At 37.4% G+C, this 144,179-nt stretch overlaps 2 protein-coding genes and 1 non-coding gene across 8 annotated transcripts in view; 1 reads left to right on the top strand and 2 right to left on the bottom strand.

The window, feature by feature from the left end:
- CNOT6L (CCR4-NOT transcription complex subunit 6 like) overlaps positions 1-1,617 on the bottom strand; it is a 102,997-nt gene extending 101,380 nt beyond the window's left edge. The window contains exon 1 of one of the 3 annotated variants that reach the window (XM_046656182.1): positions 1,223-1,617. Coding sequence is in view for 2 of the 3 variants with exons in the window: in XM_046656181.1 (XP_046512137.1) it covers positions 938-942 (5 nt within the window). In the remaining variant the exon portion in view is untranslated. Of the gene's footprint in view, positions 1-868; positions 994-1,222 lie in introns of those variants that run through there. The other 2 variants (XM_046656181.1, XM_046656179.1) reach the window with 2 other exon arrangements.
- Positions 1,618-26,791: 25,174 nt separating this feature from the next.
- On the bottom strand, positions 26,792-26,898 carry LOC124237691 (U6 spliceosomal RNA). The gene has a single exon (XR_006888079.1). It is a non-coding gene; the product is annotated as a U6 spliceosomal RNA (small nuclear RNA).
- Positions 26,899-39,394: 12,496 nt separating this feature from the next.
- MRPL1 (mitochondrial ribosomal protein L1) lies at positions 39,395-98,321 on the top strand. 4 transcript variants are annotated; one of them, XM_046657585.1, is made up of 11 exons: positions 39,395-39,451; positions 39,536-39,884; positions 40,088-40,232; positions 42,983-43,037; positions 44,759-44,870; positions 55,164-55,422; positions 58,562-58,645; positions 59,764-59,835; positions 63,068-63,179; positions 73,166-73,272; positions 75,915-76,208. In XM_046657585.1, exons 3-11 carry the CDS (start codon positions 40,197-40,199, stop codon positions 76,017-76,019), a joined length of 942 nt encoding a protein of 313 aa, XP_046513541.1. In that variant the 5' UTR covers positions 39,395-39,451; positions 39,536-39,884; positions 40,088-40,196; the 3' UTR covers positions 76,020-76,208. The 4 variants fall into 4 exon arrangements, with proteins under 4 accessions (XP_046513541.1, XP_046513539.1, XP_046513540.1 ...); XM_046657583.1 differs by lacking the exons at positions 39,395-39,451; positions 75,915-76,208 and adding exons at positions 96,634-96,715; positions 98,131-98,321; XM_046657584.1 differs by lacking the exons at positions 39,395-39,451; positions 40,088-40,232; positions 42,983-43,037; positions 75,915-76,208 and adding exons at positions 96,634-96,715; positions 98,131-98,321 and having other exon boundaries at positions 39,541-39,884.
- Positions 98,322-144,179: the final 45,858 nt, after the last annotated feature.

The raw sequence follows: 144,179 nt of genomic DNA, 5'->3' as shown, positions 1-144,179 counted from the left end.
GAGGACAGGGAAGTCAGCTTCCAAGCCTTCCCCCGCCTCTCCAAGAGAATTTTTATCTTAAAAAAAATGCACACATCTTACCCACGAAAAAGTATTTGCAACGAAAAATGAAAATATGGACTGAATCCCTCCACACGGCCCTTGAGGGAAGCCTTGAAAGAACGGCCCCCGCCACCGCGGACCCCCGAGACCGACCGCTCTGCTTCACTTGCCCTCGGGGTCCCCGCCAGCCGCGGGAGCCCGCCGTGCGAGCGCCGAGGGGCGCCTCCGCCTCTCCTCAGGACAGCGGCGGCCGGGCCGACGGCGACCGGCGCGTCCCGCCGGCCACCCTCACCTGCCCAGGCCCGAGGCAGCGCCGTGGGCCCGCGCGCCCGGCGGCCCGGGAGGCGGGCGGGAGCAGGCGGCGGGCGCCGAGGCGGTTAGGCCGCGCTGCAGGCCGGCGCGCTTCCTGCCGCGGCAGCGGGAACGGCAGCCCGCGGCGGGCGGCGCGGCCCGGACCGCCGCTCTCGGCCGGGCTGCCGCGCGTGTGCCGCGGACACACTCCCTCTCCGGGGCCCGGGCCCGCCGAGCAGCTCTCATCTGGGAGGCTCCGGAGCCTCGGCCACCGAACGGGAGGGACACGCCGCTCGGGGGTCTCGGACACACGGAACCCGCGCCCAGAGTCCCGGGCCCTGGGCGCGGACCCCCCCAACACACACACACACACACACACACACACACACACCCCGGAACCTCGGCCGCCTCCGACACAGCCGCCGGTCAGCCCCACACCCGACACACACCCACTCGCGGTGGGTCCTTCAGGCCGTCTCTCCGCCCGCCAAACTCCCAACTCGCACACCCACACGCACATTTGTCCCTCTCCCACCTCATCTCCCCGGGGACGCGCTCCTCTTCCCAACACTCGATCCTACTCCGAGGCGCACACACTCTCTACCTCATTCTCTTCCTCCGGCCCAGAAGGAGCAACAGCAGCCATTTCCCCGCGGCAGGGGAAACACACACACACAAACACGCGCGCGCGCGCACCAGGCCCCCCCGATGCTTCCCCTCCCGAGCGGCGGCCGCAGACGCAAACACAAACACCCACGGCAGGGCCGCGCTCCCGCCCGCCCCGGAGGGAAGCCGCCGCGCCAGGCAGGGCCCGGACCCCGGCGCGCGGGCGGGCGCGCGGGGAGGGCGCCCGGGCCTGGGTCGCGGAGGGCCTGCGCCCCCTCCTCACCTGCATTCAGCGCGCCGGGGTCCGGGCGGCGGCGGCGGCGGCGGCGGCGGGGCGGCTGGTGCTGGTGCTGCGGCGGCGGGGGAGGCGGCGGCGGCGGTGGCGGCGGGACTGAGTGCAGCAAAGACATGCAGGCAGCCCGCCGGGGGGAGAGGCACCGGCCGGAGGGGACGCGGGGCGGGCGGGCCGGGCCGGGCCGCCTGAGGAACGGCAGAGGCGGTGGCGAGGAGGACGGCTGAAGGGAGCGAGAAGGAGACGGATGGGGGGCGGGGAGGGGGACGAGGGCCGCGCCGCCGGGCTTCGGGGACGGTGACCCTGGGCGCGCAGGAGAGGCCCCGCGGCCGCCGACGCGAAGGCCCCCGCCGGAGGAAGCTTCGCCCCCGCAGCCGCCGGAGCCGCGGCTATTACTCCGAGAGCCGCGCCGAGCCTGGCCTTGGCCTTGGCCTCCTGGCGCTGGGGCTGCCGCCGCTGCGGGGGTTCCTGCTGCGCCTGCTGCTGCCGGGGCCGAGGCTGCTGCACAGAGACGCCAGCTTTCGGTGGCTTTGCTCTCGCTCACACACGTTCACACCCCCGAGGGCTGGGGGAGAGGCGTCCGCGCGATATCGGTATTGAGATTAATAACAAGGTGCAGAGAGTGCGAGGAGGAGGGTTGATTGACGTGGAGGGGCTGGCGGGAGTCAGTCACTCCCCTGCGCCGAGGGGTGGGGTGAGGGGGAAGGGGGCGGAGCTCCAGCGCCGCGCCTTGGCCCCGCCCCCTGGGCGCCTCGTTGGGTCGCGGTGCGCTTGCGCGCACGGCTGCCAGGGATCTTGCCTGTTTCCTCCTTTACCCTTGCTGTTTTCTTACTCTCTGTTCTTGGCTTGAGTGACGAGCGGCGCTGGGAAGGCTGGTAGCGTATCAGAAATTCACAGCCACAAAGCCATGTTGGGGGTCGGGGAGGGACTGGCGAGGCCTCCTCACCCGGTGTTCGTGCGTGTCCTCGGTGCTGTTTACTGCCCGCTCGCGCGAGGCGGCCTGATGGCGAGGCCGAGCGCTGACCTGCTGGCTAACGAGACGCCAGGAGAGGTGAAGTGACCAAAGGAAATGTTTCCGGACATCTTCGGTGGGTTTTTGTTAATAACGTGTGCCATCTGTAAGTTGTATCCCAAAAGATAAATAAAAGAACCTGTGACGCTCTGCGATAACCCGGTCCTGTTTATTTTCTAAATTCTCCATTCTCGCGATAGAAGTAGTTGGGCAGCGCCGGCTACAGAGCGAAAACATCAAAATGTAAACTGGAAATATTAATGTTTACTTGGTGAATGTGGCCTTGACATTTTAAGTTTCTGGGATTTAATTTTGTTTTTGTGAGTCAGCTTCAGCTTTTACCACCAGCAGTTCAAAAACAAATTATACCAGCTCTAGAAGCAGAATACTGCTGTTGCAGTTTTGCACAATCTCTTTCTCAATGCATGCTCCGGTCTTGTGTACTTACCAGTGTTAGTCAAGGGGTTATTAGCAGTGTTCAGTATTTTTTGCCCACAAGGGTGGTGTTTTGCATACTAAGCATATTGTGTTGGTTGCACTTAATCTTAGACCCTGTTGTCTGAAGTAAAAGGCCTTCATCTCCTGGGGGAAAAAGTGCGGTAAAAATGCAAATCATCATCTAGCCAGAGCTGATCAGCTTTTAAAAGAGCCCACCATTGCAGAAGGACAACTGCACCACTTTCATCTTTACTACCAGGAAGTGTGAGTGAGTGAGTGAAGAAGCCCTTCAGGACGTAGAACGTCGCGGCTACTTTGTTTTCTGCCTGTGTTAAGTTTCCATTTCCCCCGCTAGCAACACCACCCCCATACCCGCTTGTGTAATAGGTGTCAAAATGGTCTTTATCCCGGAAGAAGTTCCACTGATTCCCACTATCTTGAGCCTAGGCTGACATATAATGAATAAGCTTCTTTGGCTTTGTGCAAAGCCAAACAAGTCACTTCAGGAGCCCAGAATAGTAAACCTGCCGCAGTGGCATCTTGCCACAGCATTTTTCCTTGGCACACAAACACTCTTCCCCAAGGAGAAATAGTACCAAATGTTGAAGAAAAGAGGAAAATAAACGCCTAAAAATATAGAAATCAGACAATGGAATATCTTCACAGATTTAAGCTGCTTCAAATACCTACAGATATATAGATTCCTAGTTATTCTTTCATATACAATAAACAAACATCTGTGGAGGGTGTTTTATGTTCTAGACATTGTATTTAGTGTCAGATAGAAAGATAAGCATATATAGTCCCTATTCTTCAGTAGCTCACAGTCATTGTAGGAGAAGCAGACACATAAACAGGAAATTCTCACAGAACAAACCAGAAATGAAAGTATGAAAGGTGGCACAAAATTCATAGTCACCACAATGCCCAGGAGGATAAAGCTGATGACACTGGTATCTTCCCTTGAGCCATCTGACACCTGCCTCTCTCACGGGCTGACTAGCAGTACTGACTGGGATGAGGAAAGAGGGGGGAACCTTTGTGGATGTTAAAGAAGCACTAATAAATGGTGGGCTTTGCTGGTCCTGAAACTCACATTTCTATAGGAAATATTCATTGTTGGCCTTTAAATTTTAAATACTAAATGAGTCACAATCCTTGGAATAATTGTAATTGTGACAGAGTTAAGAATCGTGGATTAAAAAAAATAGTGGGTTTCATTATAAAAAGATCAATTGAATGCAGGTTAAGTTTAAATAATCTCCACCCTAGGGATGTTCTCTTTATTCCACGGCACGTTAATTAACTCTCACTAAAAACGAAAGGAAAGCAATACTTCTATATATTACTGAGTATAACTATCATCCAAAAAAATAGATTATTGTTTTTCTCATTTGCAATGAGATTGAGATTAGAGAAATAGCAATTTTCAAATAGTTAGCACTGTACAAATGCTGAGAAATTAAATCTTGACAGATATAAAAAAAATTCCTCATAAGACTCCAATTCATAAAACATTCCAACAACAAAAAAGTAGCACTTAAGTCATTTTTAAAAATCCATTTTATGGTAGCTCAAAGCTTGCAACCTTCTTTTGATATCTCATTTCATGGGAATTATTCATATTAATTAAGATTAAAAATAAGAACACAGTAAGAAAAGATCACTTTAAAGAAGGGATTTATCCAAGTGAAGGCTTTTGGCTTAACTAAAGCCTTTTTGACCAAGTTGATATAATAGCAGCACTGTGTAGGTACAGTTTGTTCTGAAACAACACTTGTGTATATTTGTATTATTATGGAATTGCTTCATTTCTTCTCAATCAAAAAAAGGTACTTGATGTTCTAGCGACCACCTGTGTATTTTCCAAATTAGCAATTAATATTTGATTTGAGTAAAGCTGATCTCTCCAAGTTTTTTCTTGGAGAAAAAGAAATTCACAGGTAGCTGGACCTATTAGATCCCTTGTAACTATGTCCCTTTGTCTGTTCTCTGAAATTCTGTTGAGCAGCTTGCTCAGAAGGCAAAGATTTAAAAGTTTTTGTTTAAGAACGTTATTACTATTTGATAAAGGATCAATTAAACTTTGTTTTACTGATTTGAATACACACCTTTATACTAATAGCTACATAACTTTTCAAGAAAAGGGTCACATTTAAATTATTCAGTAAGGTATAATTAGTAAAATAATTAAATGTAATTTACCTGATATTCATTAATATAAGTTTTAAACAAGTATTAATCAAGATGATCTTGAGTTTTTACTTCCAAGACCTTCTGACAGGGCTTCCAAACTATATTCCAGTGATATATTCTACCTTTTACTGAACTACACTCCTCTCCGTCTTCTCATCTTTTACTCATCTTATTCTTCTTCCTCTCTCTCCCTCTATCCTCATTACTTTATTTCTAATATTTTTTTGGGTACCAGCTACCATGGGTATATGCTTCCAAGAAAGGTGACTTTACTCATTGCCTCTGCCCCTCTTCAGGTCAATCAACTCTCTCTTTCCATCAACCTCCCCTTTGTTCTTTCTCTAGAATGACTGTTGATGACAGCAAGGACCATCCCACTATCTTTACCAAAGATGAACACTTTCCACCATGATTAATAGTGAGCCATATATATGTTAGTCCTAGATAAAATGACAAACTAGGCAAAGTTCGTCTTGGTGCCCTCCTGCCTCCTCTGTCTACACTCCCTGTCTCAAGTCCCTTGATCCCTGAATACTCAGAATCTCCACCCCAACCCCGTCAACATCAGCACCACTCTTTCTAGTACTTCCGTATTTTCCAGGAATTTTCTACTAGGTAAGCACCACCACCTTCAGTAACTATCTAGTGCTTCAGTTTTTCAAGGATTTGGAGGCACGCTATCCAATTGGCATGCTGTCCAATCAACAAAATTAATTATTTTAATACTCTATTCCAAGGATCCTCATGAGGTCTTCAAATGTATGCTTCAGAAGCCACCTGGGGTACACAGAGGGGACCAGACAGGTGGAACTTCAACTAGAAAGCCTCTGTTTTATCTGTTTTACATATTGACCATTTAATTGTCTGCCTGCCAACTTTCCTTTTTCTACAAACAATGTTCCTTTCCTTTGGGGAAACTATTCCTGCCTCTACTATAAACAGGTGATTCTAGTGGCAGCTGCAGCACACGAGAGTCCCACAACTTCTTGCTAAAGGGTGGGCATATGACTCAAGCCAAAGCAAGCTGAGTTCTTCCTGAGAATGTTTCAGGTAGAACTAAGGGAAGAAGGGCTGTTTCACTATAGTGGTAGTCTAAGACAGGAAGGAAGGAAGAAAGAAGGAGGTCTTGAGAGTGGCCACTGGCCACATACTGCCTTGTATAGAATGAAGCTATCACACAGAGATGAGAAGTGTAGAGAGCAAGTCCTGGTGGTGCACCAGTCTCAGGTTCCAGTCATCCATGGGGTCCAGCTGCACCTTTTCGCATAGTGTAGTTAAATTAACTAGTAAATTCTCTTCTACGTCTAAACTAACCGGAGTTAGACTTCTGCAACCAAAACATCCTGACTAATCCATTGTGTTTCTGCGTGAAAATTCTTTCAGAAAAGACTTAACTGCCGCTAAATAAGTTTGAAAATCACTGAACTAAACTACAACAAGACATTATTATTGGTAGAATCATAGTGTACCAAATGTTGAAGGTCACTTGGTCTTATGTCCTCATTTTCCACATGAGGAACCTAAAGCAAAGTGATTTGCTGAATATCACCCAGGCAGTCAATGGCAAAGTCAGTGTTAGAAACTGATCTCTAGATCCCTAGTTCAGTTGTTCTCTTCATTACACTACTGTGTTGCCTGTTTAATTCCTCCCAATGGTATTTTTAAGAGGCAATTACTTAGAGATACAACCTTAACCTACAAGAATAAATCACAACAATGGCAATTGCAGACACTGCTTAGTGGGAAGATAATTTGGCAGCATGGAGGCCACAATAGACCCCTTTTCCTCATTGAGACATTCACATGTTTTTCTTATTGGACCCAAACACATTCTTTGAGTCTTAGATGGTCAGATCTACAAGTTTTAACTACTGTCTTTATGCTTATAACTCCCAAATCTACATCTGCAACCTGGAGTTCTCACCAAATATTCAGATGTATATTATCAATTTCCTCCTGCGTATCTCCACGTGGACAGTCTGCACATATTTTGAGATTAGTATGTCTAAAGCTGAACTCATTGTCTTTCCTCCAAAATCTGTTCCTGGCCTTGTATGACCCTCTCTTGTTAAAATTAGTACCACCATGCTAATAGTCATGTTATCATATGAATGGTCACCCAATGCAGAATCCTAGGAATCATCCTTACCTTTGCTCTCCCATCCTTACCATGATCTACCAATTTGACCTGTTAAATATTTTCCTTACTCTATTCCCTCCATCCTAATGCACTGCTAATGTCTTAAGTCAGCCTGTCACCTCTTGTCTGAGCTTTTGCATTTTGTCTATTAATGTATCCCTACTAAATATAATCCCAACATCCTCCTAAAACATTCTATTCATATTACTCTGCTATTTAAACTCTTTCAATGACTTCTCAAAATTTATAAACTGAAACCTAGTTTCACAAGCAAATATGTCCGTTAATGATCTGCCTCTCTCTTACCATCACCACCTGCAGCCATTTAACCATCAGCTCTCTCTCTCACCCCTGCCTTTAATGAACTACTTGTCACTTCTGAAACAGGACATGCTCTGTTAGATCTTTGCACGTGCTATTTCCTTAGCATGGTATGCTCTTTCTCATTCTGTCCTCCTCTTGAAATCATCTTTCAAGATTTAGCCCAAGCATCACTGCCTTTGTGAAGCCTTCTCTAAAAGACCTATTGTGTATTTCCTTAGCACACTGTGCCCACCTCTGTTTCAATAAGTACTACAATAAATTAACTAGTAAATTCTTTTCTACATCTAAACTAACTTGAGGTAGACCTCTACAACCAAGACATCTGGACTAATATATTGTATACCTGTATAAAAGTTCTTTCAAAGAAGGCTAACTGCTGCTAAAACAAGTTTGGAAATCACTGAACTAACCTACAAGAAGACATTATTATTGGTTGAATCATAGTCTTTAAAAAGAGGCATCCCATTTGTGGAGATGAACTATAGAAGGTTCCCCTTCTGGGTGAATGCAGTCTGTCAAAATACAGCCCCCACTCACCTCTTGGCCGGATGTTTTTGTGCAATATGCAAACTGAACAACCCTGTCCCAGTATACTGGAATTATCTATGTAAGCAAACATCTGTCTTTCACATCCTAGATTGTAAGCTCTGTCTTTAACCCTAGAATGTCACAGAGTGTCTGACACATAATGCTCAAGAAACGTTTGTTTAAGTAATTAGTGGTAGTGCTTCTCAAATCATGCCATGTGGTCTTAATTTACTAGCAATTAGCTGCTAGTAAAAGACATCAGAGAAAACAGTAACAAACAAAATAAATTTTATTTTTCTCTCACATAAAAGAAGTCTGGAAGTAGTAGATTCAGGGCTGATATGGCACATCCATGGTCAGCAGGGACCCATCTCCTTCTCTCTTTGGTTTTGCTGTCTTTAAAACATGGATTCCTTTCCTGCTTCATAGTCCAATAAGGTTGTCCAGGCCACCTCATATGGTTGTGCAGTTTGTTTATTACAAAGGCACCTGACCAAAAAAGCAAGTGAGGCCTCTATACTGTGAGGTATTGCATCTACTCAGAAGAGGGACATTTTCTAATTCATCTACAAAGATAGGTGCTTCTTTCTCTTCTGTTCAAAGGCACCAACGAGGTTATCAGAGATATAATGGCCATTGGGATTGCAGCTATCTCATCCATTTTCCTGGCAGGGCAAAAATTACTTCCACCCCGAAGCACTCTCCTGGAAGGCCCACCCCAAAAATATTTGCTTACATTTCATTGGCCAGAACGTAATGACAGGACACAACTAGCTGAAAGGGAAACTGAAAAAAAGGTGTTTCAGTTAAAAACACTGCCACCAGAAATAAACTACTGGGCAACCTCAGTATAGGTGCAGTATACATACAATCTATCGATTCAACATTGGATGTTCATGAGTCCAAAGAAAGAGAGTTAAAGCATTGTATTGAGTTTCATAACTAAAAGTTTTAACTATAGCAAAGCAAACTTACAATTATGTTTATCTAAATTAAAGCAAGATACTTTCAATAAAATTTTCATGGTCTGTTTTTAAAAACCAATAATTCCTCTATCTCTCCCTCTCTCTCTCTGTGTGTGTGTGTGTCTCTCTCTCTTCTCCTGCTCCCCTTTGTTTTGGTATCCCAAACACCATCCATATTTAAATTCTGAGTTGTTAAGTAGAAGGAATCCCTTAACTCTTTATAAATTTTTAAAAACTCCCCTTAAGAAGAGGGTGTTTCTCCTTACTCAGATCCATTGAAATTTTAGGACTCTGTGTTTTACAGTCATAACTATATTTCTAAGCCAATGACAATTAGTAAAGGCTCCTCACTGCCTTTTTTTCAAGGATCTTTATAACGTGGACTCCAACACTTTATAACGTGGACTCCAAACTTATTCTCTACATGTACCCTAACTTTCCCACTCTGTACCTTTGTTCTTTACTTTCACTTCTCAACCTTCCATTTCCACACAATCAAAACAAGCACATTTTTCAAGCATTAGCTCCAATGCTGCCTCTTTCATAAAGCCTTACTTGATGTCCCCCTAACCAGATATCTCTTCCTCTCCATCTCTGGGGAGGAACACCTAGCACTTTGAAAGAAGGGACTCTGACGTGTAAACTTGGTTTAGTATAAAGCCTATAGTTTTTGGAGTAATACAGATCTGGGTACAAATTCTGGCTCTGCCACTCACTATATAATCCTAGGAAAATTGCTTAACTTCATCTGAAACATAAATATAATATGGACTTGCAGGGTTGGCATGAAAACAAACGAAATAGTGAATATTAAGCTTAACAATAGTAGACACTCAATGTTTCCTGACTAAATTCACAGATATAGTATACAGGCTGGTGCTGAGTTATATTAATATTGTAAATTTTTCAAAGATACCTTCAAGGACCAGCTACTGTGCTTTCTTCCATAAGATTTTATCAGAAGTAAAAATCATAAAAACAAAACATGCTGACATAATTAAAAGACATAATCACAAGTAGAAAATACTTAAAGCGTGTGTTTAATTCAAGAAATCTCTTCACAAATAATCTTTAGGTAACCATAGCCTGAAAAGTTGTCGAAATACACAGATCTGTTTGCACTGGATTGGGAGGCTAGACTGCCAGGTTCTGCTTCCAATTCTGTCATTAAATAGTTTTGCTACCTTTGGTAATTTACCAGGATTTTCACTTCAGAGCTTTCTTGTCTATCAAAAACAGAAGAATAAAAACAAGGTGTTACATAGCCTAAACAACATGTAGGTGAAGATAACAAGTGAAAATATTATGAGAAATAATAAATATTATTATAAGTCTTGTAATGGTGTTATTACAAAAGAAATGGTTAAAAGAAGCTTGTCTCTGGGCTCTCTTCCTGTAATAAATTTCTTCATTATAAGCTATCATAGCTTGTTTTCTGAGAGCACACCCTAATCAGTTCCCCAGAACCAATCTACCAGTGTGCTTTTCATTGTTCTTCCTTCCTTCCTTTAATAGTGCAGGATTTACAATTGTCTGATCAATTAAATTAATATTTTTACCTGACCAACTCATTTGGTGGATAGAAAAAGATTATATGCTAATGCACAGGTTGACCCACATAACTGTTTTACCAAAAATACCAAACGCCACTGTGTTCTCATGCTAAAAGCATTGAGGAAGGATTTGCTTTTCTGTTTTTCTTGTTCTTGTTTTTCAGGGCAACGTGCAATCCTGTGTAGCAAGCATGAGCTAGAGATTGAAATCATAGAAAGACTGCATGACATTAACTCAGGCCTCACACTGATATGTGAATCTGGTAATAAAGTTACAGTCAGTTGTTATAGGAATGATTTTTCAGATGAGAAATTTCCATGAAATTCCAAATTTCCAAAAGAGTGTAGATGCTCAACCTTTGGATTTATTTTTGTTTTTATTTTCGATATATGCTTTTTAATTAAAATATCAGCACATTCAATAGAGAAGTAGAAAGAGGGCATAAAGAAACAAAGAGGTGGAAAGACATTGTTCAGTTTATCAAGATTTCACTACCTGGCATGTTATTCTGAAAGCATGCACAGTACTATAATTTTCCTAAAATATTGTGAGGAATGGATATTTTGTATACTCTACATTTTCTGTTCGAAGCATTTTCACATTTCTTTCAGACACCAAGTACATTTTCCTGGGATTTTTCCTGTCAAGAAAGGACATTTAGTATAGCCTCAAAAAATATGTCCCATATTGTGCTGAAGAGATTGTTGAACTAACTACGCTATTGGGCTGAGGCCAAAGTGAGGGATTCCTTCCCACAGAAATGAAGATGACGTGTTGGCTGACTTACCCCATCACACATGAGAAACTGGAACAGCAAGAGAGAGAATGGTGGACAGGCAGCTACAGGTGGAAGAGAGAGGATGGCAGGCCTTATGAGGGCAGGCACTGAGGAAGCTTTGCCCAAATGTTCAGTTATCATATTGGAGCTAGAAAAACAGCCAACCCCATCGGATGTGAAAAGGAAAGTGCAGAGTTGTACTTTAGACTCGGCAACCCTGCCCATCAGTACAATGTGCTGTAGTGAATGTCAACCTCCAGCCCATCTTGTTTGCCACTCCTCCTTCCTTGAGGTGCTAGTGAGTAAGGGGCCCAAGAGAAAAAGGGTCCACCCAGCATTTCCTAGAATGGAGAGAGGAGCTGATGTCTTCATCTCTGTGTGTCTTTAGGAGACAAGGAAAAGAATTTACTCTTAACAGCTTTCGTGAAAGACTCCCAGAAATATTTGACTGATAAGAGGAATGGGGGCCTAGGAGTAGAGTGGAGAGGAAGCATTTTGCAGGAGGCTGGAGGTCCAGCATTCGTTCGTAGAATCAAGAGGCAGCAAAACTTGGCATTTGTCATATTCCCTTCCTAATATATACCCTGGTAAGTCATAGAGAAACTGTCATTTCCTTGAGGACCATATGTTTTTGTTGTTGTTGTTGTTAATATCCCTTGATATTATTAATACAATGAATTCGCATGGTAGAAAATACAGATAAGCAAGGATAAAAACATTACATTTAACACCTTAGTGGGTATATATCTTTCCAATTCTCTCTCGTTTTTTTTTGTAAGTGAGGAAGGTTGTCCCTGAGTTAATGTCTATGCCAATCTTCCTCTATTTTGTGTGTAGGATGCCGCCACAGCATGGCTTGACGAGCAGTGTGTAGATCCTTGTCTGAGATCTGAACATGTGAACCCTGGGCCACAGAAGTGCAGCATGCGAACTTAGCTACTACACCACCAGGCCAGCCCCAATTCTCTTTACTTTTTTTTAAACTAAATGAGCTCATACTGTATACGCTGTTTTGTAACCTGCTTTTATCAGTTGATGATGTCCACCTATCTATTTTTGTAAATGTTTGTTTTATCTAATACACAGAATATAATTTTTAAAATTCCTTAATGTCACAAAAATATCCTTTAGAGCTGGTTTGTCCAAGCCAGTCTCCAATCCAGGACCACACATTGCATCCAGTTAATATGGCTAAGTCTCTCTTCATCTAACACTGTCCCTTTTTTGACCCTGACTTGTTGAAGGAACCAGGACAACTGATCTAGAGAATGTCACACTTTCTGGTTTGTCTAATTGCTTCCTTGTGTTGTCATTTGGTTTGTGCCACTATCCCCTGTGTTTTCTTGAAACTGGAAATTTATATCTAAATGTTTGATGGATTCAAATTAAACATTTTTGGCTAGAATACCTCATAGGTACATTCTGTACATCGTGTTGTCTCCCATCAGAAGACACATAATATCTGGTTGACTCACAATAAATGATACTGAATTTGGACCCGGGATTGGAGTGATTACAGCCCCCCCTGATTCTAGCTCAATGACTTGTGCATGTAAAGACTTAATAACTGGTAAAATATAGATTTCACTATTGTTTTGCCCTTAGTTAGGTCTTAATTTGGTTTTAGAATCCATTAACTGACTGTTTGGTTTTTTGGTTTTGTTTTTTTCTTTTGATGATATACTTACCTTCATGATTAAGTTTTACTTTGTATATTATTACAATTAGTTTTCATATACTATCTCGTGCAGGAAACTGTGGCCCAGAAGTGCATGGTGTGGCAGGGCAAATAAACTAGATGTTAAAATTTTGCTACAGATATTCCACTCAGTAAATAATTTATATTTTGAAATTTGAGACTTTTATAATCTAAAATAACTCTTTGAATGTCAAACATTAGGTTTTGGTTTCTGTTTTTTTAACTAATATCAACTGCCGATACACCTACACAAAACAAACTCAACGAACTTCCACCAGCTGACCTTTAAAGTAATCATTAATTAAAGGAATTATTCTCTTTTCTGCAATAGGGATAATCTTGTTCTTTGTGTATATTTCCAGAATTACACTCTACTTTTTTATTTAGCTTATCTATATTGGTGGCCCAATCCCCCCAAAAACTGGGAACACACAATATTTCTAATATTTTAAATCATCTAATTTCTTCCTGTTTATTTTCCATGTATAATATTACATTCTTTCTATCTCTATAGTGTGCTTTGTATCTATGCTGTGCTGTTTTTCTATAAACAACTTTCAGATTTAACTATTTTAACTGAATAGACCATCCAAATCAGTTTTTTTGACAGAATTTATGAAACAGAGCAATCTTGTGACGTGAAGAGAACCTCTGTTTCACTCTTTAGTTCTAAAACAACTCATGCTCATCACCCATTTTAATTTGTGTTCTTTTGTTAAGCTTTTCAGTTCCTTCTTTCTGTCGACCTGAACTTACATGTTGTGATTTAAGAGAATCACCACACAAAACTGTTTTCCCCATTTCTTGTTATAATACCTGAAAATTAACCATGGGGATTTAGTCCTTTGAAAATAAAAATTTTTTTAAAATGCACATCATTTTAATTACTGTGTCCCAACACCTGCTGTGCATAATACTCCTTCCATGAAATTCTCATGGTATAGGGAGAGGGGAGATTCAGCGGTCAAATACATACAGGAAAGGCTACAGACTGCACTCCTCTCAAAAACTCACAATGCTCTTAAGATTAACAAGAAAATGGAAAACTCTTAGGTAAAGAAACATGTTTTACTTGGTTTAACCTCATGTTTTCTCAAATATATTGACCACAGAACTCTATTTCCTTAACATCCATAAATGTCCTATTATATCAGTGTTCTGTGGAGCATCCTTGAGGAAACACTACCTACACCTGTAATCAGCAAAGTCTTGCTTTAGAATCATAGAACCAGAAAGCTGGAAATCTTGTGTTATTGATAATGTGTCTTAAGACTCGGGTTTTTCAGATAAAGAAATACACCTATAAAAGTTAAATGACTTGGCTTAAATAATTAAGCCAAGATTAGAACTCATATTCTATTTCCCAAGTGATTCCTGGGAACTCAAACAATATACTTCTATAATTCTCCAATTGGGAAATGAAGCACACAAATTATTTGATCAAATGCTATGGAACTATAAAGCACATAGAAAGAGGCCTCTTCAGTTAGGCTACTGGCTGTCTTATTTCTGTGACCCCATATGATATTACAGGGGAGGGGCCGGGCCTGTGGCATAGTGGTTAAGTTCATGTACTCCTCTTCAGTGGCCCGTGGTTCACAGCTTCAGATCCCAGACATGGACGCACACACTGCTCATCAAGCCATGCTGTGGCAGCATCCCACATACAAAATAGAGGAAGATAGTCACAGATGTTAGCTCAGGGCCAGTCTTCCTCACCAAAAAAAAAGGAAGAAAAAATATATTACAGGGCAAGGAGTGTGAGTTTTTGTGGTGTTTGTTTGTTTATAAAAACTGGGATCAACCCAATAGGTAATGCTTTGAAATCTACTTTTTTCATTTGACCTTATATTGTTAATGTATTTTTTGCCATTGAATATAATCCTAGAGCATGGTTCTCAACCACATAAGACCCAACATTCCCTTTTTTTTTTTTGAGGAAGATTAGCCCTGAGCTAACATCCGCCACCAATCCTTCTCTTTTTTTGCTGAGGAAGACTGTCCCAGAGCTAACATCCGTGCCCATCTTCCTCTACTTTATGTGTGGGATGCCTGCCACAGCATGGCTTTATAAGCAGTGCATAGGTCCACACCCAAGATCCAAACAGGTGAACCCTGGGCCACCGAAGCAGACCATGTGAACTTAACGGCTACACAGCCAGGCCAGCCCCCCAACACTCACTTTTAATAGCAAATATTTTGTAATGCCTTCTTTATTATACTGAGGTGAAATGTGTAGATAATATGTTGGATGTACATAGACAATTTACCAAGAAGTAAAATATCGCCTTAGCTATAATATAGGATAATTAAAAGCAAAGCAATTTATAATGAAATAATATAATGAAATGCTCAGGTATGATTTCATTAGAAGGCAGGGTGAAGAAGTTAGATGCTTGTAACTATATGTAGCTTTAATGTGACTGCCATGGCTACAAAAGTAGACTGATATACATATGTGTTGATTTGTCATATGAGTGACACTGTCACAAGTGATATGATTTTTCCAAAATGGTAAACTCCTCTTGGTAAAATTCCAAGCAAAACAAAGTATATTCTTTCCTCTATTTACATAATAGCTGCATGCCTGGAAAATTCATATTAAAAGCATAAAAAAGAAATCCTTTCGTGTTTTAAGTAAAATGGAATTGAGTTCTAGATTTAGATCATTATACACAGGTTTATCTATCTACATGAATGTCTAGGGGGATATATGAAAATCATATAGGATGCATGGGCATGAATCCTTTAATGTGCAGGACTTTCCTGAGAATTCTAGAACATCTAGCATTCCCAGCCCCTGTCCACTAATCCCAAGTATCACTTCCCACTCTCACCCACATGACCGTGATGTCCAACCACCGTCCCAACAAACTCTCAAAATGCCCCCACCTGTGAGTGGGGACACACCAGTTAAGAACTGCTGTTGTAGAATATATTTTAATTCCATTGAATTAATATGGCGCTAATAGATTTCCAACTATTCACTAAATTCAAGGACAGAATCTCCTTAAATCACTGAATAATCGTAATAGGAACCACTGACCAAGAACTCACAATGTCCCAGACATTTTATTTGCATTTGCTTATTTAACCTTTACAACCACCATAGGAGGTGAGTAGTAGTATTATTTTCCCCCATTTTACAGATGGGAAATCTGAGGCTCAAAGATGTCAAGTAACTTTCTTCAAGGGGGCCAGGATCCAAATCCAGGTCTTTTTGATGCTGGGGTCCATGTGCTTAGCTACAACAATATATTGCCAGATGTAGTTTTTATTATTCTCAGAGCAGCCATTCTCTTTCTGTTCAGTACTTCTCTTACCTTCTGACACAGCTTCCCTTCATAATTGCCTTTCCTTTTTGATCTTTCTGAAACAATCCTTTTCTGGAAACACGAGGCTATTCTCCACTCCCTCCTCCCCCTGACTTTTAAAGTGGAGATCTGTGTTAGATTTGGATCTGCTACAATTGGTTCTAATTAATGTCCCTACCCTCAGGCTGTCTCTGAATGAATGACTCAATATAAATGAGAAACTCAGTTTTTAAAGGAGCTTGAGAATTTTTAACCTGAACCAACACGTCCAGGGAGTACACTATTATACATTCATTGCCTCATTTTCCTCACGAGTCATTCACTTTTTAAATGACTGGATGGTTGCTTTCACTCCCACTATTGTCATCTGAAAATTTTATCTCAGTGGTTATGAATGACCTCCTCATTAGTGGAGTGTTTCTTCCCCTCCTTTAGTAGAATGGAAGTAATTTGAGGACAGAGTATGTATGCCACTTTGTTTCCTCTATGATATATTGCAATGCTTGTACATAGTAAATTCACAGTAAATATCTATTGAGTGACTACATGAAGCCAAGTTCAATCTAATTTAGCACAATAATTATAAGCTAAACATGAACAGACTTCTTCACTTAGATCCTTTGTGTTTTGTTTTCCACACCTATAAAATGAGCTGAATTCACAGAGTAGTTGTGAGGACACAATGAGATATTTGTGAGTGTTGCTAGGACTAGACTGGCACATAGGAGGCACTTGAAAAGAGGATTCTCTTCTCCATTCCTTCCCCACACCCCCGTCCCTTGACAGAGTGCTTTGAGGCCAAGTAGTAAGGGTTCAAATTTTGAACTTGTGTACATACAGGGGTTTTTTTTTTCTTTCTATGCGACATGCATATGAATTTGGTGAGATATATGGAGAAAATAAACAAACTTTTAGTTTTATATTATTTTTATTATTTTAATTGATCCAGAGCCCATTTCCCTAATTAGGAATGAAAGAGGAAACCAGAGTATAGTATCCTCACGGTTCAGACTATCTTCTTCACCTGTTCTGTTACTACATGTATTTCTTGAGAGTGTTCATCTTGTTGTATTGTGATGCAGTGTGAAGAACTAGGTCTTTCTTGTTGATAATCGGCAAGGAAAGAGGTTGGTCCTCAGACAGGAAAGTTTTACTGAGTGGGTGGGCCCAAAACTGATATGAAGTGAGGTTTGATCTCCAAAGATCAAAGAGTCGGAATGTTTGGAAGCATACTTTTGAGGAATGACTATTAAAGATGGCTCCCATAATCTACTATATGGTAGCAAATGGGGGGATCAGGAAAGACAGACACAGATAAGATGTGTTTGGGTTTTTTAACTGTCTTTTCTTTTTCCCTTCCAGGGTAGCACATGAGCTTTGCAGGCAAGGTATAACTTCAACACAAGTTATCCAAATTCATGCTATTGACTAGGTTTATTTACCTTTTTTTAATTCTCCCAATCTCTAATAAACTATTTTAGCTGCATTACAGGAAACCAGGAGAGGGTCATTTGTCCATGTTTGGGCCAAAGTACCAAAAGGAGGATCTGCACCCTCCCCCTGCCCCTCGGTATGGTCTCAATGGCAAACAGTTTAAAGAACCCAAAGGCAAGGGAAAACCAGCAGAAACAGGCAGGGCCATGTGGTCCAACTGTCCCATGATCATCTGAAATTCTTCTAATGCTAAACTTGGAAGATCTGGGTTATACTTTTGTAAAGAAAAAGAGAATCCTAATACATATGATTCATTGCTCTGTCCTCAGAGCCTTCCTAACACATGGTGCTCACTAAGAATTTGTAGAATTAACAAATGAGCCAGTATATACTTACTGAGCTTTGTCCTGCTTTGCTCTTATCAATGTGTTTCACAGCCAGCATCTAAGTTAGAGTACAGGTAACTTTTATTTATTTTCAACTTGATGCCCATTAAGTACCTTCTATGAACAAGGAACTAAGTTGGTTGCTCAAAGAGACACAAGTATGAATAAGATATGGCATCTTGCTTTAAGGAGTTAAAAACCTAGTGGCAGAGATAGACACAGACATGAATAACTCTTCCGTATGTAACCTCAGGGATGTCTGAAGTTCCCTACCTCATCATCTTTCTCTATTTTTATAAGCATTTTTCAGTTTCTCTCTCAAGAACACTTGCGCTTTTGTGTTTCATCATCCTGGCCTGATTCACTCCCTTGACACCATTCTTATAATCTTTCATATCAACAATTCTTTTTGCTCTAATTGGTCTTTGCTCTCTCTTTCAAGTAAGCTTTGAGTACATCCCTCTTGACTGCAGAAAGGTCTTCCTTGGAGGCTTTTCCTTGATTATTTTTCAAGTTTGGTTTCTTTTTTTTTATATAAGTTTTTCTGTACTTCAAGTTAGCCATTTTTTTTTTAGTTAAGTCTTACTCTATTTGGTTTAGAAATGTTTAAGTTTCCTTCATAACTATGTATTTGGTCTCCCAAATTAAATTGTTGTAATTGGCTATTCTTAACTTTAGAGGTAGAATAGCCCTCTCTATATTTTCCCTGGAAGATATTTAGTAAATATTTTATTAGTAAAGGGAAAAATCTGTGCCTAATGTGTTTCTTTTTTTTCCCCCTGTTATACATAATATATTACAGAAGCTGGTTAAACTTCTTAATGGCAGATACGTGCACACTATCTTATAAACACTATTGCCTCATTAAAATCAGATGAGATGTTAAGTATAGTTATTTGAAATCTGAGTTGTGTAGCAAAGGTCCAGTAAAATGAATTAAGGCACACAAGTACAATGCCATTCTAAACCTGTCCAGTTTGGGTGAAAGAAAGAAAATGAAATATTACTTTGCATTCTTTAACAAATATTTTATTACTGTATTTCAGATTTTGTATAGCACTTTACAATTTACATAACTTTTTTTTTTTTTGAGGAAGATTAGCCCTGAGCTAACTACTGCCAATCCTCCTCTTTTTTCTGAGGAAGACTCCGCCCTGAGCTAACATCCATGCCCATCTTCCTCTACTTTATATGTGGGATGCCTACCACAGCATGGTTTTTTGCCAAGCAGTGCCATGTCCGCACCTGGGATCCTAACTGGCAAACCTGGGGCCGCCGAGAAGCATAACATGTGAACATAACTGCCATGCCACCAGGCCAGCCCTACATAACCTTTTTTTTTAAAGATTGGCACCTGAGCTGACAACTGTTGCCAATCTTCCTTTTTTTCCTTTCTGCTTTTTCTCCCCAAATCCCCCCAGTACACAGTTGTATATTTTAGTCATGGGTCCTTCTAGTTGTGGCATGTGGGACACAGCCTCAGTGTGGCCTGACAGGTGGTACCATGTCGCCCAGGATCCAAACCAGGGAAACCCTGGGCCGCTGAAGTAGAGCACGTGAACTTAACCACTCAGCCACAGAGCCAGCCCCCTATGTAACTTTTTAATGTACAATCAGCTCATTTGATTTATTGTTGATTACAACAACATTGTTTTGAAGAAATTAGAGTTCTATCATAACTGCCATTTTTAGCAGATAAGAAAACTCAGAGATGCCAGATGTCATCTCCAAATTCACAAGATCTGTTTGGATGTGGCAGATCCAGCACTCAAATTCAGGAATTCTTACCTTTAAGATATCATCCTTCTGCCTCTAAAAATAATAATGCTGTATGTTATTTCATTAGGCCATTTACATTTAAATGTGGTTTTATTTATCTTGAAATTCTGAACCACAACTTCTATTGTAGAAATATTTTCACTAAACTCTTGTAAAGAAAATTAGATAAATAGATTATTTACATGGTTATCCAGTAGGACTTAAACTTTTCACCATATAGAATCTAGGCCTTAGCCACTGCTAAGGTAGATGGTGCTTCTTGAACCATAAGAGCTGGAGAAACTCAGGAGATGGACTTCATAGATCCAAAAAAGTCCACTGGATCCAAAGACAGCTCACTAATGAGCTCTGTTTCAAAGACAGCATTAAAGTGAGAACACTTACCCAAATGACTATATCAATGAATTAACACCAATTATCAAAATATTGAAGAGTGAAGGGTTATTATATTACTAAATCTTCATTCAAATGAAATTTTGTGGAATAAAATATTTGCCTCAGTGAAACAACATGGGGCAGCCCAACAAGTTCTTGAGGTCAAGACAAATGAATAGAAATCATCAGACAGTTTTCTAATAGAAGGATTAGATGGAAATAAACTGAAAATCAAGTCAAAATGAAAAACTTTATAATGTATTACCTCCAAAAGTCTTCACTAGTCTCACATATGTCTAAGCCACATAAGACTAAGTCTCATGTGTTTCATAAGTGCATATGTCTCATGCACTTAGCTGCCCACCATACAGAAAGGCAAATTGCACATCAGTCAACGGTAAACACATTGTAAAAAATCCTTTCTTTTCTGTGTCTTTCACATAAGACTAGACCCCAACTAACAAAAATATTTCTTTCCAAAATTTTATTTTTAAGGTAGTTGTCTAACAGCCAATTTTTGCACCTAGGTGTTTGTGAATTGGCTATTTGTCACTCAGGGAGTATGACAGTGTCAAAATATGCTAAGAAAATTCAGTAAGTCATTTAAGATGTGGATTAAAATCTCTATCAGCTCTTATTTCCATCATATTTTTATTCCTAAGATTATACATTTGTAGACTAAGATGTGGCATAAAGCAAAGAGAGCATTAGAACAGAAATATGACAGCATCAATTTAATCCTTCATATAATTGAAAATAGAACCTGATCCAAGATGCTTAATACATGCAGCAGGCTCTTCATGTACTCCTAGAATTTAGCACTGGCTTTCATTCTGGCTGTTAGAAAATCTTTTCATCTAAAACATCTTATAAGCAGTTTACATGGGGCACATAGAATGTTTTACTCAGAAGGGAGACTGAATTGGTGATCTTGCCTTTGATGTTTCTCGTACACTGCTATATTTTGCTGCTCTCAGAAGCAATTTCTAGGAAGTCATAAGGGATTGTTAAGCACCAAATCATGCTATATTTTGTTTATTTATCTTAAAATATTGACTTTTCCCCAAAATTTTGTTTTATTTTCTTGGGGAGCTTCCACCTGCTGGAAGCTGTTTTCTCCTCTGTAGTACCCTAACCTGGATACAGACTCAGGTCGTGAATTGACCCTGCTTAACTAGCCAGCTGTGTAATTTTGGAAAAATCTCTTCATCTCATAGACGTCAATTTTCTTATCTACAAAACAAGAAATTTGGCCATGATGTCCTCTCAAGGTATTCCTTCTTAAATAGTCATTGACATGAAGCAGGTGTTCAAAAATACTCATAAAAGGGATAAATGTTAGCGTGTTTTTCACAGGTATGTTTGGCCAGAATTATGAGGGTCTCTCAGACAACAATAGAATGAGAGGACTGGCTGGGAAAGGGGACATATTAAAGTCTTCCTTGCTGGAAATATCCAACACGTAGTGTCATGAAGTTCAAGTCTAGGAATCATTAACAGGATGAGGTGATAACCAAATTTTGATACTGCAATTGTTTTAAAGTTTTCAACTCTTACTTTTATGGATATTAACAGGACTAGGAAGGGAATGAAGAGATATGTTCTCTGCACCCTGCTACTCATACACTAGTGTGGCAAGAGAGCACAACAGATCACCGATCGACTGGGAGAGGCATTCAATGTTGGCAATACACTGTTGGTAAACTTTGGGTAACAAGATTCTCTTGGGTTCTCATCAATTATAGAAGAGGTTTGACTATCAAACTTCCCAGTACTTTGGAAATTTCTACTTTCTTGGGTCATCTGTTATAATTTTGTGTGTTAAAAAAAGTCTGGAGGAATAAACAGGTTAACAGTGGTTACTCCTGGGGAGAAACTGGGGAATGGGATTACTGGGGAGAGAGTTCCATTTTTACTTTACATTCTTTGGAATTATTTGTATTACTGTGGTTATAAAAAAAATTTTTTTGTTTAAGATTTTATTTTTTCCTTTTTCTCCCCAAAGCCCCTCAGTACATAGTTGTATATTCTTCCTTGTGGGTCCCTCTAGTTGTGACATGTGGGACACTGCCTCAGCGTGGCTTGATGAACAGTGCCATGTCCGCGTCCAGGATTGGAACCAACGAAACACTGGGCCGCCGGCAGCGGAGCGCGCGAACCCAACCACTCGGCCACGGGGCCAGCCCCCTATAAAAAAATTTTTTATGTGATATCTTAACAATCCAAAACTGAAAACAGGCTTGTCATCCAGACATTTCAGGCAACAGGTGTGATTCTCAGGCTGAAAAAAAAAGAATTATTCTCTACTTTCTGAAATAAATTTACCAATATGGCTTAAGTTTATATGCATTTCAAAGAAAATTATTTTCGTTTGCTTCTCTCCTTGCACAAGTATTTGCTTATTTTATTGTACTCAGAGATTTTTGTGTACCTAATTTTTCAAGGGATAGACTATATTCTTGGTACATAGTAGATGATCAATAAATGTTTGTTGAAAGAATACATTAAATAAACCTTTAGCCTATTCTACTTTGAAATCAGGATAACTTTTAAAATAGAAGGATACCAGTCTGGGCTCTGAAAGAGTTTTTTTTTTACTCACAAAGTTTTTACAGTAGCTCTAAAAGTTACCTTAAAAAATTCTCTACTTATTCTCAGGGAATACTTTATATAATCAAAAATCTGATTCAACAAATAAGCTGTATCTGATATTTCAGTTTCTAAAGGAATAATTAAATAAAGCATTTTATGTTGGCAAAGCTTTTTCATATTATCTAATAAACTATTCCTCACAACTACTCCTCTGGTGCTATCATCTGAGTTCAAAGGAAGTGATTAAATGAATGAATGGATGGATGAATAAATGCTTTCCTTAAGATCCCAAAGGCAGAGAATGGCAAAGACAGGTTAGTGTTCATGGACCCTGTCTCCCTTGACTACTGTTTGTCCCCCTGAGCCCCGTTGTCTCCCCAGAACAAAGAGGAAGCACTGCAATGTTTTTTTTCCATGGCGGTAAATAAGTGGGTCATCTGTTGTAGTAAATGCTTGGCAGGAAAAGATGAAAAGACTAAGCCAGACATGAAATGCCTGCTTACCATAGGTACAGTTTAGCCTTGGTTTATAATTTATCTATAGTAAATGTTTGATCACCATTAGCAAGTCATCGCAGTCTTTAATTGTACAAACTCACATTTCTTCTCCAGTGCCAAAATATAATTGTCCTCTGCTCTATACCGGAGAAGACAGACACGGACAGAGAGGGGAGAGAGAGGGAGGGAGAGAACATGAACAAAGTTTAAATGGATCTGAATTATGCCATTTCTTTGCTATATTTTATTGAATTTTACATTTAAAATTGATGGAATGGTTCTTACTGAAAAAAGTATTGGTATTGATAAATATACTTTGAAGAAAGACAGAGAAAATTAAGTTTTTGGCAGTAGGTCAGCTTTTACTAAACCTGCTTTTCTTTCTTTTCCATTCCTTATTACATTTTTATTGAGTCTTTTCCTGTAGTTTTTTGGAATTAAGCTAGTTGCTTAATTAGGGGGAAACTTGTTTGTATGCAGAAATGAGTTTTTCCCCCGCTTCATTTAATGTTCACGTGGATTTTATTAAATTTCTTTGGCTTTGGATATTTACCGCTCTTCATCTTTTGTCTTCTGAACAGCATTTTCCCTTCCACGTGTTGTTCATGTGAATTAGGCATTCACAGTTGCATTTACAAACTGTTCTGGAAATTAAAAGTTTTCCTTTGTGGCATGTAACTCCCAGAACACAATCCACCCTTAGCGGGTGCCCCTTATGCCTGGTACCTCTCCCAGTCTAAGTGCCAGGGCAGGTGGTTGGTTGACCCTAATGTTGAATGACAGCTTTTGACTAATAGGTACAAAATCCCTCTTGTTTCATAATTCTATTTAGAACATGAATGTTCTTTAAAGGATTTCCTTTTTTTTTCCTTCTATTTCAAACTCCTGTTCTTAGCTCTATCTGCCTCTTTGAAGAATTGACCAGCATTATGTCTCAGTATAATCACTGATAAATGTACATTATTATTGTGCTGGCTTTAATTCCCTACTAAAATGTAAGTATATTTGAGGTATTATTAATATCCATTTACAATGTTCTTTTGATTCTTAATATGGAACAAGTCCTGCTGGATAACATTATACAAAACAGCGATTTGATTTACTGAAAGTAAACCTAAGTAATGAAAATTCCTACCCTTTGGCCTTATGCATTTTCTTAAATGTCAAAATCTGCCTTAAAAAATCAACTATATTTACCTCCCAGGTAGTTAGTTACAACCAGAAATGATGCAAAAATTGAAATACTTTTATTTAAATATTGCTACAGCATTAAATAAATTCGTGTTGAGTTTCTAATATAAAATGTCTAATAGAAGTCTCTCTGTACTGAAAACGCAACCCACTTTCAGACTTTTGTTTAGGAAAAGATCATTTAGAAATAGTTGCCTTTAGAAATGCCACACCCCACCCAGAATCCCCTTCCTCCTTGCCCTTATTACAAAATCCTTCTATTACAATCTCAGCTGTGAAGGCCTTCCAGATGCCAACATCCTTCCCACTTAGTTTGTGATTCCTCTAAGTAGCAGTGGTTTTCTAAGTGTGGTCCCCTACAGGCAGCATCAGCATCACCTCATCACCCGGGAATTTGTTAGAAATAGAAATTCTCTGGTCACACCCTAGACCTAGAGAATTAGAAAGTCTGGGAGTGACACCTACTGCAGGTTTTAACAAGCCCTTCTGGTGATTCTCACTCGCAGCCCTGGGGCAGAAATCAACTTACAGCCATTCAATATCCTCAGACTCCCACTTGTTTTCATAGCAGGTGTTCAATAAAGCCTTTATTTTTTATTTTTTTAAATTAGATTTCCTTTTTTTTTTTTTTTGGAAGATTGGCCCTGAGCTAACATCTGTTGCCAATCTTCCTCTTTTTTGTTTTTTTCCTCTCCAAAGCCCCAGTGCATAGTTGCATATCCTAGTTGTAAGTCCTTCTAGTTCTTCTATGTGGGAGGCCACCACAGCATGGCTTGATGAGTGGTATGTAGGTCTGCACCCAAAATCAGAAGAGGCAAACCCTAGGCTACCAAAGTGGAGCGCTTGAACTTAACCACTATGCCACAAGGCTGGATCCCAATAAAGCCTTTATATAAAACCAATCCTTCTAAATAAATAAAAACAAAAACAGTCACCTAAAATTGGTTAACTAAAATAAATTAATCTGAAGCCAATTTCCCCAAAGCTTATTTACTTAATGATCAGAGCTGTTAATGACCAATTTACCTAAGATTCAGCCTCCTTTGAGTGTTTCTTACATCCTTTTCAGTTTCCACACCTACCCATTCTTCAAGCCACTAATGACATCTTAGCGCATTTGAGCCCTGAGACTTTTCCCCACCCACCCTGTCATTTCCTCTTATTTATTCCCCTAATGAGTTAGCTACATATTTCTCTCATAATATCATGAATTTCCTGTGAGCAAAGCTCTTATTTCTCTTGTTCTGTCTTATACAATGCCTTGTGTGTAGTAGACATTTGAGGAATGCTTGTTGATTTCTATGACAGTGCAGTACAATAGTTGAGAGTAGAGACTGGAGCCAAACTTGTGTTCAAATGCCCTCTCTTTATTTGCTAGCTGTATGACTTTGGGCAAGTTTTTTTTAAAACAATTCTTTGCCTCAATCTCCTTATCTAGTAAATGGGCGTAATATCATAGTACTCACCTCATAGGATTATCATAGAATAAAATGAATTCTGTGTGTGAAGTGCCTAGAACAGTACCGGACATGTAGTAAGCATTATTAAGGATTAGTTATTATTATTTCTTTAGTTTCCAAATCCTATTTCTGCCTTTATTCTACTATCTGTTTATATTTCTTCATTTTCTTTTTAATGTTCCTTCTTACTTTATTCCCTGTATCATTTGGATTTAATAAAATAATTTTATCACAAAAAATAAAATATTACCACTCTTTGAAAGTTAAGATGCATGCTACAAATAGTTCATATTCTCTGAACTAGCAATTGTTCTTCTAGAAACCCATCTTATTTTTTTTTAATTGTCAAAAGCTTAGCAAAAATTTATGGACAAAAAATATTCATTTTAGCATTATTAACTATAGTTGAGTTCTTTACATATTTTGGATACATCTTTTATCAAATATGTGGATTGCAAATATTTTCTTTCAGTGTATGGCTTGTCATCTCATTCTATTAACAAGTCTTTCACTGAATAAAACTTTTTAATTTTAATAAAGTCCAATTTATCCATTTTTTTCATAGATTGTTCCTTTGGTGTTATTTCTAATATCTCATGGCCGAACCCAAGGTCACCTAGATTTTCTCCTATGTTTTCCTCTAGAAGTCTTATAGTTTTGTGTTTGACATTTAGATTTATGATCCATTTTGAGCTAATTTGTGTAAGGTGTAAGGTATGTGCTGAAGTTCATTTTTTCTGCAGATAGATATTCAATTGTCCCAGCACCATTTGCTTAAAAGATTATTCTCAGGTTTTTCTCCTGCCCATTTTTTAAATTTATCTACTTATTTATTTATTTATTTTTATTGAGGACATTATATAAATTTCAGTTGTACATCATTATATTTTGACTTCTGAAAAATATAGAACACTTCACGAATTTGTCTGTCGTCCTTGCCCAGGGGCCATGCTAACTTTCTCCGTATTATTCCAATTTTTGTGTATGTGCTGCTGAAGTGAGCACTATTCAGTTGTTTTTAATGTCAAATTTTATCCTTTCTCTTATGAGAAAACACACTCTTTCTATATCCTTTCTCTTATGGGAAAACATTTTTTTTATAGTGTGATTCAATGTTTTACTTCTTTTGACAGAAGAAAACTTCTTTTCCAACTTAACTGGTTGGTTAGTTAATCACATAAAATGATAACCACATTCTTTAAGCATTTTTTTCACTTAAAATGTATAAAACTCATTGATCTGCTAAACTCTTCTTTGAATATGGATCTGCTGATTGTTGTTCTGAATTGTCTTCTTTTTCCATAAAACACACACATAATGCATTGCCTATGATTATCCAGAGTTTTCAGCTAGAACTCAGACTTCTAAGGTTTCAAACTCGGTTCCACCATGTAATTATTTAGAGCATCTTAACTTCTCTAAGCTTTAATTTCCTCATTTGTAAAATTATAGTAATAATAGTACCTACCTAATAAGAGAATAAAATGAGTTAATACATATTAATCACTTAGCACATTTGTCTGGCACGTAATAAGGGTGCTATAGGGATTTGCATTAAAATGGAACAAGCACGTGTGGAGCAATCTGAAGGAAGAATCCTTTTAAATTTTTATTCTTTTCTCCATATTTTTAGTTGCCTTGTTACCTCAAATCTGGCAACAATGGTTTTTAGCAGCTTGCCTTTATCAAGTCTTTCCAAAGCACTTAGATTAATTTTCATATTAAAAACCCCACTTTTTTCTTTCTTGTACACATAGTTCATCAACAAACATAAACAAATTTGGAGAAACATTGAACTCTTGAGTGTAAAACTCTACTAGTGGAAGAACTGGTGGGGATTACTAGCCAAGTTTTTAAGGTGCTGAATCAGTCAATATTTTTAGTGAGGCACTGGAAAGTTTCAGTTAATTTGATTAATTGATTACATTGAAGTTGGTTAATAGGGTGTGTACTAGAAATGTAACAAAACTATCTTTTCTTTATCATTATTTTTAAGCTAGCAGTGACTAGACCATGGCAAATTTTAAATGGGCACTGAGATGCCCCAGTGCACAAACTAGTTTAAAAAGTTTTAGCACTTTCAAAATAAGTGTAAAGTTTTTCTCAGCAATGGAGATTCCATTTAGGGCATTACAACCTCAGTATAATAACGATTTAATAAATTAAGTAAAGCGTCGCATTATATTTTATATGTAATGAAGAAGGTCAAGTTTAAATAATGGGTTGGAATGGTAGTAGACAGGCTTCAAACAAGAATTCCGGACTGGGGATAGAAGAATGTCTCTGCTAGTGCTATACTACATTCTGCAGCATATAAAACTAATTCAGACTGGATGAAACACACTACAGGATCAAATGAAAACAACTTTTAATAATTCATTCATTTAAAAAGCATAATTGAGTGAGCTCAAATTTACTGAAAGCTAGTTTACCTAAACCAGTTTGACTAAGAGTTTCTAATGTATTCAAAAGTATACAAAATATAAAATAATAGAAAAAGACAACATCAGGATGCAAAACATCTACCCACTTACAAAAAGTAGCAAATTTTATAAATAATTATTAAACACACAAGATTGAGATGGAAAGACCTTGAACAAATGGCTTAAAATATGAAAGGCAAATGGACTTTATTTAAGATTTTAGTCAGACCCTTATAAGCCGTAATTTCAAAGCTTTGGTCTAGTGTTTTTCCTAATGAAACAACCATTAAGAGGTTTATTCTTCAGCGATAGGCCTATTTCTTATTCTGACAGACTCCAGAGGACACAATTTGAAAAGGAGTGGGAGCAGAGATTGAGAATCCAGTGTCTGCTGGGTCTGGGCCGACATTGTGAATGAGTGACATGCCTAGAGAGGCAACACAGTGAGGGTGATTGTGGTATAGAGGGAGATGATGCCCTATCTAAAAAGGGCAATGCCTATGCACCTCCAATGGGTAAAGGCCATCTAGAAATAGGGGCCCAGTATGGCTTGGCCTGCTGATTATTTTCAAAAGAAGACAGAAATCTAGATTTTTAGCTTCATTAGTTATCAGTGCAATGAAAAAAATATTTGTGAGCCAATACTCTATCAACAAACATACTGTTTCTGAGCATTCATATTTCTCCTTAGAAGATGTGTGTGTGCACATGCATGCGTGTGTGTGTGTACGTATGATCTAATAGTTATCTGCTAGATAACCGAGAGAATAAACAAGCATTTTTACAACTCACATTTGAGAGAAAAGAGGCTTGGATGGCAGTGCAGATGTCCTTGGGGACTGTTCTACAGTCCTTGGAGAGTGCTAATGGACATAGGGAGTCTCTTACTCTTGTCTGAACAACTCCAAATAGTGGACGTGTATTGTTTTGGGAGCGTGGTAATTCACGGGGTAAGGCCATCCCTTTTATGTATGGAAGGGGTTTCAGCAAAGATGAAAGTGTAGCATTGCACACTGAAGTACAATGAAGGTGGTGTTCATACAGTAAGACAGACCTCAGGACAGAGTTAAAAACTAAAGTCAGCCACAAGAGGACCTGCTGTGAAGGGTTTGACTTCTTGCCTTTGTTTCCTTTGAACTATGAAAATTGTTATTATTAGCATAGTGTTAAAATCTTTTCGCTAACTCATATGATTCTCCTGGTTTATCCCACCCCTTCAGTTAAAGTCTGACGTAGCAATATATTGACTACGTGTTTATATTAGTCAAAGGCTTGGCAGGAAACTCATGGCAAATTCAGTTTAACAGAAGAGGGTTTAAAAGGGAGGCTATTAACAGAGGTGTGAGCAGGGTTAAGGGCATTAACAAGGGATGTTGATACAAACATGGACTTGCAAGGCTGGCAGCTACCAGCACACCTAGGCCTGAAGAAGTAAGGGGACACATGGTGTTACTAGAACTAGGTGAGAGCTGGAGCTGTGTGCGGAAGAGGGCCTGCCTGGAAGAAGCAGTGTCCTTGGAGGAATGCAGCCACCTCCAGGACCACAGCCACTCAGGAGAGGGCAAGGCAACACCCTGGCCTCTTTCTTCCTGCAAGAATGGCACTTCCTACCATCAAACCTAGTGAGAAGCCAGAGGGGAAGGGAGCCCCAGTGGTTCAGTTTAAAAGCGTCAGTCTCCAAGGGTGCACATAGTAGGGCAGACAAGGGTGAAGAATGGATACGGTCACTGGCAAATGAAGTATAACCAATACAGTATTCTTTAAAATAAGAAATTACAAATAATTCACCAGATTATAGTAAGGAAAAAAATCTGTTAGGAAAAAATGAGTAAAGATAATGAAGCTTTTTTTTTTTAAAGATTGGCACCTGAGCTAACAACTGTTGCCAATCTTCGTTTTTTTTCTTTCTGCTTTTTCTCCCCAAATCCCCCCAGTACATAGTTGTATATTCTAGTTGTGGTACATGAGACGCCGCCTCAACGCGGCCTGACGAGTTGGTGCCATGTCTGCGCCCAGCATCTGAACCAGTGAAACCCTGCGCCGCCGAAGAGGAGCACGCGAACTTATCTGCTCCGCCACAGGGCCAGCCCCAATGAAGCACTTTTGTAGCAGGTGGATTTATGGCAACATGATGAAGATAGTTTTGTAAAAATAGTTCCCTTCTAATCTACTAAATTATTTGAAAGAGGTAACATAAATGACAGAGGAGTGTTAGTCAGTGAATATAATTTATTCAGATTCTGCAATGCATTGTGATAATGCCTTCTTATACCTATGAAACACACTTAATTCTCATGGAATAAGGAATACGGTAAATTGTCATAGGTAACTTGATAAGACAGCAAATTAGACAAGGATTTCATATTAATTCAATTAATAGGAAGTTAAGATACAGGGTACAGTAAGTCATTTCAATTCATAATCTGGAATTACATATTTTGTAAAAAAAAAAAGTGCAAGGAAAAAACCCTGCTATCCTGGCCGATGGAAATTTAAGAAAGTTAAACATTAAATAGAGCTAACAAACTTCATAATTAGGCAACATTATTGTAAAAAACATAATCATACTTGCTTGTCTTACTCTTGGATGGCGCTCTGCATGCAGCTGGTGTTTTCCAGACCAAAGGTGAATTGGAGTCTCGGTGCTTCTCTGCCTTTAGGACCCACCAATAACTGCTGGCTCTGCACATCACCCCAAAGGGCTCCCGAGCTCTGGATGGATGTACCAGTTGTACTTAAGGGAGTGTCTCTTTGAGTGTTCCCAGACACATTTGCTACTGCATGGCATCAGCCGCTTTTTTCCTCTCCTGCTGCTTTTGGTTACATTCTGTCTGTAAGAAAGGTGCCAAAGCCATTGAAGCCATCACTGTCCCAAGTGTGTCACAGGTGGCAGCATACAGCCTTTGAGAATTTCTCTCATGTCCACTTTGTTACCTGGTTCCCGTAAACAAAAAGTCCTATGCTCATAGGTCCCTCAGAGGTTTCAGTAAAATGTTTCTTAGATATTTTTCTTTTGCCTCCCTGCTCAGGTTCTAACACTCATCCTTGGAAGGAACTGGGTGGAAGCAGAGTCCTGAGGAACACACTCAGAATTGCCTTTTCTTTCACACTGGTCTTGTGCCCTTTGAACGTTCTCACCTCCCTTAGGATGAACCTCTCCTCAGAGCCATGCAAAGACACCCTTCAGGTCCTCTGTATGTCCATCATGTATCTGAATCTCGGGGTACACACAGCTTGGGTTTAATGGAGCCCTCCTATTACACAGCCGCTACTTCCTGAATCCGTTCTGTGAGCTGTATAAATGGTGAGTTGCGGTAACACGGCAAAAACCCCCACCCTCACTGTCAACCACGGAAGGAGTCGGGCCTCTTCCCATAGCGGAGCCTTGAGAACCGGGGCGTCTTACTCTCCCTAGACTTCTATAGCCCTCCTTCTAGACGGGAGTCAGGACAGCAATGCATTCTTGTATTTTCTGGAAGAATTGTGTGTTTTATACTGTTGAAATAAATTTCCAGGCCCAAGATGGAGCAGCTCCTGCGTGGGGTGCCACATCAGCAAACCAAAACTTAGATCTAACTTTCCAGACCTTGTAAATGCTCCGTTCGACCAGAAACTGACCCGAAACGCAGTATATTCAGTCTGCCAATCCCCAAACGCCACGCCAACTTTGGGCCTTCTCACCCCAAACAAGGTTGACTATGTGGCCCCAGCCAATCAAATATTTTCTATTTTTCTCTTCCTTCTTCTTTATTCTTTACTCTATAAAAGCTTCCTGGTTTTTGCCCCATTTTGCAGTTCTCCAAAGGAGGCTGCTTCATGAAGTGGCAAATAAAATTTTTGTTTGTATCACCTAAACTGTCTTCCTTAGTCATTGTTAACAATACCATTTATGATGGCACAAACTAAGAAAAGATAAGCAATTACCAGTACATATTTTAGAACCTAGATTATTACAGTTGAAAAGAAATTTTAGTTAGTAACCCTTCTATTCTTATTTCTATGCCCAGCCATTACTATTTTCTTTTGACCTTTGGAGAGATCTACTAATTTTTCAAAATACAATCTCTTTTTCCTGATGGCTCAGGATGCTAGTTACTCCCTATCTTTCGGTCCCTGCGTATCCCTTTGACCTGTTTTATTTGCTTGGGTTAGAGCTTTGTCATCTCTCCCAGAGGAGCCAGAAAACCATCTTTTATTTATCCATCAAAAATTAACCATTAACAATTATCCATAGTTGTTTATCATAAATTAACCAGATGTCACTGAAGCTGAGGAACTGCAATGAAGAATCATGTGCCACAAAAAAATGTTGCCATCCCTATTTTCTAATGGAAAAACTGAGGCACTGAGTGGGGACATAACTTAGGTGGGGTTGGCTGTGCCAGGAAAGCTTGACCTGAACATTTGGCTTCTAGATTATCAGAGGCCTCTCCTCTCTGAGTCTGTTTTCTCTCCATCTGTCCCCTCACTCCCTCCAATGCTACTCCTGTTCTCTCTCTCCTACTTGATAACTACGGGAAGAAGAAAAATGCTAACCCAGTAGTAATGACAGAAAAATTGTTAAATGGAATAAAGTAATTTAGACAAACATGAGATACTACTACACATGGATGAATTTTGGAGTATTTGGACTCAATATTTTTTAGATAAAAATGACTAAGAAATAATTCCCAAGATTTCCTAAAAACCTTGGGCTCATTTCCTGAAGCAGTAAAAAGGAGATGTCCAGAGATAGAGAAAGAACTTATTAACCCCTAAGGCTGGAGCTTGGTGAGGAACTCAGCCCCAGTTCAACCTAATCTAAAAGAAAGACAAGACCGGAAAGGAGTGCTCACTTCTAAGTCTAGAAAACATAAAGCTGCATAAGTTGTGCACACTCTTCTACAAAAGTAAAACATCTTCCTAAGAATTTTGTTGGTATTGTTACTTTTCTCAGATATAGAAAATTTTTAAAAAACGCATTTCCATAGTTTAGATAAATATTTCAAACAAGTTTTACTTCTGCATGCATTAGAGATAAAAAAAATTAACTCTAATTAGTGTTTTGTTGGTGCATGTGATTTACACGCTTGGCTTTGAAGATCAAAAAATAATGTATATGTGCTTACATGCTATTTACTTTCTCCCACACACTCTGATATTATCTGGCCATTTTCTAATTTAAAACATTGGCATCAAAAATACTGAGTCATGGCTGTATGTGTGTATAAACACCAGAGTTTCAGGGTGGCAGTGAAGCAGGAGGAGGGTGCAATGGTCAGATGTACTGGCTGTGATGTTAGATTTGAACATTAGTTACGTGGCCTTGGGAAAGTCACTAACTTTTTGGATCTTCAGTTTCTTCATCTATAAAACGGGAATTAAGTGAGATACTATATGTACAGTGCTTAGCACAGTGTCCAGCATGAAATAGGTGTATGATACATGTATAATAGTACATAGTCTCTGGAGCCAGGCATCCTGGGTTAAAATCCCAACTCAACTACATATTAATTTGGCAAGTTACTTAACTTCTCAGTGCCTCTGTTCCTTCATTTGTAAAATGAGAATAATTATTGTGACTATCTCATAGGGTTGTTGTGAAGATTTAAACAGTTAAAACATGTAAACTCCTTAGAAAAGTGCCTGACACACAGTAAGTGTTCAATAAGCATCAGCTATTATTATTATTCTAAAATTGTGCTGTCCAGTATGGTAGCTTCATGTGGCTATTGAGCATTCAAAATGTAGTTAATCCTAATTGTGGTGTGCTCTAAATGTAAAACACGTATAAAATTTCCAAAACTTAGAATAAAAGAACATAAAATATCTCAATAATTTTTTATATTACATGTTGAACTGATAATATTATAGATATATTGAGTTAAATAACTAGAATTAATTTCACTTGTTTCTTTTTACTTTTTTAATGTAGCTACTAGAAAACAAAAGTACATCTGTCACTTGTATTATATTTGGATTGGACAGAGTTATTCTAGAATAGAGAAATCTTAAAGCAAGAAGTTCATGAAAAAGAACCTTACCTTTTAGTTTAGTTCAAAATCCAGGATACTTGTGGTATGCTTTTTTGTTATAAAGAAAGAGTATCGAGGAAAGGCAAAGGAATCACAAAGTACTAAGTGAAGCCATTAGAACGGGCGAAGAAGTTGCTGGAATTTTAGGTTGCATTAATTTTTCCAGGAAAAATTAACTATTCCTTTTTCCTCTGGAGTGTTTTTTTCAGTTTTTGGATCACATTCTAAGACAGACATAGGCAATCAGGAGTATATCCTTGGTAAGTCTCCTAGAAGATGAGAGGCTCTCATCACCACACCATGGAAGGAAGGAAAGAACTGAGGGTGGGGAAGGACATGGACACACAGCCAAGTGAGGAGAAGATTTAAGAAGCATGATAGCTGTTGTCAGTACCAGGAAGTTTGCCATGTGGAAATGGAAGCGACCCAGAGGGTTCAATTAGGTCTAAGTTACACAGAAGGTGATTTCAGGTCTAATATAGGGAACAACTTTAACAATTAGAGTTGTCCAAAAATGGAATGAACTACCTTATAGAATATTCAAGACGTTGTCATCAGAAATTTAAGCAGAGAATTACAGAGAGAGTTTATACACCAGGAGCTAGAAGACCTTCAAAAGCTTCTCAAACTCTGAGATTCCATGCTACTAATTCTGGAAGAGAACTCTCAGTTCATGCATTATGACTAGAATAACTAGAGTCCCATGGTTTTAATTAGGTCTTTGTTGGTTTGTTTAGAAGATATAGAAATTCACAGGTACTAGCTCAAAAAAACAAAACAAAACAAAACAAAACAGGGGTTATACCATGGCTATATATGGTAGATAGGATCTCCCAAGCACACAGAAAGAGGGACAGTGATACAGCAGGCTTCACGGAAACTCTAACAGGAACTGAGGCAGCATTTGCTATCTTCCTCTCAGAGGCTGGTTGATCTCTTTCTTCTTCATGATATCTCAGCTTTTCCCAGCATCCTCACTCCATTCTACTCTTGAAACTGACTAGCTTCATGTAACTACCCATGCATCATTTCTGTTTGCTAATAATTTCAGCTTGCCTTTCGAGGCTTCTCCAGCCTTGAATCTACTCCATGACCTTACAGCTTGAGTTCTCCCACCTAAATATTTCAGTCTTTCATTTTCCCAAGTTCAGTTTTGTGAGAGGAACCACTGGCCTAGCTTTTCCTTTCAAGCCAGATCACTGGCTACAGTATGGATGGACTTTCCTTGGGTCAGATGGCTTACACTGAGCCAAACAGCTGGGGCTGGGGAATTTTATTTATGTGGGAGGGGGAAGTTTCCACCAGAAGCAGGTGTGAGTGGGACAGGAAGTTATTGATGTTTGTAGTATCTCTATTGAAAGATGGAGGTCATGGAGTTCATACCCAGAAATTTGAGGATCCACTTAAGTTGATTCTCTGTATTAGGAAGAGAGAGCCTATTCAGAAGGTTCTGGTTTGGGACTAATGACAGAAATGTGAAGTTTGCTCCAGGATGTGTTCTAAGACCCTGCTACTCAAAGTGTGGTCCATGGACCAGCATCATCATCAACATTGCTTAGGAGCCTGTTAGAAATCAGAATCTCGGGTGCCAGCCCAGACCTACTAAATTAGAATCTACATTTTTAATAAGATTCTCAGGTGATTTGTAGTCACACTAATGTTTGAAAAGTGTGGCTCTAGGAAGAATTGGTTTGGTTTTGGCCTTGTAAAAGTTACCAAAGGCTTTTACTAGGGAACTCCCAGTAGCGTGCTATAGCCATGGGAGAACCAAGTGCTAAGTTGTCAGAAATTTTGTGAGCTGGTTGATTTAATGTTTGGTAGCTTGAAAATAGTTATTGTGAGAATATTTACAACATGGAGATGGGCAAATTCTACAAATTCATTTCTTTTGTACTGGTTAGCCAGTTGTTAAACATTTACCAGCATTCACTGGACAGTTCTAAATCCCCTAACTCCATCTGGAATTAAAATAGTCTCCTAGGGGTTTTTGGACAGAGAAGCTCCCATATATGGGAGGGCAAGACAAAATGAGTTCCAATTCTTAATCACACTTGCAACCTCATGGCTGAGAAATCACTATTATAGACAGTTATTTATTTATGAAAAAATAATCAGAGTTTGAAGTAAGCAAGGAGGGAAGGGAATCTAGGGGTTGGTAATACTTAAAATCCAGATAGGCAGACAGGCAGAGTCTGGAAATTCTCCTAGCTGACAGCTGGACAATTTTGGAGCTGAAGTCCAGGTGTGGAATAGCAGTTTCTGTCTAGAGGAGGGGATAAAAGTAGGTCACTCCTGGTCCTAGAGACACCACATAGGGAAATTTATGCTTTTATTGCCTATATTATATTGAGTATAAACTCATTAAACAAAACAACTGCTCCCTAAGTTAATGGTAGGTATGGATGCAAATGTTTCATGGTATTAAATGGGGAGTGGTTTTTAAACGTGGTCTCTGGACCAATACATCAGCATCATCTGAGAGCCTATTATAAATGCAAATTCATGGGCCTGCCCCAGGCCTATTGGATCAGAAACTCTGGGGGATGGAGTCCAGCAATCTGAGTTCTAACAGGCCTCTGTGTGATTCTGATGCACACTACTGAAATAGAAAACGTCATGGAGTTCCTTATTTTTGTTCAATAAGAGAATCCATTTTTCACTTGAACCCCAACTGGGAAGTGACTCTTCTTGCAAGGAGTTTCTAGCTCAACTGGAAGATGGTTGAGGAAGGTAGAGAACATAGGTCAAGAGAACCACAGGGCTGAGCAAACATTTAGAAGCATTTCTCAGGGAAATTCGCCAAGCAGGCAGGAAGCTGGCAGGTTGCCAAGACTCCTGGAGAGTATAAACCTTCCTAGAAATCAATTGGGGAAAGTTGAGTTTAAAGTGAACTTTGAGGAAGTGCATAAACACAGCCTAAAGACTTTCTGCAAATACTAATAAAAGTTCTGATAGAAAGAAAGCGACATCCTAGCACATCTAGGGACTAGAACAGCAAGTATCATATTAAGAAATAAGCAGATATTGGAAGAAGGGGCACTAGAACAGCTTATTCATTTTGCCTCTCTGGTTAAGTGCTCTCATTGGTTCCTTACTAATGGCAACATTGCACATTTAATGAGTATTTATTCTGTGCCAGATACTGTGTGTAAGTACCTCGGTAAATTATCTCATTATTGGGTCCTTTTCACAGATGAGGAAACCAAGGCCCAGAGAAGTACAGTAACCTGCTAGTAAGGTCACACAGCTAGTAAATGATGATACTGGGCTTCAAACCCAGGAAGTTTGGCTCCAAAGAACTACTGCCTCACCAAAATAACCTACTGCCTCTCTTCACTGAGCGGCTCATTATGTATTAAATATTTAGAGGTCTGGAGTTCCCATTTCAGTGCGGATTTTTGTAGTTTTTATAAGACTCAGGCTAAAGAACTTCTTATGTATTGTTATATACAGATAACTGGACTGTGGACCCAACCGACTCATGCCATCAAGTTCTGATGCTCAAAGTGGGCACTCAGGCAAGCTGTACCTCTCCAGACACTGCTTTAATAAGGCTACTACTACAAGCAGACTGCGTGTTACTCTGAGTCCCAACAGCGAACATTTAAATTCTGTTGTTATAATAGGAAACATAAAGAAGTGTATGCATGGGGGCCAACTGACCCCAGCTATGGAAAGGGAGGGACGTAGAGTCTGAGGACCAGCACCTCTAATCCGGGTGTTAGTTTTTGTCTGAAATAGATTTGGTGAACTTGTCCCAATTCTGGCATTTACCCTCAAACGAAATTCATTTTTAAGTATCATGAGAGCAATGGCTGTGTTGCTTTTAGTCACCACATCAAACACACTGCTTGACACATGGCAGGCACTCACATATTTGCGAAAAGAAGGGAGAAAGGGAAAGAAGGAAGGAGAAAGGAGAGGAAGTTATAGAGGGAGATTCAAGTTCTTTGAGTTTTTTGTATTAATAGCTATAAATGAACGTGGAACTTTTGAAGTAACTGCTTAGGTTTTAACAGCAACAGGACAATAAATTAGAAAGCTTCATTTAGAGGAGTACAATATATAAATATGAAATAAAGCATTTGTGAAATTCTCACTTTGATCCAGGGCCACTTCCAGTGGGCAGCTTCATGGAAGCAAGTTAATTTTGCAGGTTTGCTATTCTAATTAAGTCACTAATTCATGCATGCATCTATTCATTTATTCAACAAACAGGGCCTCCTACATGCCAGGTATTGTAGTACATGCCTAGGTTGCAAAAATGGATGACTTGATTTCCGCCCACAAACAGCTCAGATGGTGATGGTCGCACAACTCTGAATTTTATAAAAACCACTGAATTGTATAATTTAGATTGGTGAATTGTATGGTATGTGAATTACATCTCAATAAAGCTGCTTTAAAACAAACAAAAATAGGTATATGCCCTGGATACTGTACAAAACCAGGAAGCGCTGGTCAAAACTCAGCCTGGGAAGAAAGGAAGGAGGCTTCATCAGTGAGTAAAGCCTGAGCTGAAATCTTTAAAAAAAAAAGTTACCTAGGTGATGTGGTAGAAGATATTCCAAACAGAGGGGACAGAACGAACAGCCATGGAGGTGAGAAACCGTGTGTGTGTGTGTGTGTGTGTGTGTGTGTGTGTTTGCAGGAGGAGGGGATGTTGGCAAGGGGCTGAGGCTGGGGAGGTGGGCGGAGGCTAGAAGCGAGCTCCAGCGGTCACTGGAGGGTTTTATTTAAACTGGGGAAGTGATACAATCCGTGATCAGATTTGTTTTAGATAAACCACACCCGACAGCTGTGACGTAATGGAAAGGATACTGATTCTTTTTTTTTTTCAGCCAGAATAACCTGTGCGTAGGTTTCAGATCTGCCATCTTAAAACTAGAAGTGTTATATAAATTTGTCAAGCATTATTCAGTTGATCTTAAGGGCACAGCTTGCCAGCAGGGGTGAAATGGAAAGCTGATTAACGCGAAGAGTAACTTAAAACCGCGCTGCTCCTGCGCTCAGTTAAAAGGGAAATGTTGTCGACGAGCGGGACCCCCACCTGGGGTGGCGGTGAAAGCCTGGCCAATTTTTTAAGTCTTTACAAGGCCCGAAATGTGGTGGTGGAAGCTGGTGAGATTCTTCAGATTTTCTGTTTTTCATGCTTTCCTGCTTACTCTCACAATCTACTAAAATGAGTTCTCTGTACACTTGCAGAATCAAAAAGAATAAAACAGAGCATCGCCTTCACAACCTATTTTTCCAGGAAGGGCACATGTCCCTGAAGCTGGTAAAACTGTAGTACCGGAACCACGAAACACAGGTTCCTAAGCAGCACGGAAGAACGATGGTAACACCGCCACGGGGCAGCCGCGTCGAGGGCCCTCCCCAGTCAGCATATTTTGGTTCCCGCCCCTCCCTCTTGCTCCTTCTAATCCCTTCCCCCTCCGCCAATTCCGGAAGGGAACCCTTTTAAAATCTGATCCAAGCTGGAGCGGGGGACCAAATTCGTGAACACAATCCGGAGTGGTCAACATGGCGGCGGCCGTTAGATGCCTCGGTAGAGGTAAAGCACGGGGTTTTCTGGGCTTGCGGGGAAAGTAGCTCCAGCGCGGAGTCTCTTGTTGCAACAGAGTGCAAGTCGCACCGGCCTAGGCACGGATCTGCGCTCGGGGCTCGAAAAACCTCCTGCTTTTTTTGGGCTCTAGTTTCTCCAGAGGGTCATTACTACTTAAAAGAGACCTTATTACAGTTTTCACTTCTTTCTAGAGCCGTCCACCTACGGGTGAGGTGGGAATGGGAGAGGGGTGTACGTTGACATCTTTCCAGCACCCACAGGGACAGAGGCAAGGACACGATTCTGTCTTCGGTACTGGGGATGTGGGCTGCAGAGGAAAGGAGTTTGATACCTGAAGTGAGTTCTGGTTTGGAAAAGGTGTATATCTTAGTGGCTTACATTTATAAACTTTAATAGTTTACAAAATGCCTGTTGTTGCTTTCGGAGTACATCGTTGCAGGCGATTCCAATTCTTAAATTTCCAGACGTTGCCTAATTTACGTCAACATTTATCATTTGGAGGCTAATTCTGTAGTACTACTTCGTAGCAGCTCTTTTCATCAGTTAATAAGGTCCAATTGTTGGCTTGGATGACAGCCCTTTTTTGGTACAAAGCTTTATTTTTGCTTTGTTTTGTGTTTTTGAAGCACAGTGATATGTATTGTTATTTAATCAAGATAGATCTTTAGGTGGAGGCAGCAGCCACCAGCATCTCCCTCATTTTGCAGAGGAAGAAAATGATCCTGTTAAGTATGTGGCCAAGTTCATATATAACTAGTAAGTGGCAGAGAAAGAACTGAAGCTTCACTCCTAAGCCAGTGATTTTTTTTTTTTTTTCAAATGCATTGTAGCATTTTTTTCAAATGCTTCTCACAGGAAAGCTCAGTGTCAAGATCTGCATTCTCTATTTGGGATAGGTGTTGCTTAAAAGATGGGGGGGAAGATCACGGCAGATCCCGCTAACTACTAAATGAGCAAATCAAAAAGTTATCCTTACTGAGAAGAGACTGATGGCATTATCTTTATGTATGATAGAAATAACATGTTAGACAAGAAACCAAAAAGAGAACCAAAGGTTATCGCTCTCTTCTTGCCACATTTTCTTCTCTCTCTTAATTTTCTTTTTATCTCATCTGTTACTTCTCACATTACTTTGTTGATTCCTTCTCCTCTCCCCAGTCACTTCCTTGAAACTCTCAGGAGCCGGAATTCCATCCTTCATCCTCTAAATTCTAAATTTTTGTATCTAAATTTACTCCTCTTGCTGGCTCTCAGATTTATATCTCCAGTCAGACTTTTCTCCTAAACTTTAAATCGGTGAGTTTTGTTTTTAGAAAGAAGTTCCTTTTTTTTTTTTTTTAGGAAGATTGGCCCTGAGCCAACATCTGCTGCCAATCTTCCTCTCTTTTTTTTTTTTCTTTTTCTCTCCAAAGCTCCCTGGTACATAGCTGTACATCCCAGCTGTAGATTCTTCCAGTCTCTCTATGTGGGATACCACCTTAGCATAGCTTGATGAGCGGTGCTAGGTCTGCACCCAGGATCTGAACCGGAGAACCCCAGGCCACCCAAGCAGAGCGCGTCAACCCAACTACTTAGACATGGGGCCGGCCCCTCTCCTGAACTTTAGATTCTTAAACTCATCTGCCTTTTCTAGATCTCCACTTGTATATCTTATCAGCACCTAACTCTTGTCTAAATTGAACTTATTGTCATAGACCAAAGTCTTTCCCGTCTCATTTGGTGATAACTCTATCCTTTTAATTGTCCAGGCCAAAAATTCGGAATATTCTCAACTACTCCTCTTTTTCTCACACTTCACATTAAATAGTTGGCATATCCTGTTAGCTTTACCCTCAAAATAAATCTAGAATCTTGCTTCTTGTCATTACTCCGCTGCAACTACCTTCTAAGCTGCTGCCATCCCTCACCTGGATTTCTCTACAGTCTGTTCTCAACAGGTAGTGAAATTGGACCTTTAAGAACTTAAGTCATGTTCCTACATTCACAACTCTGTAAAGCCTCCCCATTTTTCTAAAGCCAAAGTCCTTAGAAAGAACGGCCTATAGCTGTGCTGTCCATTTTGTTATCCACTATTGAGTACTTCAGATGTGGCTAATCTGCATTGAGTGTGTCAAATACACATTAGATTTTGATGACTTAGTGCCTAAAAAATGTAAAATATCTCAGTATTTTTTTTTTTTTTTTGAGGAAGATTAGCCCTGAGCTAACATCTGCTGCCAATCTCCTCTTTTCGCTGAGGAAGACTGGCCCTGAGGTAACATCCGTGCCCATCTTCCTCTTCAGTATTTTGATGTTGATAACATGTTGAAATGATAATATTTGGAGGTATTAGCTGTAATAAAAATGTTAGTTTTTACTAATTTTCTTTTTTTTTTACCTTTTTTATTGTGGCTATTAGAAAATTTAAAATTACACATGTGGCTTACGTTATACTTCTACTGGACAGCATTGGCCTAGAGTCTTCCGCATCATGTGGTGCCTGCCTTCTCCCACCCCCATGCACCCAGCTTACCTCTTTGACTTCTCCAGCTACCCTCTCCTTCACTCACTGTGCTCTGGCCACACTGGCTTCCTTTTTCCTTAAACACACCAAGAACGTTTCTGCCTTGGGAAGACTTTTTTTTCCCAAGTCGAGTGGACCTGGAACACTTTGTCTAGATATTTGCGTGATTAACTTTCTCATTTCTTTTAAGTCTTTGCTTAAATGTCACTTTTTTTAATGAGGCCTGCCTTCACCATCTTACTTAAGATTGCAGCCCACTTTCCCCTTGACTCTCAATCACTTTTATCCAGTGGGTGCCCCCACTACTACCATTTTATGTTTCTTAGTATTGTCTCCCCCCAACTAGGATGTAACCTCCATGGCAACAGGGATTTTTGTCTGTTTTCTTCACTAAATACTTAAAGCAGTGCTAGCACATGTTTTGTTGGCATATTCATTGTCGAATAAATGTATGAATGACTGAATAAATGGACCTTCAACAAAATGCCACCCCTCTTACATGTGTTATAATGAATAATATTTAAAGTGATTTGAATCCAGTTTTTGCTCTCATTTGTTCATATTTCTTTGCTTCATTCAACAGATGTTTATTGTGTCTTCATTTGCCAAATACTGTGCTACATGTTGGGGACAGAATGGTAAATAAGCTAGACACATGCCCTGCCTATGGTGCTTATCATCTCCTCAGGAGCAGACATTAAATGGATAATTATTTCTTTAATTACAATTGTCATATGTGCTGTGAGAGTATATGTGAGAGACCTAGTCTATTTTGAGTCTTCAGGGAAGACTTCTCTGAAGAAGTAGTTTATGTAGAGTCCTGAAAGATCATTGGATAATTATGAATTAGCTAGGAGAAGGGGGAGTGGAAAGGGGTAGGGAAGAATGTCACAGATGGAAGGAAGATTATATTTGAAAATCCAAAGGTGGTAAAAAACAGTGTGTTCAAGTAACTGAAAAGAGGCCAATGTATTTGCAGCATGGCAAGCATGAGAGTGGTATTAGATGAAACTCACTAGATAGGTTAGAAGTAAAGCATGGAGGACCTTGTTAAGAATTTGCTGTATTCAAAGAGCGAGGTGAAGACACCCAAACGTTTTAAGGATATGATAAGATTTTCATTTTTAAATCGTCCTTCTTACTAGTATGTGGAAAAGAAATGGAGAGGGCCAAAAGTAGAAGATAGAATAGTTTGGAGTATGTTGCAGTAATCAGTGTGGTAGATGATGATGGCCTGAACTATGGTGGTTATAGTGGGAAGGCAGACTAGATGCATAAGATCTAGGGAGAGTGAGGATTATAGTTAGGTGAGAAGCCCTGGGGAACTCTAACCTTTTAGGATCAGGTATAAGACAGTAAGCTAGCAAAGGAAATGAGTAATTTCCATCTCATTGTCAGGAAACCTGACATTGTTAGAAGCTTATTCATCTCTTTTGTTCATTTTTCAATTGGGTTGATCTTACATATTCTGGATATTAATCTGTTGTCCATTATATATGTTGCTATTATATTCTTTCAGTTTTTGGCTTGTCTTCACTTTCTATAAAGTATCTTTTGATAAATAGATGTTCTTAACACTAATGGAGTCACTTTTTGGTTAGTCCTTTTGGGTTTTGTTTGTGAAATTGTTCCCTCCTCAAAGATCATAAAGATACTTTCCTGTATTCTGAAAGACTCTAAATTTTGCCCTTCACATCTAAGTCCTTAGTCCATCTAGAGTTGATTTGTGTGTGTGTGTGTGTGTGTTTGTGGTGTGAGATGGGGTCTAAATATACTCTTTTCCCTACGGATAATCACTTGTCTTAATACCACTTATTGAATTCTTTGCACAGTGATTTGCAGTAACATCTCTGTCATGTTTCAGATATCCCTATGTGTATGGGATGTTGCTGGACTGCTGATTGTTTTATTAGTCTGTCTTCCTATACTTGTCCCAATACCAAAATGTCTTAATTACTGCACCTTTATAACAAATCTTGATCTCTGGTAAGGCAATTCCCTCCACTTTATTCTTATTCTTCAGAAGTGCTTTGGGCAACTCTGTGAATGTCTTATCTATTAAAAAAAATGAAATTTAAATTATTTAAAAAGTTCAGGATACATATACATATTCCATAATAATAGAGCTAACATACTCTTTAGAGCCTCAACTAGATTAAGTTAAAAATAAAGACAAAATTGTTCAATTAGATGTATTTACTTGGATTGAGTTTCAAGAAATGCAGTTTTCATTATTATACTTTTTAAAGGATAGTTAAAAATCACAAAACATTGAATATTTTTCCTTTGGGAAACACTGATTAAGGATATAAAAGTTATGAATGTAATGATTGATATTTTTTATGTTTTTTCTTTCTAGTCTTGATAGCTCATCAAAGGCATAGTCTTTCCAAGATGCCTTATCAGACACCTCTTTATCCTTGTTCTGCATATGTTCAGACACCCAATAGACATTTTGCTGCTGCTACAAAGTAAGTATATTTTTGGTTATTTCATTTGCTATCATTTAAAATTTTGATTAAAAAACATTGTGCTTGGTTCTATAAAGACATACAGAGACATATAGTTGTAAAAGTTTATCATCTCTGCTTCTTTGATCTTATAATCCTGAAGGAAAGACATTGACTTATTATAATAATACTTAACATTTATAACACCGACATTCAATAACTAAATCCTTTCAGGAACCTTATGTAGAAACTATTTTTATTATGCTCTTTTTTCGAGACAAAAAGCAAGGCACTGATAGGTTATGTAACTTGCCCCAAATCACAGAGCTAGTAAGTGTTGAAGCTAGGATTTTGTGACATAATAAGAAATATATTGGTCTCTGCCCCCAGTTCCTGACACAGAGCTCCTAAAACCTTTGTAATCTCCTGAGTGGTAATGAGGCTAGGAGCAGCTTTTGTTGTAATATTTGATCCCTCACCTAGTTCCTGATACAGAGCTCCTAAAACCCTTGTAATTTCCTGGGTAATAGCAGTGTCTTTTGTTGTAATGAGGCAACTCTTGGTGGGCTCCTGGATGGGAGCTGGTCACCAGAAAGACCAAGCCATGATCAGAAGCTTGGAACTCTTAGCCTCATTTCCCGTCCCCCAGGGAGGGGAGAGGAGCTAGAGATTGATTTCCTAATTGGTCATGCTCGGAGAGCTTCTGGATTTGTGAACACATCCACTTGTTGGAAGGGTGGCGCACCCAAACCCAGTGGGGACAGAAGCTCCTGTGGTCCAGATCCTTCTGGACCTCATTCTATATACCTTTTCATCTGATTCCTTTATCATATCCTTTATTATATAATAAGCCAGTAAATTTTAAGTGTTTCTCTGAGTTCTCTGTTCATGAAAATTGGTTTTATTTACATCCAGCTCTTTGCTAGATGGGACCTTTTTTTTGTTGTTGTTGAGGAAGATTAGCTCTGAGCTAACATCTGCTGCCAATCCTCCTCTTTTTGCTGAGGAAGACCGGCCCTGAGCTAACATCAATAACCATCTTCCTCTACTTTATGGGATGACTGCCACAGCATGGCTTGCCAAGTGGTGCCATGTCCACACCCGGGATCCGAACCGGCAAACCCCAGGCGGCCGAAGTGGAACTTGAGGACTTAACCGCTGTGCCACCGGGCCAGCCCCTCTCTGAGTTTTCTGAACCATTCTAGCAAAATTATGGAGCCTGAGGAGGGGATCCTGGGACCCCTTGATTTATAACCTATTGGCCAGAAGTACCCAGAGGCACGGACTTGCAATTGGCATCTGAAGTTGCGGCAGTCTTGTGGGAACAGGCCCTTAACTTGTGGGATCTGATGCTAAATTCAGTTAGATAGTGTCAGAATTATACTGAATTGTAAGATACCCAGATACTGTCAGATAATTGGTCGATGTAGGGAAAAAACCCACGTTTAGTGTCAGAATTTTGAGTAGAGGAAAATAGTTTCCTGTTTAACTGTATACCGTGTTCTGCATCTTGCTTGCTTGCTTTTAACCTAACAGTATATCTTGGAAATTGTTTCAGATAGAGCTGTCTAGTCTTTTTTTTTTGATCAGATATAGTTGATATATAACATTATATTGGTTTCAGGTGTACAGCATAATGATTCAATATTTGAATATGTTGGGAAATGCTCACCACAACGAGTCTAGTTAATATCCATCACCATACAGAGTTACAATTTTTTTTTCTTGTTATAAGAACTGTTAAGATTTATTCTCTTAGCAACCTGCAAATATACAGTACATAGCAACTGTGGTCACCATGCTATGTGTTACATCCCCATCCTCATGACTTATTTATTTTATACTGCAAGTTTGTACCTTTTGACCAGCTTCACTCATTTCGCCCACCCCTTACTCCTGCCTCTGGCAACCGTCAGTCTGTTCCCTGCACCTATGAGTTCAGTTTTCTTTTTTTTTCAGATTCCATGTATAAGAGATCATATGGTATTTGTCTTTGTCTGACTTAGTTCACTTATCATAATGCCCTCAAGGTCCATCCGTGTTTCACAAATGGCAATATTTTATTCTTTTTTATGGCTGAATAATACTCCATTGTGTATATATGCCACATCTTCCTTATCCATTCATCCGTTGATGAACACTTAGGTTGCTTCCATGTCTTGGCTATTGTAAATAATGCTACAATAAACATGGGTATAATATTTCATTGTGTGAATATACCATAATTTATTTAACCATTCCCCATTGATACATATTTATCTTTCCAATCTTTTGCTATTACAAATGATCCTGTAGTGAATAATCATATACATAGATCTTGTCAAATATTATGAATTTATTTGTAATGTGAACTCAGAGAAATAGAATTGTTGAGTCAAAAGATGTGTGCACTTATAATTTTGATAGGTGATACCAAATTGCCTTCATAGAGATCTTGCCAATTTCTGTCCTTACAGCAAGTATTATAATGTCTATTTTCCCATATACCGCATAGTCAAAATTTTTGAACTTTGCCAGTTTGATAGGGCATAAGTTGTATCATCATGGTTTTAATTTATATTTCATTTACTATTATTATTGAGGTTGTATATCTTTTCACATGTTTAAGAGACATTTATATTTTATTTACTGTGAATTTTCTATTCATATCCTGTTCCCCTTTTTTTGTTGTTGATTAGTAGGAACTCTTTGTATATTATAATTTAGCACATAGCTGCACTGTAACTTTAATATGTCTTAACTGTTATGGTAGAGGAATGACCAAGTGCTATGGGATCAGAGATGACAGGTCAGTTAATTCTACCTGGAGGAGAGTATGGCAAGAAGTATTTGATCTGGGTCCCAAAAGGTAGATAAAATTTGGCAGGGGAATTGGGAGAAAGGCATTTAAGTGGTACACAGGCATGAAAGTGAATGATAGAGAAGTAGTACTGTCTCATATAGCTTGAAGATAGGATGAAGAAGGAGGTGGCAGAAATGTAACAAGAAAGGAGGCTTTCTTTGCATGTGACTAGTACCTGGATTCTTTTTTGTTGTTGAGAAGTTGGAGGAGTATTGGTTGTACCAGTTTACATCCCCACCCAGCAGTGAGTGAGAGTGCCTACATTGCTTACAACTCTGGATATCATCGATCTTTATTTAAGTTACTTCATCGTATTTCTAATGTATATATTTTGCCCATTTTCTATTGGACTGTTTGTCTTTTTCTTTCTGCTTTGTGCTTTAGAGATATTGTTTTGATAATATTTTATCTTTAAATGTTGTTTTCTTTTATCCTATAGAAATTTTTCATTTTATGTCATCTCTATGTTCTATTCCAGTACAACTTTAAAAGCAATTTTCTCTCACCTAAAGAGGATAGCGTAAGGGTCCAGCCCAGTAGTGTAGCAGTTAAGTTTGCGTGCTCCGCTTCGGCAGCCTTGGGTTTGCCAGTTCGGATCCTGGGCACAGACCTACACACCACTCATCAAATCATGCTGTGGCAGGCATCCCACATATAAAGTAGGGAAAGATGGGCACGGATGTTAGCTCAGAGCCACTCTTCCTCAGCAAAAAGAGAAGGATTGTTAGCTCAGAACTAATCTTCCTCAAAAAAAAAAGCATAGCATAAGAATTATATATACTTTTAAAAAACTATGAAAAATTATTAGCAGATGGTTTTTTTCATGTCTGACAATGAGAGTTATTCAATAGCTTGATGAGAATCGTAGTATGCATAATTTTAGTTGTGGTTTTAATTTTTTAATGTACTCACTTTGTTGCTGTTGTTAGTGCTGTCAGTTAGATTCCGACTCCTAGTGACCACTATACAGCAGAGCAGAACCCTGCCTGGTCTTTTTATGCCATCCTCTCACCTTCCAGCACTCTATCAGACAATGCTCCACTCCTATTGGGTTTTCATGGCTGATTTTTTCAGAAGTGGGTGGTCAGATCCTTCTGGTATGTCTTAGATTGGAAGCTCTGCTGAAACCTGTCCACCATGTGTGACCCTGCTGTTATTTGAAATACTGGTGGCATAGCTTTCAGCATTACAGCAACATGCAGCCACCACAGCGTGACAACTGACAGATGGGTGGAGTGGTTCCCTGACCAGGTGGTGGTGAGAGCAGTGACTCTTAACCACTAGACCACCAGGGCTGGCTATACTGACTTTGTAATATACTAAAAAATAGTTTTTTCATGGCCGATTTTTTTTTTGTCAGGATCTGAGACATGATAGAGGGCCTTGTGCTTGCTCCTTTCTTACTTTGAATCTCCTTAGTCCTCCATGTATGTCCATATTCCCATGGTTTGCCAATGACAGATCCTGATAAAAAAGGCCACTCGGTCATCTCTGACTCTGGTTCTGTTTCTCTCTTGACAGTAGGTTCTTTTTCTTGCTGCTTCTCTGTCTCAGAATTTTTTATTGATTGCTGGACATCTTGTGTAAATCAGTTGAGACCGGAGTGCATGGCACTTGTGCTGGAAATGCTCATGCCTCTTCTTTTGTCACAGCCTTGAGACAATCCAGTCAGAAGTTGAGCTAGGTTTTGGTTTTGTTGTTTCTATGGTTACCACCTGCTTCAAATTTCTGTACTGTTACCTTGTGCTTAGGGTGGGGGCTGTGTTGCTGAAATGTTTTTCTCAGTGTTGCTGTTCCATGCTCAGTTTCCTGCCTCGCCCAGGCAGCTGCAGCTCCCAAGGGTGGGGGTGGGAGTGTCTCTCTGGTAAACCTCCCCTAGTAGAAGACTGCTGTCACTTGTTAGGTTGGTGATGGGTGCAGGAGGGATTCTCTGTTTGCCAAATCCAGCCTTTGTCTTAAGTAGATCCAGCTGGACCTTGGGGACAGGCTTTTCTCAGTATTTTTGTCCCTTCTCCCCTTGGTATGTATCTATTGCTGGTTTTTTCCAGGAGTGTCCGGGCCCTTCCCCAGTTTTATTGGTAAAGGATGCTGTGCTCAGAACTGGTTCCTGCCCTTCCCACAAGTGTAGCAGGTCTAGTGGTTTTTTCCTTCTTTCTTTTCCCTACACACAGTGGGTATTTACCTGTGCTCTAGAGGATTTCAGGGTTACACGCCTTTCTGGCAGCAGTGGCTACTCTCCTCCATGCCTGCACCCTCGAGGGAGGCCTTCTGGGCTCCTGGCCTGCTCCAGTCTTTCCTGGGAGCATCTGGTGGAGGTCTGTGGAAAGGGCCTACAAATTGAGTGTGAACTCCCCCTGTGTCTGGATCTCCCAGGGGGTTATACTGTCACGCTAGCCCTAACATTTTTGTTTTTAATTTTTATTTTAATTTTTGTTTTTAATTTTTATTTATTTTTTTGAGGAAGATTAGCCCTGAGCTAACTACTGCCAATCCTCCTCTTTTTGCTGAGGAAGACTGGCCCTGAGCTAACATCCGTGCTCATCTTCCTCTATTTTATATGTGGGACGCCTACCACAGCATGGCGTGCGAAGCGGTGCCACGTCTACACCCAGGATCCAAACTGGCGAACCCCGGGCAGTGGAACTGGAACGTGCGCACTTAATGGCTGCACCACTGGGCCGGCCCTCTAGCCCTAAAATTTTAGCTGATTTTTTTCCTTATCTGCTTGCCTTCCTCTCATATTCTGCTGCAAGTGAGACCATCCTGGCGCTGTGCATGTGGAGTGGGGGTGGGGAGTATGGACTGACTCTCCTTGAATTTCAGACTGCTTAGTCGCCTGGAGATTTCAGCTCTATGATGCATCAAGAAAAGTTTTTCTATCCTACTCTTTCTCATTGCTAACGCTCTTTCTAGCTTTTATTTCTTTATTTTCATTTATTTCTATTATTGTTGACTGGATTTTATTCTATCAGCTTTTACATTGTAAGCGTAAGCAGAGCTTCTGCATTTAGTTTAATGAATAAACCAGCATCAGAGATGTTAGTGAATTTATTTATGTGATTACTCTGAGAAATAAGAATTCCAGATATTTGCATTTCCTTGATGGTTACATGCCCTAGGCATTTTCTCTTTAGTTCTGTTTAGTTCAGTTTAGTTTGATAGTACCCCACGTTGTGTCGGGTCTCCCCGCCCCCTGAGGCCCTAATTCCTCCTTGTAAAGCGTTCGCCAGCCTTAAAAGGACTAGGATCTCCGGGGTCACAGATCTTCAGAGGTCTTCAAGTGAACTTTATTATAGCACTGATTTTTTTCTTACCTTGTTTTATTTGGGTACGACCCAAATGGAATTATTTTTCCTTTCATGCTTCTGGAGTTAGGAGACAGATGAGGCAGGGAGAAAGTTATTACCTGAGTACAGTCCCTTATTACTCATTTAATCTGTGTGGTTTAGTTACCCAGGTAACTGCAGTTAAATTCAATTCAGACTGCCAGATGTTTCTCCTTCACCTTCCCAAAAACCTTTCCAGTATGATTTATTTTATTTCCTGAGAATCATAGTATTTGAGCTCTCCTGATAGGGCCTTCCATAATTGCATGAACAGCAGAGTTCTTCTGGATGTGATTCCTCTGAGTAAAGATAGACATTTTTTGGAGGGTCATGGAAAACAGTCAGTGGATCTATAAAATTAATTATTATTGACTGATTTTGTTGAATTGCGTTTTTTTTTATTTTTGAAGAAAATGTTTTCATTGGAGTCCTATTTGATCTGGGTTATAATGATTTTATACTTTTTTTTTTTTTTTTTACTAAAACAGTGTTCCATCTTTAACTTAAAAGTATTTTCACTGAATCACCTCAAATATTTTGTGAAACAAATTCCAAAGAATAAATAAGTAAATTGCTGTATACCCAACTCAGTCTCTTTATTGGGTTTTGCAAATATTTATTAATTTAAAAATCATATTTCAGCCCCTGGGAGTTTCATATTAATTGCAAATTAAGTGGGCAGATTCAGCCATGATTAAAAATTTAGTGGAGAAATCAGCATTTATGTAAAGTAAATCTGTAGGTTCCAGCTAGGACACTTATTCATTTTGTTTCTTTTAGGTAGAGAATGTATGACTAAAACAGGCTTTCCAGGCTCCTTCCTCTATTGGCCTCACTGCTCTTTTATTAAATATAAAATAAAAATGTGACTGCTCCAGTTTGGAACATTTTAGGATTTTGTGGAGTTCTTCCAAGGTAGCTATTGAGGCGCGTTGCATCCATCCACTTGGGCACCTGCTTGGACTTGCTGTCGTCAGTCCAGAAGGACACCTGTGTCCCATTAAAAATGAGCCTTGTCATTATCTGCTGTTCTGTTGAATTGCTCGTTAGGTGGGAGGATACTGTTATTAGTTGTGGTAATAAGAATTCATTGAGTGCTAAAAGTGAGAATAGAATTATGCATTGGATTGGTTTTTGAGGTTCTTTTTTCAAAAATTGTTTTACTGTCATTCATTTCTTTCACGTGAATTTTATAAGACCCCATAGTAGTTTTCTATGGCTGCCATAACAAATTACCGCAAACTTTGTGGCTTAAAACAACACAAACTTCTTATCTTGTAGTGCGGAAGTTTGACACGGATCTCACTGGGCCAACGTCAAGGTGTCAGCAGGGCTTTGTTCCTTTCTAGAGGCTCCGGGCGAGAGTCTGTTTCCTTGCCGTGCCCAGCTTCGAGAGGCCACCCATATTCCTTGGCTCGTATTTCCCTCTTCCTCCATCTTCAAAGCCAGGAACAGCAGATTGAATCTCTTTCATGCTCAGATTTCTCCTGTCTCTTCCCATCTCTCTCAGATGCAGGTGGGAAAAGGGAAAGTTTCTCTGCTTTTGGGGGCTCATGTGATTAGATTGGGCTCACTTGCATAATCCAGCCTGATCTCTGCATCTCGAGGTCTTTAACCTTAAGTATATCTGCAAAGTCCTTTTTGCCATGTAGATATGGACATCTTTGGGAAGCCATTATTCTGGCTACCACAGAACCTAAATATCTTTCTAGAATATTATTTCACGAATTTAAAACTTTTATATTTAAAAGATTATAGGTGTGATTTGAATTAATGCTGAGAAAATATATCATATCACCTCTAATTCTGTCTTCTCAGCTTCAAACTCTTACCTGCAATTACCTGTTGATTGTGTTTTCTTATTTTGTAATCACCTTGTTGACTTCTGCTATGTAACAAACTGCTCCACTATTATTTATCATTGCTCACACGTCTCTGGGTCAGCTGATCTAAGCTAGTTTTGGATGGGTGTCTCTGATGACCTTGGCTGGGCTCCAGTCTGCAGGTGGCTGAGAATTGTCTAATCTAGCCCGGGGCTCTGGAGGCAGCTCTGTTTCACATATCTCTCATCCTTCCACCTTTGGGCTAGCCCAGGCATGTTTTTATGAAAATGGCAGAAATACAAACATACAAGTGGAAACATTAAGCCTCTTAAGGCCTAAGCTTTTAGTTACTTTTGCTTTATTCTGTTGGCCAGACTAGCCACATGGCCAAATCAAGGTACTAGGAAATATACTCCATTCTTTTAAGTGAGAGGAACTGCAAAGTCACTTAGCAAAGGGACTCTAATTGAGAGAGGCGTTAAAGAATTGGGGCAAATTGATGCAACTAACCCCACACTCAAACTCTATTCTCCCCAAACTGAACTCGCCTCTGTGACTGTCTCCCTCCCAAGAAACCTGTTTTGCTTGCTTGCTTTCTGTTTTTAGTTAATGATACTCTCTCTGTTTAGTCACCCAAGCCAGAAATTTAAGAACTATTCTAGAGTCTTCTCTTTTCCTTTTCCCTATCTTCAGTATTTACCTTGTAAATACCTTTCTAATCTCTCATCTTCTCCAGCCTATTCCCTTCACTGCTCTGGTTCAGGCTGTCATATCTCCTTGATAAGGAAGGGAGGGAATAGTCTCTTAATCATCTCCAATCCAGCTTCCTTCAAATCCATCCCTTATATTGCAGCCTGAATACTCTACCTGAAATGCAGACGCCACTCTCATTCACAGGCTTCTCACTGCCTCTAGAGGAGGTCCTCCGTCATCCCTAATCTCATTCATCATCTGCTCTTTCCGCCTTTTGCTTTACCTTTAGTTCAGGAGTCAGCAAAATATGGCTAGTGGGGTAAAAAATTTGGTCTGCCATCAATTTTTGTAGGGATCATGAGCTAAGAATGGTTTTTACATTATTAAATGCTTAGGGAAAAAAGGAAAATGAACAGTATTTTGTGACACATGAAAATTAGAAAATTTAAACCAGTCTTCATGAATAAAGTTTTGTTGGAACACAGCTACACTCATTCGTTTTTGTATTGTCTATGACTGTTTTTACATTACAATGGTGGAATTGAGTCGTTGAGACAAGAGCCCATAAAATATTTGCTGTCTGGTCCCTTATAGAAAAAGTTTGCCAACCCCTGCTCTAGTCAGTTAGAATTTAGAAAAGCTCCCCTTGTGTACAACTCTATTTCACGCCTCAGTACTTTCATTGTGTTGTTTCTTTGCCTGGCTAACTATTTTTTTAAATAATAGCTTTATTGAGATATAATTTACATACTATACAATTCACCCATTTAAAATGTACATTTCAGTGGTTTTTAGTATATTCACAGAGGTGTGCAGCCATCACCACATCAGTTTTAGAACATTTTCATTATCTTCCCCCAAAACCCCATGCCAATTAGCAGTCACTCCCCATTTTCCTAAACCCCTCCCCCAGCCCTAGATAACCATTAAATCTACTTTCAGTCTCTATAGATTTGCCTATTCTTGGTATTTTATATAAATGGAACCATACAATATGTAGTCTTTTGTGACTGCCTTCTTTCACTTAGCGTAATGTTTTTAAGTTCATACATATTGTAACATGTGTCAGTACTTCATTCGTTTTCATTGCTGATTAATATCCCATTATATGGATACACCACATTTTATGTATCCGTCAGTTGATGGACATCTGGGTTGTTTTGACTTTTTGGCTACTGTGAGTAAAGCTGCTATGAACGTTTGTGTACAACTTGTTGTGTGGTTGTATGTTTTCATTTCTCTTGGTTATATACCTGGGCTAATTCTTCTGCATCCTACAAGAATTAACTTTGGGGTCATCTCTTCCAGAACTCTTCCCTAGCCTCCTAGGCTGGGTTAAATATCTTTTCCCTACAGCTTGACTAACACTCTCATAGTACTTACCACATTATATTGAAATTATCTGTTTACATGTCTGTCTCTTCTGCTCTAAGTTTCTGGAGAGTAGCATCAGTGCTTTACCCAACTTTGTATCAACTGCAGAAAGTACAAAAACTGTGTAATCTATGTTTTGAATTAAAATAAGCTGTGTTTTTGTTATTTTTTCCATCTTCTGTACATTGGCTTTTTTTTTTTAAGTCTCTTGGAATACATATTAACATAACTGATCTTGAATTTATCTTTTTTTCAGGCCTGCAAAGAAAACAAAAAAAGGTGCCAAACAAAAAACATTGGAAGAGAAAAAAGATGAGATAGAAAAAATAAAGTCATACCCCTTTATGGAAGGCGAACCTGAGGATGATGTCTACTTAAAACACTTATATCCAAGGCAGATATATGATGTGGAAAAAGCTATTCACTTACTTAAGAAATTTCAAATTCTGGACTTTACTAATCCAAAGCAAGGTGTTTATCTTGATTTGACATTGGATATGGCACTGGGGAAGAAGGTATGTAGACTCAATTAAAATAAATTTATTTGCAAACAGTAGCTATATGAATTTCTATTCCTTAATTTTTAAAATTCTTGTCTCCTATAATAATTTTTAGAAAATTTTATGCTGTTTCTGTACTTTAGAATGAAAAATATTTTTGTTTGTTTTTTAATTTTCCAAATATATAATGTTTGTTGACATAAAGTGACCAGCAACCTTTCTATAGATAAGAAGGGAAAGGTGAGTTTTACTTGAGCCAGGATCACTTGAGTGAGGATTATAACCTGGGAAGGCAGTTTCCACAAAGGAAGAAAGCATTCTGGGCAAGTATGGCTTTCAGTACAGTCTTATATCTTTTTAGAGCAGAGAATGTGCAGTAAACACAGGATACATATTCATCAAAGTTTCAAAGAGGGATTCAGTTGCAAATTGACAGGTCAACATGACCCTGATGTCCAGAAAGGGACAAATACAAGCCTTACCCATAGAGTGTTACTGATACTGGCATAGGAGGGGGAGTATGCATTCTTATCTTAAGAGAGTGCTTTTTTTTCTTTTTTTAGCTGAGGAAGATTAGCCCTGAGCTAACATCTGTTGTCCATCTTCCTCTTTTTTTTTTTTTTTTAAATATGTGGGTTGCAGCCACAGCATTTCTAATGATGATGAGTGGTGTAAGTCTGCACTCGGGATCCAAATCTAGGAACCTGGGCTGCCAAAATGGAGCACCCTGAAAGTGCATTCTTGACTTTAATGGTTAAAGCAGATGTACGATGTATGTTTGATAGGCTGTAAGTCAGGGTTCTTTAGTTCAAGCCAAATCTGTTTTGAACCAGAATAGCTAACCCATATACCCGAGTATGTGAAAATCTCTTGACATGCTGAACATACTCTGCAGAGTTGAATATATATCTCGTCTTCACCTGAAAATCAATGGTATAAAGTTCAATGAAAGTGGTGTTAAAATTAATTGAGGTGTTACTGTAACTTTGAAAAATGACTTAAGCTGCCTGGGTGTCGTGTTCCTTCTCTGTAAAGGAGGGTTTCAGGCTAGCTCAGTGGCCTTCAGATGTGTTCCTCAGAGTCTTGGGTTGAGACTAAATTTGCATGGGTGGGGTGCCAAGCTGCTCACTTTTGCTTCCACCAAGCCTCTCTCCTTTATCTGTTTATCTGTTGCAGTTCCATGGAAGACTTTTGTTTATAAAACTCTGAAAGTAGGAAAAACACTAGCTCTAAATTTTGTAAACTTCTCATTTAAGAAATCTAATTTTCTTGGAAATTGTATTTTAATTCTTATTCTGATGATGTCTTTTTTTGGTCAAACTAGAAAACAAGTTTTTGAATACAGTTTAACAACCTCAACAACAGCAGCCATAATTGAGCACAGAGGAGGAGGCAGTACAGTGTGGTGCTAAAGAGCGTGGGCTCTCGAGTCAGATTCCAGTACAGGCCAGAATCCAGGCACCACCAACTTGCTCTTTGACCTTGGGTTTCTGACTTACCCTCTTCAAATCTCAGTTTTTTCATCTCTTTATAAAGGGAGATAAAATGCTTAGTTCATATGGTTCTGGCGAGGATTAAATGAGATGGTAAATGTAAAGGACTTGGTGAAGTGTTTAATAATAACAATCGACATTTATTGAAACTTTCTATGTACCAACCACAGTGCTAAATGCTTTGCATGCAGTTTTTCGTTGAGTCCTGTAATCTCAGAAGAGGAAGCTGAGACACAGAAACTGAAGTAACTTGTTCAAGGTCACAGAGCAGAGGGTAGAGTTAGGATTTGAAGCAAAGTCTGTCTCATGTCTTAGTTCTTATTAATTAGAAACAGTTTATACCAGCTATGTTGTAATTTTATTCTATACTGTAGGGTTACTGTTAGTTCTCTTATTTTAAAAATGTTGTAGTATCCAAGATCACTTTCTCAGTCAACTATTAATGTAGTTCATAATGAAGTCTTGTAGGACCACAAGCTTCATTTCATAAATGGAAGCCACTTGTAAACTAGTAGCATTGAGGGTACTGTTGTCTTCCTAAGACATTTTTCGCTTTTGATAGAGTGCTTGCCCAACAAGCCAGTATCCCCCAGGGGATGCTGTTATTGAGATTGTTTGCCATTGAAAATTTTACTGAAACCGGTTGTGACATGTTAATGGCCAAGGAATGCCAGTCAATAAGACTGAGTTGCATGTCTGATATAAAATGTGCTTAAGAGTTTGTGCCTTGTTGTCTGAAAAGAAATCCTCAGGAGGTTATCTCTATTCAAAATAAAGTTTTTTCTAAAAATATAGTCTTTCAATCAGTTTTAATTAGGGAACAACCCCTTTTCTCTTTCTTCCAGACCTTAAGGTTGCAGCAACATTATGGGCCCAGAACTTGTTTCCATGTGAAGTCTCCGTAAGAGATCTGAGCCACAGGCCTAGATAGATCTTTGACCAAATAACTGAACAAATAGTTCTGAGGCCCTGTAGAATATCCACCCGTGTTAGAGTTCTTCTAATGCATGCGGTTGTTTATTTTGAATTTTCCAACTGACTTCCCAAATATATCTGAAAGTGGTGGGTGATCCAGGTTGTTTCAAAGTAGAGCCACTCAGAAGAGCCTTTCAGGCTTGGCATTCTATCTTGGGTTTAGGGCTAATATGATCTCATTGTTTAAAGCCAGTCATGGAGATTATGGGTCACCTACCAAGAAGATCAGCTGGATATTATCTGTTGTTCTGTATGTAGCTGTATTCATGTCCTCTTTGATGGTGTCAAAAATTACGTGTTCTTTTGAATTTAATTCAAGGTAGCAAACATTTACTGACATCCCTCATGTTGAAGATTTGTGCTAGGTGCTGGGAAAGATGTGAATATGCAGACAAATCTCTTAATATGAGAGACTGTGATGAATGATGTAGAGATAGAAGTCAAGTGCCGTGAGAGTATGGAGCTGGGAAGAGAGATTTAGATTTTCATTATGGTTTCTTACAAAAGAAATACAATCTCTTATGCCTTAAATTGTAATCAGTGAATAGTTCTGGATTAATGAGAGGACATTAAACATTAAAAACATGAAAAACAAAACTTGTGAGTTCTGTTTTTTATAGATGTGAGAGATACTAGAAAAGATGAATGAATTTTTCATAATTATTTTTTCATTGTTGTGTATTTAGAAAAAAGTGGAGCCATTTGCCAGTGTTCTTAGTTTTCCATACCCATTCATTTCAGAAATCAATAAAGTTGCTGTATTTACAAGGGTGAGTAAGCTTTGTCAACTTTTTATATCATTTAACTTTTTTATGTATCACATTAATCAATAATTAGAATGACTGAATGTGTAGAGTTAGAGAAAATCCTAGCATTCACCTAGTCTTATTTTCCCCATTTGAAGCTCAAAGCAGTTAGATGACTTATTTGAGATTATGTCCTTAGTTTGAGAAAGAGCTAAACCAGAACATTAACTTCATCATTATTAGTCTACCACATTATGTTTCTCATGAGAAACTAAAGAACAATATAGAATTTATTCTACTGTCTCATGCTTCCTACTCAAACTGCTCTCCTCAAACAACATTAATAAAATTATTTGAAAGCAGTGGGTTCACTTAGTGCTGTGAACACACAGAAACACACTTTTAAATATATCCAGTCTGGAAAGTCAAGGAAGTCAAGGTTGTAACAAATATAGTAATACAGCTCTTTGTCAATCTTTTTGTATTATAAATGTTTTTTTATAATATGTTTATAAAGTTTTAAATTATAAAGTGTTTTGATTCTTCTCCGTATACCTCACTTTCAAGGAATAAGTTCTTTACTTTTTTCCATAAAAGTAGGGAATGTAGCTATTGGAATGCCACAAAATTTGAGAAACTAAGGGAGTGATACATTTTCAAAGTAGAACCAAATGGCATAAATGGAATATATGGAAAGAAAATAACTAATGCTTTGTATGTTTCTTTTGAATTTTCAGACAACAGACTAAATTTTGGTTCAATCATTTCTTAAATTAAAAAGCTTTTCCTCTTCTGTATTGGTTTGATAAAATGTTCTCCATTTAAGTTAGCAAAACTAAATACATACTTAATCTTTTCCTTTTGGAAGATGACGTATTGATGACATTGGAGACTTGGGTTGAACTGCTTGGTAGGTTCCTCATATGCCATTTTGATGTATTTCTTCATATGTTAGTCAAGAAATACCTTAAACCTAACTGAATGTAGTATCTCTGATGCATCTAATTGAAAACTGATGCATTTTCAATTAACAGTTAAAACCACAATTTTTATTTTGAACTGTGATATTATTTCTGACAAAATACTTAAAAGCAGATTGAATTTGTTTAAAGATTGATATTCAAACTATTGTATTTTGGTAGAATGCATCAGAGATTAAAATAGCAGAAGAAAATGGAGCCGCCATTGCAGGAGGAACTGATCTGATTCAGAAGGTACAGTGTGTTTTCATGTTCATTAGTTATAGAAATTGTTCTGTTGTCTTTGCCATCCATTGATGTATTGCATGTGGAACAACCACTATGCTCATATATTTTGATAAATGGTTACAGAACTTTATAGAACAGGGAAAAATTTTCCTACTCTTGAGTCTCAAAATCAAGCTAAGAAAAAACTATCCTGATAGTCTGATATTAATTCTGCTTGATTTATATTGTGATTTTTTTTCCCCTTGCTTCCTGTATGTTTGTGAGATTTCTGTGGGTAGACTGAAAAGGGCAATGTGATTCTTTGTAGTTTTGAATGTAATATTTAAAGTGTAATCCAAAAGGTAGCACACATGGATATCTCTATTCATATGTTGAAGATCAAATATATGCTTTGCTTTCTTGGAGTGAAAAGTGTGATTAATTTCAGTAGATCACAAAGGGTAGTATTTGACCTCTAGAAAATGGAACTTTTGGTTACTCTTAACTTTTACCCTTCCAGTCAGTTCAGAGTGGCCATAGGCTCAGGATGGAGACAACAGTGATCAGCGTGCCTTGAGAAAATAACAAAGAATTTCTGGAGCCTGTTTGAAACCAGGACATTTTTGTTTTTAAAGAGGTGGGAAGAAGAGGCACATCTGTTGAATTTTTAGGAGTTATTTCTGAAAATACAAAAGGTTTTCCTTAGGAGTCTCTAAAATTTCTTCTAAATCTAGTCATTGAGGTAATGGAATACTTTTCTTTTTGTTTTTAGAACAAGAAAAAGTGATTTGAAAATTTATCTTGTCTTTCATATCCAGGTTTTGATTTGAGGGAAGTTTTAATGGGGCCCTTCTTTTGGGATGTACAGCGGCGCTTCTAGCTTGTTTTTTCCTACTCCAGTACTACTCTAAATTTTGGTGTGGATTCTGAATTTTTAAGGAGAGTTTCCAGAATGATTTTCAGTTTCCAGAACTGATGGAAAATATGAAGAGATTATGCTGTCACACAGATTCTAGGACAAACTTAGAGAGTGGTACCCAATTCTTTCTGATGTATCATGAATTTTAATTTAATAAAATTATTAAAATTCTTTTAATTATTATAAAATAAGCAATACCACAAATTCTTCAGAATTTGAGAGTAGAGCTTGGCCTCTGGAGTCAGAAAACTAACTATTCTTATTCAACTTGTATATTGCCTTCCATCTGTTTCCTTCCTGCAAGCATAAGAGTATTTTGTAGAACTGTCATAGCAACAATGGAGTTTAAATAGATACCTCCACTCCTTAAGTGTTAAGTAAGAAATTACTTCTCAAGAAAGAAATGGTAAGCGAGCAGAAAGTGTTCTGCAGCGTTAAGTTCATTAAATAAAACATATTTGAGAAAGTAACCCAAAAAAGGACACCCAATCATTTTGAAATTACTTGGTAAATAAAATATTACAGGAACAGAATTTCTCTTTAGGTGCCCCAGTGATGATCTATTATTTGAGGGGAAAATGCCACCCATATAAGGCATCATAACCAGGATATTCTTGCATGGTAACCACCTGGTATCTTTTAAAACTCATCCGTATTATTTAGAAGGTTTTCAGGTTATGAAGTAAATTCAGTACAATTTTGTAAATAGTGTCATGGCTACAATTTTTTTTCACATTCCTATATTTTTTAATTAGCTTAAATACTATTTTATTTAGCACTTGTAATAGACAAATGTAGGATAAATTTACTTAACTTTTAGTCACTTAGGTAAGACCTTTATTTACTAAATTCATTTTACTTTCTTTTGAAATATCACAAGTATGCTTGGTTCTGAGGGATTTTAAAGTAATTTCATTTTTACTCGTCTCTAAAGCATGATTTCCATCTACATAGTTTTGTATTATTCCATGCTGTGATCTTAAGGTTAACTATAGTGTAACTTTCAAACATAATTTTAAGTTTAATTTAATTCAAAGGATCATGGTTTAGAATCAGTATTGGAAGGTCTTGGAGTAGAAATTTCGCATACATTTCTTTGACATTTCAAAATTGCCTTTGCTTTCATATTTCTAGCAGTGAGAACCCTGGTTCTGGAGCCACAGAACCTGTGTTTGAATTCTGGTTCTGCCTCTTACAAATATACAGACTAACTCTTCCTCCCCAAGTCCTCACTTTCCTGATCTGGAATGCATGGTCAATATTAGTACTTTCCTCAGAGGGTTATTGTAAAGACTGGGTGAACTAAACCATGTAAAATATTTAGCAGAATGCTTCACATGTGATAAGTGCTCATTTAATGTAAGCTATTATTTTTAAGGGGAGTACAGTATGCTATTTAGGGAGTAGAGAACTTGTAAAAAGAAAGAATAGTAACAGGAAGATAAAATACCAAAATCACTGCTTAATTTTGCCAGAGTTCAAGTTTTTAGGGTTCACTGTATAACCCCAAACCAAGGCTTTAAATCACATATTGTGGTAAGATTTTATGCAAAAAGAATCATTAGTAAAATATTTGTTGCCCACTCAGTATTGTTCTAAAAAGTTGCTTTATTTTGTAACCAACTAAATTTTTAAAAGGAGTATATTTTAGTAGTATAATAATTATTTTGGGTGCTTGCCTGGGTTGATTTAAAATGTCTTTTAAAAATTGAAGTCATTCCCTTTGCTCTTAGAATGGAATTAGAGTATGGATGATAAACTATAAATGAACTTATCTTTGACTATCCCACTCCTCTTGTATTTTTAGTTATTGGAGGCAAAGCGAATTTTAGTTTCATTTCTTTGTGAAAATAATTATAGATTCAGTTCTCTTACTACTCTAAATTTAGGAAGGGTAGTGTCCTTGCTAGTGATTTGGCAGCTAGTGGTTATTAATTTTATGTGTGATCTATTACAAAATTTTTAGCATGTTTCTTCAGTTTTAACGGACATATGAATTCAACTTTGTGGGGTTATATGAGCCATGTACACATCAGTGCTATGTTCTAGCTTATAATGCTTTTGCCTAACATAACTCCATGTAAGAATTAAACCCATTAAATGTTTTTTTAAACAATGGATATGGCTGTTTTTGAAAGAAAACATCAGAAAATGTTTTGCTTTTGATGGTTTCATAACTAGTAAATGTGTTCATCTGATCCTTGTGTTTGAAGAAAAGAATTGTGGTTAATGTCTATTTTCTAAATTATAAGGGAAATTACTACATTATGCTCTGTTTATTTTCAGAAGGATAAAGCTTTTCATATAATCTAAGGTTATCTTTTTTCCCCTGATTTTCAGATTTTGGATGATGAAATTCAATTAGACTTTTATGTAGCTGTTCCAGAAATAATGCCTGAGCTTAATCCATTAAAGAAGAAACTGAAAAAAAGATTTCCAAAGCTTGCTCAAAGTAAGGGAGAATTTTTTATTATTTCAATAGGCTATCAACAGTTTTCTAATATATATGTTTAGTTAGAAAACAAAATTGCTAATATATGTGTAGAATAAATAATATGTCCTGGTATTTGGGTTTTGTGTTATATAAGAACATGTGTATTTGATCCTTTTTCCTTTGGTATTAATATTGGTAATCTAATGTAATTTGAAAACCTAGCTACTTTATAATACCAGTTCTTTAAATTTAGGTCATATTCTAGCTTGAAATTAATAGAATTTATTACCAACTAGGTATGTTGTCATCATTACTATTTTATACCTCTTTATCAATATAATATGTGGTATATATAATATTGTCATATATGTCAATATTCGACATATATATGAATGCTTACTCTATGCAAGGCTCTCCAGATATTTCCCTTAAGGAACCTTCCCCTTTTGGATATTCTCTCTTAGAAATTCTAGTAGGAGAGGTAAGATTGCTACATAAATAGCCATGTTATAAAGTATGAAGTATTATGTGATAAATTCACAAGGTGCTGTAGGTATTCAGTAGAGGAGGACATGGTATTCAGTAGAGGGGACATGGGTTTACACATGAGTGGGGAAATCAGAGAAGGTATCCTGACGGGGGTGACATTTAAATGATACTTTGAATAATTAGATGAGCAGATTAAGGGGAATATTATTTTAAGTAGAAAGAATCTATTAGTCACAGACACTGAAGTAAGTCAGAAATTACAGGCCATGTACAAGAAATATCAATTAGTTCTCTTTGGCTGTAGTGAATGGTACCCCTACATTGAAATGAAAGAGAATAATGGGAAAGTATGTTGGAAAGGTAGGTTGATGCCATATTGGAAAGGATCTTGAATAGGACCCTACTAGACTTGGACTTTTATTCTGTATTCAGCAGGGATCTCTTAGAAGTTTTTAAGGTGGGGCGTTCTGTAGAGCTTTAATCTAGCTCTAGTTTGTATGGTGGATTGGCAAGAATCAAAACTAGAGGCACGGAGACGAGTTTGGGTGCAGTCCCCAGAGGCTAATAAAGGTAGTGTTTAAACTCAAGTCTTCGTGATGAGACTGGAGGGAGGAGGACAAATGTCAGAGATATTAGGACTTTGCACTAAGTAGTTAGGAATGGACAGATTGAGAGAGAAGGGAAGAGTCAAATGATGCTGAGATTTTTAAACCTAGGGATCTTTCCTAGTAAGTTGATATCCTTAATAGAAACAGGGAGTAGATTTGGGAGGAAAAATAAATTCATTTGCAGACATAGTTTCTTTTAGGTGGTGCTGGGTATCTGCTGTAGATAGGTGTTATTTTGAATAAAATTTTATAGTGTAAGCAGAACAAATACTTTAAAATTGTTTTAGTAGCTTGGTCTTGAGATTTCAACTCTGAGTTTAAAAAATCCTACTAAAATTCTTCATACATGATAGCCACTAACACTTAGCTGAATTATAGTTCGTGTTCTGTATGTGAAGCGAATTCAGATGTACTCTCCACTTCTTTTGTTATACTAGAGTTTTGTTTGTTTTTGATTGCTGCATTGAATAACACATCCTTATTATATATTGGACTGAGGTTTGGCACTTTTTATTAGGGATTTCCATTACAGTAGTATTTGTTGCTGTGGAATCAGACTTATATTCTTTTCTAAGACCTGAATTTGAACATTATTTTAAAAATTAAACCAGAATTATAGTTAAATTTGATGTAAATATTTCATAATTTTTTTTCTCATTAAATTCAAGTTCAACAAAACCAAACAATACTAAATGTAGTCAATTAGAACTGAAACTGAATACTGAATATATCTGTATTCAGCCAGCTCTTTGCTTTGCACAGTGAACTGGTTTTTCAGAAATTGATTTTGTCACCTTTGCTACTTTGTACATTCTCTGAATAACCCTTTTGGCCTCTATTTTCTTTAGCCTTGAGTTTTTTTTTTTATTACCATTTTCCTCACAAAATTTGGGACTACTGTTTTTAGTCTGAAAGATTTTCAAATAACTTATTTCTATATTTCAAATAAGAAAAGTTTTCCTTTAAAATGTTTATTTTTATTAATGGGCTTTATTTCTACTTTCATAATGAATCATAGCTTCCGTACACCACAGCCAAGTTACCTAGGTATGTCCACCGCCCATTTGCCTAACAAAGCATCTTGAAAAAACAGACAGACCTTTCTCCTTCTCTAACTTTTTTTCACCCCCACGCAATCTGTTTAACAGCACTGGCAAAACATTTGTGTTCTTTAAACATGAAGACAAACGATTAACCTGTCAAAAATGTTAAAACAGAATGCACCAGATGTGCGTTAGAACAAATGCAGCTTGTATTATGCATTTTCAGAGCTTATCCAGATTCTTGTTTAGGAACATTTGATTCCCCTTATATCCAACAAAAGACTTTAGGGTAAAATAGAAATTACGTTTTGAGCACATGGGTAAAATTAAAAAACAAACAAACGAGCCCCTGCAGCTGAGCTCATTAGTTTCCCATTTTGTCTTACATTTTGTTTTACTAATGGGAGTGGGTGTAACCATCCTGGCCCAGAGTGAATGTGCACATTTTGCAGCATGTTTAATGTTGCAGTTTGATTCGTTTTAATTGCTTACGTAGCTGTAGGCAGGTTCTCTGTTTTTCAAAATTTCTTTTTTATTTAATAAAAAAAGACATTTAAAACATTTTAAAATTTCTTGAAAGAAATTGGGCTTCCTTTTGCTTGTCAGTTAGCTTTTTTTCCCCCTAATATAAGTACCCTCTGAAATTCTTTCGTTTCTAATATAGATATATCTTGTTGATATATATATTTTATTCCTAATCTTACCTATTATTTACTATTAATTAACAAAAAATACTGTATAAAAATATCTTCACTTAATGGATTCAGTTTTCTATTGTGCATATTAACCCATGGTAGGTCCTATAGCTTATATGGAAACTGTTGAATTCTTTTAAACCACACTAAGTTATTGGCAGGTAGGCGGAAAGGGTCATGATTAGGAAATTGGACCCACTAATGTGTATTCCTCTTAACACATAGTTCTTAGAATTGAACTTCAGTGCTCTAGTTGGAGTCTTGTCAAAAGGATATTCCCGCAGGCTTGTCCAAATAGTATTCACATTTGCTGAGTAGGTCCCTGCTTTCTGTGAGGAAGTTGGTGTTGTATCATATTTGCATTATTGAAACAGTTAGAACTCTTTGGTTGTATAAAGCAAAATGCTAAAACATAGGGAATTTTTGCAGAGTAATCAATTTGAAATTTTCCTAAATTCCTCCCCTCGATGTATTAGTTTAAAAACTGTTTATGTTTGAAAGACTCCAGTGATGATTAGGCATGATTATAATTATTATAGATGAATTATTGATATATTTCAGCTGGTTCTATTATCTTTTCTTCATTTCCGTCATCCAGCCGTAGTGGCCTCCTTGCCCTTCCTCATACACACTGTGTTCTCCCTTCTCAGGTCTTTGGACTTACTGTCCCAGCTGTCTGTGATGCTCTTTGCTTATTTGTCTGGCTCATTTTCTCATTCAGATATCATCTAAACAGAAAGGCTTTCCATGACCATCTTACATAAAATATTACCCCTCACTTCTCATTATCACTGGATTTCTCATTATTATGTTTTTGTATCCTTTTTAGGGCTTATCACTCTTGGCATCTCATATTTTTTATTTGTGTGTGTGTTCAGTTCCTCCCATTAGAGTAAGGACATTTTTAGTTTTTTTCACTACTGTATTGCCATGGCCTAGAATGGTAATGGTACCTGGCACAAAGGAGGTACTCAACAAATATTTGTACAGTGAATGCACATTTAATGCAGCATGCAGTTGATAGAAGATATGGATTAAATACTGCCACTAAAGAATGGCTTACCTACAATTTATGGATCTTTTTGGATTAGAATAATTGTATTTATAGTTATTGAGTATCTGCTATGTGCCAAGCCTTGAGTGTGATGGCTGTGAACAAGACAGACAAGGTCCTTGCTGTCTTGGAGCCAGCAGTTTCGTTTTCTATCATTTGGTACATAAAGTGTTATCAGATAGTGGTGGTCAATGGAGTTAGACAGTGGTAAGCAGTGCGCCAGGTCATGAAGGGCTTTGTGTCCCATACCATGGAGATTAGATTTTATCTGCTATGTAGATAGGAGCCATTGAAAAATATTGCTGAGAAGAATGATAGAAGATTTGCTTATTAGACTGACTATATGTGAGACTGTGTAAGGGATAGGGTGGTGATATGAGGATGGTGAAACTTTTAAGAACAGAGACCAGTGAGGAGGCTAATACAGTAGGCTAGGTAAAAGATAAATAAGGACAGAATCTGAGCAGTGGCAATGAAGACAGAGAAGAGGAAGGCTTTTGTGGGATATTGAGGAGGTAGCATTAACAGGGTTATTGATTAGATGTGGGGGGTAAGGAAGAGGGAGGAATCTAGAATGATTCCCTAATTTCTGTCTTAAGTAGCCCAGTGAAGATTATTTTGAAGATAAATATATAGGTGATGAAGCAGGTTTGGGCATGACAATAAAATTGTGAGGTGAGGTAGGGAGGATGGAGATAGGCTGGTACAAATTTATTGTTTTCCTGAAATGAAGTAGGTTGTGATAAATAAATGTGCACATTGTTATCTTTAGAACAAGTAAAAACACGTACACAAAAGGAGATAGAACTTAAAACTAAATAGAGGAATAAAAATAATATATTAAAAAATTTTTGTTTAAAACCAAAGAAGACAGTAAAGGAAGACTAGAGGAACAAACGAGATGAGACAAATAGAAAACACATATCAAAATAAAGACCTAAATCCAGCCATATCAGTAGTTAAGTTGTTTGGAAGTGGAATTAACACTTTGACCAAAAGGCACAGATTATAAAATGATGAAAAAGCAGTCCAATTATATACTGTCTACAGGAGACACACTTTATGTTCAAACATAAATTGGCTGAAAGTAAAATGAAGAGTAAACATATATGATGAAAATGATAAGCATTAGAGATTTGGTTTGGCTATATTAATGTTAGACAAAATAGACTTTTAATACAAGGAATTTACTAGAGAAAACAATGGATATTCTATAATGTAATAAAAGGGCATGCTTATCTAAAACAGAGCCACAAAATACAGGAAGCAGAAACTGACAGAATTGAAAGGTGAAGTAGACTAATCACTGGGTACAGCTGGAGATTTTAATATTCTCTCAGTAACTGATGGAAGTTATAGATAGAAAATCAGTGAGGCTATAAAGGACTTGAATAATATTGTCAACTAGCTTGGCCTCATTGATATCTGTAGAACTGTTCACGCAACCATAGGAAGTGTTATTGGTGTGCGCTTTTTAAGTGTACATGGAACATTCACCAGTGAGACCATTTGCTGGGTTATATGGCAAGTCTTAGTAAATTTAAAAGGATTGAAATCATGCAGAGTATGTTTTCTAGTCACAACAGTTAAATCAGATATCAGTAACCAAAAGAAATATGAGATATCTCCAAATACTTTAAAATTAAACAACCCATTTCTAAATAAGCCATAGATCAAAGAAGAAATCACAAGAGAAATTAGAAAATGTCTTAAACTGAATGACATACGTAACACAACATATCAAACACAACATATCAAAACTTGTGGGATGCAGCTAAAAGCAGTACTTAGAGGGAAATTTTTAGCTTTAAAGGCTAAATTAGAAAAGAAAGGTTTAAAATCATTGTTCTAAGCTGTTGCTTTAAGAAGCTAGCAGAAAAGAAGAAAATTAAATCCAAAGTAAGTAGAAGGAAGAAAATAATAAATATCAGAGTGGAAGTCAATGAAATAGAAAAAGGACAAACAGAGAAAAGTGGAAAGGAAAACTGGTTCCTTAGAAGATCAATAAAATTGATAAAACTTTAGCTGGACAGATTTTCTAAAAAGAGCACAGATTATCGAGATCTGGAATGAAAGGGGTACATCAATATATATCCCATAGACATTAAAAGATAATAGGGTAGTATTATGAACAACTTTATGCCAATAAATTTGACAACTTAGGAAATGGACAAATTTCTTGAAAGACACAAATTCCCAAAAGTGTCCAGAAGAAATAGAAAATGTAAATAGATCTGAATCAAGTAAAGAAATTGAATTAGTAATTTACAATTCCCACAAGAAAAGTTCAGGCCCACATGACTTCTCACTAGTGAATTCTATCCAACATTTAAGGCAGAAATAATACCAATCCTTCACAACCTCATTTAGAAAATAGTGGAGAAGGAACACTCAGCAACCCGTTTATGAGCTCAACATTACATAGACATCAAAGCTAGGCAAGGACATCACAAGAAAAGAGAACTACAGACTAGTATCCCTCATGAGCGTGGAAGCAAAAATCCTGGATAAAATATTAGCAAATTGAATCCAGCAGTATGTATGTATATGTGTATGTATATAAAGATTAGTAAACCTTAATCAAGAAGATGTATTCCAGGAATACAAAGTTTGTTTACATCTGAACATCAATATAATATACCATGTTAATAGAATAAAGGATAAAACCTGTAAGATTACCTCAGTAGATGCAGAGAAAGCATTTGACAAAATCTCACACCCATTCATGATAAGAAGTCTCAGAATACTAGGAATAGAAGAGAACTTCCTCAACTTGACAGAGCACATCTGTGAAAAATTGCAGCTAATATCATTCTTAATGAGACCATTAAGACTGAATGCTTTTATACCTAAGATCGGGAACAATGCAAAGATCTCTGCTCTCAGCACTTACGTTCAACGTTGTAACAGGTCAGAGAAATAAAGGGCATACTTATGGAAAAGGAAGAAGTAAAAACCTGTCTTGATTCCTAGAGGATATGATCCTGAGATATTCTAGTAAGTGAATTCTAATAAAGGAATTTAGTGCGGTTATAAGATATAAATCAACACACAAAATCATCTGAATTTCTAAGTACTAGCAATAGACAATCAAAATGAAATTTATAAAACAGCTTCATTTATGAGAATATAACAAAGCAAAATACTAATGAATAAATTTACCAAAAGATATGCAAGACCTATTCAAAGAAAACTACTAAATGTTACTGAAAGTTTAAAGAATACCTAAGTAAGTCAATAAAAGGATATGCCATGGCTATGGATTTGAAGTATAATATTGTTAAGATGGAATTCTTTCCACATTTTTCTATAGATTTAGTGTAATCCCAATCAAACTCCCAGGAGGCTTTAAAATTTTTTTAGAAATTGATAAGCTTATTATAACATTTAAATGGAAGGACAAAGGACCTGGAATAGAAAAATGATTTTAAAAAGGAAAAACAAAGGTCTTCGAGCAAAGTTGCGTTACCTGATTTGAGGCTTTACTATAGAGCTACAGCAATCAAGACAGTGTGGTATGGCGTAAGGATAAATGACTATAGATCAAGCATTGAGTATTCAGAAATGGACCCACACCTAACGGTCAACTGATACCATTTTGACAAAGGTACCAAAGTTATATTGAGAAAGATTAGTTTTTTTGATGAATGGTGCTGCAGTAACTGGAAATCTCTTTCCTTACATCAAACACAAAAATGAATTCAAAATGGGTCACAGACCTAATTATATGGGCTAAAACCATGAAATTTTAGAGGAAAATTTTCTAGGATAAAATCTTTAAAGCCTTGGCTTAGGCAAAGATTTCTTAGGATACAAAAAGCATGAGCCATAGAAGAAAAAGTTGCTAAATTGGACTTTATCAAAATTAAAAGCTTTGATCATGGGAAGCCACCACTAAGAAAATGGAAAGACAAGCCACAGGTTGGGGGGAAATACTGGGCACAAATATATCTAATGAAGGACCAGTATCCAAAATATATAAAGAACTCTTAAAACTCAGTAAGAAGACTATCAACCTAGTTTTTTTAAAAAAGGGGCAAAAGAATTGAACAGGCACTTACAAAAGAAAATACACAATTCCCATTAAGCACATGAAATGATGCTTGACTTCTTGGTCATTAGGGAAACGCAAATTCACATCAACATGCTTTGGTTAGAAGAGAAAGAGACTGAAAAAGGAATATATAAGGTCAAGAGAAGGAAGTTTTATTTGTGTTTGTTTTAGGATGGAACTGGCTTAAAAACTCAAATCTATATCATTATCCCCAGTCTATCACTTTTTTCTAGTTTCTTGTTTCTAACTGTATACAGTATTTAGTATTCTCTCAGCACCTTCACTTCAGTATGTTTTAATGCAAAACTATTTCTCTTTCCTTCTTAAGCCTTATTCTCTCCCACTTCATTATCATTACAACATTCATCATTATATCGAGTTCAAAATGATGAAGTCATTTGTTTGTTCGTCCTTTCAGCAAACATTTGTCAGATTGTACTCCTTACTATTTACCTACCTGCATCTAGGTGGAGATAATCCAGTAGGTAATTGGAGATCGTGAGAGAGCTTGTGGCTAGAGATATAAATCTGGCAGTTACCAGTGGATAAATGATGTTTAAAGCCATGTGTCTGGATGAGATCACTTAGGGAGGTGTGTGTGGATAGAAAGAGAGGCCAAATGACTGAACCCTGAGGTAGTTCAACCTTTGAAAGTCAGTTAAGTGAGGGTGGCTCAGTCAAAAAGAATAGAGTGTAGCAGCTAGTGAGAGTAGTGTTTCAGAGGACAAGTCAAGATACTGTAGGAAGAGGAGAGAGAGACTCTGAACTACTGTTGATAGGTCAAGTTAGTGGGACACTGAGAAATAAATGACTATTGGATCTGCCAGTGTGAAGGTCATTGGTGATGTTGACAAGATTATTTTCAGTGGAGTAATGGGGATGATAACCTGATTAAAGTAAGTAGGGATAAAAGAAAATGGAAGGAGAAGCAGTAGAGGCAGAAAAGAGAGACAGCTTTTTTTGAGAACTTATGCTCTTAGGAGTATTGGATGGTCACTGGAAGGCGATATGAAGTCATAGACTTGTTTTATTTTAAGATGGGAGATTTTATAGAAACTTTGTAATCTGATGACGATGATCTAGGAAAGCAGGAAAAATTGACAATGTAGAGGAGAGAAGGGAGGAGTGGTGTCCCTCTATAGGTGAGAAGGAGTGGGATCCAGTGCTCAAATGAAGAGGAATGGCCTTTGCTAAGAGCGTAGACAGTTCATCCAAAGTGACAGGGAGGAAGGCTGTTTATTATTATACTATCTGTCATACTGTTTAGTACTCAATTACATAAGAATGTGATACTAAAAACCGTTAGTATTTTTCAGTATCGTGGATTTTTTTTATCATGGATTTATTTTGGATTATTTATAGATTTATATCATGGGTTACTTTATAGATTTTATTTTAATTTGTTGTCAGTGTTTCTAAAGTATGATAAGCATCATCATTGCTTATACTTACTAGTTATCTATTGCTGTGCAACAATAATACTACAAATTTAGTGGCTTAGAACAAAACACATTTACTATCTCAGCTTCTGTCAGAAATGTGTGTATAGCTAAGCTGAGTTCTCTGCTTCAGGTTCTCAGAAAGCTCTAATCAAGGAATCGGCTGGGGCTGTGGTGTCATCTGAGACTTGACTTGGAAAGATCCACTTCGCAACTCATGTGGCTTTTTGGCAGAATTCGGTTCTTTGTAGGCTGCTGGACTGAGGGCCTCAGTTTCTTGCCCTGTGGCCCTCTCCATGTGACACCTCATAACATTACAACTTGCTTCTTCAAATCCAGTAGGAAGAGAGTCTCTTCCAATATAGGCATTACAGCTTTATGTAATGTAATCATATACACATAAGCATTCTGTCTCTTGGTTAGAAATAAGTTGCAGGTCCCATGCAAACTCAAGTGGAGGGGATCACACAAGGGCATGAACACCAGGAAGTGGGGCCACTATAAACTCTGTCACAACTTATTTGCTATATTTTAACGTGAGATGGATATTTCTCTTATTTGGTCGTTTTTGCTACTTGTTTGGATGTAGTGATAACTTTGGATTTTTTAATTTTTCTACCAGATTCCATTGGCCGTGACATCCCCAAAATGCTTGAATTATTTAAAACTGGACATGAAATTAAGGTAGATGAAGAAAGGGAGAACTTTCTAAAGACCAAAATAGCAACAGTAAGTTACAGTGGAAATTATTCAGCAACGTTCTTTCTTTTTTGCTTATGTGATTCATTAATAATTTATATTTATTTACCAGTCCTTTGAACTCGTTCTTGTCACTGGTATTAGGAGTGGCACTAAATATACACAGATAATTTTTTTTAACAGATTGAACTTATAAATTTTAATAGTACTATAGAATTATTTCCTTGCAGAGTTATTTGCCACTGACTTTTGCTTGTACTTTGCCTTATTTGACTATCTATTCTGTGTATGTTATTTTTGCTTTCTATTATTTTAAGCTTTTTGAGCGTAGGGTGTAGATGTTTTATGTCCCGTGTAGAACATTGCATAATGCTGAGCCCATAGCAAGTATTTAATACTACTTTAATGGAATTGAGTAATTTGCTTTATTTTTATGAATTGTTTCTGATTATCCCTGCTTTTGTTTTAAAAACTGTTTGCCTACTTACAGAAGATGCTGGAAATCAATTTCCAAAGCCATTTTTAGGATACTAATATAGATATGTCAGATTTTTCTAGGACTATGTTTTTAAATATGTAGTTATTTGCTAATATCTTCTTCATACTAAAGAATCTCTAAAGTGCCTATTTAATGTGTGTAATTTTTTTCACGTGCAATTTTAACTATAGGAATAATAGTAATATTGATGGCAAAATTTAAATAGTGCCCACCAAGTCCCAGGCACTATTCTAAACACTTTCCATATATTCTGTCTTTCAATTGTCAACCCTATGAAAGATAAATTATCATCCCCATTTTATAGATGAAGGCATGGGACCCAGAGAGTTCAAATAACTTTTCCAAGGTCTCACAGTTAGGTTAAGGCAGAATAAATATTAAACCTTAGTCTCCTCAGGAGTCCAGGCTCTTTACCCCTATACCATCTTGCCTCATGGCTAGAATTATTTGAATAGCTGTTATTCCTCCTCCCATCCTCCTCTTAAGAGGAATTCTACATTATAGCCTTGGGTTTGAATGCCTGTTCTGCTATTTAAGGGGTGGCAGACTTTAAACAAGTTTCTTAATGTTGTTGAGTCTCAAATTTCCTCAGCTATAAAGTTTGTAGTAGTAATATCTATTTCACAGTGTAGTTTTGAAGATTAAATAAAATTTTAAAATGGTAGCAGTTATTGTTGTTACCGTTTTGATTGGACTTTTTGGGACTATAGAATGTTTTTCTTCCTAGCTGGACCTTTTCTTTTTCTTAAGTAATTGTTTTCAGTAGATTCAGTCTTTAATCGTTTAGGTAGATCCTGACTCAGAGTATCAGAAACCATGGTATCTTATTCATTCTTTTCAACAAATACCATAGTGATTAAGACATGGGCTCCAGATCAGGCTACCTGTATCTTTTAGAGATATAATGCTTTTTCTTAATGAAAAAGAAATTAATTTTTGAATACTATTTAAATATTATAGTATTGTAGGAGGTTAAAGAGAGTGAGTTTTGGATTCATATTGTCTGGATTCAAATACTAGTTTTAGATTAGAACTGTGCCACCCTGTTCTCTGAGCCTCAGTTTTTCCCATTCTCTGTTTCCCAGATATGTAAAATGAGGTTCATAATAATAAATACTTTCTAGGCTAGGAAGGAGCAGATGAGATAATGACATAGTAACTGTTAAGCAGACAGACTTCTCCTTCTGGCTGAGATGGAGTAACAGGGAACTGATTTGCCCTCCCACCTGAAACAATAAGCATTACCTTGATACCAAAACCAGACAAAGAAAATGATAGTCCAGTATCTTTCATGAACATAGATACTAAAATTATAAACTAAATTTTAGCAAATAGAATCCAGCAATATGTGAAAAGGGTAACATACCATGACCAAGTAGGATTTATCTTAGGAATGCAAGGTTGGTTTAGCATTCAACTGTCAATCATTATAATTCACCATATTAACAAACTAAAAACCAAAAGCCATGTGATCATCTCAATAGATAAAGGGAAAGCATTTGACGGAATCTAACGTTCACTCCTGTTTAAAAAGTCTCAGCACACTAGGAATAGATGTTAATAACATCCTTAACCGATAAAGGACATCTAAGACAAACCAACAGCTGACACCATACTTAGTAGTGAAAGACTGAATGCTTTCTTCCTAAGATCAGGAACAAGATAAGGTTATCCGCTCTCACCACTTTCGATCTTGACCTAGGGAGTCTAGGCAGTGCAATCAAGCAAGAAGAGAGGCATGTGGATTAGAAAAGAAGAAATAGTACTGTCATTATTCGCAGATGGCTTGATCTAGCTGCTAGAACAAGGAAGGGAGTTAAGTAAGGTTGCAGATAGAAGATCAATATGCAAAAATTAGTTTTGTTTTTATGTAACAGCAATGAACAATAAGAAATTTAAAAAAATAAATGTCATTTATAGTAATATCAAAAATATGAAATACTTAGAGACAAATCTGATGAAAGATCCATACACTGAAAACTTCAAAACATAGTTGAGAGAAATTAAAGATCTAAATAAATGATGAGATGTTCTATGTTCATGGATCAGTAGACTCAGTATCGTTAAGATTTCACTTGTTCCCAAAATAATGTGTAGGCTTAGCACATTCTCAATCAAAATCCCATTTAGCTTTTTTGTAGAAATTGACAAGTTGATTCTAAAATTCATACAGAAATACAAAGGATCCAGAATAACCAAAACAACTTTGACAAAGAACAAAATTGGAAGTCTACCTGCTTTCAAGATTTATAAAACTACAGTAATTAAGACAATGTGATATTGACATCAAAAGAGACAAACCATCAATGGAATAGAATGGAGTCCAAAAAGAAATGACAGAACATATATGGACAACTGATTTAAAACAAAGTGCAAAGACATTTTTAATGGAGAAATGACAGCCTTTCAACAAATGCTACTGAAACAATTGGATGTCTTTATGCAATAAAATGAACTTTGACCCACACTTCATGCTCTATATAATTAACTCAACGTGTATCAAAGACCTAAATATAAAGTCTAAAATTATGAAACTTCTGGAAGAAAAATTTGAGTTAGTGAGTGATTTCTCAGCTATGACATCAAAAGCATGATCCACAAAAGAACAAACTGATAAGTTGCTCTTCATATAAATTAAAAGATTTTACTCTTTAAAAGACATTGTTAAGAGAATAGAAAGATAAATCACAGGCTGAGATAAAATATTTGCAAATTATATATCTGATAAATCCACAAGATATAAAGAGCTTTCAAAACTCAATCATCAAACAACCCAGTTTTAAAAATCAGCAAAAAATTTGAACCCACCTCACCAAGATGTGACAAACACATGGCAAACAGATGACGAACACATTGAAAGATGCTCAACATTATTAGTCATTAAGGAAATACAAACTAAAACCACAATGAGATATCACTATACATCTATTAGAATGACTAACATTAAGAAGACTGGCCATACCAAGTGTTGGTGAGGGTGTGGAGAGACTGGAATGCTCAGACACTGATGGGCGTATGTAAAATGATACAACTTCTTTAGCAAACAGTTTGGCAGTTTAAGAAGTTTAACATCCACCTGCTACATGATCCCACCATTCCACCTTTAGATATTTACCCAGGAGAAATGAAAACATAGATCCATACAAAGACTTGTAAGCAAACGCTTATATCAGACTTTTTTGTAATAGTCAAAAACTGGAAACATTTCACATGTCTGTCAACAGGTGAATGTATAAACAAACTTTGTTATATCTATACGATAGAATATTCTTAGTTATAAAAAGAAACTATTGATACATGCTTTAACATGGATTAATTTAAAAGTAATTATGCTGAGTGAAAGAAGCCAGACAAAAAGGAGTGCATTCTGTATGATTCTATTTATATAAAATTCTGGCAAATGCAAAGTAGTATATAGTGACAGAAAGCAGACAGGTAGTTGCCTTGGGGACTGGGGTGGGTGAAGAGGGGTGGGAAGGAGGGATTACAAAGGAGCACAAGAAATTTTGGGGATGATCAACATGTTTATTATCCTGACTGGTGATGGTTTCACGAGTGTACATATGTCAAAACTTAATAAATTGACTCCTTAATGATGTGCAGCATATCCCGTGGAATACTATTTAGCAATAAAAAAGGAACAAACTGCAGACACATGCTGCAATACAGGTGAACCTCAAAACATGCCCAGTGAAAGACACCAGACACAGAAACCACATGCTGTGTGATAGCATTTATGTGCAATATCCAGAAAAGGCAAAACTATAAAGCCAAACAGTAGATTAGTGGTTGGTGAAGGCAGGAGGAAACAGGAATTAACAGTCAGTGTGCACGAGAGATCATACTGGGGTCATGAAGATGTTTTAAAACATGGTGATGGTTGCACAACTTGATAAACTTACTAAAAAATCATCAGATTGTAAATTAGAAAATGGTGAATAATATGATATGCAAAGTATGCCTCAATAAAGTGATTAAAAATGTGCAGCATGTCAGTTATACCTCAATAAAGTTGTTTAAAAAGGAGTAAAAATATGAATCTGTTTATAATTGTATCTAATACAATATAACTATTCTATTAAAATATTTATTATTGTAATTATGAGATAACAGATTTTAAAAAAAGATTTCAAAGCAAACTATCTTCCTTAAAAGTTTGAGATTTCCATGAGTGATGTATTATACAATTGGAAATACTGAAGATGTGTCTTTATTGTTGTTGTTGCCACCTGTGTGGTGTAAGAATTGGATGTAGAATGAGTGTGCTTACGAAAGGGCACTGACAGGATTACATGCCTATTAGGGGTCCTCCTCATTTTGGATAAAAGGTGGGTGGCTAGAGCAGGGTCAACAAACTCCAGCCCCCGGGCCAAATCCAGTTGTGGCCTGTTTTTATGCAGTCTGTGAGCTAAGAATAAAGTTTTAAATGGTTGTGAAAAACAAAACAAAGAATTTGCTGCAGAGATCATATATGGCCCAAAATGCCTAAAATATTTACTGTCTCGTTCTTTAGAGAAAAGGTTTGCTGACCCCTAATCTAGGAAAATAGTTTTTGGAAGCGTGAGAGGTGTTAATTTTGTGTTTCCATTTGCCTGTACAGGAGAGTCTTATTTTCGTTAAATCATCTCGATGTCCCTTATTATGATTCTGCAGAGTCTGTACTGCCATATTGCATCAAGATCCAGTTCTAGTATTGATGTAAGGTGAAATTGATCTCGAGTAGTTTAAGCTGGTTTTCCTTCTGTATCAAAGTGATAAGTTGAATGATCTTTCTTAATTATCTCACTTGAGGTTTAGCATCTTGGGTATTGGAACTCAGCCACATAATGCCTTTGTGTATCAGAACTGTACTAATGCTCTTATACCTAGCCAGTAGCTAACATTTGTCAGTGGTACTTGCAGGTAAATTAGTTTCGTTCTTAATCTTTCCTGCCATTTGCACCTATAATTTACATTTTTATGAGATTGATTATGTCTACATGCTATCAGATCAATTGCTCATATCAGTGAAAATGTCATTTGGATGGTATGTTGAACATCATGTAGAAAACAGATTATTATTCAAGTATTTTATTTTTCAATCAGTTATAGTGCTGTTATGTAGACACCATTTATTTTCTCTCGGCATGAAGAATAAGTTGGTTGGGATAAAAATAAGTTGCTAAGTGATCAGATTTAAGAGAAAGACCTTAAAGCATAAAATTAAAAATCAAGGTTTATAGGAGAGAAAAGACATATTTCTTCAAGTGGACCCTAACTTTTTTTTTTGCTGAGGAAGAGTAGCCCTGAGCTAATATTGTTGCCAATCTTCCTCTTTTATTTGCTTGAGAAAGATTAACCCTGAGCTAACTTCTGTGCCAGTCTTCCTCTATTTTATGTATGGGTCACTGCCATAGCCTGGCTGAGTGGTGTAGGTCTGTGCCCTGGATCCGAACCCACAAACCTGGGCCACTAAAGTGGAGAGTGCTGAACTTAAACACAAGGCCATGAGGCCAGCCCCTGATTTTTTTTTCATTTTAATTGTGACTCTTTCTATGAAATAGAAATGAAGCTAAGGCAGAGTCTCAGAAAATCAAAAAATGAAGTTGAGACATAATATGTACCTGTCCAGTGTATAAATTCTAAATAGCAGTTTATTTTCAGATAGTAATTAAATAATTTAAAAACAATTTTTCTGAATTTATAATGTAGAAAACAATATAATACTGCTCAGATAACTGTTGACATTTAAAAATTTTCAAATTAATATATGCACTTGGTTAAATTTAAGCAGTTGACAAAAATACTTAGGGAAACACTAAAGCTCCTCTCCTTGAAATTGTTTTGTCATGGGACTACTATTAATAGTTTTATTTTATCCTTCCAGAAATGTTAAGGCATAAACATAAACATCATTATGAAAATTTATTTATGTGCAAGATATTATGCCACATATACTGTTCTGTACCTTTCTTTTCCACTTAACATAGCGTGGATATCTTCAGAGAAGCAGAGATCTGCCACGTTCTTGTCAATGGCTGTGTAGAGTTGTATTCCATTGTGTACATGTTCCATCATCAGTTCCCTATTGATGGTCATTTAGTTCATGTCTAGTTTTATGCTTTACAAATGATACTTTAATGACACTCTTATGAGTATATATTGCCAGTTTTTTCCAAGTATATTCATAAAGTAAGTTTCCAGAAATAAAATATATGTATGTTGAAAATTTTATTGTAAATATTGCCAAATTACTCTTTAAAATGTTTGCACTAATTAATAATTAATCCGCTTGTGTGTTATAGTGCCTCACATACTAGCATTAGATATTATCAGATGTAGTCATTTTTATCAGTTTGTTAGGTGGTGTATTACTGGTGTGTGTGTGTGTGTGTGTAAGGGCGTGTGCACTTCCAGCAGCTTAAGAATTCCAAGGTGAATGTTACAATTGTTTTCTCCTTTGGTTACGATCTTCTTCTGTTCTGCGTCTTAAGATTCTGCGTTTCCCCATCTGTCCCCCCATTCTTGTTCCTTTTCTTCTCACATTCCTAGGCCTGCCCTGATTCTCCACCACTCTCTTTTTTTCTGTGCGGCCTCCTGTGGCTCTTTTTACTGTGGACTCCATCTGACTCACCTCTTACCATGACTTGCTCTGTTTACTAGTGCCTACTAAGTGGAATTGACAAGAGCCATGGTCCTTGAGGGTGACTGCTTGTAAAATTGAAGTGTTCACAGACACTGAGATGGCCTGGCATCTGCTGACTACCGAAAATAAAGCCTTTTCATCCAGTGTTTAGGACTGATTTTTCTGACCTGCGATTAGAGATTTTCACTGTATCCTTTATATTTTAAAAGTTATCCTCATTTATTGAATTTTCTTAGACTTCATTCTCTGAATAGGAAATATTATCATTAGCTCATTTATAATCTAGCCAAAAAAGGAAAAAGCAAAACAAAAACCAACCAACTTTAAGTGTAAGTTCTATTTAACAAATGGTTATTAAGTACTGACTCTGTGCCAGGCACAATGTAATACAAAAAAAGAATAAGACCTTTTTTCTTAAGAAAGACATATAGAGGAGATAGATATGGAAATAAATTATGGAAAAGTGTGATAACTGTAATAATAGAATTATATGTAAGACATAAGAAAGTTGCAGAAAAGAATCAATGATTGATGTAATCATGGGATGGAGTAGGTCAAGGCTTGCTTCTAGGAGGAGTTTGCAGATATACTCCAGGTAAATTAAGGGTCATTATTCATTTTTTAAAATAATATATAAGATGATGAATGGTCTATTACACATCTATGTTGGCTCAGCTGTTTTAAAGGGACCGAATAACAGTGACTTAACCGTGATAGAAAGTTGTTTTTCTCCCAACTTTGAGCTGGTGGGCTTCTCAGGGCTGTTCTGCTCCACAGGGTTATCCCGGGATCAAGCTTCTTTCCCTTTTGTTTTTTCACCATCTCCTAGGGTCTTTTATTCTGTGTGGTTGAATCTTGCTGATAGCATGTCTGACTTGTAGCCTGTGTAAAGGCGGCAAGAGGAGGTGGAGAACAAGCAGCTTCCATTCATGCATGTGAGCCATTGCCTTCATGACTTCTGCCCTCATCCCGTGGTCCTGAGTTTAGTCACGTGGCTTAGTAACTAAATCTAAAGGTAGCTGAAGGTCTGTGCTATGTAGTGTCTGGTTGGATGGCCATGTGCCCAACTGAAACTTTAATTATTTAAAAGAAGAGGGGATGGATTTGGGAGACAATTAAGGTTTTGCTACAGCTGAGGAGGAATCAAGAAACCTAAATGAATAAGAAAATAAAAGACAGGAATTTTTGTTCATTTTGTTTATTGCTGTATCCCCAATTCCTAGAATAGTGCCTGGCAAATAGAGGGTGCTCAATAAATAATTGTTGAATAAGTGAGTGTACAATTGTATGAATAAACAAAGCTACTGCCAATTGAAGATCAGTTAGAAATTATTCAAATACATTATTATATATAATATACAGTGAATCAATGTTTTATTTTATAAAACTGTGATTTACACTAAACTTTTCAAGCAATTCTTATGGAGTAATATTGAAAGTGAAATTTTTAATTCCTGGAATTGCACAAAATGAGAGTCAGAATTAAGAATCCTATCCTCTATTCATTATAGGAATGCTTGGCTAGGTGTATGTTTTGACATTACACGAGAAAATTAAACTATGTCCAGATATTATAGCATAAACCTGCCAGAATAAAGACTTTGAAGTAATTTTCAAAGGGTGCCTGTTACTATTTTATAACATTCCACAAATCCATTTTATGTTAGCTTGAGGCTCTTAGAACACGCTTTGTTTTTTCTCACTGAGAGATTCCTTGTGTGATTTAGGATACTTGGCCTCCAGTCTTCTTGTCCAAAACACTTATAAGTGTAGTTGTAAGCCAGTTGCATTGTTGATTGTTTTTCTTAACTTGTCCTTTATTATAAGGTACAAGTTCTAATTTTCTGTTAATATGGACTTTCCCATTTTAGAGAGGCACACATAATACCTTTATATTTGTCAAAAACTAAAATGTTCTCTCTCTTTCTCCTTTTGCTTTTGTTATTGTTGACTGCCTCACATATTTCAAACACAAATAAATGTGATAGCGTTGTAGTTAGGTTTCATTTGCCGAGAATGGTGGAGATGAAGGGCTGGAACTTTTCACTAGGAAAACATTACTATAGCTGTGAAATATGGCAATTAAGGCTTGTAGGAAGCATTTATCAAGAAGCGAGGCATGAACTGTAGTTTAAAGAGAAATTTGGAATGTGCTTATTTGGTGTCTTTAACCTTCATAATATTTAATACCATAATAAATTACATGACTCTCGTGACCTATTATGTATACTCTTAAAAGAGCCTATAAAACCAGACCCATGTTTCTGCATATATGTTTTCAAGTAGGAACTAGCCAACTTTTATGTCTGAATCCAGTTCAGTAGAATCTCACATATGTAGAAGTACTATCTAGAGTTTTCATGGGTTTTAGACTTTGATTTTCAAGTCATTTCTAGCTGAAAAATCTTTTGGGATTGATAAAGTTAGATAAAGTTTGAGGATAAAAACATAGATTTGCATTATAATGCACACTGGACCTTTTAAAGAGTGCAGGGTACTATGAAATCTACTTAGTTTCAGATCTTTTTTGTAGTTTTGGCCCTTTTATAAGTGCTTTGCTGTCAGCACAGCAACTTGGTAGAATTTTTCACACTTTATAAAAAGTGGCTTTCAAAAGAATGTTTAGTGACAACCTGCTGTATTTCCAATCAACTTTTTCTGTTTTAATTTTTCACTTCAAGTAATTCTTTCCAAGTATACATGCACATACAAATGAGGCTTTTTAAAATGACTTTCAGTATATTTTCTGAAAAACCATAAAATCAGGAATCCTGATGTTTCATCTTAAAACATAGGGGATTCCTTGAGTTCATAGCGCTTTTGAAACGAAAATATAAAGGGAAGTTACACCATATTTGTAACATTTTAGAGAAGAAAGTAATGAAATACCACATATTTTCTTAGAATTTATTGCTTTATGGGGCTGGCCCCGTGGCCGAGTGGTTAAGTTCGCGCGCTCTGCAGCAGGTGGCCCAGTGTTTCGTTAGTTCGAATCCTGGGCGCGGACATGGCTCTGCTCATCAGACCACGCTGAGGCAGCGTCCCACATGCCACAACTAGAAGAACCCACAACGAAGAATACACAACTATGTACCGGGGGGGCTTTGGGGAGAAAAAGGAAAAAAAAAAAAAAGGAATTTATTGCTTTATAAAGCCTTACCTCTAGTTAAGCTCTTATTTGTAAAAACCCTCAATGTCTACCTTTCTCCTCAGTTTTTGTTTTGAAAAATTTTAAATGAATGGAAAATTTGAAAGAATAGTACAATGAACACCTATATACTCATCACTTAGATTCACCAGTTTTGTTACATTTGCTTAGAAAAATTAGTAAAAGAAGTTTGCTTAGAGAAAATAATAGATAATCTTCATTTTCTGAACAACTTAAGTTGCAGACATCATAACACTTCACTCCTAAATATTTTTGTATGCATAGCCTAAGAATAGGGCATTGTCCTGTATATGCTTTTTAAAGTACTTTTATTTTTTAGTATAGCTTTTAGAATTGATTTATTGCTACTTTTTTCTATTTATAATTTATTGATTTGCTCTTTTTCTTTATCCTATTATCCTGAGATTTGCTTTGCTGTTGGTTTTTCTAATTTTCTGAGTTTTATATGAGGTTTGTGAGTTTTCATTATTTTTTTAAATAATGAGTTCAAATCTGTGAATTTGCCTCTAATTACATTTGTTTGTTTGTTTTAAGGTATGCTTTTTGGTGAGGAAAGTTGGCCCTGAGCTAACATCTGTTGCCAATCTTTGTCTTTTTCTTTTTCTCTCCCCAAAGCCCCAGTACATAGTTGTATATGCTAGTTGTAAGTCCTTCCAGTTCTTTGTGGGATGCCACCACCACATGGCTTGACAAGCAGTGTGTAGATCTGCGCCCAGGATCTGAACCAGCAAACCCTGGACCACCAAAGTGGAGCACGCGAACTTAACCACTATGCCACCGGGCCAGCCCCTCTAATTACATGTTTTGATATTTAGTTTTCTTGTCATTATTTTCTAAATAACTTGTCATGGTACTTTTTATTCTTTTTTGGGAGAGTATTTTAAAATTTGAAACCTTTTTTGACTTCTTTAAATTTTTGTTATGTTCTCGTTTGACTGCATTACGATTGAAGAATGCATCGTTTGTGGCTTCTACTTTTTAAAAATTTCTTGAGGCTTTCATTGTGGCCTATAGTGTAAGATTAACATTCTTTTTCTAAATTTTCCATGAACACCTGGAAATAACATCTTCTGAGGCTTCCAGGTAAAGATAGTGCATGGAACACCACAGTGGTAACCAATTAGAAAATGCCAAATTCTATCAGCAGTAGAGAAAGCCAAAAAATTAATATGATCTAAATTTCAGGATCTTTAAAATGGCTCAGAATCTAGCTCTAGATATCGCTGGAACTGGGTGTTAGTGGTATGTGTGGGCATGGCCCTCTGAAATAGGGAAGATTAGTTGAAAACTATTGAAGATTTTTATATCCTTCACGACACTGGGTAATGGCCCTTTCCCATGCTGGCAGATGGCTGGAAATGTTAAAACAGAAGGTCTCTAAACTGGAGGAGATCCGGAGTTGAGAAAATTGGAAACAGGGAGATTAAATGAATATATGTATACTGAATGCTGAGAAACCCTTTCCTCCACCCCTCCCCGCTTCCCTGATTTGGCTCCCAGAACTCTGGCAGCCAGGTCTCACCCTCGAGGCAGGAGGAGATTAGATAAGGCTTAGTTCAAGAAGAAGAAGAAGAAGGCCTTTGAGGAGCTTTACAGTATTTTCCTTCCTATTTGAACGTTCATGGTGGTTTTACAGTCTCTCTCAATCTCTGGAGAGAGAGTTGTTCATTTCTGGTACTTTGTTGAGAATTATTGGACGTGATTTAAAAATAATTGTTATAATTTGTAGCTTGTTTGTTTTCGATAGTTGTTTTCAAGCTCCCCTTTCCCTTTCTTCTTCTGTCTTTCTCCTTCCCTTTTTTAAATTTTAGTAGCTCTCTGAAGTTTTTCATTTTGGTTCTCTTTCTCCCCTTCTTTCTCTCTTTTTTCTGTTTTTAAATTTTTTTTCCTCTTTTCTGCTCTTCCCTCCCTCCTTGGTTGTCCACCTACATGTTGGAAAGACATGAAAAATATAATTAAATTTATAGGAAAATTAGTATGAATTAGTGGGAAGTGAATCCCACAGAATAGTTTTTCAATGATGTGCAACTTAACTAATTTTGATTACCTAGTCTGGTTAATCAGAAAATGTTGCTTGGTAGATGCTGCCTGAGTTAATAATGCTATATAATTAACAAATCAGTTGTTTATATTAAAAATGTTCTTAACATAAGAGTTTGTTCTCTAAGGATGTTTAAACGTTTTCTTGTAGTCTTATTTATATTATTCACTCTTTGTGTCATAAAACTTTTTAAATGTATTTGACAGTCTCTGAATTATTACTAATTCCAAATTCGTAGAATCAGTAAGTTTCTTATGAAACATCTGTTCTTCCTGTGAGTGGAGTGCTACTCTTCCTGTTTATTTTCTTATATCACAGGACAGGTTCCCACTAGTATACTATAACATCAAGTTAGGTAAATAAAAGAGAGTAAAGCATTCTGGAGAAACTATGTACTTTTAAAATATATGTGCCATTTGTTCTGTTTTAGTTTAGAAACTATTACTATTTTTATTCTTTTAATTTATTAATATACAATTAGAACATAGAGTCTTGAGCAATTTGGAATGAGGAAGATTTCTAAAAGCTTCACTATATATGGTTGAAATTTTGAAGAACATCTTTTAAAAATACATTATATAGGGGCTGGCCCCGTGGCCGAGTGGTTAAGTTCGCGCGCTCCGCTGCAGGCGGCTCAGTGTTTCGTTGGTTCGAATCCTGGGCGCGGACATGACACTGCTCATCAAACCACGCTAAGGCAGCGTCCCACATACCACAACTAGAAGGACCCACAACGAAGAATATACAACTATGTACCGGGGGGGCTTTGGGGAGAAAAAGGAAAAAATAAAATCTTAAAAAAAAAAAAAATACATTATATAATAACCTAGCTTTGGCATCAGCAGTTATCATAGCATTAAAGGAAGTACAACTGTAGCCCTTTTACGATCATGTAAAAGTCTAGATTTTGAGGACTTCTAATTAATAATGGTGTTGGCAAATCAAATCTAAACTCATTTGCTAAAAAGAAAGAACAGAGATTAGGACAGCTCAGATTTATGTTTATACCAAATCATGCCAAGACCTGATTTAACTAGTGTTTCATGTCTGGGTTTCAAATATACTTGGATCTTTGATATACTTAATAGAAAGGAAGTGTCTTTGATGTTCTTTTTTCCCCTTCTTTTTAAAGTTGTAGACATGGTCCATTCATAGGCGTGTTATCGCTGTGTTTTGCTTGTGTAATGGTGAATTGTTTTGTGGTAAGAATATTGTCAGACTGGCAGCTGATAAAAGATGAAGTGTACTGTAACAAAAATAAACAAGTTCAGGCCCAGGGAGTATAAATGTAGTAAAATATATGTTGAAACCAGAGCTTTCGGTTCTGGTGAATGTGTTAGAACAGAAAAAGTGCATGTGTTGGAGTTCTGTTAAACAACAAGGTGTGGCTATTATAGTACATGGAAATTGAAAGCTTATTTGGAAGCAGCTAGGTCCAAAAGTTAAAAAGTAGCAAGCAAGGAATACTACTTAGATCCATTAGATACAAACAATAGTTGGATAAAAGGCAGCAGCCGGTTGGCTTCATGGCTCACTGCCACTTCCCTTCCTCCTTTTCCTTCATTCCTTCCAGTTGATGATTGACTTTTCTTTTGTTGCATTATTTTTGGTATACTACAGTGTGCTGTCATAGATAAGGGAATTATGAAGAAAGGAAAATAAACTGTCAAATGTAAAAGTCAGATTCTGTACTTGTTAATTCTCGTTAAAAATAAAGGAAGTAGATTGGCAATAGATCTTAGATCTTTAAGAGTATGGGGCTATGAAAGAGGAAAAACTAATATTTATCCAGAACCCAATATGTGCCATCATTTTGCTCAATGCTTTATTGTGAGAGATGTATATTTAACTGAGGTGAATAACCTTGTAGTATTTTAGGTTACATCCTTTGGATGGATTTTTATCAGTGTTCTTACCCATAAGAATGTTAGAACAAGAAATAATTTATTATCATTTCCAGTTTTCTTACCTATGCCATCATGAAATCAGATGATAATTTCCTAGAACTTTTGGGAATTGAAAGTGTGACTATCCTCTTCTATCAGATATAAGTAATAGCATACAAAAAGCCATACCATTTGAGATAAACAGCTAACTTTTCTCTTTAGCTCGTTGTATTAACTCGATAAGGCAGTGCTCTTTAATCAATAGAATAACACATGATAAAAAATACAAATGTGACATAACATGTAAAAGGGAGGTAAGCTGACTTGCTTTCCTTTGATTTCCAATCCATTTGTTAACAAGTAGTTGTCAGTGTGCTGCACACACAGCTTTCTTTTGTTAGCTTTATTTCAAAAACCGGTGATAAGTATGATACTTTTACTGACTTCTGTCTTTATCCAAATGCTGGGAGAAGAAATTGAATGGATCTGAAAGATAATTCCTTATGAGTTTCATTAGTGTTACTTCTAAATAAATTATAAAATGCACTAATATAGTATGTATAGTAAACAGTAAAATATCTTTTAGACCTTGTTATAAGTGATTAAATATATTAAATACAAACACAAAATTAAGCATTTTCCAGACATCTTTATCATAAGCAATGATGAAAGCTCCTTCTGCTTAAGAGCACCCTTCTTCCCCCATTTAGGTTTTGCTAAAGGTATTAATTTGTTAAAGTGATGTAAAGCATAACTCATACTACAGCTTATCTTTGCGTGAATTTTCATATGTTTGGAGACAAATAATGTATTCTAATAGAGGAGTTGGCAAACAGTGGCTCTGTGGTCTGTTTTTGTACTACCTGTGAGCTTAGAATGGTCTTTTAAAGGGTTGTATTAAAAAAAAAAAGAATATGCATGGTAGACATCATATGTGGTCCTCAAAGTCTGAAGTATTTACTATCTGGTTCTTTACAGAAAAAGTTTGTCAACCCTAAAGTATAATTATGTAACACAGTTCCAGTTCCAGGTAAGATGGTGTAATCACGTGACACCCTGTCTCTCCCACTGAATGCAGCTATTATAAAACCTGGACAGAGTGTACGAAGTAGCTATTTGAAGACTCTGAAAAGTGAAAAGTAGCAGGCAAATTAGGGAAGACCTAATTTGAAGTGCCACCCCACTGACAGTGAGTTTGCCATTTTCCCCCTGTTGTCACATGGCCTGGTCTCAATGTAGCCTGGAACCAGGAAGTGGACGTCAGTGCAGGCAGGGAGAACTCCAGGAGAAGGCCTCTATTTCAGGCTTGAGAAAGAGAGATCATAGCTCCTCGCAGTGGCAGTGGGTGCAGAGGAGGACACAGATGTCTAAAACGTTGAGGAAGGGGAGCCTGCCTTTCCCATTAGAGGATCTGTGGTCACAAGAGGGTGGGGCATGCTGCCTTTGTTTTTTTTTTTTCTCTCTCTGTCCTTGACTGCAGGAATAGTTGCAGAAAGTAAGTAGCAAAATGGGGTAAATAAAGCCCCAGCTTTCTGGGCAGAGTGCTCAAAAGGAGAGCCCCAGGGAATGAAAAAGTATGGGGGACATCAAGGCGAAGCGGAAACTTGGGAAAGAGACCTCATAAAAACTTTTTATGAACTCCTGGAGATGAAATTACTGGAGATGAAGAGGAAAGAGTCAGAGAACTTGAAGACAGATCATAGAAATGATTCAGTCTGAAGAACAGAGACAAAAGATTGGAAAAAAAAGAGAAAGGCTTTAGGGTCCTATGGGACAATAATGAAGATCTAACCTCATATCATTGGCATCCCAGAAGGAGAGGAGGAGGTGCTATGCAGACAGTTCACTTAAGGAAATACTGGCAAGATCACAGAGAAACTCTCATACATTGCTGGTAGGAATACAAAATAGCACAGCCATTCTAGAAAACAGTTTGGTAGTATATTATAATGCTAAACATACATTTACTGTATGACCCAGCAGTTCTACTCCAGCGTTTTACCCCATAGAGTTGAAACATTTAAAGTGATATCAAAGTTTCTGTTCACACAAATATCTGAATACTAATGTTTATAGGAACTGTGTTGATAATCACCAAAAGCTGGAAAAAGCCCAGTTGTCCTGTGTGTGAATGAATTAAAAAAAAAAAAAAAAAAAAACAAACTCTGGTACAGCCGTACAATGGAATACTACTCAGTGATAAAAGGGTGTGAACTATTGCTAGATACAACAACTTAGATGACTCTCCGAAGGTTGCATCCTGTAACCTGAGTAAAAGTAGTCTCAAAAGGTTACATGCTGACACTAAAAGCACAGGCAACAAAAGAGAGAAATTGGATTTCATCAGAACTTAAGACTTTGGTACATCAAAGGACACTATCAATAGAGTGAAAAGGCCACTGACTGAATGGCAGAAAATATCTGCAAGTCGTATATCTGATAAGAGACTTGTATCTAGAATATATAAAGAACTCTTTTCAACATCCATTTATGATAAAAAACTCTCAACAAAGGGAGTATAGATGGAATGTACCTCAGCATAATAAAGACCATATATGAGAAGCCCACAGCTAACATACTCAATGGCAAAAAGCTGAAAGCTTTTCCTCTAAGATCAGAAACAAGACAAGGATGCCCACTCTTGTCACATTTATTCAACGTAGTAGTGGAAGTTCCAGCCAGAGCAATTAGGCAGAAAGGCATCTAAATTGGAAAGAAGGAAGTAAAATTAGCACATTTGGCACATGACATGATTTTACATAAAGAAAACCCTCAAGACTCCACCAAAAACTGTTACAACTTTACTGAATTTGTTTATTAGTTCTAAGGTACAAATGTTCAATGTACAAAAATCTGTTGTGTTTTTATACACTAACAGCCAACTATCAGAAAGAGAAATTAAGAAAGCAGTTCAATTTATAATTGCATCAAAAAGAATAAAATACCTAGGAATAAATTTAACCAAGGAGCGAAAGACCTGTATACTGAAAACTATAAGACGTTGATGAAAGAAATTGGAGGAAATACAAATAATGGAAAAATATTTTGTGATCATGGATTGGAAGAATTAATACTGTTAAAATGTCCATATTACCCAAATGAGTCTACATATTCACTGCAATCGCTATCAAAATTCCAATGGCATTTTTCACAAAATTAGAACAAACAATCCTGAAATTTGTGTGGAACCACAAAAGATCCCAAATAGCCAAAGCAATCTTGAGAAAGAGGAACAAAACTGGAGGTATCACACTTCCTGATATCAAACTATATTACAAAGCTATAGTAAATCAAAACAGTATAGTATTGGCCTAAAAACAGACACCTGGAACCTAATAGAGCGCCCAGAAATAAACCCATGTACAGCCAACTAATTTATGACAAAGGAAGCAAGAATATATAGTGGGGAAAAGACAGTCTCTTCAATAAATGGTGCTGGGAACACTGGACAGCCATATGCAAAAGAATGAAATCAGGACCACTATCTTAAACCATACACAAAACATAACTCAAAATGGGTTAAAGACTTGAACGTAAGATCTGAAACCATAAAACTCCTAGAAGAAAACGTAGGCAGCAAGCTCTTTGGCATCACTCTTGGTGATATTTTTATGACTCGAAAGAAAATGACAACAAAAGCCAAAATAAACAAATGGGACTACTTCAAACTAAAAAGCTTCTGCACAGTGGAGGAAATGATCAACAAAATAAAAATGCAGCCTACTGAATGGGAGAAGATATTTTCAAATCATATATCTGATAAGGGATTAATATCTAAAATATATAAAGAAATCATACAACTCAATAGAAAAAAAAATCCAATTAAAAAATGGGCAGAGGATCTGAATAGACATTTTCCCAAAGAAGGCATACAGATGGCCAACAGGGATGTGAAAAGATGGTGAAAATGACTAATCATCAGGGAAATGCAAATTAAAACCATAATGAGATAGCACCTCATATCTGTCAGAATTGCTATTATCAAAAGGACAGGAAATAACAAATATTGGCAAGGATGTGGAGAAAAGGGAACCCTCGTGCACTGTGGGTGGGAATGTGAATTGGTGCCACTATGGAAAACAGTATGGAGGGTCCTCAGAAAGTTAAAACTAGAGCTACTGTATGATTCAGCAGTTTCACCTCTGGACATTTATCCAAAGAAAATGAAAACACTAATGCAAAAAGATATATGCACCCCTGTGTTCATTGCAACATTATTTACAATAGCCAAGATATGGCAACAACCTAAGTGTCCATTGATAAATGAGTGGATAAAGAAGATGTGGTACATGTATATACAATGGAGTATTGCTCAGACATTAAAAAAAAGATGAAAGCTTGCCATTTGTGACAACATGGATGGACCTAGAGGGTATTATGTAAGTGAAATAAGTCAGACAGAGAAAGACAAATACTGTATGATTTCACTTATATGTGAAATCTAAAAAATAAAACAAATGAACAAAACAAAACTCATAGATACATAGAACAGATTGGTGGTTGCCAGAGGGGAAGGGGGTTGAGGGAGTGGGTGAAATGGGTGAAAGGTATCAAAAGATACAAACTTCCAGTTATAAAATAAATAAGTCATGGGATGTAATGGGCATCATAATGACTAGTCAATAATAGTTGTATTGCACATTTGAAAGATGCTAAGAAAGTAAATTGTAAACATTCCCATCACAAGAAAAAAAAAGTGGTAACTAGACTTAGTGTGGTGATCATTTCACAACGTATACAAATATCCTGTCATTATGTTGTACTCCTGAAACTAATATAATATTGTATGTCAATTATACTTCAATAAAAAATTTTTAAAAATTTGAAAAGAATTCATCTAGGGGGCCAGCCCCCTGGCGTAGTGATTAAGTTTGGCACACTCTGCTTCGGTGGCCCCGGTTTGCGGGATCCCTGGCGTGGACCTACACCACTCATCAAGCTGTGCTCTGGCGATGAGCCAATACAAAGTAGAGGAAAATTGGCGCAGATGTTAGCTCAGGGCCAGTCTTCCTCAAGCAAAAATAGGAAGATTGGTAACAGATGTTAGCTTAGGGCTAGTCTTCCTCACCAAAAACAAACCCTCTTATATCTCAATAATAAAAAGATAAGTAATTCAATTAAAAAATGAGAGAAGAATCTGAATACACATTTCTCCAACTAAGATGTACAGATGGTTGACCTTCATCATCACCTGATCCACCTTGTTCTTACGTGACCTCATGCTACGTTCTCTGTCTGGAAGACCCTCTTTGTCCTTCAAAACTCTTCATCCTTTAAGACTGAGTTTAAATAGCACCTTCTTTGTGAAGTGTTCCCTGTCAAAATCAATCACTTCTTCTCTGTGCCCTGGGAGCACCTTGTTCATGTAGTTGGGTGGCACTTGTGGTGTTATACTTAAGTGACCAGGTGGTAAGCTCCTTGAGGGCAAGGTTTGTATCTTACTTATCTTTCTATCTTCAGCATACTCTTTGACAAAGAGTGGGGGCCTAGTAAATGTTGCTAAATTGTGTGGTGGTAACATCTAAAAACTAGGAGGGAGTAAAGGATTCCTTAGGCAGAAAGAAAAATTGATATTTTTCCCGCTTAAATGCGTATTCTTTTCCTTTCAGCATTTGACTTAGTTTCCCCTTTTCTCTCCTTAGTTTATAACAAACTCAGTTATGTTCTCCAGACAAGAGACACTTCACTTTTCATAAAGATAAATGACACCTACCAGCTGTGTCCAGGGTTATAAGCTAGTAACAGTGGAAGTGGGGTTCAAATCCATATTTCTCTGCCTTTAGAGCTCATGCACATAGCTGCTGGGCCACTCCTTACCATATGTGTGTCCTTGGATAAGTTTACCAAGTTTTCTGAGTCTCGAATTGTAATTGTAAACGAGGAATAATAATAGTACCCATCTTTAGGATTCTTGGCACAAATGAATGAGAATATCTGTGTAAGGCGTAGAACAGAGCTTGGATCAGAGCAAGCACCCAATAAATCGAGCTGCTCAATCGATTATTATTATTATTATTTTCCTGAATGTTGTATAGGGGATACACAGATGGTCTTCCTTCTCTTGGTTTAGACTGTTAAGAGGTATGGAGGTTAATTACTGGCCCATCTGCAGAAACCATATGCCAGGCCACCCTTTTTATAATCTTAGAGCATTGCATTTTGAAGGGATTTTGGAGGTCAAATGTTTTAACACGTGCCTTATCTAAGGCAGCAGTCCTCTGCGGTTTCTGGTTAGAGGTGGTCAGTTATCTAGAGGCTGTCAGAACGTTTACAGTGACAGAACATGTACTGTGGCCACTTTAGGAGGAACATGTGATTGTTTAAAAATTATGCATACATACTTTGCTTCCTTTTTTTTTTTTTTAAGTTCTACTCTCTGTAAAATGTAAAAAGTTAAGTTGAATCCTTTTTCTGCACTGTTTTCCTTAGTCCTCCAAAATAGTTGAACAAACTTACCTCTATACTGGCCGTTCTGAAAGTGTGGCCCAGGGGTCCCTTTTAACTGAGACATTGTCCTCAGGAGCTTTTCTTCTCTCTTCCCCTTTCTTTTAATCAGAGAATCCTTGAAGACCCTAAAAGCGCAGGCTGAATTTTTTGTGTGCCTGTGTGCATTTTTCTGAAGCAAGGTCTGATGACCTGAAAAAAGTTTAAGAATCACTGCCTTAGACACTCTCCTGACTACAGTTTGCCCTGCATATGTATGCATCTCAAAGGGACAAGAAATGGTTAAGGACCCTTGTTTTTCAGTTTTCTCATAATGCTAGGAAATGTTTGAAGAGAAAGATTAGGAATTGCATGGGATGAGGAAAATCTGAAAGTCAAAACAAAGAGATAAGAGTTCACCTGTTATCCCCTGAGGCACTACCCTGACATCTTGCATAAGCCTCCATCTAGTCTGCTCAGGGGATTGTCTCTGACATAGTAAGGGATGTTAAGCAGAAGGTGGGATTCAGTAAAGCAGTCTTTCCTTGAAAACGTCTGCTACAGAACAGGGAGCAACTATTTTGCCCTGTAGTAGACAATCACTTTAGCTAAACATAGATAGTATTGTGAGTGTTATTTATTCAAATACACAGATGCACACACACAAATACAGTGTTTAACATAGTTCAGTATCCCCTTCAAGGTCAAACCCTCCCTTTTTTTTTTCCTACTGTACCAAGTCTTATGCTCTGCCATTGAGAATCTAACAGATAATATCGTCTCCTCCAAATGGTCATCCTTGCCTTCTTGGTCTTTGTGTAAGACCACAAAATGTTATTGCATGGGAGAGCACTATCGGAAGTGCAGAGTAACTGAGATGTAGGTAGAAAAGGTTGCAAATGTTGCTTTCCTGGGTTATCTCTAGATCATTGTCAGCCCAGATAAATTTCCTGTGCAAGTTTTGATAAAAATCATGGTGCATGCATTATGTTTTTGTATGTAGCTCTCTCGGCAGTAGATAGTTAAGTAATTACAGTTATGCCCATAAAATATATAGCTTTTTTGTAATTTTGTGCAATATCTAAAAGAAAAAGTGAAAAGCAGCATTAAGGCTATAAATATATTTTAAAGTTCAGTAGAGGACATAGTACTAAAGATTAGAGGTGCTAAAATTTGGACAGAAGTATAAACTATGTTTTAAAACATTTTTGTACATTTTAAAACTTAATGAAATCATTGAAGTCATCCTAATAATGAAAGTTGCAGGGGAAGTAATTTTGTCGCATGTCTGAAGCATACGTTGTTATTTTAGCTTACTACCGGATGTAAGTCTGCAGAAAGAAGAGTTACAAAAATCTGAGAAATTTAACGTATACAGTGTAACAGTATAGATCATAACTATTAAAAAAGATATGTTGGACCGCTTCCCTTTTCTTGCATCTATTACCTTCCCAAATTTGAGGTAGGTGTAGGTCTTTAACAAAGGGTAGAGGAACTTATGTAGAGCTGTGGTGGTTACTTCAGGTGATGATAGAAAGAAAGGCAATTTCAGGTAAAGTGGAGAATTTAGAAATGAAAGGAGACAGGGACACATTGATACCCCTTAGCATTTTTTGTTTTCTTCTTTTTAACATAGCAAGTGTAAGGTGCCTTGTCTGCCAGTGAACTTGCATCAATGCAAATTACAGTATATAAGGTCTACAGACTTTATAAGGTGGACTAAGAATTGCTGGATTTTTTTCCTCTCAGAACTCTCACTTATGGATTGGCATAAAATGAAAATCCCTCCGGTAATGTGCAAACCTTCTCTTTAGGGTTGGCTACTGCATCATGCCCAAGTGAGTGTCCGATCAGTGCTGTCTAACGATGATGAGAATCACCTTTTCCAGGAAGAATTCTCTTTATGCTTATGCAGCACATTCCTCACAATGGTCTCAGAGTCATTGGAAAAGAGAAATCTTGCTTGAATTTGAACTCTTACTGTGTGATTTTTGCCAGTTATACAATTATAAGTTTTATATGAATTTGAAAAGATTCATTTGGCAAAGTGCAAAATCCTCTAAACATTGGAATGTAATAGAACTGATTTTAACTGGTAATATTTAAGAAGAATAACATACTTTGAATTTGAATGGTAAACACAAGGGCTTTCCAAAGGTGTGAGCTAGGTTTAGGAGTTTTCTGAATAGGGCTTGTTCACTATATATTTACTCACTGTAGTTTTTGCTAAATAGCAGGATAATTGTTGTTGCATAGTTAGAGTGTTAGCATAGCATCTTGAAAATGTCTCTGGGAGATATATGTTGTCTGAATGTGTGTCATCAAGTAGTTTTATTTTGGACTCATGAAAGCATTAATTTCTAAACATTTTCTTAGTTTCTTTTAAAAGTAAATCAACAAATAACTTCAAGAGAAAATATCATTAGTTCCTTGGGGATGGTGTTTTCTGCCCCAGGATATGTTTTGGGGTAATTACTTGGAATTCAAGGAATCTCAAGTGGAACAACTTCAAAACACTTCTATAATATGTTATATAAGGTAATTAAGTCTTCACATGTAAAGACATGCACATATAACATTCTAAAAGAGTTATGGAAGCTTTTTTTTTTCACAGTAGGGTCACGGTAGGATAATTTGCATTAGTTGAATATTTGAAAAACACTGTCTAGAATAAGTGCTGATACAGTTACCAAAAATTGTATTATCTTCTCACTTTCACATCATTAATGTTCTGTTCTTTTCTTGCAGCTGGATATGTCAAGTGACCAGATAGCTGCCAATCTACAAGCAGTTATCAATGAAGTTTGTAGGCACAGACCGCTGAGTTTGGGTAAGTAGTTTGCTGGGCTGGACTTCCCTATAGCCCTGTGATACTTTAAAAATGTAAAATGTTAAGAAAACAATCAAGTTAATATGCAACTGCAATAGCAACAGTATTTCCAGGGATTAAAGAAAAAAAGTTAATTCACCAAAAAGATCCCTAATTACCTTTTTAACAAGTTCTAGTTGTTTAGAGGGGAGACCTCTTTAACATTAATAAGGAACATATCCTGAAACCTTTGTAAATTCCCACATTATTTCTACCATTAAATGTAGTAAAATCTGAAAGAAGACTGTAAACTGATTGCCTTAAACTTACAATGGTGTTAAATAGAAACTAAAATCATTTATGAAATGGTATTTTGAAGCCAGACTATTTACTTTGTCATCGGCACTAGGAATTGGCTTTCTTAATCTTATTTATTTTAGAAAAGAAACAAGGTTTTAGTCATGTCATGAGAGTCACTTCTTATAATCGGGATAATTCTTGGAGAGCAGTGAAACTTGATCAAGATGTGGAAGCTGTGTTGTAGGCTGGGAACATGTCCAGTGCCCTTATCATTGCGTTACATGCCATTCACATTCCTTCCTCAGATAAATTTCACTCACAACTGGTTGAAGGGAGGCAAGGGTCCGTTACTCTCAAATCACTATTCACTTATAGGCTTACCATTATAGGAATCTGTCAGGTTTAGTTTTATGACCAAATGTATAATTAAAACACAACCTTAAGCTGTTTTTCCCCTTCTTTGGGAGTTAAACACCCTGGTGAATAAATACCTCATGGGTTAATTCTTTTGTTCTAGATATGGCCATAGTACTTAGTAATTGTATGTGTGTGGATTCTTATATTCCATGGAGAGCTTTGATTTCAGTGTAAGGTCCTCTGAGACTATAGCAAGAGTAGAATGATGGACAGTAAATCTCTAAAGCCAATGTAGTTGTCTTCTTTTTGCCATTTTAAATGAAGTCCCTTAACATTGTTCTTATGAAAAGCTTTTTAATTTTTAGGGAATTTTACTAAATGTTTTGTAACACAGAGGTAGCATCTGTGCTGACTGTTTTAAATAAATATTTAGAATATTACCGTCAAATGTAAATATCACCACCTGCTCCCTTCACTGTTGACTCTGCAATAAAACAAATTCTAGGTGATCATCTTCTGGAAGAGAGAAATGAATTATTAATGAATACATGTAGTTTCAAGGATAAATCTCTAATATTCTAGAGTACAGCTAGTTTGTCTTCTACTCTAGAAATGACACAGTCTTCCTTTCTTAGAATTAACTGTATTAGTTCAGTAATATCTGTGCTCTTCAAGTGAAAATATGACGTGAGTCCTATAAGGTTTCTTGTTCTATGTTGTATTTGCTCATTAGGTGCCTATGGAATAAAATGAAAGTTGATTCTTGTCTTTGTTTCCAGGATCGTTCGTGGTACGTGCTCTCCTTCGTAGTTCAACAAGTGAAGGTTTGTTACTAAAGATCGAGCCATTGTTGCCAAAAGAAGCAGAAACCAAAGAAAGTAAAAAAGAACCTGCTTAAAAGTGTTGGATTGTGAAATTATTTTCAGTGGATTAAGAAGCAACGGAGAAAATTATGAAACTATAATTTTTATGTTTGGTGTCTTGTTATTTCTTGATCATCATACTTGAAAGTGAATTTTAACACTGAAACATCTTACAACACTTTGAAAAGTAAGAAAATAAAATTTTCTTTGAACCTACCTTTTAGATCCAGGTAAATTTTCTTGCTTAGAATTCAAGTTCTACATGCTGGTAATTATAGCAGCAATTTCTAGCTTAATAACTTTCCCTTGAGAGCCATACCATCTGAGGAAAAAGTAATATCTTCAGTTCCCGTAAGAGAATGGCAGAATAATGAGCGATGTCACAAATATGACTATTTTCTAAAGAAAAAATATTGAAAATGGTCATTCTAAAAAATTCTGAATGTCATTTGTGATAGCATGAATATAGAAAATGACTAAGCAATTAAAACGTGTGGGAAATCTTTTTTCTCTTAGGAATTAATTTATAATATTGATGTTTTTTGTAATAACAATACTGTGTATTTTTATGGTGCTTTGCAATGTACAAGGCGCCATGTGTAGTGTTTTCATGTACTTAACTTCATTTGATCTTGAGTTCCTCTGCTTAATAGCAAGTAATAGATTTGGTTAGTGTTTGTTGAGTGAACATCCATCCCATGAGGTAGATAGAACAGCTTCATTTATGGCTGAAGAGTTAGGCTAAGAAGTTGTATGTTTCATCAGTGCCAGTTTGCAAACTGGTGTTGGTCCTTAAGGGTTTAGTGGTATGTGACAAAACAAAAAACATAAGGATAATTTTGGTATTCAGTTGCCAACTATTCTTTCTTGGGAATGATTTCCTTTACTCTGAGACTATCTTCTACTCTTTTAGGAGATGTTCAAATGCTTTTTTTAAATGAAATAATAGTGCTGGTGAGCTTTAATAACACCCAGTTTGTAAAGAATATTTTGATGGCTCCATGAGGTCTCTCAAACTGTTCTTGAAATTTTAGTCGTCTGAGAAACCCAAGTGACCGTAAACAACCACTGTACACCACTAAGCTTTTTCCCACAGGAAAAGTAAAATTTAAACACTGTTTCCTGGGGCCAGCCCCATGGCCTAGTGGTTAAGTTTGGCGCATTCCACTTCGGCAGCCCGGATTGAGTTCCTGGGCATGGACCTACACCACTTGTCAGCAGCTGTGCTGTGGCAGTGACCCACATACAAAATAGGGGAAGATTGGCAACAGATGTTAGCTCAGGGTGAATCTGCTTCAGCAAAAAAAATAATCATCATCATAATAATAAAATTAAAAATAAAGTCTATTTACTAAAAAAAACTGTAACATTAACTATAAAAGTAATAGCCGTTGCCTTCTATTGAATGCATACGGCTATTTTATGCTTTATGTGCATCCTGTAATTTCATCCTCACAGGAGTTCAGTTAGGAGGGTGGTACTCCCATTTTACAGATAAACAAATTAAAACTTGTGTGAGGACCCCTAAGTGGCAAACTAAGATTCAAACCTGGGTCTGTCTTATTTTGAAGTTTGTTCTCTTGACCATTTGGCTATTTTATCTCCTTTTTGTATATTCTAAGATAAGGTAAACTATTTAACTGAACAGCTTAAAATTTTTAAAATATTGAATAATTACCCTTCAGTTTCTTGGTATCTCTAGTTATGGAATCATGGCAGAACTGATGTGAAGAAAGGAGAAATAAAAGAGTTGGAAGGATGAGATGAGAAAAGAGTAGTGCAGATGGAGAGGAAAAGAGATCTACTTCTTTCCAGTAGTTACCATCTTTTGAAAGCTTACTCGTTATTTGAAGATCCTAATTCACAGAGAAGAATCTTTCTTATTGTATTTGTAGATTTTCTTTGATTAATACAGTAAGTATATTCTTATTGAAAATTTTAGAAACACTAATAATTATTTTAAAAAATCACTCAATTCTACTACTCAGAGATAACCAGCATTGATATTTTGATGCTTTCCGCTCTTTTTTAATTGACAGAGGGAACATGCACATGCGTAATGTTATAAAGTAAGCATTTCCTCATATATTTAAAATCTCATATGAAAAGGATCTTTTTAGTGGTTGAGCAATATTCTACGCTGTTGATGCTCTAATTTATGGAATCATTTCCCAGTTGTTGGGTATTTGACTTTTTTCAGGTCCCCCTGGAAATTATTTATAATGCTTTGGAGAAAATATTTGAGCATAATTTATTTTTGTCTCTATTTCTAGAAGTGACATTCCTGGGTTAAAAGGTATGATATGGCTAAAGGTCTTAATTATATCTTAGAAAAGTGCCTTTTTGATCGGAACAAACCAGAACAAGGAAATACGGTTGGAAAACTTGCTCTGGGCAAGAACATTCCAGGGCCTTATTAACTGGCCTATGAATAAATTATTCCCTACCCTTCCATTAGAGTATTTTTCCTTTTGGCTAACTGGAACTAATGTTGACTGTTTGTAATGGTACGCTTCTGAAAAAATGGTAGAAGTGCACTAGATTACTCACTATAAATGTTTCTCTTTTGCATCATTATTATTGCATTTTCTTCTTAGAGAACAGTGAATTAAATCTTATATTTAAAAAGAGTAAAAACTTAAAAAATTTGTAGTAAATACTAGTGATTCTCAAACTTTAGCTTGCATCCAAATCACCAGGAGGGCCTGCAAGCACAGATTGCTGGGCTCACTCAGCAATATGGGACGGACCTTGAAAATTTACATTTCTAACAAGTTCCCAGGTGATGATGATGTTGCTGGTCCAGGGACCACACTTTGAGAACCACTCGTATCTCCTAATAACTCTTTTAACCTTGACTGGGTAAAAAAACTCTAGCTTGGTACCAGTATCAGTTTATTTAAAAATTCCACAGGTAATTCTAACACCAGGGTTGAGAATCACTGGTATATGCAGTTAGCCAAGTTATAAAACATGTAAAATTTTCAATAAAAGGACTTTAAAAGTCCGAGATGAAAAAAAGATAATGCACCAAATTTAAGAGCCAGGACTAGTTTCTACCTTTCTGGTCTATCCCTATGTATAAATAATTTAAATCATCGCTTCTAACCCTGTGGGAAAACAATTCAAATTCTGAGATCTTTAAGACAAGGATCACCAATGTACTTGTGACAAAAATTTTGATACACCTTTTACAGGTGGCATTTCATGTTGTTATAAGTGATATTATATAACATAATTAATTAACATTATGAATATAAACACACATGGAAACATAAACTTAATGGTTTTATTAGGATTATCTTGTTAAAGACCGGATGTTTGGGGTGAGATGAGGGGACCTATTCAATAGCCACTGGGCTTTTATAGCAAGTAGTTAATCACAGTGTCCAGTAGGTGGCGATAATAACCTTTCATATAATTTAGTCGTGCTTATTGGTAAATACTTACTTGGTTTTCATTTGATTATACAAATAAAATAGCAAAAATGCTTTATAGGCCACTTGCAGCTTTGTTTTGGAATGGATAATTTCTGTTCATTTTGCTCTATTTTGGGCATACTACAGAGGTTGCTTTAGGTGTCACTCTGTAATAAGCCATATTTAGATTTTTTGTGTTTCTGTTTAACTTTCTTTATGGAGTTTTTCAAATACAAAGAAAAAAGAACACATCCATTTACTCACCCTCCAGCTTCAGCAATTATCACCATTATGCTGTTGTTCTAGTTTCCTCCATCCCTTCCATCTGTCCACCCTGACTCCTAGCTTGTCCTCATCCCTGCAAGAGTAATTAAAAGCAAATGCCATATATCATATCATTTAACCTACAGAGTTGTAAGAATAATCAAGCCATAATTACAAGAAGATTTCAGGTCCCTTTTCCAGAACTCATTGTTTTTGTGTTCTACTCTGGCCATTGAGGGCATTTTGTTTTTCTAGATTATATTTTTTATATAGTAATGGGTAAAACACCTATTTCTAGTGCTTTGAGATCTTAGAGTAACATTATTTAGCCACAAAAGATTCTATGTAAATATCAATACTTTAAAAAATAAAAAAGAAGAAATGGATATCCTTACTTAAATTTTTGTCTTTGAATCAAAATATGAAATTAGAAATTTAACTATTATAAGGAATAGGTTGAAATAATATTCAATTTTCCTCTGCAAGTACCCAAAGGAACAAAAAAGTTTTACTGTATTGTTTTATTTTTAAAAAATAGAAGCATGTTCAATAAGTTAGGCAAGTAGAGAAAGGAAGCACACCATGAAGAATTTAAAGAGAACAATGACTCATAATTCCTTAAATAACCGTTTAACATTTTGTTGTACTTCCTTTTTTTCCTTCTCCTTGTGTGGAGGTCTCCTTTTTCCCTAAAATAACATGGCCATTATCACATTAGGTATAGAGTGGGAAGGGAGACATCTTGACTTGGGAGGTTTCCCATATCTCCAGCTCTTTAGTCACTTTTATTTGAAAAGAGCCAACCAAAAGCAATTTCCAAGTATTTGCTAAATGAAAGGTCTAACACTTTCTGTATCTCATTGTTAAAACTTTGCATTATTGTTTCCTAAGTTGATAATTGCTTTAATGAAAATTAATTTATATGAATTTTTAAGTTAAATGGAATAACTTAGTGTTTCCCAAAAGGCAATAAGTACACCCTTAGTGGCACAAGAATGAATTTTGATGCTAAGTGAACCACATTTTAAATTAATAGTTAAATATGTCTTTAGTGTAATATAGGAAAATAGAACTAGTGCTTAAAGGCCACAGTTTCATGGGTATCATTCCCTAGGCTGACTTTGCAGTAGGTGATTCTTTGTAAAGTCCATTTTAAAATATTAAATAAATTATGTAAATATGTAAATTATATAAACTACTGTCCAAAGTGGCTATGCCATTTTACATTCCCTGCAGCAATGCATACAAAGGGTTCTAGTTTCTCCATATCCTTGCCAATGCTTGGAATTTTCTTTCTTATTATGGCCATTCTAGTTAGTATATAGTAGTCTTACATGTTTCATTTGGGAAAATGAGTTATTTTGCTGGGAAAATATTTGTGGCTAAATGATAGTTTTTAAATATGTGACATTTTGAAGCTCCAGAAGTAGAGCTAGGACTGATATAGACTTTATAGGGAAGCAAATTCTGGCCAAGAGTTAAGCAAAACTTAAATGTTATGGACTTTCTTGCAAACTTGTAATGACCTTTTTATTGAATGTGTCTACGTCCAGCTGTGGGTCAGTTAGCGTTCTTCAATTACAGTCAGCAGAAATTGACTGACTTAACCAGAGAAGGAACGTATTCCAATGATACATGGTGATTCACGGAATCAAAGGAAAAGCCAAACAAGTGGGACTTAGAAAGGATAGGAAGCAGCGGAGCTCAAGGAATCTAAGTAGCAGGAACCAGTGGACAGTTTCCTCAGCTGCTGTCAAGGGGAATCAGGTCTGTTTTCTGGCCTTGTGGCACTCCACTCAAGATTTAAATTCTCAGGGGAGAGAGTCCGCTTGGCCTACTTGGTCTGGAGAAGGCAGAATTGATAATCTCTCCAAAAGTGCATTCACAGTAGAAGGTGATTCCCCAGGAGAATATTGAAGTGCCTTTACCAAAAGAAGGGGCTACTGGGTGCTAGGCAGGCAAAACCAATAGATGCTCACTACACTAGGTCACTACCTCTGATGAATATTTAGAAACAGAAGCAATAATAGGAGGGTTGACAAATCTCTAAGGCCCATTTATTCCTTGAATGTTTATTAAACGTCTCCTATGATTTTTATGAAATCAGTATATTTCTTTGAACTCAAAATATTTGTTATTCTAAAACTATTTTTACATACAGAGCAAATATTCTTTGAATGCCAAAAAATGTTGCCCCTTTATTTTCTGGAAGGGAGAAATGTCAATTTCATTTTATTAAACGTAAATACAAACACATGAACAGATTCTCATGGTGAAAAAATTAAGATAGAGCAAAACTTCTGTGATTTTCCCGCTCCGCCTGCCTTGGGCTCCAAGTCGATCATCTATACTTGTAGAAATTATGTTTTACATCTATACGGTTAATTGCCAGCTGGCATATGTAGGTTTTTCATATGGAAAAATGGATAGTATTACTGTATGTATTGTTTTGCAATTGAAGTTTTTTACTCAGCAATATCTGGAGCATTATTCCATGATGACTACATTTTAAAGAATACTTTTATAGTACTCCATGATGTGAATGTACCCTGATGTATGTTACCAGTCCCCTAATGACAGACATTTAGGTTCTTTCCAGTATATCATTTTGATGAACATAATTGTTAGGTGTCTCTGTGTAAGTATGAGCAAGTACCTCTTTAAGGTAGATGGCTAAAATAATATAGTGATTAAGAGCACATACCCTGGAGTCAAACTATAAGGATTCAAGTTCCAGCTCTGCTGTGTAGCTGTACATTGTGGTTACCCCCAGTAGTTTTAAGGAAACTTCATTGACTTACAGTATAAATTCAGAGATATGAACAGCTTGATGGTCCATATACCTTTTGGGAAGGGGGAACACTGAAGAAGCATAAAACAGGGGCTTGTCCCTCAGATCTGGGCCGATGGTCTGGGCAGAGGCTGGGACAGGAGTGACAAGAGTCACAGACAGTTGACTCAGGAGAGGCCTCCTGAGTCCTCTTCCCAGGAGAGGCTCAGTGCCTGACTCCCTCCCACAGTCCAGACCACTGCCTTATGGCCCCCCCTCCCCTGTGCCCCCCCGCCCCCCCCCCCCCCCAGCCCCTGTACCTTTGTTGCTGTTCAGATTAAAGCCTCTGTTTTATACCTGTCAGGAAAAAAAAAAAAAAAATCACATGGTTATCTAGAGTTTTATGGTATTTATAAAATAACTTTTTCTTAAAAAATTTGATGAAAAAATCAGTTATTCTCTGACTCCAATAAGTTACTGTCTTCCTGGGGAGGGATTAATTTTGCTTGGATTATCCTAATGTAATGAAGGGCCCTCTGTCAGACTCTAGAACCTGGGTTTAAACATTACCCCCCTTTATATTTAAAATTAGGTCAATAAGGTTTTAAAATTATTGTTTTTGGTACATTATGCAATTTCAAATATAACCACTCTTAATCTAGAATGGGGACTGCAAATTCATGGCTCACATTCCCCCAACCCCAACCAGGCAGATGATGACACATGGTTTGAGTTGCAGAACCCTTTCCCACTGATTCCTATGTGGTCTCAGATTTTTTTTCTCTCAGCACAGTGCTCCACACAGTCACACTGTTGATTAGACATGTGATGAGAGATTAAAATACTCTTTCATCCTGTACCTCAAGGTACAAGATAATTTGCCGAGTCTTAAAATTTCTCAAATATTGCCATCGTTGGTTGGTCCTATATTAGACCAACAGAAATGTGGCTCATTCTTGGGAAGCTATCATTTAAATCTATTAGTTAGTTATACTACTGAGGAGCTGGCTGACTTTTACTTTAGTCTTGTTTAGTTTTTTAATTTTGGTTTTCCTTTCTATTTTAACATTTAATTTTTTGTTTTCATTTGAATTAGGGAAAATTCTGAGAAGGTTGCTGCAGCTTTATAGGTAAAAGTAAGTTAGGGGAAGACCAGTCAGGTAGTGTAAGTAAAATAACTTTATAAAATTAAGAGGGTAATCAACTGTTGTTATCATAAAGACTAGGAAAATATGTGAGCCTCAGTATGTAAATAGCTCAAATTAGTTTGAAAAAAATTCTACCTTCCATTTTCTGCCCATAATGGAGTAACTTAGTCTTGCCCTCTACCTGTAAACAACTAGAAAACTGGACAAAATATACTAGCAACTGTTTTCAGATGCTGGAAAATTTGCAGTATGGGAGTGTGCTCTTTGAATGGATGGAAACAAATGAGCTGAGTCCTACAAAAGCCTCGGCGTTCTGCCGGGAGTCCCTTTCCAGACCATGCACAGAAGTGGGGAAACCAAGGAAAGCATGGCAGTCTCTGTATGGAAGACACTGAGATCAGATTATGGGAAGGCCATGGCAGCTTCAGTCTGTGGGGCACAGCACCAGACATGTAGGAACTATGCAGGAATCTGCAGGGGGATTTCACTTCATCTTCTGCTGTGTGCCAAGGTGCACATGCATAGAGTGAAATGCCACAAGGCCAGACGAGAAGCAATTACTGGGGAACTGTAAGTTGAACAATTCCCAGAGCTTGCATGTCGTTGAGAGACATGTGAAATTTGACCACCATTTGAGTGGCAAGACCTCACTGAAAATGCTGGGCATTCAGTAGACTCTCCAGAGCCATGCATTAGAATAGGGCTAAGAGAGCTCTAGAGTAAAGGCTACTCTGGACCACCAATAACTAAGCTTAAAAATAACCTCAAAAGAGGCAAGTAACTTAACTCCCTGCCAAATTCAATATTCCCTAAGTGCAGGAAACAAAATCCAAAATCTTGAGAACATAATATTTATGGTATCTGGTATGCAATAAAAATTATGGCATGCAAACAAGCATGAAAATGCAAAGAAGAAAATCAATCGATGGAAACTGGCTCAGAAATTACAGGGATGAATAATGTAGTAAACAAGAACTTTAAAACAACTATTATAAATATATTCAAGTATGTGAGGGGAACCTGAGTGTAATGAGGAGAGAAATGGAAGATATTAAAAAGAAGCAAAGGGAACTTTAGAGCTAAGTGCAATATCTGAATGGAAAATTCACCTGTGGATTATCAGCTGATTAGCCACTGCAGAAGAAAGGAAGCATAAAGAAGAGTTTATTTGAAGATACTTCAATAGACGCTATCCAAATTGAGGTACAGAAAGAAAATAATAATAGTAATAAAAAGAACAGTTCCTCAGTGACCTGAGGAATATTCCAAGTGATCTAACATATGTGTAATGGGAGTACCTGAAAAGGGCAGGGGAGAGAAGCCAGAAAATATATATTGAAGGAATAATAGCTTATTTTTTTCCAAACAGGATGAAAAGTATAAGTCCTAAATCTAAGGAAATCAACAAACTCCAAGCAGAATAATTGAAGGAAAACCGTTCTAAGGTATATCATATTCAAATTGTTGAGAACCAGTGATAAACTGAAACTCTTAAAAAGCAGCCAGAGAAAAAAGAAACATTAAATAAAGGGGTACCAAGATAAGAACTACTACTGATTTCTTGTCAGAAAATAATGCAAGCCAAAATGAGGAATGGAATGATAACTTTAACATGCTTTAAAAAAAAAAAGTTAACTTAGTATTCTATGTCAAGTGAAAATATGCTTCAAAAATGAAAGCATTATAGACACTTTTTTGGACGAATGAAAGTACAGAGAATTTATTTCCAGCAGACCTGAATTACAAGAAATGTTGAAGTTCTAGAGGAAGAAAAATGATATCAGATGCAAACCTAGTAAGGCACAAATGAATGAAGAATGCCAGAAATGGTAAATGTGTGGGAAAGTACAAAAAGTGCTTCTTTTCATTTTTATCATTTTTTTTTTTTTTTTTTTTTTCCTTTTTCTCCCCAAAGCCCCCCGGTACATAGTTGTGTATTCTTCGTTGTGGGTCCTTCTAGTTGTGGTATGTGGGACGCTGCCTCAGCGTGGTCTGATGAGCAGTGCCATGTCCGCGCCCAGGATTCGAACCAACGAAACACTGGGCCGCCTGCAGCGGAGCGCGCGAACTTAACCACTCGGCCACGGGGCCAGCCCCCATTTTTATCATTTCTTTAAAAAAATTACCTTTTAAAAGCAAAAGTAATAACAGGTATGGTGGAGTTTATAATATTTTCGAGGTAAAATAACTGAAAATAGTGGCACAAAGGTTGGCAGGGTATGTATACATGGTTCACTTCAGCTGGGTGCGGTCTTCTTTGTTCATCTAGTGTTTTTAGTGGATGAAATCCCACATAAAACCAAAAGTTAAGTTATAGTAAAAAGTTTTGCTATAGTGTTAGAACAAATTTGCACTTTCAAAACCAAGCATTGTAGGAGAACTGACTTTATAGTTCACTGAATGTGACAAAAGTTTACACCCGGGAAAATCAAGATTCAGAACATTTCCATCACCCCAGAAAGTTGACTTGTATGCTTTGCACTAGTTCCTGCCTTTAGCCCAAGCAACAGTAGATTTGCATTCTGTCGGTATATTTTTGCTTGCTGTAGAATTTCATACGAATTGATCATACAGTGTGGTGCATGTGTTTTATGTCTGGCTTCTTTTGCGTAGAATGTTTTTAAAGTTCCTCCATGTTGCTGCATGTATCAGTAGATCATTCTTTCCTTATTGCTGAAATATATTCCATTGTATAGATACACCAAATATATTTATCCATTCATCTGTTTTTTTTCTTTTTTTGAGGAAGATTAGCTCTGAGCTAACATCTCCTGCCAGTCCTCCTCTTTTTGCTGAGGAAGACTGGCCCTGAGCTAACATCTGTGCCCATCTTCCTCTACTTTATATGTGGGACGCCTACCACAGCATAGCTTGCCAAGCAGTGCCATGTCCACACCTGGGATCCGAACCGGCGAACCCCCGGGCCCCTGAAGTGGAACATGCGTGCTTAACCACTGCACCACCCAGCTGGCCCCTCCATTCATCTGGAGATGGGTATTTGTGTTCTTTCTAGTTTGGGGCTGTTATACATAAAACTTCTGTGAACATTCATGTACAAGCTCTTTTTGGTAGACATTTGCTTTCATGTGCCTTGGATAAATAATGGAACTACTAGGTCATGTGGTAAGTGACAATTTTTGTAAGAAACAACCAAATAGGTCTCCAAAGTGGCTGTACCATTTTGCACTCCCACAAGCAATGTCTGAAAGTTGAAATTGCTTCATATCCTCAAGAACAGTTGGATTTTTAATGTTTAATTTTAGCTATTCTAGTGGGTGTGTAGTGGTATCTCATTGTGATTTTAACTCGCATTTCCCTAGTGACTAATGATGTGGAGCTTCTTTTCATGTGCTAATTAGCCATTCTTATATCTCCTAAGGTAATTAGTAAAAAGTGTCTATCCAAATTTTTTGCCCTTTTAAAAAATTGAGTTGTGAGAGTACTTTATATAATCTGCTTTCAGGCCCTTCGCCAAATATATGTGTTGCAAATATTTTCTTCCAGTTGTGGGCTGACTTCGTTTTCTCAGTTATGTCTTTCAAAGAGCAGAATTTTATGATTTTCATAAAGTCCATTTTATTAATATTTCTTGTATCATTGGTGCTTTCTGTATCCTAAGGTCTCTTTCCCCTCCCCAGAGTTGCAAAATTTTCTTCTGTATTTTCCTCTGTTACATTTCTTCTATAAGGTTTATAAGTTTTACCCTTTAGTTTTAGATTTATAATTCATTTCAAATAAATTTTTTTGCATGGTGTAATAATCGAAGTATATTTTTTCCAATTGTCCCAGCACCAGTTGTTGAAAAGACCATCTATTCCTCATCTTAGGCACCTTGGTCAAAAATTGATTAACCATATATGTGTGGGTCTATTGTTGAACTCTTTATTTTGTTCCATGATCTATTTGTCTGTCATTATACTAATACTACATTGTACTAACTGTAATTTATGGTAAGTCTTGAAATTAGATACTGTAAGCACTTCAAATTTGTTCTGTTTTTAAAAATTTGTTTTGGCTGTTTTAGGTTATTTGTATTTCTTTATAAATTTTAGAATCAGCTTGTCAATTTCTACAAAAAGGCCTCCTGGCATTTTGATTGAGATTTCATTGAGTCTATATTTTAATTTTATTAAAGAGAACTGGTACCTTAACAATATTGAGTCTTCTAATCCGTGACTGGTGTATCTCTCAGCTTATTTAAATCTTCTTTAGTGGCCCTCAGCGAGAGAAAGGTTGAGGAAGTTTCTTTCTCTCCCTAATTTACTGAGACGATGTTCATGAATAGGTCTAATATTTTATCAAGTGCTTTTTCCAAATCTAGGAGAGAACCATGTGGACCTTATTTTTTAGTTTGTTAACAGGGTAAATTACATTGATTCTTTTTCAAAGGTTAAACCAACCTTCTGTTCCTGGGATAAATCTCACTTGGTCATGATGCATTATCCTTTTTATATGATGCTAATTTAGACTGATAATATTTTATTAGTAACTTTTCCAACTAGGTTTAGGAGAGATATTGGTCTTTAATTTTCTTTTCTTGTAATAGCTTTCCTTTAGTATCAGGGTAATGCTGGACTCAAAATGAGTTGGGAAATACTCCCTGTATTTTCTGAAACTTTCTGTAAGATAATTATTATGTCTCCTCAAATGTTGGATAAACGTCTGGAGCAAGGGTATTTTTGGGGGGAAGATTGTAAACTATTAATTCCAAATATTCAAATGATATAGGGCTATTCAGGTATATTTTTTAATATCTTTTTTCCGCCAGTTTTGGTTTTATAAAAATTTTGGCTATCAAGGAATCGGTCTATTTCTTTTAAGTTGTCAAATTTATTGCAATAAATATGTTTAAAATAGTCCTTTATTATCCTTTTAATCTCTATGGTATCTATGGTGATGTCCCTCTTTCATTCCTATATGGTAATTCATGTCTTTTTTTTTCTTGATTCATCTAAGCTAGAAGTTTATTATTTTATTGATCTTTTTTAAAAAGTGGTTTTGGATTCATTGATTTTTCTCTGTGCATTTTATTTTTAATTGAAAATTTTATATCAGCTTCATTATATCATAATTCACATAACATACAATTCACCCACTTAAAGTTTATACTCAGGTTTTTGTTTTGTTTTGTTTTTTTGTATATTCAGAGTTTTGAAACTACCACCATAATCAATTTGAGAATATTTTCATAACCCTAAAAAGAAATTCCTATCCAGTAACTCTTTAATTTCCTAATATACCCTTCCCCAGCCCTGGGCAACTACTAAACTACTTGTTATCTCTAAAAATTTGCCTGTTCTGGACATTTCATATAAGTGGAATCATCTGTGGTCTTTTGTGACTGGCTTCTTTTACCTAGCCTAATGTTTTCGAGGTTCATCTGTGTCATAGCATGCATCAGTACTTCACTTATGTCTGTTGTTGAATAATATTCAATTGTATGGCTATATCACATTTTGTTTATCCATTCATCAGTTGATATTTGAATCGTTTCCATTGTTTGGCTGTTATGAACAGTGGTGCTGTTAACATTGTGTACAGGTTTTTGTGTGGACATATGTTTTTATTTCTTCTAGATATATACCTAGCAGTGGAATTGCTGGCCCAAATGTTAGCTGTGTTTAATCTTTGGAGGACATACCAGGCTGGTTTCCAAAGTGGCTGCATTGTGTTTTATTCCCGTCAGCAGTGTGTGAGGGTTCCAATTTCTCTACCTTGTCAACATTTGTTGTTGTCTGTGTTTTTGACTATACTCATCCTAGTGGGTGTGATTTGGTAGTATCTCATTGTGGTTTTGATTTGCATTTCCCTGATGGCTAGGAATATGCTTATTGGACATTTGTATTTTTTCTTTGAAGATATGTGTATTCAAATTCTTTGCCCATTTTTTAATTGAGTTGTCTTTTTTATTCATTTTTAAGAGTTCTTTATATATTCTAGATACAAGTTCCTTATCAGGTATGTGATTTGCAAAATATTTATTTCATTCTGTGGGTTGGTGTTTCACTTTCTTCTTCTTTTTTTTTTAATTGTTTTACTGAGGTCGTATTGACTTCAAAGAATTTGTCCATTTCTTCTAGGTTATCAAATTTGTTGGTGTATAGCTTTTCATAGTATTTACTTATAATCTTCTGTATTTCTGTGGTGTCTGTTATAATTTCTCTTTCTGGTTTTGTTTATTTGAGTCTTCTCTCTCTCTCTCTCTCTTTTTTTTTTTTTTTTTTTGGTGAGGAAGATTGTCCCTGAGCTAACATCTGTGCCAATCTTCCTTTATTCTGTATGTGGGATGCTGCCACAGCATGGCTTGATGAGAGGTATGTAGCTCCACACCTGGGATCTGAACCCATGAACCCCAGGCTACTGAAGCAGAATGTGTGAACTTAACCATTATGCCACCAGGCCAGCCCCTCTTTTTTTCTCAGTGAGTCTGGCTAAGTGTTTGTAATTTTGTTCATCTTCTCCAAGAACCAGCTCTTAGTTTCAGTGATTCTTTCTGTTGTTTTTCAGTCTCTATTTTGTTTATTCTGCTCTGATTTTTATTATTTACTTCCTTCTACTGACTTTGGCGTCTGTTTGTTCTTCTTTTTCTAGTTCTTTTAGGTACAGTGTAAGGCTGTTTATATGAGATTTTTCTTGTTTCTTGAGATAAGTCTGTATTGCTATAAACTTCCCTCTTAAGTACCACTTTTGCTGTATCCCATAAGTGTTGGTATGCTGTGTTTTCATTTTCATTTGTCTCCAGGTAATTTTTTATTTCTCCTTTGATTTCTTCATTGATCCAATTGTTGTTCAGTAGCATGTTGTTTAGTCTCCATGTATTTGTGACTTTCTCAGCTTTTTTCTTGTAGTTGATTTCTAGTTTCATAGCATTGTGCTTGGAAACGATGCTTAATATGATTTCAGTCTTCTTAAATTTGAGGCTTCTTTTGTTCCCCATCATATGGTCTATCTTTAGAATGTTCCATGTGCACTTGAGAAGAATGTGTATTCTGCAGTTTTTGGATGGAGCATTCTATATATATCTATTAAATCCATCTGGTCTAGTGTTTCATAAGGCCACTGTTTCCCTGTTGACTTTCTGTCTGGATGATCTATCCAATGACATAAGTGAGGTGTTGAGGTCCCCTACTATTATTGTGTTGCTGTCAGTTTCTCCCTTTAGGTCTGTTAATAATTGCTTTATATACTTTCGTGCTTCTGTTTTAGGTGTATGTATATTAATATTATGTCTTCTTGGTGGAATGTCCCTTTTATCATTATATAATGCCCATCTGTGTCTCTTATTATATTTTTTGTCTTGAAGCCTATTTTGTCCAAGATTAGTATGGCTACACCCACTTTCTTTTGCTTGCCATTTGCTTGTAGTATCATCTTCCATCCCTTCACTCTGAGCCTACATTTGTCTTTAGAGCTGAGACGTGTTTCCTGGAGGCAGCATATCGTTGGGTCTTGTTTTTTAATCCATCCAGTCACTCTATGTCTTTTGATTAATGAATTGAATCCATTTACATTTAGAGTGATTATTGACATATGAGGGCTTAATATTGCCATTTTATCTTTTGTTTTCTGGTTGTTCTATATTTCCATTGTTTCTTTTTCCATGTTTCTCTGTCTCCCATTTCAGTTTGGTGGGTTTCTGTGTTGTTTTCCTCAGTTGTCTCTTTATTTATGATTTGTGACTCTGCTCTGATTTTTTGTTTTTTGTTTACCATGTGGTTTGGGTAAAAGATCTCATTGATGAGATAGTTCTTTTTCTGATAGCCTCGTATCTCCATTAGCCTAAGTGGGTTCCATCACTATCCTCTTCCCCTTCTATGTTTTTGTTGTCACAAATTGTTCTTTTTTGTGTTGTGAGTTTGGGACCAAATTGAAGTGGTTATGGTTATTTTTTGATACTTTCTTTCCCTTTATCTTTTATGTTTTAATTAAGTGTTTACTAACCTATTCTGATAGCTGCTATTTTCTGATTCTGTCTATTTATTTCCTTGCTCAAAGCTTTATAAACCTTTGCCTTTTTGTTTCAGGTAGGAGGGCTACCTTCCTTATTTCTTGTAAGGCAGGTCTGGCGGCGATGAACTCCCTTAGCTTTTGTTTATCTGGGAAAGCTTTTATTTATCCATCATATGTGAAGGATAATTTCGCTAGATAGAGCATTCTTGGCTGAAAGTTTTTGTCTTTGAGTATTTTGAATATGTCATTCTACTCTCTCCCAGCCTGTACGGTTTCTGCTGAGAAGTCCAGTGAGAAAGCCAGATAGGGGTTCCTTTCTAGGTTATTTGCTTTTGTCTTGCTGCCCTTGATATTTTTTCTTTGTTATTGACTTTTGACAGTGTTAATATTGTATGCCTTAGAGAATGTCTTTTTGCATTGAGGTAATTAGGAGTTCTATTAGCTTCATGTACTTGTATGTCCAGTTTCTTCCCTAGGTTTGGGAAGTTCTCAGCTATTATTTCTTTGAATAAGCTCTCTGCTTTTTTCTCCTTCTCTTGTCCTTCTGGGATACCCATAATCCTTACGTTACTTTTCCGAATTGAGTTGGATATTTCTCAAAAAATTTCTTAATTTTATAGGAATCTTAATTCTCTCTCCTCTTTCACCTGAATCATTTCTAGGTTTCTATCTTCGAGCTCACTAATTCTCCTCCATATAGTCTGCTCTATTTTTTATGCTTTCTACATTGTTTTTCATCTCACTAATTGTATTCTTCATCTCCAGAATTTCTGTTTGATTTTCTTTGAGAGTTTCAATCTCTGTGGTGAGGTACTTCTTCTGTTCATTAATTTTATTCCTGAGCATCTTGAACTGTCTTTCTAAATTTTCTTGTAACTCCCTGAGTTTGTTTATGACAGGTATTTTTGTGTGCGTGAGGAAGATTGGCCCTGAGCTAACATCTCTTGCCAGTCTTCCTCTTTTTGCTTGAGGAAGATTGTCACTGAGCTAACATCTGTGCAAATCTTCCTCTATTTTATGTGAGACTCCACCACAGTGTGCCTTAATGAGCAGTGCTAGGTCTGTGCCTGGGATCCGAATCTGCCAACCCCGGGCCACCGGAGTGGAGCGTGCAAACTTAACCACTACACCACTGGGCCAGCCCCTATGACAGCTATTTTGAATTCTTAGTTAGATTGTAATTGTCTATTGCTTCAAGTTTGGTTTATGGAAAGTTGTCATTCTCTTTATTTTCTGCCATATTCCTGTAGTTCTTCATGGTGTTTGATGAATTGATCCGCTGCTGGCCCATCTGTGGTAGTAACTACCTTTCTTATTTGGGTACAGCTTTGGTTACATTGGTTCTGAGCTACTTCTGGTTGTATTTGAGAGCCTGCACTTTCCACCCTCCACTGCTTCTGCTAGAGGTGTCATCAGTGCCCTCCTTGTGCTGCTTGTGCCTGTGAGGTGCTGGTGCCTTGCTGTTTCCAATGTTGCTGCAGTCTCAGGTGTCACCACCAGGGTCACCAGACTGTGAACACTTCTGCTGTTTCCAGGGTCACCTGGCTCTCATGTTCCTTCACTGGCTCTCTGTGAGTTCTCCATGGGCTTGGATTCTGCTGTCCTGTGCACCACCTGTGCTGCTACTCCTGGGTTGTCCGTGAGTTCTGGTTGCACTTCTGCCAAGTGTGCTGGGGTCACAGGGTTGTTGTTGCTGCCAGAGGCCTGGGGACCTGGGGAGCAAGTGTTGGGGGCACTGCTACTGGGTCTGGGAAATTGGCTCTTCTGTGGTTTCTGAAGCCTCTGGTCACAGATTTCACCTGCCACCACTTTGAAGGGGAGCAGGGGCTAAGCAGGAGAGGTTGTTGCTGGTCCTTCGTCTTTGGCAATAGTTGGTGTCCTGAAAACTCAGGTCAGGGCACCCCAACCCAGCCAGAAAATTTCAGGCTTTCTATACTGTCCTCACTGGTAGAAAGATCTGGCCAGTGCAGGGATGGGGAGGCACGTATGCTGGATCCAGTGGGAGATGGGCAGGGAGAAAGCCACACCTATTTTTCCTGCCCCTGCAGTGACCACTTGCAGGCATGTGGGCCAGATCTTCTGGGAGATGGGCAGGGAGCAAGCCACACCTCTTTATTCTGTTCCCGCCATATCTCCTCACAGTTGTGTGAGCTGTCGTGCCTGCTGTTTTCACTTCACACCCTGGATCATTGCTGCTGGGGGTAAGAGGGCTGTTGCCCTGGTTCCACTCCCTCCCAGGGATCCAGTCCACCCATCTTCAGATATATAGATGCATGAATCTCTTAGGTGTCCTGTTTGCTGGGTAGGGAATCCTCTGTTGGTCAATGGATGTCCTATTGGTTGTAACTTAGAATGAAGAGACAAAGGGAGCAACTCACTCTGCCAAGATGCTGACATCACCTGGCTTTTCACTTTCTTGATGGTGTCCTTTGAAGCACAGAAGTTTTTACTTTTGATGATTTCTGCTTTATCTATTTTTTTCTTTTGTTGTTTGTGTTTTTGATGTCTTATCTAAGAAACCCTTACTTAGTCCAAAGTTATGAAAATTAAAATTTTTGTTTTCCTCTAAGAGCATTAATAGTTTTAGCTTTTACATTTAGGTCTTTGATCCATTTTTAGTTAAATAATTATATGGTGTGAGGTAGGGATTCAACTTCGTCCCTTTGTATATGGATATTTGGTTGTCCCAGCACCATTTGTTATAGAGACTATTCTTTCCCTATTGAATTATCTTGGCACCCTTGTTGAAAATCGAGTGATTATAAATGTGAGGCTTTATTTCTGAACTTGATTCTATTCCATTGATCTATATGTCTATCCTTTTTGCCAGTACCATTCTGCCCTAATTATTGTAGCTTTGTAGTAAGTTGTAAAATCAGGAAATGTGATTCTTACAACTTTGTTCTTCTTTCTTAAGATTATTTTGGCTATTTTGAGTCCTTTAAATTTCCATACAAATTATATAATCAACTTGTCAATTTCTGCAAGGAGCCAACTGGAATTTTTGTGTTTTGTTCTGTGGAACATTTCTGTTTTTGAGATATAATTGACATATAACATTATATTAGTTTTAGGTGTACAACATAATGATTTGATATATGTATATACTGCAAAATGATTACTACAATATTTAGTTAACATCCATCATCACATATTTTTAAAGGTTCTTTTCCTGTGATGAGAATTTTTAAGATATACTCTCTTAGCAGCTTTCAAATTTACAATAAATATTGTTAACTATAGTCACCATGCAGTACAGTATATCCCCAGGACTTATTCATCTTATATTTGAAGTTTGTACCTTTTGACACCTTCATCCATTTAGCCCACCCTCCACCATCCGCCATTGGCAACCACCAATCTGTTCTCTGTATCTATGAGGGGTTTTTTTTGTTTCTTGTTTTTTTAGGTTCTACATATAAGTGAGATTATACAGTGTTTGTCTTTCTCTGTCTGACTTATTTCACTTAGCATAATGCCCTCAAGATCCGTCCATGTTGTCACAAGTTGGCAGAATTTCCTTCTTTTTATGGCTGAGTAATATTCCACTGTGTATATATACCACATTTTCTTTAACCCTTCATCTGTCAGTAGACACTTACGTGGTTTTCATGTCTTGGCTATTGTAAATAATTCTGCAGTGAACATGTGGGTGCAGATATCTTTTCAAGAACCTGTTTTCATTTCGTTCAGATAAATACCTAGAAATGGAATTGGTGGATCATATGCTAGTTCTATTTTTAATTTTTTTTGGAAACTCCATACTGTTTTCGATAGTGGCTGTACCAATTTACATTCCCACTAAGAGTGCAAAGGGTTCCCTTTTCTCCTCAGCTGGAGTTTTGATAGACATTTTGTTGAATCTATAGATCAATTTGAGGAGTATTACTATCTTGATGCTACTAAGTTTTTCTATACGTGAACACAGGATGCCTTTCATTTATTTAGGTCTTCTTTACTTTCTTCAATGGTGTGTTGTAGTTTTCAGTGTCCAGTTTTGTTAAATTTATTCATAAATATTTTCTTCTTTTTGATATTGTTATAAATGGAAGTATTTTCTAAATTTCATTTTTGAATTGTTAATTGCTATTGTATAGACCTACAATTGATTTTTTTTTTTGAGGAAGATTAGCCCTGAGCTAACTACTGCTAATCCTCCTCTTTTTTCTGAGGAAGACTGGCCCTGAGCTAACATCCATGCCCATCTTCCTCTCCTTTATACATAGGATGCCTACCACAGCATAGCTTTTGCCAAGCAGTTCCATGTCTGCACCCGGGATCCCAACCAGCGAACCCCAGGCTGCTGAGAAGCAGAATGTGCGAACTTAACCACTGCACCAGCAGGCCGGCCCCTACAATTGATTTCTTTATTGCACTTTTATACAGAAACCTTGTTAAACTCAATTATTACTCTTAATACTGTGTATTTCTCAGGATTTTCTGTATACAAGTCATGTCATCTGTCAATAGACATAGTTTCACTTCTTTTTTTCCTATCTGGATGCCTTTTATTTCATTTCCTTCCCTGATCACCCTGACAAGAACCTCCAGTAAAATGTTGAATAGAAGTGCCAAGAAGGGACATCCTTGTCTTATTTCTGATATTAGGATGCAAACATTCAATTTTTCACCATTAAGTATGATATTAGCTGAGAGTTTTTGTAGATGCCCTTTATCATATTGAGAAAGGTTCTTTCTATACTTAGTTTGTTGAATATTTTTATCATGAAGTAGTGTTGAATTTTTTTAAATGCTTGTTCTGCATCTATTAGGAAGATTGTCTGAGTTTTGTCCTTTATTCTATTGACATCATGTATTATATTAATTTTTGGATGTTAAATCAACCTTGCATTTTTGAGATAAGTCCCACTTGGTTATGTTGTATAATCCTTTTTATATATTGCTGGATTCAGTTTGCTAGTATTGTGTTGAGGATTTTTGCTTTTACATTCATAAAAGATGTTGGTATATAGTTTCCTTTCTTGTGACATCTTTGTGTGGTTTTGATATTGGGGTAATACTGGCCTCATAGGATGAGTTGGGAAGTGCTCACTCTTCTAATTTTAGGATAGTTTGTGAAAAATTGTTATTAATTTTTTAAAATTTTGGTTGAATTAACCAGTGAAGCCATCTGGGCCTGAGGTTTACTTCTGGGTAGTTTTTGATTTCTGATTTAATATCTTTACTTATCTAGATCTATTCAGCTTTTCTTTTTTTTTCTTAACTCAGTTTTGGTAGTTTGTGTGTATCTAGAAACTTGTCTATTTCATCTAAGTTACCTAATTTCTTGGCATACATTTGTTCACAATATTCCCCCCCTTTTTTTTTTAAGATTAGCCCTGAGCTAACATCTGTTGCCAATCTTCTTTTTTTTTTCTTCTTCTCCCCAAAGCCCCCCAGTACATCATTGTATATTCCAGTTGGAGGTCCTTCTAGTTCTGCTATGTGGGACACTGCCTCAGCATGCCCTGACAAGCAGTTGCTAGGTCCACGCCCAGGATCCGAACTGGCAAAACCCTGGGCCGCTGAAGCATAGCGTGTTAACTTAACCATTCGGCCACAGGGACAGCCCCCAAATATTCAACCAAATATTTAAAAAAACTGATAACAATTCTTCACAAACTATTCTAAAATTAGAAGAGTGAGCACTTCCCTTTTTACCCTTTTTTGTATCATCTGTAGTAATGTCTCCTCTTTTATTCCTGATTTTAGTAATTTGAGTCTTCTTTTTTCTTGCTTGGATAGTCTAGTTTTAAGTTTGTCAATTTTATTGATCTTTTTAAAGAACCAAGTATTGGTTTTATTAATTGTCTCTTGTTTTTCTATTCTGTATTTGATATATTACCACTCTAATCTAGTATGTCTTTCCTTCTGCTTGCTTTAGATTTAATTTACTCTTCTTTTTGTAGTGTTTTAAGGTGTAAAGTTAGGTGATTGATTTGATATCTTTTTTCTTTTTTAATATAGTCATTTAAAACTATAAATTTTCCTTTAAGCACTGCTTTAGTTGTATCCCATAACTTTTGATATGTTGTATTTTTATTTTCATTCATCTCAAAGTATTTTCCAGTTTACCTTGTGATTTCTTTTTTGACCCATTGGTTATTTAGTAGTAGGTTATTTAATTTCTACATCTTTGTTAATTTTCTAAATTTACTTGTTACTAATTTATAATTTCACTCAATTGTGGTAGTCAGAGAACATATTTTGTATGATTTCAGTCCTTTTAAATTTATTGAGGTTTGTTTTATGGTCTAGCATATGGTCTATCCTAGAGAATGTTCTGTGCGTACTTGAGAAGAATGTGTATTCTGCCATTGTTGGGCAGAATGTCCTATAAATGTCTGTTAGTTCTAGTTGTTTTAAAGTTGTTCAGTTGTGCTACCTTTTTATTAGGTAATATCTTTTCCTTCTTTGTGTATGTGTGTTTTTTTTAGTGTGTCAATGACATAGGCTTTGACTGTTGTTTTCCTAACCCTATTTTTCCCCTGGGCCTTTTGTTTTTTATTGATGAAATTTGTATAACACTGTGATTTTTAGGAATACTTAGCCTGAGTTACAGAAGAACTGACTGCTTTAAATGGGTGCATTTTATTTTATGCAAATTATACATCCGTAAAGTTGACTTAAAAAAGAAATTAATACTTCTGGGGGAAAGTCACTTAAGACTATAAATTATAGTTTTTAGAGTAACAAATTATTGTATCGAAGAGAAAGTTTTTGCAAATGTACTCCCTTAAGAGAGATTTAAAATATATATCACACCCTCTTCTACTGGGTATTTGAATCTGTTTTCTACTTTCACTAGTCTTGTCATATAAATCCAGTTTTTTTTTCCACAAAGACTTGATTTTTTTCCTCCTGAATTGTTTAGTAAAATGCTTCTGCCTTTATTATTATTTTTTGAAGTATAAAAAAGTTACTGATGATCGGCAGTATCTGACCTTAAAATTCTAACTGTCAGCCATGTCAGGTTAAGAGTGCATATTTACTATTGTTGCTCTGCTCTTTAATCCAAAATATAATGTTCCCTTTCTGTATGTTCATTTAAAAAGCAGGGGATAATTTCAGCTCTTACTCTTCCCCTAATATTGCCTGCAAGGTAGAAAGCAATTTTGCATAGATTAAAAGCCTAAATTAACCATTAAAAGTAGGTGGACTTGTCAAGTCATCTCAATAGGTTTATTGAGAATTCAAAGGAATAATAAGTCAGAGACTTCATTACCTGTCTTTAACTTGGACAAAATCTTCTTACAAGAGAAAGCAATCATTTAACAAATATGTGTTCCCATGGGAAAAATGTTTGGGTATACCAATGATAACTCCCAACATTCTAAAAAAATAAAGTTCAACACAACAAAACCCTTTGAAGTAAGTAAGTAAAAGTAAGGCATGGTGTAAATTTGGTTTAATGATAGTGTATAATTTTGAAGGCATGTTTTGAGACTTATAGCCAAGTTTTAATATTATGGTCAATAAACGTCATTGAACTTCTAGTTGTGAGAACTAAAATGATAGGGATGAGTCAATAATGCTGTCATTGTTTTTCAAATTTTTGTTTTAATAGATTTATCTTGGATGGTTAATTCTAGATAATATTGATTAGTTTCTCCTGATTTGGTGATCGCTAGAAATAGTGATGTATAAACATGGATGAACATTCTCTAAAAATACATGTCTTGTCAAAAGAGTTAACTGTTTTTGTTGATAAATTTTAGCTTAGACATTTAGTCTGAATGTAAATTAGGGAACCCTCACTCCCTGTTGTTCTCTCATCAGATGCTGTTCTTCCTTTATAGTATTTATTTATATATTCATTTGTTTAATGTCTATGTACCATGTTTGACTCTCATGTATACATATTTTTACCAGTATCTATCTAGTATCTAGCACTTGGAATATAGTATGCACTTTAAAAATAATTGTTGAATCACCAAATAAATAAAATATCAAGAGACCTGCCTTGAAATCCCATATTAACTCCATTCTGACTTTAAGTAATACCTTGAGAAAATCACTTACCCTCTTTCTGCCTTTTTCTCTCCCATAGTTTAGTGAATAATAACAGGTTACATGTAATACCTTACATCTCTATAATATTCAAAATGTTTTCATAGCATTCACTGAGTGATTACTATGTGCCAGGTACACTTCTGGGTATTAATGATAATAGCAGTGAACCAAAAATGACAAAAGTCTGTGCCTTTGTGGAACTTACATTCTAGTGAAATCTGTTGTTTTGTTTTGGTCACAACAACCCTGTGAGATGGGTAGAACTGATATTATTGTTAATTTACTGATGAGTAAACAGAGACTTGAAGTTAAGTGTTTCCTCCAGACCAATCAGCTAGTGAGTCCAAGAAGCAGATAGCTTATGTCCAGTTCTTTTCCTTCCTCCCCTAACTCCTCTTCTATTGTGCAGGAACTTTTTAAGGAAAAGTAAGATTTAATTCATTCAACATCTTCTATTAATATACTGTATAAATACAAAGTGATGGCATTATTCAGGTTTTAAAGTGGTTTTAAAAACTTTGACATTTCAAGATACCTGAAATCCAAAGAAAATTTAAAATTTAAGTCTGAGCTCCTTTGTTTAGACATGGCCTGTTGTTGTTTATGTAACACCTGACTCTTACACCTAGACCCTTGGCTGCAGGAGGTGGGACTTCCTATTGTTAAATGTTCTAATCCTGTACGTTAGTATGAAAATCTAGACAGTGCGCATAGTGGATAACATATTAGTTGCTAAGCAAGGGAAATTATTATGCCATCTCCTGCCTCTTATAAGGTGTCTTATTACCCAATTCATTTTCTGAATCAACACACCAACGGCACCATAAGTAAAGTAAATTATAGTAGCTTGCACATTTTTCAACTAAATAAGCAGTTTATAAGAAAAGAAAACAATTTTGTGCCTCCTCAATTTTAATGGATGCCTTAGAAAATTGTTTTTGTCCTTCACACTTTGTCTTCGTGGGATAATCTTTTATTAGACCATCAGATATCCCATATTCAAACTTAAGAATTTTTCTTTGTTATGAACTTACAACAGTCCTTTGGCATTGATAGTAAGCTACTCATAGAAAATCCGTTATTTATTTTAATTTGAGCACATCAAATTCTAGAAAGTGTAAAGTGCCCAAAAATATGCTTAGGTTTGCATGGAGGAAACTGGATATGAAAAATATATCTATTTGACAGAAATGACAAAGTAATTTCTTTATAAATCTGCCATAAAGGACATACATTTGATATAATTCTGTTTGACCTTTTATCCTACTGAAGGATTAGATTACCATGGAAAATGCTTCTCAAAATGTGTTCCTTGAGTGTGTTTCTTAAGATATTAACAAGTATTGGAAGAAAAGGAAGGTTTCTGTAGTCAAATATGATGAAAATACTAAGTTAAAGAAGTTTCTGGGGCTGGCCTGGTGGTGCAGTGGTTAAGTTCACATGTTCTACTTCAGCGGCCTGGGGTTCACTGGTTCGGGTCCGGGGTGTGGACATGGTGCTGCTTGTCAAGCCATGCTGTGGCAGGCACCCCACATATAAAGTAGAGGAAGATGGCCACGTATGTTAGCTCAGGGCCAGTCTTCCTCAGCAAAAAGAGGATTGGCAGCAGATGTTAGCTCAGGGCTCATCTTCCTCAGGGAAAAAAAAAGTTTCCTCACTATCAGACTTCTCAGTCTTTAATATGTTAACATGTTAGTATGTATTAGAATCTCTAGAGGGCAATATTTTTTCCAACATTTTGCCACAGAATAGTTTTTTTCTTGGGAGTATCTTGTGAGACTAATGTTTTGCTAAACACAATTTGGTAAACACTACCCTAGGGTATATGTTAGTATTTGCATAATAGCCTATAAAGTCTATGTTTGTTACAGGGTGCTCCTCAGTCCCGTTCTCTTCCCTAGGTGCTCTCAGTTGTACCCAAGTCTTTAAATGCCACATGTAGTCTGATGATGCCCAAGTGTAAAAATCCACCAGCTCTGTCTCCTGAGCTCCACATCCATATATACATCTGCCTAACTAACTTTTCCAATTGGGTATTGAGGCCCTCACATTCAGTTATTCAAAACTGAACTCAATATCTTCCTCTTAAACCTGCTCCTCTCCTATCTCCTTGAAGATCACTAATATCCACTCAGTTGCCCACGCTAGATACATGGGTACCACCCTTAACTCTTGCCACTCATTCTCCTTTTTCATCCAACCTTTAATATGACCTAACTATCCTAATTCTTTATATCTCTTAAATAAGTCCACTTCACTCAAATTGCATCTAACTTAGTTTAAGCCTTCATCACCTTACATAGATTGCTAAAGTAACCCTTTAACTCAGCACTGTTCAATAGAAAGGTAATGCAAGCCACAAATCCAAGTCACATACATAATTCTCAATCTTCTAATAGCCATGTAGAAAACATAAGACAAAACAGATGAAATTAATTTTCATAATGTATTTTATTTAGCCCAATGTATCTAAAATATCATTTCAACATATAATCACTATAAAATTATTGATATATTTTACATTATTATTTTTTGCACCATATCTTTGAATTCCAGTATGTATTTTATACTTTCAGCCATCTCAATTTGTACTAGCCATATTTGGAGAGCTCAATAGCTACATGTGGCTGATGGCTATAATATTGGACAGCACAACTTTAAGAGGTTTTCGTTTCTCCAGATTCTCCCCTTCTTATCCATTCTCCCCACAGCAGCCAACATAGCATATCTGGTTGTGTCATTCCATTGTATAAGCTTCTTGGTTGATTCCATGTTGCCTCAGCCTTCAAGACCCATGATAATAAGCTGTACTTACCTCTCCAGCCTCATCTCTCTCAACCCTACTCTAAATTCCATGTATACTGATCTATCTGTGGTTGTTTCCTAAAGATATCATACTTTCTATCTTCTAGCCTTTGTACGTGTTGTGACTTCTGCTTGCAATATTCCTTCCCAGCTGCTTTACCAGATAAACTCCTGTTCAGGTCTCAGCCTAGATTTCACTTCTTCCAAGAAACCTTCCCTAAATGCAGAAGTCTGAATTATGTGCTACTCCTATGAACTCTCATTGTACTGTCTGCTTATCTAGTATTAGTACTGATGACACTGTATTGTATCATACTGTAATAACTTACCTCTAAGAGCTAGACTGTGAGCCCCCTGAAGGAAGGATTATGTCTCTTCTTAATTCTTAATTCTGTGATTTAAATAACTGGACCAGAAGCTCCTTGAAGACCTGGTATGTGTTCACTAAATGATTTTTAAGGGAAAGGATTGGAGAAATAGAGTAATGTAACAGCCAGAAGACCTCTACCCCACCTCCCATGATGACATAGTCAGTCCGTAATTGCCCACACCTGGAAGTATATTCATTCAGCAAGTATTCCTTGACCTGTTGTATGTCAGGCACTGGGCTAGGTATTTCCTGGCATTGTGGGAAGTAGCCTGACTTACTTATCAGTAACAGTACATATTCCATTTGTGTTACTTATAGTATGATAACCTTAAATTTGTTTGTTAGTGCCGTGGAGTTGATTCCAACTCCTAGTGACCCTGTTTACAGCAGAGTGGAACCCCACCCAGTCTTTTTCATGCCATCCTCTCACCTTTTGGTGCTGCGTCAGCCAGTGCTTTGCTGCTATTCATAGGGTTTTCATGGCCAATTTTTTTGGGAGTGGGTGGCCAGTTTCTTCTTGCTACTCTGTCTTTGTCTGGAAGCTCCACTGAAACCTGTTCACCCTGCTGGTATTTGAAATACCAGTCACGTGGCTTTCAGCAACACAACAACAGGCAACTGCAATAGTATGACAACCAACAGACTGGTGGTGTGGTTCCCCAACCAGGAAACAAATCTGGGCTGGGACAGTGAGAGCACCAAATCTTAACCACTAGACCACCAGGGCTGGCTAGCCTTAACTTAGCATATATCAAAGAAGTACCATCAGTTAAAAAGTTAAAATCCTGTGATTACATGAAACAGACCCAATTCTTTTCCTTTTTGTTTTGGTTTTTTTTTTTTTTTACAACAAAAGGAGATTATTGGAAGGACACTGGAGATAGGCCACAGGATAGAAGGAAGAACTGGAACAACCAAACTTTAGGAAGCTTTGGGAAGAACAAGAGCCAAAATAGCTCCAGATTTCTCAGCTTCAGGAGCTCACCGATATGGTTATCAAGTATGTTTCCAGCAGCTGACTCAAGTAGGTCTTAGAGGTGTCTGCTCAAGAGTCAGATTCTTAGGAGAGAAAAACTGGCCCACATGAAAAAAAAGAAAATAAGACACTGGCCCAGGATCACATATCTGCCTCTCTGGGAGTAATTCTGAAAGAAGGTGGGGTAGTAGGAAAGTATTCCAGGAAAACAAAAACAATATCCGCTATGTTATGAAAATATCTCTCAGGGACTAAGGCTCATAGAAAAGCCATCTGAAGGACTTAGTCAACTTCTTAATGATTATTATTTTAATTAACTATCGTATAAAAGATCCAATAATCCAAGTAGGATTTCAGTCTTTGCATCTGACTCATTCATTTATGATTTACATTACATTCATTTATTCAAAATAGAAGACCTATCATGCCAGATTCTGCTAAGCAACAGGGTTAGAAAGATGAATTAAACACAGTCCCTGCCTTCAGAGAACATGGTCTTGTATGCAAATAGTCATGGATGGATAATATGGAGAAATTGGAGTAAACTTCATAGAAGAAGTTGGATTAGTATGAACATTAATTGACCCATTGGGCAGCAGTAGGGAAAAGTTCTAGAATTCCAACAGAGGAATTAGCAGATGAGCAGTCACCAAAACAGAAAAGACATACATATGTAATGTAATGTAATTCAGAATTTCAAGACTATAATATGTCCCTTTCTCTGTGTGTTGGGAGAGATGGGGCAGAGGGAATGGTTAGTCTAGACCGACTAGAGACTAGACCAACAAGCAGGAGCCAGATTGTGAAGGACTTTATGCACCAGGATCTGGGATTTAAATTTCATCTTGTGTACAATGGGAATATGTGGAAAGTCCTGAGCAAGGAGCTGCAATGATCAGGTGTCTATATTAAAATGAGAGTCTGATGGCTGTGTTATCAACAGATTGATTGGAAGAGAAATTGAAGTCAAAGAAACTTGCTGAGCACTGCATGGTAAAATTAAGGAGAAAAGTGATAAGGCTTGAACATAGGCAATGACAATTGTGGAAGGAGAGGAGGTGGCAGATGTTATTGTGGGGTTTTTCTTTAAAAAAAATTTTTGTGTCCAGTGATAGAAAACTGAACTCAAATAATAAAGGAATTCACTGCCTTACATACCTGGAAAATTCAGAGGAGGGCAGGTATTAGACTCAACTGTGTCATTTAAAAAGTTTGTTTGGGGGCTGACTCGGAGGCATAGCAGTTAAGTTGGTGTGCTCTGCTTCAGTGACCCAGTGTTCACAGGTTTGGATCCCAGGTTTGGACCAAGCACCACTCATCAAGCGATGCTGTGGCAGCATCCCACATACAATAGAGGAAGATTGGTACAGATGTTAGCTCAGCGACAGTCTTCCTCAAGCAAAAAGAGGAAGATTGGCAACAGACTGGCCAATCTTCCTCAAAAAAAAAAAATTTTGTTTGAGTCAGCCCTGATGGGCTAGTGGTTAAAGTTTAGTGTGCTCCACTTCAGCAGCCAAGGTTCAGTTCCCGGGCATGGAACCACACCACTTGTCTGTCAGTAGCCATGCTGTGGCAGCAGTTCATGTAGAAGAACCAAAAGAACTTGCAACTGTACACAACTGTGTACTGGGGTAGTGAGGGGGAAGCAAGTAAGAAAAAAAGGAAGAGTGGCAGCAGATGTTAGCTTAGGGCAAATCTTCCCCTGGGAAAAAAAAAGTTTTCGTCTTGTAATTCTGCCTTCCATAGTGTCAGATTATTTCAAGTCTGGTTTTCTTCCTGGTGGCAAAATGCAGCAATTTCAGGCCTCACCTCAGAACAATGCAGAATCCAGAAAGAGAGAGGAAGTGTGTGAGTGGCCTTTTGGAGGCTTTCTTCAAAGAGTGAGAAAACCAAAAGTTATCTTGGCTCATTCATTACCTAATCTCCATGGCTGAGAGAATTTCAAATTTGCCTAAACTGGTTTATCTGAATCAATCACATTAGCAAGGAGGATGAATCCACATCTGAGAGTAAGGTCAACTTTCTGCAAGCATAGGACTCTAGGGAATTGGATGGATCCCAAACCGAAAGCTTAGGCAGGACAAGATGATTGCTGAGTAAGTCTACTCAGGGAGAATGTCTACTATGGAGTGTGTACTCTTCCAGAATATTGATGGTGAGAGGAAGAAGATATATAGAGAGAGATAGAGATGCAGAGTGAAGCGAAGGGTATTTTTCTATTCTTTTCTTTCTTTGTCTGTTTTTCTTTTCCCTCCTTCCTTCCTTCCCCCCCACTTCCTCTTTCCTTTCTTCCTTCCCTCATTGAAGACAGTTAAGCATGTTTATATGCTCATACTTTCTTTAGATCTCAATGCCCAGCACTGTGTCATGTGGTTGCACCTAGCTTCAAGGGAGGCTGAAAAGGTAAGTACTGGCTGTGTAGTAGAAGGCAGCGAGGGAGAAAGGAAATGGGAACACTGGTGAGTTAGCTCAAGATAACAGTTTGCTATAAGTACTTCTTTTGATGTCTTTTTCTCCCCAGTCCCCAAGATTTGGGGACTTTTTTCTTTGTGTGCTTGAGATACTAGAATTCTGTGACAATGCTGTAGGTTTGTTATGAAGTCAGAGTTCAACAATGGAGAGGGAAAGGAAATGCATTCCTTTCCTTTCTACTAAGATTGCAAAGTGAATGAAGTGAGAACTGGAAGCACACACTCCAGATTTTACTCTGCAAGATAATGCTGAGGCAGGAATTTAGTGTTCTTGGGTGGACCTCCAACTAGCATGAAGTGAACGGCTCCACGGGATAGAGAAGAACACCTGAGTCATCATAGTACATTAAGTCCTAGCAATCAATGCGTGAGACAGTAACTCACTCTTTGATCAAGCACAGTAAGAACCATTCCCTTGAAGAAATAAAGTGCCGGCTTATATATGAAGCTGTCCTACCAGTATTATGACAGCTGATTCAGATGGCTAGGTGATCCCAAATTGCAGAGCCTTGTTTCTTCAACCAGAGTTAACTTCAGAAATGAAGATGAATGAAACTTGATCTATAATGTAAAATAGATGATCCAGCCAGAGCAGACTGCCTTCTCTCTGGCAGGAGTGCTGCTCTGGATGTGGTTCTGCTTTAGAAGCCAGCCTCTTTGACAGCAGCCATCAAGTAAGACTATGATGAAAATGCAACTATGGATCCTGCCAGCCTCTATTGACCTCACATGATTCATTCTTCATCACTCACTTCCTGAAAAATAGAAACAAAGTCACAATGATTGAGTGCCTTGAAAGGGTCAGTGTTTCCAGCTCTGGAAATACACACTGTTTTGCTTTCCGGTTTATTTCTCATCAGTGGATTTGCTTCAGCAGTTATCCAGCAGGAGGGAGACCATTATGACAAGAAAATATTCTGTGACAGTGACATTCATTTAATTGTCTACAGCTCAGCATGGACCCTGGACTTTCTGGATCCCTCTAAAAATATAAGACAGGCAGTTTACATTTAAACAATGATTAGACACTTAAAAAATTTGGAAAACTCGAGCTTATGTATTTTTAGTGCCAGCAATAGCTAATTTTCCATTCTTTGGTAAAAGTCCTGGAAGTATCAAAGACAATTAAGATTCCCTGAAAATTTCAAAACATCATACTATTGTATATACCTTAGTATTATCTTCCATCAAACTGTTTCATCAGAACTGCTATAGAGTAGCAACACTGATGTTTGACCTTGCCTTTCTGCCTCTCAGGCCCGGGTAAAAGGAGTAAATAGCAAATGGAAAGGCCCAAGCAACATGAGGAAGAGAAGAGGGAGCAGGAAAAAGAGTGTCTAGATAACTCACAAACTTGGTAGTCTGTCACTGAATTAGCTAGCTTTGACTATTTTCCTTAGGCATTTGTAATTGTAAACAGATCTACCCATTTCAATCGGTCCTTCTTGAACCAGCATCTTGTATGACGTGGCATGATCCTATTATGTGAACAAAGGCATTGATTTTAATCACATGGAAATGGATGTTTACTGTGAGCTTTTATGAAGAGTAATCATTGGATTAGAAAAAGGATCCAAAGAGTAGTTATTCATCTTTACAGGCTTTGATTTGAGTGTAAATGCATCTGATCTCTAGGGTTCAATAGTGAGAATGAATTTGTGCATTAGATCCACATTTACAGATCATTTTTTTTCAGTTATCAGATTCCTGGTGTATTTGTAGTTTTTGCCTACCCACAAATGTTGACTTCAAGGCTTTGTTTAGTTTACCTCCTTCTCAATATATTACTGCTTTTATTACTCCCTAAGTAGACTTCGACGCATTATCAGATTTTTTGCTACCATGGCCAGACTTTGCCTTCTTTAAGGTCAGAGATCCCGTCTCAATCAGCTTTGTATATCTCACAACAAAGCACAATGCCTGGCTCATAGAAGGCATTCAAACAAAAGTTGAAGGAAATGAATCTAGCCCAAATAGATGATTTGGGACAAATAAAGTAATCTGTCTGCATTGCCTTATCAGAAAAAGAGGCAAATAGTTTGATTTACATCACGGGTGTATGTATTTTGAGGCTCAGTATACAGTGGTAGGAGAGTAATCACTCAGAAGATGATTGTCATACAAAATTCAAGGAAAAAAAAATCACCCTCTGGTTCTCTGCTGTGATGTGTCTGCGTAAAATCCTACTCTCCTTGTTCTGCTGATGTTGCAAGTACCTGAGCAATTTGCTGGTGCCACCCATTCCTGGATCTGTATAGTATTAGTGCTTTACAGGTTTCTCATTTCCATTGAATAGCTGCTCTTCAGATTTAGTATAATCTCAGAATTTAATTAGGAATCAGAGCAGAGGTCAATTGGTATCTCACCGTGTGGGCTGAGGGGGGGGCTGAAGATGATTACATTTTTGCCTGATGCCCATTGCTCATTTTAAAGGAGAACTTGAAGGCAGCAATGGTGTGAGGCCAGGTGTGTTTATCCATCTGTTGTCCCTGATAGCTGTAGCTACTTCATCAACATGATTAATATGCTTTGGCAAGTGCAGGTCTTTAGAAATCAGTTTAAGTGATTAAATGCTTTAATAACCCAGGTGTTCCTAGGATGCATCCCTCAACTTCACTTCTTGCCCATGGTCAGGGGATCCTGAGGGGACTGGACAATCCTCTGTGACTCTTCTCATTCCCATTGGGATTTGGAGGTTATGTAGACAGTCTCAGCCTGCCTTAAATAGGCTTTTACTCTTTGACCCAGTAATTCTCCTTCTGGGAATTTAATAGAATGAAATTGTCAGAGATCTGTTCAGATATTCATATACAGACCATTTGTTTTACAAGTTTATAATATCAAAAACCTGGAAACAATCAAAATGCTTAAATAGGAGATTGATCAAATAATGATAGAATCACACAGTGGAATCCTATGCAGTCACTGAAAATCATTTCTTTAACAAGATGGGAAAATTCTCTTTATATAATATGAAGTGAGAAAGGTGGAATACAAATATAGATATACATAATATATCATAATTTTGTAAAACAAACTATACCTATATATAATTTTGGAAAATGTATTTATATTTGGTTAATGGAATTATAGATGTTTGCAATTGTTTTCCCCATTTAAGCCTATCTGTGTTTTCCAGGTATTCTACAATTTTATTAAAAAGAGTTAATTTTCAATAATAAATTAGTTCAGCCTTTTTTTTTCTAAGTGATAACCAAAAGGCAGTGATTCACATACAAACAGTGTGGGAACTTCCTTATGAAGCAAAGACCGTAAAGGTGAGGAGCAGGGGTGACAAGCTCAGCAGGGTCAAGGTACCAGTTTGGAAGAGGGACTGCTCACAGATTTGGGTCATCCTGTCCTGGGGATCTCTGAAAAAAAGGTGAAAATTCCATGCCAAGTTAAACACATACAGAGCTCAGTACTGCTTTCAGATGATAAACTATTAACACATTGTTGATGTCAGTAAGGAGACAGCCAGGTCTGGGCTGCAGCCAGGTTCGCTGCAGCATGGCTGCGAAGAAGGGAGAAGCTTGGGTCAATAGGTTGAGATGCCCACCTGGCTAAGGTAGGAAAGCAGAGATGGAGGGACAGAGCTTGTTGTAAGTGGTGTGGGAGAGGAACTGAGCCCAGCAGTTGGAGCAAGAATAAGATTACCTACCAGATTGGCCCAACACAGCAATGGGAGATATGGGGCTGAATAATGTTCAGAGATCCAAACCTAGCAGAGAAAGACATGAGGAATTCAGTCTTCTTTGTTACTTCTCTGCTCAGAACCCTCCAGAAGCAACTCAATTCACTCAGAGTTAAAGCCATAGTGGTAAAGTCTAAATTTTAAAAGTGTGCCCTTGGAAATCGGCTTGAGGTATCATGTTGCCCTCTTCCCCATGGTTCTTGGACTGCATGAGGGTGACAGAATTTCTTGAACCCTCAAAGAGCCACAACTACTAAACCTGGAACCTTGGACTCTACAGCAGATCTGATCCAGAAGGGGCCCAGAAGGGGAAACCTTGATAAAGAGATGCAAATTGGAATCCAGGTCTTGGGGGCTCTCGGAGAGCAGTGAAACTGAGGATTTGGGTCTGGAGCATAAAGTGTCATTGTGCTGTTGGGGTAATTACCTTTGTGCAGGGATCGAATCCCCTGGTTCAGACAAAGAATGTCACCAATGTGTTCAGCTGCTTCAAGCAGGTTTAAATAATGAGACCGTGTATTTGAGACTTACCTGTCTGCATTTTGTTAATTTGTACCCCCAAGATCTGAAAATTATACCATAGTCATTCTTGCTGTTACCTGGTTGGCTGAGTCAATATGTGATAGGCAAACGTTGTAGAAGATTGGGGTAGGGAGAGAGAGGATGTGGAGGAGAAGAAAAGAGGGAAAGGCAAATCTTGCAGGTAGTGATGTCAGAAAGTAGTCCCTGGATAGCTCAGGGAACTGGGCAAGGTGGTTATGTGGCTGTACCCAGATCTGTTTCATCAAAGCATGGTCAAAAGTGCTGCTATTAGAGTTTTGAGTGAACGTTTTGATTGTGCACCTGGGAGCCCTTGGTCTAAATCTACCCCAACTTCTCTGAGGTCAAAGACTGAGTCTGTGAGAGAGCTGAGAATAGAATCCCTGAGCACCTGATGCCCCCACCTGTGACCTGTTAAACCACAGAGCAAGGCGTGTGCGCACAAAGCATTTTTTATTATTAGTGATGGGAAAGAGAACTGGCCAAGTTTAGAAACTTCTTCTGAAACCAGAGCTTCCGGCTTTGCAACCTGAGCCCTGACCCCTACAGAAAACATATATTCATTTTTCTTCTTAGGAAAAAAGACTTTTTAAAATAATAAAGGATTCAAAGATGTTTTCCTAGACATGAATGGTTGTTTTAAAGCAGCACTTAGTTTTCTTATTTAAATGCAAATGAATCTGAAAGGGCTGGGTTTAAACTGTCACATGCATTTCTAAATCACACTGTCCTCTACCTGTCTAAACCAAGACAGAGAAACTCAGCGGTGAAGGTCTGTGCTCAAAGCTCATCGTAAACACACACCAAGGCACCATACAAGGTTCTGGGTTCCACCTGCCTGTTTTTGCTAGATATTGCCCTTGAGTCAAATAAAAGAAAAGCCTTATACAGGGCCAGGCATGGTGCTGACCCAAGCCATGTGAGTTTCCCAGCTAGGCTAATAATTCTGTGCATCCATGAGTTGTTACTAAATAAATACTTCTTCAGTTGAGTGTAGCAAGGAGTAAGAGGACTTTTGTGCCAACAGTTGGCATTTCCTATCCTGTGCTGTCCAATATGGTAGCCATTAGATACATGTGGCTACTGAAATTTAAATGCAAATTAATTAAAATTAAATTAAAATTTTATTTACTCACACTAGCCACGTTTCAAGTGCTCAATGGCCACATGTGGGTAGTGGCTATTGTACTGGACAGCCCTCATATAGAACCTTTCCATCACTGCAGAAAGTTCTACTGGACAATACTGATACGTCCCAAATAATTCAGGATCCAAGCATGTATGCCCCTCACAGCATAGCAAAAACCCTGTAGTTCGTCTACTGACAAGGCAGTTTAATAGCAATTTATTATACTCTTAACATTCACTCATTCAACAAACATTTATTGAGCACATGCTGTATTTCCTGACTTTGCTTGCCTATGGACCAAGTAGCTACCTGTGGCTTCAGATTCCAAAGAAGGCCCTGAGATAGAAAATGGATGGTAGTGTTTGGGGTGAGACTGTCACTTGCCATTGAGTCAGAAGTGTGCTTAGGGTATGGGGCCCAGGACACCAAAAGTGTCTGCTACAAATACTTTGTAATGGCAACTATTTTGCCTTTCTTTTAACATTTCACTGTTATTATGATTCAACATGTTTTTAGTATGCAATAGTAATACCATCTAAGCATTCATCTGAATGTGGTCCAAATGATAGTGCTGAAAAAATGGGCCTGAAAATCACCATCTTTGGAGTAGAAGTTAGATGTGTTAAAATAAGGCCAAACACTCTGTTAAAATAGGGAACACTCTGGGCTATTACTTTTGGAGAAGTTGTGAAATAGTAGAGACAATCTTGAGAAAGTATAAAGCAAAAGTAGGTGACAATCGTGGTAGATGCACATGCTGTGAGAATTCCTCTCTCCCTAGTTTCCCTTTTTTTCCTATAGGAAAACTAGTCTGGCATTGTACAAGGCTTAAGGAACATAACCCTCCCATGGGATGGCCCCGAACAACTTTCTCCATCTAGGTACATTTCCAGTGAAGGCTCCCTCTAGTTTGGCACCCTAGGCAACTGCCCAGGTAGCCTACCCTGTTGGTGAGCTTCAGTCTGGCACATGGTAGTGAGAAAGCGCCATGCTTGCCTGCACTATATCCATTTCACCCTCTTACTTTGGGAGAAACTATGTCTTCGGTAGGATCAACACCTTTCCTAGCTCTAGAGATGGGTTCTGATACTGGTTCAGGCACAGGCTCATTTCCCAGGTCTGAAATTACTGTGGTGCATGACTTCCTTAGCCACGGGAATTTTTTTCAGAGGTGGGAAAGTCCAGGCAGTGCGAAGCAGAAGAGTTTGGTTTTGTGGTTGGAAGGAAAGGAAGCCCTTCCTGCCACCAGTATAAATGAGAAAGCACTTGGTCCTGGGAGCTGCTAGCAGCCAGCTTGCTACCATAAGGAAAGCTAGCCTAACTAAAAAGCCAATACAAGAAGGAGGGCTCAGCCAAAGGAATTGCAAAAAGTGGGGAGCAATGACCCTGATGATATTACAAACCTTTGGCTTGAACTGACCCTAAAGTTTGCTGTCTAGTCTTTCTAGTTATGTGCGTCAATAGATTCCCTTATTCTCTAAGTAAGTTTCAGCTGTGTTTGTGCTACAGAAAGCTTCCTAATTGATAATTTAACAGACATTTAGAAATAAATGTTCCTTTCCCTTCCCTTCCATCAGTGGTATCTTCGGAGCAATCAGGACTTAAAACAGAAAGTCATACGTGAAGCCCATAGAAGTCTATGCTCTTTTTTCATGACACAAATCAAATGTTCTGGTAATTTTCCCCTCAAACTTTTTTTTGTATAACTTTATTATTTTATTATTAGTCCCTAATCACTGGCAATTCACTTCTAAATTGATTTCCATTGCTTATAAAGCGAAACACCATCTACTACTCAGTTTAATTACTGAATTCTGATTGCTTACATAAATAAACAACTCTCTGCGTGTGACAATCTGGGCATTGCTGACCTCAGATTGGTTGAATTCACTCGTGGTCCCAATGGTGGTCAATGATGTGCATGTGTAGGAATTCTGATTGTAATAATGCTCTGGTACAACAAAGTAATGTTGCATAGTTTCATATTTTACGAAGTACATAATTGCTTCCATTTGTCCTAGATATATATCTAAAAATATCTATTTCCACAGATTCTGCAAATTATCTCCCAATAGAAATGGCTGAAAATATGAATGCATTTGTATTTTATAGTTTACACAAAGACATTTGTGTAAATGAAATGTGTATCAGTTTGGAATCTTTCTGTTGCCAGTGATGGAGGACCCAACTTACATTGCTTTAACAGAGGAGAACTTATTGGCCCATGTAACTGAAAAAATCCAGAGGCTTTAGACAGGGCAGGATTTGAGGTTTAAACAATGCTGTTGGAACTCAACTTCTCTCTGTCTTCATCTCTGTCTCAACTCTACTCTCTACATTGGCTCCATCTCAGGCTCCACACCATCTCCTCTTGGCAGCTCCAGGTTCCCGCACATCTCTTAGTCCAACAGAAAGAATAGTCTTCTCCCCCACAAAACTCAAAGAGAGGTCCCAGAATTTAGGGTTGTGGTATGGATTGTCCTGAACCAACTATTGTGACCATGAGATAGGATACACAGATTGGTTTAGAATAGGTCATATTCTCAACCTCTGCATTCAATGGAAGAGGCAGTTCACTGGAACCACATCCACACCTAATGAAAGTAAGGAGAATCCTAAATATGTACATATTGTATATTCTTATCTCAAAAAAGGGGTTGTGGGTGATGGGAAGTGAAATGACTACAAACCCTCAGAAAGTGAGGCCACATACCATTCTCGTCTTTGGATTCCAAGGAACTTAATGTGGTCTAGTCAAGGCCTTTACAACTTACTATGCCTTTTCATGTTCAGGTTCCTAAGAACTAACCAAATTTGCCTTTTGGTGGGGCTTCTTTGCCTTTCCTTCTGGCCCTATTTGGGTCCCATCTGAGCAATGATTTCTTCCTGAGCTTAATTCTTGTGTTGTCAGCCTGAGTTCATGGCTATATAGCGAACTGTTAAATCCATTGGCTGTTTGCTTTTTTTTTAAAGCCATTTTTACTAGCCTCACAGAATGATTTATGAATGCCAACAATGGTTAGGAAGAGAAGGGATATTCTGCTTGATAGGTTCTGAAGCAGCTGGCTGACTAATTTTGATAAATAGAAAATAACCTAAGAGAGCAAGGAGAGTACATAGGAGCCATCCAATATGACCAATATGACACCTAGGCCTTACCCCCTCCCACAGCCCCCAGAATATGGTTGCATTGGTTCTGATAGATTTGGAAGACTTAGAGTGCTTCTGGATGCTCTGTCTTGGGACCAGTGTCCTGAAGAGGGGTTGGTTTCGTTTTTAAAGACGGTAGTGGAAATGCAAGGGCATTTCCAAATCTGGAAAGTTAAAATTGCCCACTGAGAAATTTGCCGAGATTCTAATTTGGCTGCTAATCAAACAGTCTAAAAATAAGGGCTGCTTTAAATAAAAGACCAAAGTAAATCGCTCACGAGAAAGTCCCGTATCTGTTCCTGTCCAGCAGTCCAATCATACCATCTAATCACTTATTTATTCCCCTTTAAAGCTAACATAGTTGCATTTGTTATTTTCATCTAACTAATATGAACCTCCTTTTTTGAGTTATGTAAAGAAATACATATTCTTCTTTTTGCCTGTTAAGAGAGCATTTTCTTTTTCACCAAGGAAGATGTTACTTAGGGTGAATTCAAGGAGTCCCAAAGAAAAAGCCGAAATACTATGAGGCAACTGGGAAGTGTTGAGAAAAAGTAATGAAGTTGGAGTAAAAATTGGACTTTAACTTTAGTCTAGCCCTTCGGTGTTACCTTGACAGATTGACCCAACCTCTCTGAGATTCAATTTCTGAAGAACACAGAGAACAAATAAGAAAGGATCAAAGCAACACAGTGGTTTGACCCTCCTTAGAACTGGAAGGAGTCTTAGGTGGTCTTTACATCTATTCTCTAAAGACTTAAACCATTGTGGGTAGATAGATGTTAATTATATTTGAAATTATAACAATATCTTTGATTTATGTAAACTTTTCTAAAAAAGGAATAATTTATTCTAAAATCTTTAATATGACTAGAATAAAAGACCCTCTTTATATCTGCCAGTGTTTTACTATCATGTTATGATAAGAATTAAGTCCTGAGAACTGGATATCAGCCACGTAGCACTAAGATCAGAGGTCCTCATAGGTGTAAATCCAGTGTGGATTCTATCCAGGAACTGAGGAACCTTCCACTCAGCCTTAACGTGAAGATAGAGACAAGAATGCGATGGGCTTGTGGCGGGAGGGGGGGGGGGGGGGGCATTCACAGCGCCAAGCGGAGATGCTTTGCATTCCAGGTCCCAAACTCAGCATTTTAAAATTAGCCACTTTATTTTAAAGAAAGGCAGGGTTTTTTCTGGCTCCATTCTATGCTTCTTGCCCCATCTATTTCTTGACATTTTACATATCATACGTAGGTATTCATATGAAAGAAGATAATATTTAATAAATATTAATTTTTCCAAAGATAATTTTTTTCTTACCTAGTCAGATTTAACCTAAGCCAATCCAACCAAAGAAGAGAAAAAACAAAAGCAAACCTGAAAATATTTTCTTTGAAGCTAGTTTTCCTTTCGTTAGAAAAGTAAGTTCTGATTTTGTTGGAAACCTTTCCAACAAATACTCGCTTCTCCTGATGATCCAGATTAAAGTAATAGTTTCTAAGCCTTTGGGGAGTGACAACAACTTATCCTGGTTAATTTTGCAACCCTTCCTTCCTCCTGTTTCCTTCCTTACTCTATACATTTTTATGTTTTTTTAGTCACAAAACACAATGATAATATTATATGACATTTTATTTTTAAAGTTAAGACTTATAATAGCTTCCTTCAGATAGAATGCACAAAGCATACAATTCACTGTTTTAAAGTGTACAATTCAGTGGTTTTTGATTTATTCACAGAGTTGTGCCATCATCAACACAGTCTAATTCTAAATTTTTATCACCCCAAAAAGAAATCCTGTAGCTATCTGCAGTCACTCCCCATTCAGCCGTCTCCCCAGGCCCTGACAACTACTAATCTACTTTCTGTCTCTGTAGATTTGCCTATCCTAATAAATTTATTTGTATTTCATGTAAATGGAATCATACAATTTGTGGCTTTTTGTGTCTGGCTTCTTTCATTTAGCACAAAATTTTTAAGGTTCATCCATGTGGTAACACGTGTCAGTACTTCATTTCTTTTTATTGCCTAACAATATTCCATTGTATGGGTATACCACATTTTATTTGTCCATCTGTTAGTTTATGGACATTTGAATTGTTTCCACTGTGCTATTACATTATATGAATATTCATGTACAAGTTTTTGTGGGGACATATGTTTTCAACTCTTGAGTTATACCTAGGACTGAAATTACTGGGTCATATGGTAACTCTGCCCTCAACTTTTTGAGGAACTGCAAACCTGTTTTCCAAAGTGACTGTACCATTTTACATTCTCACCAGCAGGATATGAAGCTTCCACTTGCTCCATATCCTTGACAAAACTTACTGTCTGTCTTTTTGATTACAGCCATCCTACTAGGTGTAAAGTGGTATCTCACTGTGGTTTTGAATTCAATGTATTTTGATTTGAAACTACTTTTCAGAACTTTATGATACCCTTTATGACTAATGGCCACAGCTGCCATTTATGAACACCTTTCTAACAATATCTTATCTTATGGGTATAATTATTCCCGCTCTACAAAGAGACCAAAGTAAGGAAAGTCAAGTGTTGTTCACGGTTTTCATTAAAGGTGGACTCAGTTTGTGCACCCAGGTCTGTCTGACACCGTGTCCTTATTGTGTAAATTCATTATATGCTCTGGAGACACACTCCAAATCTGATAGTCCTCACGCTCACAGCCTTTGAATTTCTAATTTGAGACACCAAAGCCCAATGACCTATTCATTTCACCAGAGAGACTTTAGGTCTTTGGGAACACTATGTTCAGGTCCTGGTCTTAAATCTTGAAGGATGGAAAAAGTCTCGGTTGAGGAACAATTTGCCTCTCTTCTCTTCTCCTTGCCCAACCCAATCAAATTCATTCTGACTCTAAATATTCAGCTGGATGATGTAGCCCTGACTTTATCATGGATACTAAAAGTTCTTGTACTGATATAAATAATTTCCTGCCTCAAAGGAATAATTGCTTACCTTATCTGGTCGACAGTCTTTTAAAGCCAGAAAATCTTGCACTATGGGAGGAGTAAATCCAATACCTTTGTGAAGGAGAGCCAGAGATCTTTGTAGCAACAGCTGCCCTTAAGATACTACCCTTCTTTCTATGACTTCCTCTCTTTCCAATTATCTTGATACATTAACCTTATAAACTCTATGTTGCCTGACTATGCCTTTTTAAAAAAATGCATCCAGTATATCTATCTGTTTGTCTTTCAATCTATTATTCTACCTACCTATATATAATTTTTATTCAAGTAATAAGAGCACATGATTCAGGGTAATAGTCCCTTGCCCTATCCATTCCACCTTCACCCGTTCTCAAGAGTCAACCACTTATAACACAATTCTGGGATTACTCTCATGTCTCCAAATATGCTTTTTCTATCATTTCTTGAGTTATCAATTTTAAACATTATCTAAATTTATTTCTTCCATAACAAATGAGAAATGAGATACTCATTCAGTGAAACAACTTACCACTTTCTTAGTAACATTAAGAGCTATTACCATACCTTAATTTTTTATTTCACCAATTATAGGTGTTATACTTGGTTGCCCATCTTGCAAGAGGAAGACATTAGTGCCTCTATCTTTCCGTTTAGTTCATCTCCATTCTTTCCCCTTCCCAACTTCTGATGTCTATACTTTCTCATTTACATTGTCAAAGTTGATAACACTTATGGTCTATTCTGCAACCAAAATTGAGTCTTCCATACACTGCCTATAGGTTGAGTGTAAAAATTTAAAAATGATAAAATATTATTATTGTGACTTTATAAAAATTATGAATTGATATGATATTATACTATGATTACATTTCCCTTATATTCCTTCTATAGCTTTTTTCCCTGTGAAGTTTCTAGAAGTCCCCTTTTTCTTGCACTATTTGCCTCTAGAATAGTCTTAATTATTTCTAGACCTAATATCAGAAATACTATGCTATTGTGTGCATCGTTTCACTGGAGCCTCCACTCCTCCAATCCCCTCTTTCCCCCAACTAAGACCTTCTATCCGTCTTTTCCAATTTGAACTGCTTTCAAGGCCTGATGCACAGCTGGCATCCTGTGACTTCTCTTCACTTTCTTGATTGGCTGTCACATTTTACTGGAACACATCTTCAAAAAATTTTCTAAGAAATGGTGTGTGGGAGGTAAATTTTTTAAGTTGTTGCATATCTGAAAATAGATTTAGTCTACATCACATTTGGTTGATAGTTTAAGTGGGTATAGAATTCCAGGTTCACAATCATTTTTCATTAGAATTTTTAAAATATTATCCACTGTTTTCTGGCAACCAATATTATCATTGATAAGCTGAATGCTGTTCTGAGTAACATTACTTTGTAGATAAGCAGATTTATTTTTAGGGTAGATTTTAGGATCTTCTCTTTATTCTTCATGTTCACGATTATTTATATGGCCACAGATCTTTTTTCATTCACTTTCCTGGGCAGTTGGGACTTTCTTAATATGGAGACTTATGTCCTTCATCACTAGAAAGTTTTCTTATTTGTTTGAAAATGTCCTTATCTCTTTTTTTCCTGTTCTTTTTTCCTGGAGCTTCTATTAACTGATGTTGGATCTCTTGGATTGATCTTATTCGATGGCTTTAGAAAAGAACTCTCTATATTTTCTTTAAGATAGACACTACAGATTCTTCAAGAGAGCTGTAGAGGTGAGCTTTTCTGAAAACACACTTTAATTAGTCCCTCTCTTTTTAGCCCCACATAACACATTCCTGGGATTACTCTCATGTCTCCAAATATGATTTTTCTATCATTTCTTGAGCTATCAATTTTAAACATTATCTAAATGTATTTCTTCCGTAACAAATGAGAAGTGAGATACTCATTCAGTGAAACAACTCACCACTTTCTTAGTAACATTAAGAGCTATTACCACACCTTAATATTTTATTTCACCAACTATAGGTGTTATCCTTGATTGCCCAAGCTCAAGGCCACCATTTGTTGTACCTGGTCTGTCTGTGTCCTGTGCCTTGCGGTAGTCTTCCGATGATTTTTCTCCTTCGTTGTATTCCCTACCCCATCCCCAATACTTACTCGTACACACGCTCTCTCCTCTCCCTCCCTAGCCTGAGGCTTTTTCCATCTTGCTTCATCAGTAAACACTTCTCTTCAGCTCTCAGTTTTCCAGAAATTGGTCTAAACTATTGTTTACCAGGGGAGCACTTCCTCTTTTTTTGTATTAAAAATTCTTCTTTTTAGGGCCGGCCTGGTGGCACAGCATTTAAGTGTGCATGTTCTGCTTTGGTGGCCCGGGGTTCGCCAGTTTGGATCCCGGGTGTGGACATGGCATCGCTTGGCAAGCCATGCTATGGTAGGCATTCCACATATAAAGTAGAGGAAGATGGGCATGGATGTTAGCTCAGGGCCAGTCTTCCTCAGCAAAAAGAGGAGGATTGGCTGCAGATGTTAGCTTAGGGCTAATCTTCCTCAAAAAAAAAATTATTCCTTTTATACTCTGTTTCCATAATTTTAATAGCATCTCAAGAGGAGGAGGAGACAAACGTGACTGTGTCACCATACTGACCCTCTAACAAATCGAGGTCTTCATCAGAAGCTTCCTGCCTTTGCTCTGCCCAGATCCTTGTCACTCCTTATCATGAGCTCAGCTTCCTTCAGATTCCTTGATATATTACAAGACAGGTCTGAGAATCACTGTCTTGTGTTTAGGATTAGTGATTTTCATACTGTGAACTATAACCCAACTATAATATGATTATTATTATTTCTTTTATTTTCTCTCAGAGAAGTTAAAGTGGTGAACTAATTAGCTATGTGTTTGAGGTGAGGTCCAGGGGAGTGAGAATGGAAGAGGAGGACCAAATCATAATTTTCTTCAATTTCAGCATCTAGAAGGTTACTAAAGAGGGTGATAAACTATTTTCTATCCTCAGTGAAGATAGCCAAGAAGAAATAGGCTTAAGTTGCAACACTAGAAAACATTTCTGAGCGAGAAAGAATTCTTGCAGGAAATCATATACTTTTCTTGAATATCCTCTAAAATACAAGAGGGATTCATATTTTTTTTTCTGTAAGTATTTAAATGTGATCAAAATTAGAAGCAGAAGAATGGACTCGAAGACCTATCTAGCTCTTTCTTCTGCTAGGATGATGATGAGAAGTGACAATAATGATAATAGCTCTCATTTATTGAGTACTTACAATGTGCCAGCCTCTGGGCTATGTACTTGATGTTCCGATCTCATTTAATTTCTACAAGTTTGTGAGGTAAGAGATATTAACATTTCCATCTCACAGATAAAGAAACCCATTTTCCAGTTCTCTAAAGTAACAGATTCAAATCTGGGTCTGTTTGGCCACAAGATCCACGCTTTGAATTGCCACCCTAATTTGTCTATTCTAGGATGGCAAGATTTACATTTTCAAAAACAATGCCTTTACCTAGGACCACCATGCCTTTACTGCTCCAAGTAATATTTGTAATAGTAGGTGTTTTTAGGTGATTTATTCTTTTTATTTGTTTATTATTTTTTGAGGAAGACTAGCCCTGAGCTAACGTCTGCCAATCCTCCTCTTTTTGCTGAGGAAGATTAGCCTTGGGCTAACATCCCTGCCCATCTGCCTCTACTTTATATGTGGGATGCCTACCACAGCATGGCTTACCAAGCGGTGCCATGTCCATACCCAGGATTCAAACCGGCGAACCCAGGGCAGCCAAAGCAGAACATGCGCATTTAACCGCTGCGCCACTGGGCCGGCCCCTAGGTGATTTATTCTTTGCCCTGAATTTTATTATCCAGTCAGAGTGAGGTGATGCTTCAGTGTTATAAAAATGTGCCACCTTCAACCAGTCTTTCAAAGTCAGATAACTTTTCACTATCTCCACAAAAGACCCTTAAAACTCCTTATCCAGTGTGGAGCTTAGCTACTGCCCCGAATGGACTGTTGCAGGAAATAGCTTCCTAGCCCAAATCCATGGTAGCCTGCCAACTCAACAGCCTTGTGGGGTGCTGGCAGATCTCTAACCAGAGCAGGGGAGCATTTCTTCCTCATAAGGACTCTCTTCACATTCAACTTTAAAACTTACTGGTTAAAGAAAAACCTTCATCCTACAGAATCTTAAGAAGGATTCTATTTCAGTTTACAAGCCTCAGCTGCATGTTTATTCTTGCTCTTGTTGGCTTCATTGTTCATTAAAGACTTGTTTGCCCTTTCCCTATTTATACATCTGAGTAAATTAAAAGGTGCATACTTATTTTAAACCCACTTAA

This window comes from Equus quagga, chromosome 3, assembly GCF_021613505.1.
Source record: "Equus quagga isolate Etosha38 chromosome 3, UCLA_HA_Equagga_1.0, whole genome shotgun sequence".
NCBI classification, from domain to species: domain Eukaryota; kingdom Metazoa; phylum Chordata; class Mammalia; order Perissodactyla; family Equidae; genus Equus; species Equus quagga.
Note: the sequence above shows the minus strand (reverse complement) of the source record. Positions and strands in the feature narration are given on the sequence as shown.

Excerpts from the sequence above, each read along its gene's own strand:
- MRPL1 (XM_046657583.1), top strand. The coding sequence starts at position 40,197 with ATGTGGGCTGCAGAGGAAAGGAGTTTGATACCTGAA. Across the intron at positions 58,646-59,763 it reads AAGTTGCTGTATTTACAAGG|AATGCATCAGAGATTAAAAT; the intron begins GTGAGTAAGCTT and ends GTATTTTGGTAG. Across the intron at positions 63,180-73,165 it reads ATTTCCAAAGCTTGCTCAAA|ATTCCATTGGCCGTGACATC; the intron begins GTAAGGGAGAAT and ends TTTTTCTACCAG.